General features: G+C 37.7%; 3 protein-coding genes across 5 annotated transcripts; 1 reads left to right on the top strand and 2 right to left on the bottom strand.

Moving 5' to 3' along the window:
- Nucleotides 1–18,989: 18,989 nt before the first annotated feature.
- On the bottom strand, nt 18,990–35,358 carry LOC122725281 (the record flags this gene model as incomplete). The annotated part of the gene is made up of 8 exons (XM_043962318.1): nt 18,990–19,250; nt 23,817–23,996; nt 24,149–24,226; nt 24,284–24,589; nt 25,207–25,227; nt 28,809–28,818; nt 34,172–34,940; nt 35,004–35,358. Coding segments are annotated over 8 exons (1,980 nt in total), but the record flags the coding sequence as incomplete, so codon positions are not given.
- Nucleotides 35,359–62,777: 27,419 nt separating this feature from the next.
- LOC110627590 (dolichyl-diphosphooligosaccharide--protein glycosyltransferase 48 kDa subunit) lies at nt 62,778–111,031 on the bottom strand. 3 transcript variants are annotated; one of them, XM_043948754.1, is made up of 13 exons: nt 110,610–111,030; nt 110,390–110,526; nt 110,160–110,285; nt 110,020–110,073; nt 109,800–109,913; nt 109,232–109,287; nt 109,098–109,139; nt 92,833–92,908; nt 92,543–92,614; nt 92,318–92,443; nt 92,130–92,234; nt 63,251–63,334; nt 62,778–63,171 (listed from the first exon to the last, which is right to left on the bottom strand). In XM_043948754.1, the coding sequence occupies exons 1-13, from the start codon at nt 110,878–110,880 to the stop codon at nt 63,124–63,126; spliced, it is 1,311 nt and encodes a 436-aa protein (XP_043804689.1). In that variant the 5' UTR covers nt 110,881–111,030; the 3' UTR covers nt 62,778–63,123. The 3 variants fall into 3 exon arrangements, with proteins under 3 accessions (XP_043804689.1, XP_043804691.1, XP_043804690.1); XM_043948756.1 differs by lacking the exons at nt 62,778–63,171; nt 63,251–63,334 and adding an exon at nt 87,332–87,383 and having other exon boundaries at nt 110,610–111,031; XM_043948755.1 differs by lacking the exons at nt 62,778–63,171; nt 63,251–63,334 and adding an exon at nt 87,393–87,419 and having other exon boundaries at nt 110,610–111,031.
- Nucleotides 111,032–125,284: 14,253 nt separating this feature from the next.
- LOC122725282 lies at nt 125,285–127,651 on the top strand. Its single transcript, XM_043962319.1, has one exon. It carries the CDS (start codon nt 125,285–125,287, stop codon nt 127,649–127,651), a length of 2,367 nt encoding a protein of 788 aa, XP_043818254.1.
- The last annotated feature ends 16,528 nt before the right edge of the window (nt 127,652–144,179 follow it).

Genomic DNA, 144,179 nt, shown 5'->3' on the forward strand with positions numbered 1-144,179 from the left:
GCCAATGGCAAATATAGGATGTGCATAGACTTTACTGATCTGAATAAGGCCTGCCCTAAAGATTGTTATCCCCTCCCTGATATTAATAAAATGGTCGACTCTACGGCCGGTTTTGATTACATGTCGTCTTTGGATGCAATGTCTGGTTATCATCAAATCCCAATGTACAGGTCGGATGAAGAGAAGACCTCATTCATAACCGAAGATGGGACTTACTGTTACAGAGCTATGCCTTTCGGGCTGAAAAACGCTGGGGCAACCTACCAAAGATTGATGAATAAAATCTTCAAGAATCAAATTGGCAGAAATGTCGAAGTGTATGTGGATGATATGGTGGTAAAAAGCCTAACTTTCCAACAGCATATGGCAGATTTGACGGAGGTATTTGGGGTATTAGATCAGTACAGAATGAAGCTGAATCCCGCAAAGTGCGCTTTCTTCATCAGAAGAGGAAAATTCCTGGGATACATGGTGAGTGGGAAAGGCATCGAGCCCAACCCGGAAAAAGTAGAAGCCATACTGAATATGTCAGAACCAGCCTGTGTAAGAGACGTCCAGAAACTGACCGGGAGAGTGGTGGCACTCAATCGATTCATGTCACGGTCGGCAGAAAAGTGTCTACCGTTCTTCAGAAAGTTAAGGAAAGTGCCAAACTTCGAATGGACAGAAGATTGTCGTGAAGCCTTCAAAGAACTCAAAAGTTATCTCAGCTCGCCTCATGTGCTCAGTAGTCCCATAGAAGGTGAAGAACTTCTGATATACCTGGCAGCCTCTGAACAGGCAGTTAGCGCCGTACTGGTAAGGGTGGAAGAAGGAGAGCAGAAGCCTGTTTTCTATGTCAGCAAGGTGCTTAAAGATGCCGAGGTCAGATATCTGAATATTGAAAAGATAGCGTATGCTCTACTGCTGGCAGTCCGGAAGTTCAGGGTTTACCTGGAAAGCCACCAAGGAGTTGTCATGACAGATCAACCCCTGAAGAAGATCTTACATAGACCGGAGACTTCAGGACGGATGTTAGCTTGGTCTGTGGAGATCGGTCCTTACTGCCTAGAGTATCGACCTCGGACAGCTATAAAGTCTCAGGCCCTCGCTGATTTCATAGCGGAGTGTACATTCGATGAGAAACAAGGAGAATCATCCTCAGGAGCGTCGAGGGAGGAAAGAAAGGAAGAACTCTCCCAGAACTTCAGTTGGAAGTTATATGTAGACGGGGCTTCAAGCGCTGGAGGCAGCGGCGCTGGAGTAATGCTTAAGGGGCCCGGGGAATTCAAGGTTTGCTACGCCCTACGTTTGGGATTCAAAGCCTCCAATAATGTAGCAGAGTATGAAGCCCTAATAAACGGAATGCTGGTTGCAATAGAAGTGGGGGCAACTGACCTCGAGGTGAATAGTGACTCACAACTAGTAATCAATCAAGTAACTGGGGCATATCAGGCCAGGGATCCAACCATGCAGAATTACTTAGCAAAGGTAAAAGCGATAGAGGCCGAGCTCATGGATCGAGGAGTTATTGTCAAATTTCAAAGAATACCACGAGAGGAAAATGAAGAAGCAGACTTGCTTAGTCGGTTAACCAAAGAAGAATTAGAACAGCTCCTTGATGAGGTATACATACAACACGTCAATACGCCTACTTTTAGTAAAACAAACATGGTATTGCAAGCGGAACAAACCCAGACTTGGATGACCCCATACCTGGAATATTTAGAGAAAGGAAAGCTCCCTGAAAGCAAGGATGAAGCAAGAAAGATAGCAGCCCGAGCGGCTAACTACCAGGCGGTAAGGGGGACCCTATACCGAAGAGGAAAATCCAGCCCATGGCTCCGGTGCGTGAGCCCGGAAGAGGCAATAAAGGTGATGGAGGAAATACATAGAGGGACGTGCGGAGTTCATGAAGGAGCGGGAACATTGGCCAATAAGATATTCAGGCAAGGATATTACTGGCCCACTGTAAAAAAAGAAGCAAAAGAGTTCATCAGCAGGTGCGATGTATGTCAGAGGTTCGCCAATGCCATCAATGTCCCGGCCGTTCCTCAGTCCAGCATATCCAGTCCATGGCCGTTCTCACAATGGGGAATAGACATCCTGGGACCTTTTTCCAAAACCATGGGGCAGAAAAAGTTCGTGGTGGTGGTTGTGGAATACTTCTCAAAATGGCCGGAGGCAGCGGCAGTACTCACGATCACAGCTCGACAGATGATAGACTGCGTATGGGGACATATTATCTGCAGATTTGGCATACCAAAGGTACTTATCTCAGATAATGGCAGGCAGTTTGATTGCAGCACTTTCCGAGCGTTTACGACAAACATGGGAATATGGCATAAATTTTCCTCAGTGGCTCATCCTTAAACCAACGGCCAGACAGAGGTTACCAACCGAGCCATCCTCCAAGGATTGAAAAAACGACTGGATGGGGCAAAAGCAAATTGGGCAGAAGAGCTCAACAGCATCCTATGGGCACTGCGAACTACCCCCAGAACATCCACTAAGGAAACGCCTTTTGCACTCGCATTCGGTACTGAGGCCGTAGTCCCAGTCGAGCTACAAGTTCCTACACATCGAGTTCAGTTCAGCAGTGAAAGCACCAACGAAGACAAGTTAAGAAGTAACCTGGATGCTCTTGAGGAAGTCAGGGAGGAAGCTCAAGTTCGAACTGCCGCGTATCAGCAAAGAGCGGCCCATGACTATAATCAAAGGGTTAGAGAAAGAAGCCTGAAGGTAGGAGATTTGGCCCTAAGAAATCTAGAGGCTACGGGAAAAAGAGCGGCAATAGGAAAGCTAGCACCGACCTGGGAAGGCCCATTCAGAATAGCTAAAGTGGTCAAACCAGGAGTATATCGAATTGAGGATATGCAAGAAAACCCTGAACCTCACGCCTGGAATATTCAGCATCTTAAAAGGTATTTTCCTTGAAATATTATTAAGTACAAAAGATAGATTATATTTCAAAACAAAGCAAATAGACGCTGTTATGATCCAATCTCTTTCTTTTACTATAAATTCACATTGCTACTTTCAAACTTAAAAAAAAAAAAAAGAGACCGGGATCCCCAAGATCTCCCGGGAAAACAAAGAAGACCGGGATCCCCAAGATCTCCCGGAAAATAATAATAAAAGACTGGGATCCCCAAGATCTCCCGGGAAAACAAAGAAGACCGGGATCCCCAAGATCTCCCGGAAAAACAAAGAAGACCGGGATCCCCAAGATCTCCCGGAAAAACAAAGAAGACCAGGATCCCCAAGATCTCCCGGAAAAATAAAGAAGACCGGGATCCCCAAAGATCTCCCGGGACAACAAAGAAGACCGGGATCCCCAAGATCTCCCGGGAAAACAAAGTAAACTGGGATCCCCTAGAACTCCCGGAAAAACGAGAACGGTCGACGAAGGTTTTAATAACCTCCCGGAGCGAAAATTCCCAATATCACACGCCGGAACAACTCATAAAATACAGTTCCAATCTCATGAGAAAGCTGAGTCTTAAGGTACCAAAAAAGAACCAGACTCCGACCTCCTAAAAAAGACGCGGAGCACAATCCCCAAGAGCGCCACAACATCATGCCGACCTCAAAAAATGAGCTCGGAAGGGTGAAAAAGTTCAGCCGAGGAACATCATATGCGGCATCGACCTCGAGAAGTCCAAACTGCAAAGAGCCCGGAAAACACTCAGGGGCATAAGAAGCATCAGGGGCTATAGGCATAAAAGCCTAAGCAAAGAACCAAGGACCAAGTCCCCAGCTCGGATAAAACTGCAATAGGGAACACTCGGACAGAAGGAAGCTCAATGTGGAGGGAACAACAGAAAACAGAGCTCGAACCAGTTTGCCACAAATAGACATTTAGTAAAAATAGCCCAAGAAGAGGGAAAACGACAAAGGCCGAACTCCCCTCCCAGTAGAGCATACAGACTAAGTTGCACCGACTGACAAAGAACCACCCCGAGAGGGACCAGACATCCAAGCTCACAAATAAAATGGCGGAGTAAAATCGCCTAAACCAAAACTGTGCAAGTATAAATGAAATATAGAGATTTACTCCTTCAATCTTTATGTAATAAACATTGAGGCAGTAAAGGGGGCAACCCGAGGAACATTTAGCGGCAGGAACAGATAAAACCTCAGTTCCAATTCCTGTCAAAACAAGGCTAAAGGCAGAAAGATCAACCTTGTCCATCATTACGACAGAGCTCACGAGTACGCCTAGTCTAGCTCGGAAAAAAGTAAGTCAAAAGCTCAGTTGACTGAATGAACTCTAGCTCTGAACGATCAAAGGGGCAAGAAGGAGAAAGCAATACAGCAGATCCTTCGGGAAAAGTTACGGAGCAAGCAATCTAAGTACTTCATTTATGATAAAGAAAGGACAGTTCGAGTATGAACGCAAAATAAAAATTTCATTAAAAGAAAAACACATTACAGCATGTCACAAATACCAACACTACGGGATAAAAGGCTATCCTTAAAGGATTTACATGCCCAAATACATCATCATCTACGTTTACATCATTATCGCCTACCCCACTATCTTAGCTTTCGATTCAGAAGAAATCTTATAGCTCGGAAAATCAACTTCGTAAGCCGGCTGAGCTCCGTCTTGAGGTGTGATTCACGATACATACGAACGAGCTCAGATATTATATGCCGATCTCATGAAAAACATAAGTCTTCGAGTTAAAGTCCCAGGGAGATCGGCATCGTTACCCGTTCACCTGCCTGAAGCGCCAACAAAAAACCAGCAAGGTATTCTGAAGGGCAATGGAACAAGTGAAGGCAACACCAGAAAATTGGCGAAATATTCTGAAGAGCAATGGAACAAGTGAATGTTAGCACCACGAAAGTCTTCCCCTCCTTTCCGAAGGAAGCAAGGGGAGGGGGCCAGCCTGACGATCTGCATAATACAATTTCAACCTCTTGTGGAACACTGAAGGGACACCTTGAAGACATGAAAGCCTCGCTTTGGTAAACAGTACGAAAAGAAGACATGGGGATGACGAAACCAGAGGTCCTCAATTGAAAAGCCAATCTGAATTACTAAAGAACTCCAGGAGGTAAGGAAAGGATACCAGCGTATATATCCCAAAAGCAAAGCTGTAATTCTGAGCAGGGTGATGCTAGGCGCTAGGCCAGCGGCAGTAGAATTCTTAAAAGCTATTCACGAAAAGAGAAAGACTGCACATCCCGCAGGAAAAAGCTGAGAAAATAGAGGTGACAACGTACACGAAGAACAAGAGAAAGCTGAAGATAGAAAGGAGTAAAGAAAATTCGAAAAGTGAGGCGACAATGAGATGAAAAGAATTTATGGGGAAAGCTGAACGTGAACAGACGCGGTCATAATGATTCTGGAAACCTGCACAGTCAGATAATAATTAACAGGAAGGTAGAGGGGCAATCGACGATGACCGCTGGGTTCCCTCGCCTCGAACAGGGCCCTGGCCCATGACGCCTGGCCATTACTTAGAAACCTTTAAGCATCCTGCATCACCAAGGCCCAGCCCATTCACATCGCCAAGGACGTGTCAGCATATTCTAAACTGGAAGTGTTGACCTGAGGAGTATAGAGACTTCAAGGGTTTATCCCCTCGCCCCTCCTGAAACAACTGCCGAAAAGGCAGTGGGACCTGAGAGACAGTAACAACTCCCAAGTAGCGACAAACTGTCCTCGCTTGTGAATTAAACTCATAAACGAGCTCGGAAGGTCTGACAAACAAATAGAAGGATACAAAGCCTCATGAAGCCGAAGGAAAACCCCATGACTCGGCCAGACAAGGTCCCAACCTCGGTCCGTAGAAGGACGGAGTTCAGAGCAGAAAGTCAGCCCTGCTTATTCCCCTAAGAGGTACTTGATCAGATTTACTGTCATGAGAAAGTCACAAATAAAACCATAAAGGCCTATGGAAAATTCAACCCGCCATTGAAAACCGAGCTCACGAATAAGGCTAGTTCAGCTCGGAAAAGGCCTGCAGGGAGAATGTCCCCGGAGGAGGAGAAAATCATGAATAAAGGAATAACAAGTAAAATAACTCAAAGCATCCATACACTTGGAAAACTAAAATATCATTAAAGGGCAAAACAATTACAGTCTATTTCTACTCTTCTGAATGAAAGATCGTCCTCAAAGGACTCACCTGCTTAGGGGCATCACCCTCAGTTACATTAGTATCTATATTATCCCTCACTCTATTTACACTATCTGCGATTACACTGTCTACATTGCTACTCGAGGGAGGTCTGCCCTCCTCCCGCTCAGACTCCCCGGCATTTACAAAAGGAACGATCTCCAGCCCTGGAGGTCCAGCACCTCCCCCTCCTAGTCCTATACCTTCCATCTGAGGCTCGGCAACACCTACCTCAGGGTTGAGGACTCCCACATCCTCTGCATTCAGCTCGGATCCTGCCTCGGAAGGCCCAACTTTAGTAAGAGAAGTCCCTTTGGGCAGAGGCATATCGTCCTCCCCGTAGGCCACGATCTCACCATCGGAATCCTCTTCCTTAGCTCGGAGTACGGTCAGGGGGACAGATGGATTATGCCTGGCCTCTCTTAAACCTCAGTTGAAGCCGGAGACGAACATACGGAGACCCTTATACCATATGGCCTCTTTCATCTCCTCCGAAGCTTTATACTCTGCAAGTCGCTTCTCACAGGCCTCAGCTATCTCGGTTCTTAACTCAGAAGAATCCTTGTAATTTTGGAGGTAAGCTTCACAGGCCTGTTGGGTCTCTTTCTTCAATTCAGGGGACTCCTTATACTCCTTCAAGTGCTTTTCAATCTCCAGCCGGACCTTATCCTCGGCTAATTTGGCCTCTTCAGACAGGGCTGAGCACCTCGTCTCTAGGTCCGTGACTTGTTGGCACAGTTGCTGATTTTGAAGTTTAAACTCTTCTGCCGCTGAAGTTAGACCCTTGATGCTATCAGCCTGCCCACTCAGCTCTTGCCTTAAAATTACGATGCGGGCTAAGGCCTTGTCCTTCAGAGCCAAGGTGGAGTCTAATTTTACCTTCAGCTGCTCTAGCTGGCGCTGAATCTCCTCCTTCTGGCTTATAGCCTCATCCCTCTCGCGAAGGCCCTCCGCCGCAGAAGATAGCTGCTTCAAAACCCCCTCGTAACGAGCCTCAACTGTAGCTGCCCTCTCATTAGATTCCTCAAGAAGTCTTCGAGTGTTAAACAACTCTGTCTCCACGGACTTGGCATACTCCTCTGCATTGGCTACCTTTCCGTCGGCCCTCTTTAAGGCCTCATAAGCGGCATACAGTTCCGTCTGGAGAGACACAGTATGCTCTCGGGCTGCCGCGAGGTTGCCCCGGGCATCAACGGTTGCAGATAGGTTCTCATCTCGACGAGCTTCCTCAATCCTACGGTCGACAGACTCTCGTAGAGAGAGGTCACGAGCATCTGCCTCCATGGAAAGGCCCAGTGCCTAATGCAAAAAGGAAATGCCCATAAGGATAAAGAAATTAAAAGAATCAAAGTGAGAGCAAAAGGGGCAGCTTACCATCAGGAGCATCTCTCTGATCTTCTCTCCGAGCTCCTTCCGTGGTAAGGAACAGAAGGTTGCTTGCTCCCGTGTAAAGCCCGCCAAATGGCCAGTCAAGGCCAGTAGACGAGAGTCTGAAGCATCTGTGATCCCTCCGAACATCCGCTCTCGCAAAATCTCTGCCACGACCCCTGCCGAAGACTGATGCGTGATGTCTTCTGCATTTAATATATCATTATCTGGGGCAGATAGCAGAGGCACCACGGAAGTCTTCGTTTTCTCCAAAGGAGGCAAGGGAGGGGCAGGACGCCCAGAGGTTCTGGCTTTCTTCAAAGAGGGAGTCGGGCCGAATTCTTCGGCAGGCAAAGGACGCTTGCTCCCGGCCCCTTCGGCCACACCTTGAGGAACAACCATCGACCCCTGTAGAGGAGCTACCTCTGTAGGCCCAGTTACAGCCTCCTTTGTTGAGACGACCTCGGAAGAAATTTTTTGGGCATTCTGTCCTTTCGAACTCGCCTCATTTTTGTCCTCAGGGCCCACCTCATCAATGGGGACAATTTCTAAAAGTTCCACGGAAACCTCGGCAGAAGAATGAAGATCATCTGTCCTCACAAGTCCGAGACCCTCAGCCAATTTGGCAGCAACCTCCGGATCCCTCACAGTTTGTGTATTGTCATTCCGTCGAGGCCTGGAGGCTTGAAAAGGGAGAGGAGCCGAGCTCCCTTGGCTGCTTCGGGAGGGCTTGGAAGGTCTAGTACCCTTGGAGGTCAACCTGGGAGGTCGGCTCATTGTGGTAGAAGTAATAACCCGAGCTACTTCCTCGGTAGCCTCGGAAACGCGTCCTCCTGCATGCAGAATGTCCAGCGCAGCGTTCATGCTTTCTCGGGACAGACAAAAATTCTTAGGGGGCTTAATTTGGTCCATCTTCACCTGGGAAGCTGTAAAAATCCAAAAATCAACACAAAATCAGGTAGCCAGTCACACAAATCTAAAGCAAAGCAACGCTACTGAGAAGAGTCAAGTACCAGCGTCTTTGATATCACGGAGATTAGAAATAAACATACACTTCTCAACATCATACTTCATTTCGACAGAAGTCAGTCGAATGTACCCGACCTGCTCGGTGAGGCTTAGCTGGGGTAGGTCATTGCAGTCCAGTGGAACATCCTCCCATGAGAGCTCTAAGTCCCAGACAAGTCCGGACTCCCTCTTAAGCTCCACTACTGCAAAGCCCTCCATCCAGCCCTTTATTGAGTCTTTGTGACCCGTAAAAATTGAAAGCTTCCCACGAGGGGAAAAATAATAAAAATTTTGGATTCCCCTGACCAATCAAAAGAAGTACACAAACAAAGACACCGTGGGTGTAAATCCCCAACTCAGACACACAGATTCAAAAGAGGACATGAACAAGATGGAATTGGGGACCAACATCCGAGGGGTTATACGAAAGTGTTGGAAAACCTGGACAAAGAAAGGCGAAAAAGGAAAGGTTAAACCATACTCCCTCTGTTTAGCGAAGAATACCAAGTTAAGACCCTCCTGAGGATCAATTAAACCAGAGGGAGGAGGATCAGGAAGAACGATCCTTTCATACGGGAGGGGAGCTCGAATGCGAAAAAGGGGAGTATCTAAATACTCCCGAGAGAAAAAGTTTTTTAAGGAAGATGGGGTATCGTTAGACTTGATCCGGAGGACATCGGGAATTTTGGGGCTATCCATGGGGAGTGAAGAAGAGAAGCGTACCTTAACAATGGTCGAAGCTATGAGACGAGGTGGGCGAATGGCGTAAGGAATCACAGATGGCAAATACTCCAAGAAGGCAGAAAGAGTTCAAAATTCGAAATGGTAACAAGACAGAAGGGCGTCCAAGCGTCTTAGAAGAAACTGTCCTTGGGCGGCGCGGTCATGATGGTCCTCGATATTTACCCCCTCGACAGTCAGATAATAACTGCCGAGAGGGTAAAGGGGCAATTGATGACCGCGAGATTTCTTCGTCCGAATCAGAGACGAGGCCCATGATATCGGCCCATTACTCAGATATCTTCGAGCCCTTAGTATGAATAAGGTCTGGTTCATTCAAATGGTAAGGTCGGGCTCTCTCCTGACGCGCCTCAACTGGGATGGCCCATTCTCCAGCTCCGTAGGGGAGCCCCTCTTCAACCCGATCTTGTTCCCTTCACCCGGCCCAGCCTGGCTGGCCCAACCAGGAACCCAGAGTAAGACCCATCCGTTCATCTTGCAGACCCGCCCATCCGTGCCCAGGGAGAATCAAAGGCCGTTACGCATGGGTCAAAGATTTGATTCCCACGTACGTCCGAATCAGCGTGGCAGGGACATATGGTCTACTGGTACTCGTTCTTTTGGCACGTCACTAGCAGACAAAAAGAAACCTATAAAAGGAGGAATACTCTCTTCTAGGTTGAGGCTTTTTCTAAGTTTTACAGAGCCCATTGTAAAAATTCTATTTCTCTGAATCTCAGCTCATCAAAGTCTTTTGATTTTGTGAGTGTAATTTGTTTTCTTCTCAACTGTGTTAATGCTCATCGAAAATAGCATGAGCTAGTGACAATTAACGAATGTCTAGAGAGCTTTTGTTTGCTTTTTTTAGGTGCTCTTGAGATAGATTAATTTTTTCATAGTACACTAGATTTTTTGAGTAAAAATTTATAAGTTAGCCTTTTATATTTATCTTATGCTGAGTTTGAATTTTATTATTTTACTTGCCCTTTGATACAACTTATTGAGCATATAAAATGCAATGTATTTTATATTGATAAAAATATTTCATGGGTTAATTTGGGGTGAAAGACGATGATTAATCTTTTATAAATTGTAAGAAATTTACAAATTATACAAAAAATATATTTAAAATCATTTTATTAGATGCGTATACATATATGTAAGAAATTTTCATTTGAGTGAAATTATATTTTAAGAAAAATTATCATTTAATTTTTATTATATAAAAAATTTATTAATTATCTTCTTAATTTTAAAAAATATATATGATATTTTAAAAAATCTATTTATTAGTCTCCTTTTTAATTTTACTATTTAATATTTTATTATATAATTTTTATAATTTTAAAAAATTATTAAAATATTTTTTATATTTTTAAAAAATTTATTAATTAAACTCTTAATATTTTAAATTTTTTATAATATTTAATAATTAAAATTATAAAGAGATTAATTAATAAATTTTTAAAATATTAAAAATATTTTAATATAGTTTTTAAAATTAAAAAATTAATTAAAAAATTTATTTATATAATAGAAACTAGATAGTAATATTTTTATATTTTAATATAAATTTGGCCTTTAAGCACCGCAATGAATTTTTAGGCAACGACTGTCAAGATTTGATTGGTTAGCTTTGTTGAATTTGGCACGTAAGGTACAGTTTGCTTTTCTTTCGGGATATAAAGTTACATATTTATTTATTCAATAACCCACTTTTTTTTTTTTTAAATAAATATATATATATAATAGTCACAACCTATTAGTGATTGTTATTAATAAATGTGATAATTTTTTTATAGCATATACTTTATTTAGTGTGATTTATTTTATAAAAAAAATTTAAACAAATTTGTATAAAATTATATAAAATTTCATATAAATGAAAAATAAATAATTTCATTCATTTCAAATAATAAAATTAATAAAAAATAATTAAATTAAATTAAATTCTAATAAAATTTTTGTTTTCAAATTAAGAATAAACAGAATTGCATAAAAAGATTTAATGGTGAAAGATACATAAGAGGAACTTTTATAAATTCACTGATTTTAAGTTAGCGTATCTTAATTCACCTCTTCCTTGCAGTCTGAGGACCAAATATGAATGAAGACGTCAACCAACACTAGAAAAGAAACTCCATGATAGATCATGACCCAAAACTCCATAAACCTTTAAAAGACGCTTTAAATTCATCTGATCTACTGGTGTTACACTAAGGAAACTAATTTAGGAGAGGACAAAGAAAAAAGTTTGTAACATCACTGATCTAAGAATAGATTGATCACTGGATACGGTGATGACTTCTTGAGATTTTATGTCAGATACAGGTAGATATTTTTTTTTAAATAAAAAGTTGATTTTCTGAAAATGCAATTTTGAAACTCAAATAAACCACTGCATTTTCAGGTTTGTAAAAAGATTTAAGAAAAAGAAATAAACACAAATCCAACCAAAATCCACAACTACCATCCAAATTTGGGGATGGGAGCCAAAGCTACAGGAGGCACACCATAACTATACATCGACAGAGAAACCATCCCTTACTCAAGATAGGTGAAATTATTGAAAATGTGCTTGGGTGGATCCAGAAAACACTGGCCATGAATAGAAAAAAATAAAAATTAAGAGAAATGAAATTAATTTTTAATTTAACAAATTTATTTTCACCAATTTAATAAAGGTGAACTCACAGTATCAAATTAATTATATAGTTTTTATTTTAAAAATTTAATGAAAGAAGAGTTGGTGAACTCTAATATTGAGTTTGTAAGTAAAGCATGTAAGTGAAATTTTCACCTCTCATGAGTAACATAAATGTATGTTGGATCTTATTGGGTTGGATGATTTTTAGAGATGGTTGAAACTTGAGACAAAGAATGAGTATTAAAAAAATGTGAAGAAGGGTTGTACTGTACCAGTGATAGCCAAGAGTTAGTCACTTAGACTAACAATGAGTTGAAGAGAAGTTCAACTCTCAGTATCTCATTATTAGCAACCCAAACAGAGGGGTCAAAGTGATAAGTGGGGAAGCCACCAAAAGTGTCAAACATAAAATAAGGCATGATGTGTGTTAATTAAAACAAGCTGGAGAGAAGGCGACAGAGGAAAATTTGATAAACGAAACATTATGAAGGAGAAACTGGTAAGCATTGTGAAATGCTCGCCATGGGGAAAGATGCATTAGACTATAAATTGCCTATATAGAAGTGCTTCAAGAGGATGAAAGGACCTTGGGGAGAAATGGAGGAAAACTAGATAGGGGGAGAACATGTAATAGGAATAAAGAGGCATCCGCTGTGGGTGGCTTATGCATTCTTGTTTTCCTAGAGTAGTGTTATTCAAGTGTAAGACTACATAAGGCTGCTAATGTTGAAAAGTGTGAAGCAGTAGAGGCTTTCATGGACGTTGTAATTACAAATAATTCAATGAGTGATACAATAGCTAAAATGCTGAATAAATGGGATGCAGAAAAAAGTAAGAAAAGTGTGAACATCTAACCCCAAGGGAGGAAGCCAGTATGGTGATGGTATCTTTCAAAATATCATGTCAGATAGGGACATGATCAAGAGAAAGAGATTTCCAATTTCCTCCTGAAAACTCAAAGGGGGAACAACAAGAGTCGAAATGAGCTTGTGAGAAGAGATCGATACATGTAGATACAAGTATCAAGGGAAAAGTAATGGAGGCAGTTGCAAGTACTAGGGTTGTTGACCAATGTGCAATTGGTACAATCATGTAGAGGCCAAGATTAAGGGTGCAATAAGACAAAATAAGAGAAAACGAGATAGTCAAACTCAATACATGGAGCATTATGGTATGTTCTTGAGGTATCCATTCAATTGGGGACTTATAAAGGTGAAATAGGTTTGATGAGAACCCTCTTAATGATTTAAGATGTCAACAATGATGGATTTTCTCAAAGACCACAAAGGTGATATCCCTTTTAATTGGTGAAGACCCTTGATAATAGAGAGAGTGTTTGGCATGGAGTAAGAAGAGCCTAGTGGTTACCCAACACAAGTGGGTTCAGAATAAGCTTAACGTGTGTAAGGCTGAATATTTGTGTTACTAGTTTGTGAGTAAATTTGTTATTTCCTATTATAATTTCCTTTTGTAAACAACATAAGCTTGATACTTAACTTGTGAAAAAATTTATTTCCTTGTGGTTGGCATATCCAGCTATATAGTGATATTAGCACTAAAAGTGAAATTCCTATACAGTGAGAGAGTTCAGGTTACTGACTTTACAGAAGGCAAAAAATGGATGCCAAAAGAGGAAGAATGATGTTATACGATGACAATCAGAGATAGAGTTTTCTATCTAACCAAAGGGAACTGAGAAGGAGAATGAGTGCGAAATCCCATGAGTGTGATTAATATAAGTATCTCTTCAATTTCTTTTAATGTTATTTAAGATGAACTATTTTTGCATATTTTTGTACTGTGAGAAATCAGGTTCCTTGTGATCTACTTGATAAATTTGTAGTAATTGAAGGTAAGAAAATAACATATTTTCTGGCTGTTTCAAATCGTGTTTGCATCCCTTAGATAAATAGGAAAGAAAATGCTGCTATTGTTTATGCCTAAATCAACTTCTTGAGATTCATAATCAAGTACTAGAAGAATTAAGGAATACCAACGTAAAAGAGTACTGGGAGGGGGTAAGAGGAGACTAAGGATAAAGGAGTGTCAAATGATATGTATCAATGACAAAGCAATCATGATAGTGGAGAACGTATTTACTCTTCAAGAGTGAAAATGAACCTTTCAAGTTGCAATAGAAAGAAGTTAGTATAAATTTGGGGGGTAGACGGTATGATGATATGAGGATCATCATACCGATTAAAGTTTATTTTCTAATCGGGGAACTACCTATGGAAAATGTCAAGGGAGCTACAGATGCATCAAGTGTCAATGGAAACCACAATTGTGATAAAGCTAAGAAATCACTCAATCAACAATGAAGTAAAAATGGAAGTTAATTAGAGAACAACAAAAGATATGACCTATGAGCTAGACAATAAGAATGTGGTGTCTAAGGTGATGATTATAGGTGAAGTCTTAGTGATAATTCAGAGTTATAAAATGGTAATGCAAAGAAACCCTCAACCTCTAATCTGTGTATAGTTATATAGAAGACGAAAATGGAAATAACATTGTTTTGTTAAAATTCAGTTGGGTTTCATTCATATGTTTTGATAAAGCAGAGAATCCATGAGATCAACTGAAACAAAAAGAAGGGTGTCCACAAAGAAGAATTCAGGGGATATTGTTTCAAAACAACAAATATAAAGAATGAAGACTGCCAACACTTAAAGAGTAGGCATGGCGGGATGTGTGAAAGAGGAAACGAGGTAAATCAATGTCACGTCCAGGTAAACAGATTTGTTATAGAGCAGTGCGAGGGGATGAGATAATAACATCTTGCCGTGGAGATTTCACAGCCTAGTCGTCACTCAGAACCAATAGTCAATGGAGTTCATTGCATAATTTTGCGCAGAGGATTGAGGTATCCACCTCTAGAAACATTTGCAGAAGATTGGGACATCAAAGGGCAGAGCATCCAAAACCAAGTATTCAATCACATAGCAATTTTGTGCAACAACACACAAGATAATCTATAACAGTAACTCCAAGTGCGATAAAGAATCAAGTGTCCAAGCAGAAGATTGATGACCTCTGCAAAGCTTAGTCGATAACAATATTGATCATTTAAGTAGGGAAAGTGTTAGGATCCTAGAATTTCAAAGACCAAAACTGTAATTGCCAACAATGAAAACATTATAAAATGAGGGCTAACTTTATAATTAATGGCAAAGTGTCTGAGGAAAATAACGATAATAGATAATTTATGAATAATAGGATGTCCAACAATACTTGTAACAATCTTCATGCAGGTTGTGCAAGGGAGATTTATTAATTTCAAGAAATAATAAGTTGTTTCCTTAACATGAAATTTCGTTATTTTTTCCAATGGCCAATGGCATATTTTATAAATTTCTCAACATATACAAACGAGAGTTTCAACCAATAAAAATGAAGATGTTAATTTATGTAATTTTAAAATAATTGGTTTTCTGCTAAAAAGCAAAAGCTATTTCAAAATTAATGTTTTAAAGTAGGCTTTCCTTAATGGCATTATTTGTAATTTTCAATCACTTTCATCTCCAACAACAAACACTGACATCTTTTTCTTTTTTGACAGAAGGTTTTTTTAATGATTTAACAAGATTTATGCCTTTCAACAACAAATAACACGTGGAATAGTTAGCAAATAAAATTAAAATTGCGGTCACTCTCACTTTCATCAATGCAGAGAGGTTTTCTTTTTAATATGAGGCAATGTTCACATTGCAATGGCAAGATTGACAATATAAAGAGAATCTAGGGTACTTACCTCAGCTAGTGACAAGCTCGTAAATATCAAGCTCTTACCTCTATACCAAATCTTCATGTAGAAATTGTCTATAAGAAACTCTTTCTTTCAGATTGAGGAGTTCAAGCACTTGGCCATTTTATCTTGGACGACCAACGTCCTTTAGCTGGTCTCTGTGTCATCTCTTGAAGCTTATTTTAAGTATTGAGTTTTTCCGGCAGTGTATAAGAAATTGATTTGTGAATTATAATCGTTTCATATATGACGACAATAATATTATACACACCATATGAATATTCGGTATGAATAAATAATTGAATTGACTATTAAAAAAAATATATCTAATTATGAAAATTGTTAACTCTTATATAGCGTGTTAGGATAAAATTTAGATATTGTTAAAAATGTATAAGATAGATAAAATTATATTTAACATAGTATAAACAAAATAGAATATAGAATAGATAATATTTTAATATAATATGAATAATATCTTATTATAATTAGAATTATTATAATTAGAATTTTAACTTTTATTATTAATGTGATTTAGATTATTGAAATTCAAATTTAATATATTTTAATATTATTTACATCAATAATAATAATAATAATAATAATAATTATTAAATTTAACTGTAAAAAATTAATTTTAAGTAAATATATTAAAATAAAAATCGAAGAACCAAATCTATTTCTTTTAAAAAAAATTAAGGGGTTATATGTATATATTATTTTTTGAAAAATTCATGCATATAATAGATTGATATTAATAGTATTCATATTTATCGAATTTCTTATTCGTTGAATAATGAAACTTTACTAGTTATAAATTATTTTTTATTTTTTAAATATTTATTCTCAAAATAAATTACTTATAATCAAATAAAACTATAAATTCATTAAATTCTTTTTAATGTAAATCTAAGATGGTTAACCATTTATAATCTATAATTTATTTTAATTATTACAATATGTACATGCATATATATTCACACAACAACATAAAAAGAGGGAAAAGTTTTGAAAGCATAAAAATATTCTTATTTTTTAAAAATTATTTATAATATTATAATTTTTATAAAGGAAAGGAAAAGTTTGTTTATATCTATGTGCACACACATGAAAAACGTATTATTATTATTATTATGGTTGTTAAAACGTATTATTATTATTATTATTGTTATTGTTCTTGTACAAGATGATATGGGTGAAATGGAGTTGTGTTGCGATTGATTATTCTGTAAAAAAGAGAATGTGAGATGGATAGCGTTTTGACAACCACTTTGACGTTCAAGTTAGTAAACTGAACAAAAGTACGAATATAAGTAATTGTTTAGAATTTAACAGTAATTATGTAAGAATGCGGCTGGTGCCGGCTAATTGATAAAAGATTTCACCCGCTAATTGATCAGGAATCCCGTGATTATAGGCATAATGGGGATTTGCTGGATTGTGCCTGCTAACAGTAACTTTATGTGAAGACTCGCCCTCTTCAGAAGAGGGCGAGTCTTGATGAAAAACTAAGTTTTATAGTGTCTGGGTCTTCCTTTCCATGGGTAGGACCGCGTATCGGCTTATCAAATTTTTGTCACGTGATCCTGTCTTATGATGACAACTCATTTGGGCAATTGTTGTGTTATATCATAGGTCCCCCACTGGTCTTCGATTTTTCAAATTCGAAAGTAACAGTTGTTTTCACGATTTGGGTGGCATGTGGCTCATTTAAATTGGTTTTTCCTTGCTCAGATGCTTTGCCTGCTCCTTCCTATAAATAATGATCGTCTTGTTCTTTGAGCCACATTAAAAAACTACCGCAGAAATCGTCATATAAAAATCTTACTTCTATTCTAGATACCACTTTTGCTCACAATTGACTTCTACACTTTAGAAAAGACTCGACTACACATCCTTTTTCATTCACACACTAACTCAAGTTAATTCCTATTCGCCTTTTCTTCCATAGTAATGAATAGGAACACTTCTTCTTCTGCTTCTAATGGAAATCCAGCCTCAACCTCTTCCTCCGACGACCCTATTCACACTCCTATTCTCATCGTCTCGTTGAGGGTGGTATTTTATAACAAAAGCGTCTAGATAAATGATGTTTCATGCTGACCGAGAAGGATGTAGATCGCCTTCATGATCACTACCAAATCTCTCGAGAGATCTTCCGAGTTTATGCTCCACCTCCAAGCATTCGCATGGATGACTAGATCCCTGCAAAAGATACCATAATGGTCTATGAAGAATAGCTGAAGGTGGGTTTTCAATTTTTCATGGACTCATTCTTCACTAAGGTCCTTTGATTCCATAAGCTGTCAATTGTCTAGCTGCACCCCAACAGCTAGAAGATCTTGGTAGCTTTTCAGTTTGTTTGTTTTAATAATAATATAGAGTCGAGCATTGTGCTCTTCTTCCAACTGTACTAGCTGGGTATACAAAATAATGAGGAGTTCTGGTTCTTCAGTGGGAGAAAATATCAGACACTCTTTAACTGGATCCCCTTATCCCTGAAACGCTAGAAAAATAAAAATTTCATTCTCCGCCACCGGGTGTCTGAGGGTTTTGATCCCATTCGTACTAGTTGTAATGCGTATGTGGAGCTCTGAGAAAGGATGGGGTTCAACTACAGAGGAGTGAGGAAGAGGCTTTGAACTTCCTCCAAACAATGACCACGTCCCCAAAAGTAGATATCACCAAGACGGTGAGGAACGCTGTTTTATCTTGGCAGAGCCATCTCCAGGCGAACCAAGCTCGGGGTCCTCACCTGCCCAACCTTTATAGCCTTGAGGAAAGCACCTCCCAGGCTAACGAGCAGTGTATTTTTCTTTTCAACTTCTTTTATACTTCAAATTGCCTAACTTACTTTTTGCTCTATGCAGATATGGCCAAATCAAGGAGCAAGTTCGCCAAGGCGGCTTGTGCTGCCCGCAAGGGCAAAGTTGTTGCTGGAGCGTCCAATCCACCTCCCAAATGGGCTCGTCGAGCAGAGGAGATAATCATGCTTCCTCCTCCCCCTCCTCCACTTGCAACCGAGGAAACAGTCCCCTCTTAGCTTGAGTCTTCTTCTAGGGATGCTCCTACAGCAGCCCCTGTTCAAGACGCTAATGTTGAAACAGCTTGGCCCTGGGGCATCCAACATCTAGTGTTGGCTCTGACTCAAACTACCTCCCTTCTTGAAGAGCCCTATCTATCTTTCCTCATTGCAAAGGATGCCTTAAGGCCCGAAGACCATAATCGCTTGAATGTTGTCGAGACTAATGATTTCTACAACAACATTATCCACTCTGTCATGGAGAGTGCTCTCTGTGCGTATATGGCCAAAGAGTGGAACAAGGCTCTGAGACGAAAGTTTGGGGAGTAGGAGACAAACAAAGGTCTTTTGTAACAGGAGTGCTTAAGGCTGAAGGTTGGGGTTGACGAAGTGGAAGGCATCATTGATGCGGAACCCAGGACCAACATGTGATAAAAAACTTGCTCGTATCAACCATGAAAGAGACTCTAGAGTCGGTGGACAAGCTCTAGGCGAACTTGGATCAGGAAAATACTTCAAAATCAGCCCTTGAGAATTAGACAAAAGAAGTCGAGAATCAAGTGGCCATACTTCAGCGCCAAGTCCAGGAGCTACAGTCTCAGGTTGAGGAGAACTGGGCCGCCTCTAATAGAATTATTGAATTAAAGGTCGAGCTTTAGGAGACAGTGGCCCAGGAAGGGGAGATGTTCATCGAGGGCTAAGATTCAGTCAAGAAGGAGCTAGTGAAACAGTTCCCTTCTGAAGACTTTCCCAGGATAGATGAAATCTTCTTGGAGGAGGAAGGAGATGAGGATGAGCGAGAGGAGGAGGGACAAGCCGAGGACAATTCCACCAACTAGGTCTCTGCAAATAATGTAATATATGTATAATATACTGACGTAATAGAGACTCAAGAGGAGAAACCTGAAGATATGCCTCCTCTTATGTAATATGCTTTGTTTTTAATGAAAAATATTTTCTCTCACATTTTCTCTAATTGCTTGTATGATCGGTACTCGTCCATAACCCTCTTCCATTTCTTTTGCCAAACAAGACTTGAATAATTTCTAAAAAATTGTTAAAGGGTCAACACCTAACCGTAACTCTAGGTCGGTGCTCTAACTAGTAGCCATAAAATAAATAACTTGGAAAATTTATAAAATGGAACCAACACGTGGACATGTAGCCTGGCAGATACCCGCCTTGCGGTCTAGGCATAACATGCCTTAGAAAATTATAAGTGGGGCAAATACCTAGTTATTAGGCCTGAGGGATACCTGCCTTATGGTCTGAGCATAAAAAGCCTTAAAATTTTTTTATAAATATGGGACTAACGCCCAATCGTTGAGTCTGGCAGATACCTACCTTGTGACTTGGGCATAAAATGTCTTAGTTAGCGGGAACAATGCTCAGATTATGCCCTGGCAGAATCTGCCTTGTGGCCTGGTATAAGATGCCTTATTCAGCAGGACTAACACTCGGATCATGACTTGATGGAACCCACAGTGTGGCCTTTAATGAATGCTCTTTAATATCTTTGAAGAAGGCAACTCCAATATTCCTTGTCACTAAAAAACACAACAAATAAAAAAAAATACCTCGTTAACTGTTGTTGATAAAAATTTTCTCAAATTATAAATATTTCAGGAGTGGGGAATGACTTGGCCATCTAACTTAGCTAGCTTATAAGTCCCTGAACAAATAATCTTCGAGACCCTAAATAGTCCTTTTCAGTTTTCGCCCAACTTACTAGACCCGATATTACCGCTTGTTATATTCGTCCTTTTAAGGACTAAGTTCCCCACATTAAAAGCACGTGACTTGACTCTACTGTTGAACATTCTAGACATTTTCTCATAAAAATTTAGTTTGATCCAAATTGAATTGCATTTGTTTAAGATTTTCTGAAATTTCAAGGTACTGTGTCCTGAAACTACTTACTTGGATTTCCACGGGGATTACTACCTTGGCCTCATACATAAGAGAGAAAGGTGTTTCCCCTGTGGCTATTCTTGGGGTTGTTCTATATGCCCAAAGTATGTGGAGCAATTTCTCAGCCAATTGCCCATAGCTTTATCGAGTATGTGGAGCAATTTCTCAGCCAATTGCCCGTAGCTTTATCGAGTCTTTTCTTTAGTCCTTGTAGGATAGTCCTGTTTGTAACATCGACCATTCTATTAGTCTATGGGTGATAGGCTAAACTAAACCTTAAGTCAATCTCTCATTTTCTGCAGAAATCTTTAAACTTAAAACTCACAAATTGAGTTTCGTTGTCAGTGATTACTACCTTTAGGATTCCAAACTAAGTGAAGATATTCTTGTTGACAAAAGAGATCGCTTGTTGGATGGTATGGACTAAACTGCCTCAGCCTCAGCCCACTTACTGAAATGATCCACTATCACAATTATGAATGTAATACCCGGCTAGACTCCGGTATCGGAATTCCTACCGTCCGGTGGAATCTCGGATGTCGGAAACCTCTAGAAGGGTAAAACCATGTTTTCATAAAATGTTTTAATGTATTTTATGGTTTTAAGCAAGAAAGAAAATTGAGTTTTGAATGAAAAAGACCAAGGAGGCATTTCCAGGTTCGGCCGCCGAACCTCAAGTTCGGCCGCCGAACATTGGATAGTTTAGGGGGGCAAGTTAGGCTTTCGAAAGTTTCAAAGGTTCGGCCGCCGAACCTCATGTTCGGCCGCCGAACTTGCATGAGTTTTGGAGGCACTTTAGGCTACCGAAAGGTGGTCTGGCAGCCCCTATAAAAGGGCTCTATGGCTGAAACGGGCGAGTTTTCTCCCCATTTTCGGCCACAGTGAGTCCCTGCTCTCCTATGCTTCGTTTTTGATGTTTTTCCTCCGATCTTTAGAGTTTTAACGAGTTTTATCTTGATTTGAAGATATTTGAGCAAAAGAGCTAGTTTTGGAGCTTGGAGACCAAAGACTTGAGATCTCCCCCATCTCCAAGTTAGGATCGTTTCTCCTCTAGATCTTCAAGAGGCAAGCTTCGATCCTGCCATTCTAGTATGTTTTAAACAAGTTTTATGAGTTTTGTGGGGTAGAAATGCATGTTTAGGTTGGTTTTATGGGTTTTTGTTGAGTTATTGAGCAATGTATGTTGTATATGCATGTTTGATGTGCTTTGGTTGGGGTTTAAGTTAGTTTGAGACCCCTATGTGCTTGTTGGCTTGAGTTTGCATGTTATAGACTAGGTAAATGCATGATGGAATGGGTTGGGAGGCATTTGTGCATGTAAGAGGCTGAGTTCTGCCCTTTGGAAGAACTCAAGTTCGGCAGCCGAAGGGACTTTCGGCCGTCGAACCTGCCTGTGGAGGCCAACTTTTGGCTGCCGAACCCTGCCTCCGAAAGTGGACTTTCAGCTCTGGAAGGGAGTTTCGGCCGCCAAAGGTGCCGTCGAACATGCATGAGTTTCGTCTCTGGAGGGAACCTTCGGCCGCCGAAAGTGCCGCCGAAGGTGCATGACTTTCAGCTCTGGAGGGACTTTCGGCCGCCGAACTTGCCGCCGAAAGTGCCCTGTTCAGCCTTCTTTTGCATGATTTATATGATTGTTTTAAGGTGTTTTAGGGGGTTTTTGGGGAGTATTTTAGAGTCATGTTCATGGATGTTTGGTCCCTCATTTGAGTCCACCTGTGTAGGTTCGGACCCGAGGAACCGAGGGCCTCAGCAGTGAGATAGCTGCTTCAGAGTCATTAGAGCTTCAGCCAGAGGTGAGTGGAATAACTTATTACATTTCAAAGCAAATAAATAAATTTTGAGCATGATACATGCATCATGAATGCCATGAGATATACTAGGGTGCTTGCATTAGAATTCACGAATATGTTGCATTGCATAATATGTTGTTGATGTGGATGAATGTTGGATGATCCTTTAGCCTGCACTATGTTATGATATGATATGATACGGTATGGAAGACCAATGAGGCCCATTCTACGCCCCTGGCACTATGGAAGAGAAAGACTAGTGAGGCCCATTCTACGCCCCTGGCACTATGGAAGAGAAAGACTAGTGAGGCCCATTCTACGCCCCTGGCATATTGGAATGTTATGTTATGTTAATGTAAGAGAAAGACCAGTGAGGCCCATTCTACGCCCCTGGCACTATTGGAACGTGCAGTGGGCTATTGGTGACAAGTTCATCCTTGATGTGATTTGTTTGTGATGTGTTGCATTTCATGAAAGCATGAAATTTAAATTGTATGTTTATTTATTCTGCTCACTAGGCTTTATAGCTCACCCCTCTCCCTTAACCCCTAGGTTTGTAGGTACAGGGTAGACCAGGAGGTCAGCAGGAGTAGAGTCATGTTTTATGTAATAGTTAGCTGTGGACATGAATATGATGTAATGTAAAAGTATAGTATAGAAATGTAATGTAATGATGCTTATGGAAGTTTAGAGTTGTGCTTGACCATAGTATGTTGTTAATCCCTCTCTAGTATATGATCTTAGATGTTAATGATGATTATTGTAAACCAAGCTTAATGTATGTTATGTTACCCCATTGGAGTATTTGATGAGGACTCCAGTGCGAGGTTTTATGTTATGATTTGTGCATGCACAGGTTAAGCTTGGTGAAAGTATGAGTAAAAGTATGAATGAAAGTATGAATGAAAGAATGAATGAAAGAATGAATGAAAGAATGAATGAATGAATGAATGAATGAATAAATGAGAAAGTTTTAAATTTTTATGTAATTGTTGATCATGTATGGGATTAAACAGGTATACAGGATGAATATTTGGCTTGCTACGGGTCCTGGCGGCCTTAAGCCGATCTGGATCCTAGTGCCGGTAGCGGTCCGATTTTCGGGTCGTTACAATGAATTTCCTTGACCCAGCTGCCTTCAGAAATGGGTCAAGGATGTCTAGCCCCCACTGAAAGAAAGGCCAGAGTTTCCAATTGCTGATTGCATCTCTCCAAGGATCCTTGGAATACTCGCATGTACTTGACATCTTTGACATTTTTGGACAAGCTGCTTTGCATCTTGCATTATCATTGGCTAGTAGTATCCTTGTCTGAATGCTTTCCGAGTGATCGTCCAAGCTCCATCATGGCTCTCGCAATCACCTTCATGAATGTCCTTTAGGATTTTCTAGCCTTCCACTTCCGTAACACAATATGGCCATGGTTGAGTTGAGAACCTCTTGTACAAACAACCATCAATTAGTGCATATTTAGAGGATTATCTTATTACCTGTTTAGCTGATAATTCATCAGCCGGTAGATCATCTTGTGTCAAAAACTTATACGCGGGTGTCATCCATGATCCTCCTTCCTCTATTGCTGCCATTTTAGCTAGAAAATAGGCCTCTTCATTATCACCTCTAGCCACCTGGTGAAGCTCACGGTTGCCCTGCCTGTCTTTGATCCTTTCCTTTAAGGAGCAAACCTTTTTCTCGTATTTGACGAGATTTGATTCTCAAATTTTAAACTGTCTCTAGCACTAATTAACAACCAACTGTGAATCACTAAAAACAGTAGATTTTTGTATACCTATTTCCTGATGATTTTTAGGGCCATTATTACTGTCTCGTACTCGGCTATGTTGTTGGTAGCGTTGAAAGCAAGTTTTGTCACGTAGTGTTGCTTTATCTTGGTTTGACTCTGCAAGAGGATCCCAATTTCAGAAGTTCCAGATCTGTAAGCTCCATCTGCCTAAACCTTCCACTCCTTGATGGTTGATTCAGGAAATTCTGAAGACTTTAATGGAGGAGTCATTTTTGCAATAAAACCGACTACTGCTTGGGGTTTCATGGCCTTTCTTAAGACATACCTGATATCATAGGCTGACAATATTACTGCCCAGGTGGATAGCCGTGAAAGCTCCGACCTATATAAAACCTTTCGCAAAGGATAATCTGTCCTAACTTCTATAGTGTGTGAGTCGAAGTATGGACGTAACTTTGTGGCAGACATCAGGACTGCCAATGCCAACTTTGCAAGAGGAGGATAGTTCAGCTCTCCCCCCTTCAAGATTTGGCTGGCATAATTGATACGAACTAGCAAACCCAATCACATGAGAATCAAGGAAGCAAGGATCCATTGGTGCTCCCTAGTGGACCAGTGACAAGGAGCAAAGCTAAGAAGCTTGAAGCAGCTATGAACTTACACATTCAAGAATAAGTAACACAAGAATTGACTGAGCTTACCTTTGGCAAATGTCTTGTGAAGCTTGAAGACACACCTAAGCTACTCACCTTGCTTAAAGTGTTTAATGGAGATAGTGCTGTCTAATTTATTCAGCATTGATATGATGGGCTTGCTATTTTTTTATGATTTAATACTTGTTTTATTTTAGCTTTGTTTGGCCTTGTATTCTGGCCATATTTTATCTTTTAAGTTTTAGAATGTTGGGCCATGTTTTGGGCTTATGTTTTAATATTTATGCGTTATTTTAGTGTGTGATTGGGCATGGGCCTTAGGTGTTTAAGTCAGACCCAAGAAGAGTGTCTTAGGATTTTATTTGTTTTTCTCCTTACTATATAAGGATAAGAAACAATTGTAAGAGGCAGTTTTTAATCAAAATTTCAGAATTCTTCTCATGCCTTTGGCGTGTATTGCTTTGAGTGAGAGTGAGGATTTGCTTCATCAATTGCACTAGGAATCTTGGCTTACTTATCAACTATTCGTTGTGACGTTTGTCAGATTCTCATCTAAGTTCTTCGATCATTGGTGTTTCAGCTTCTCTAAGTTTGGGGTGCCATAGGAGGTGGGTTTATCAAATCTTTGGATTCCATATCTACTTGTGCATGTGGGTTTGAGGCTTGTGCCATAGGGTTCCGCGTCAGTTGGTATCAGAGCCAAAGTGAGGTAAATTTTGATTTATCTTAGGATCTAGGGTTTTTGAGTTTTCCTTTTCTTCCTTATTGATTTCAGTGAAAGCTTGCATATTCATGGCTACACCTTCTTGATAAATGATCACATAATCTCTTTTGGAAGAAAAAATTCGAAATCCAAAAAAAAAAAAACGAAAAAAAAAAATCGCCTTTGCCATATTTATCTTGATCTGGCCGAAATTGTGATATGCTTCCTTTTTCATCCATATTTCCTTACCTATCTCAATTGATTGCTGTAGTTTATGGAAATCAATTTTGAATTTTGAATTGGGTTGAACCCAGATTAGGAGACAAAAGAAATCTACCTATATCTTAAGGTGCACATTTAAGGCAATTGCATCTAAATCGATTTGGTATCAAATCCATCTTTTAATGCCCATTTTCATCCATGATGCTGCACTGAGTGAGATATATTTTTTTTTAGCCTATTTGTGGGGTTTTGATACTTGTCTTTTTGGGTAGTTTTAAATAGATCCGTATTTAATTTGCATTGAAGCAAATTAAATTCAAACTTTTGTCCAGATTCGTTTTTATTTGAATTCAAAGTTTCGTTTTTGGTTTAAGCTTGCTTTTACTTCCTTGACATTGCTGGAGTATTGTTTGCTTGTGTCTATACTCTAGGTGATATTTTTCAAGTAGCATAAAGCCTAGTTTGTGTGTTACTTTCCACATTGTCAGTGTCTTCTTTCTAGTTTTTGCACGCTTCCTTCTTTCTTTAGGTTTTCTTCTTTGTTTCATTAAACGCACCTTGTGGTTAATTGGTTGACCTTATTTCTGAAGTGCAATTGAAGAATCAGCAAAAGAGTGGTAAGTGTGCAGACACTTGAGTGCTTTCCTTTCTAACACAATATTTGCTAGTTCTCTTTGTTCTTTGTTGATTTAAGGTAGGATGAGTAAAGACAAGAATGTGGTGGATAGTACTGGTGAAAGTGAATCGGACATGGGTAACGATTATGAGATCTTTAAGAAATCAGTCAGTGGTGAGTTACAAAGGCTCAGTAGGGCTCTTGAGAGGATGACCGTAAGTATGGAGAGTTTGAAAGTCTCACAGGCTTCCACTTCTACAAGAATGGCCCATCGAATTCTTAACCCCGATAGACCACAAGTCCGAGAACCTCAAGTTCGAGGTGAAGTTGATGATACAGAAGATATTGTCGGACAAGGAAGGGGGAGAGGAGAAGTTCATGGAGGTAATAGAATTGGCGTAGGATGGAATAGAGGTGGAGATGCTAGACTTAGCAGAAATGATGATGACACCGAGACATACCAAACCAACACAATTGATGGTGACTTGAGCTCCATAAAGATGAAAGTTCCTGAATTTAAAGGGAATAACAATGCTGAAGAATACATTGAATGGGAGAGAAAAACTGAGCAAATATTTGAGTGTCATAACTATACCGAGGAGAAGAAGTCTCATATCGCCGCCGTTGAGTTCACGGGTTATGCCTCTTTCTGGTGGGATCAATTGAAATCCACTTGGAGGAATAAGGGCTTAAGGGCAGTTCCACCATGGGACTACTTGAAAGAGTTGATGCGCCAAAGATTTATTCCTTCGCACTATTATAGGGATTTGTACAACAGGTTGGCAAGACTGGTGCAAGGAGAAAAGAGTGTGGAAGAATACCACAAGGAGATGGAGATGATGATGGCTAGGGCTCATATTGAGGAGGATGAGCAAATGTTGATGTCCAGATTTCTAGGTGGTCTTAACCACTACATTGCTGAAGAACTTGACATGTACCAATACAATACCATGGAGGATATGGTAGATAAAGTAATGAAAATAGAAAGGCGACACAAGGGCAGAAATAATCTTAAACTCACATACAAGTCCTCAAATAGTGGTGGTGGATTTCCAGGCTATAGAAGTGGAGAAAAGAAAGATTACAAAAGCCCAATCCAAGGGGGCAAAGATTCAGTTCCCACTAACAAAGGACCTTCTCAAGGGAATAACAAGGAACAGTCAGGTACTTCTAACTCTTCTAACCCTAACAGAGAGATAAAATGTTTTAAATGTTTGGGAAAAGGACATATTGCATCTCAATGTCCTAATAAAAGAGTTATGATAGCAACTGCTGATGGGGGTGTAGTGTCTGATTCTGATCATAGTGATGATGAGATATACGCTAATATGACTGAATTGATTGATACTCATAATGACTGTGATGATTCGGATGTGTTTGTTGATAATGTGTTGCTTGCTGAACGTGGTGAGATGCTTGTTGCTAGGCGTGCTTTGAATATCCAGGTTAAGGAAGAAAGCCTAGAACAATGGAAAAACATATTTCACACTAGGTGTTTGGTTAATGGAAAAGTGTATATTGATGGGGGTAGTTGCACAAATGTGGCTAGTGTGTATATGGTGGAGAAATTGGGTTTGGCTTCTATTAAACACCCTAAGCCATACAGATTGCATGGTTGAATGATTGTGGTGAGGTTAGGGTTACACACCAAGTGCTTATACCATTTTCTATTGGTAGGTACAAGGATGAGATCTTGTGTGATGTGGTACCTATGCAGGCAAGCCATATGTTTTTGGGTAGGCCGTGGCAATATGATAGAAAGGTGCAACATGATGGGTTCAATAACAAGTACTCCTTTACTTATGAAGGACAGAAGGTTATACTCGCTCTTTTATCACCTCAAGAGGTATATGCTGATCAAATAAAGATGCTGGAGAGGGAGAGGGAGGCTTCGGCCTTGGCTACAAAGGGGAGTGAGAGCTTGAGTTCTGCGGTAAAAATGAGAGAAAAGTGTGAGTCTGAGGGTAAAAAGGCTGGAAAAGAATCAAGACCAATAAATGGCCCATTGGTGAGAGAAAAGATGCAAGAGGAAAAGGCAAAACATACATTTTATGTGAGAGCGATAGAGGCTAAGAGTGCTATATCTTTAGGGCAGCCCATGTTGCTTATAAGATATAAGGAGATTTTATTTGTTGACACTGATATTAACCTTTCTTCTTTTCCTTCTAGTTTTAAGTCTATGATGCAGGAATTCACTGATGTCTTTCCAGATGAGCTACCTAGTGGATTGCCACCGTTGAGGGGGATTGAGCATCAGATAGATTTCATACCTGGTTCTAGCATTCCAAATAGACCAGCTTACCGAAGCAATTCAATGGAAACAAAGGAAATGCAAAGGCAAATTGACGAGCTTATGGAGAAGGGATTGGTGAGAGAGAGTTTAAGTCCATGTTCTGTTCCTGTGCTGCTTGTTCCAAAGAAGGATGGCACTTGGCGAATGTGTGTTGATTGTAGAGCAGTTGTCAAGATCACAGTGAAGTACAGACATCCTATACCTCGGCTAGATGACATGTTGGATGAGCTTCATGGTGCCAGGTACTTTACAAAAATTGATCTTATGAGTGGATATCATCAGATTAGGATGAAACCTGGTGATGAATGGAAAACTACATTTAAGACAAAGTATGGTTTGTATGAATGGTTAGTTATGCCTTTTGGTTTGTCAAATGTACCTAGTACGTTTATGAGGCTAATGAATCATGTTTTGCGTGCATACTTGGGAAAATTTGTAATTGTTTACTTTGATGATATCTTGATCTATAGCAGGTCTCTCGACGAACATATTGAGCATGTTAGGTTGGTTCTGCAGGTTTTGAGGCAAGAGAGCTTGTATGCTAAACTTAAGAAGTGCACATTTTGTATAGATAGACTTGTTTTCCTAGGTTTTGTTGTGAGTGCACATGGAATTGAGGTAGATGAAGAGAAGGTGAAAGCTATAAAGGAGTGGCCTATTCCTAAATCTATTTCAGATGTGAGGAGCTTTCATGGCCTTGCAAGCTTTTACAGGAGGTTTGTGCGCGATTTCTCTACGATTGCAGCACCACTCACAGGAATTATTAAGAAGGAAGTTGGGTTCAAATGGGGAGAGGAGCAACAGAAAGCTTTTGAATGCTTAAAAAGGAAGTTAAGATCCGCTCCTATATTATCTTTACCTATGACGCGGAACCCTATGGCACAAGCCTCAAACCCACACGCACAAGTAGATATGGAATCCAAAGATTTGATAAACCCACCTCCTATGGCACCCCAAACTTAGAGAAGCTGAAACACCAACGATCGAAGGATTTAGATGAGAATCTGACAAACGCTACAACGAATAGTTGATAAGTAAGCCAAGATTCCTGGTGCAATTGATGAAAGCAAATCCTCACTCTCACTCAAAGCTATACACGCCAAAGGCATGAGAAGAATTCTGAAATATTTGATTAAAAGCTCCCTCTTACAATTATTTCTTATCCTTATATAGTAAGGAGAAAAACAAATAAAACCCTAAGACACTCTTCTTGGGCCTGACTTAAACACATAAGGCCCAAGCCCAATCACACACTAAAATAACACATAAGTATTAAAACATAAGCCCAAAACATGACCCAACACTCTAAAACTTAAAAGATAAAGTATGGCTAGAATACAAGCCCAAACAAAGCTAAAATAAAACAAGTGTTAAATAATAAAATATAGCAAGCCCATCATTACAAAGTTGAATCTTCACAAAAACCTTACTTGATCTTCACTTTAGGCTTCCCTTTGTGTAGTTTTACCCCATAGGTTTGATTAGGCTCCCTAAGCCTATGATTGCAAGTGTTGCACCAAATCTGTCCCATATGAGTTGAAGCACGCCCCAAATCTATATGGATCATATGAATATGATTTTGAACTCTTTTTAGATCCATTTGAATGACATAAGTTTGCTCCACACCATTGTTAGAAATTTGCCCTATTGGATCCGTATCATTCTCTCCTTCTTTAGAAAAGATTCGTCCTCGAATCTTGCTGATATTTATGTCAAAAAGGGAAGCTTTAAGAACCCATGTATCTTCAAAGACCTCCTTTTGAATAGGTGGAAATAGGATAAAACTTTCGTCATGAATGTTTTCATCAACAACCTGCACATTAAGAACAAATGAACTAGGCATAAAAATATTAGTCATAGAAAGATATTGGGGATGTGACCCGTTCTCCTCTACAACTTCCAAAACAGTCTCATTCACCTCCTCCACGTCATCAATCACGTGCTCCCCATGTCCCTCATCACTCACAACCTCTTCTATAAGTTCATTGATGGAATTCTCAGCAACAACTACATTAGATTCATGCATAACAACTTCCTCTTCAATTTCAATCTCTATGGATGTTGAGATTGGAACTTTAGCCTCTTCTTTCTCCTTTTCTTTCTCCACCTTCTCTCCTTGAACTAGTCTTGATTCTTTCCCAGCCTCTTTACCCTCAAACTCACTCTTTTCTCTCATCTTTTCTGCAGAATTCAAGCTCTCACTCCCATTTGTGGCCAAGGCCGAAGCCTCCCTCTCCCTCTCCAGCATCTTTATTTGATCAACATATACCTCTTGAGGTGATAAAGGAGCGAGTATAACCTTCTGTCCTTCATGAGTGAAGGAGTACTTGTTATTGAACCCATCATGTTGCACCTTTCTATCATGTTGCCACGGTCTACCCAACAACATATGGCTTGCCTGCATAGGTACCACATCACATAAGATCTCATCCTTGTACCTACCAATAGAAAATGGTATAACCACCTGGCGTGTAACCCTAACTTCACCACAATCATTCAACCATTGCAATATGTATGGCTTAGGGTGTTCAATAGAAGCTAAGTCCAATTTCTCTACCATATACACACTAGCCACATTTGTGCAACTACCTCCATCAATAATGAGAGTACACACTTTTCCATTAACCAAACACCTAGTGTGAAATATGTTTTCCCGTTGTTCTAGATTTTCTTTCTTAACCTGCATATTCAGAGCACGCCTAGCAACAAGCATCTCACAATGTGCAGCAAGCAACGCATTATTAACCAACACATCCGAATCATTACAGTCATTATTGCAATTAGGAGTTTTTTGAGGTATTCTTGTAGAAGTGGAATGACGCGGAACCCTATGGCACAAGCCTCAAACTCACACGCACAAGTAGATACGGAATCCAAAGATCTGATAAACCCACCTCCTATGGCACCCCAAACTTAGAGAAGCTGAAACACCAATGATCGAAGGATTTAGATGAGAATCCGACAAACGCCACAACGAATAATTGATAAGTTAGCCAAGATTCCTGGTGCAATTGATGAAAGCAAATCCTCACTCTCACTCAAAGCAATACACGCCAAAGGCATGAAAGAAATTCTGAAAAGTTTGATAAAAAGCTGCCTCTTACAATTGTTTCTTATCCTTATATAGTAAGGAGAAAAACAAATAAAACCCTAAACACTCTTCTTGGGTCTGACTTAAACACCTAAGGCCCAAGCCCAATCACACACTAAAATAACGCATAAGTATTAAAACATAAGCCCAAAACATGGCCCAACACTCTAAAACTTAAAAGATAAAATATGGCCAGAATACAAGCCCAAACAAAGCTAAAATAAAACAAGTGTTAAATCATAAAAATATAGCAAGCCCATCATATCAATGCTGAATAAATTAGACAGCGCTATCTCCATTACACACCTTAAGCAAGGTGAGTAGCTTAGGTGTGTCTTCAAGCTTCACGAGACATTTGCCAAAGGCAAACTCAGTCAATTCTTGTGTTACTTGTTCTTGAATGTGTAAGTTCATAGCTGCTTCAAGCTTCTTAGCTTTGCTCCTTGTCAGTGTCCACTAGGGAGCACCAATGGATCCTTGCTTCCTTGATTCTCATGTGATTGGGTTTGCTGGTTCGTATCATTCCCTCCTTCCTCGAAAAGATTTGTCCTCAAATCTGGAACATAGTCAAAAGGAGACAAGTCAGACACATTAAAGGTAGCACTAACCCCATACTCACCTGGCAAGTCTATTTTATAAGCATTGTCATTGATTCGCTCTAAGACTTGAAATGGACCATCACCACGAGCATCCAGCTTATTCTTCCTCTGATTTGGAAATCGTTCCTTTCGGAAGTGCACCCAAACCCAATCACCAGGAACAAACACCACTTTCTTCCGTCTCCTATTTGCCCTGTCAGCATACACCTTGTTCCTCTTTTCTATGTTAGACCTAGCCTTCTCATGTAAGGACTTCACCAAGTCTGCCTTTTTAGAACCATCTAAACTAGCAAGATCATGTAAAGGTAAAGGAACAAGATCAAGTACAGTTAGTGGGTTAAAACCATAAACAAGCTCAAATGGAGAAAACCCCGTAGAAGAATGTATGCTACGGTTATATGCAAACTCAATGAAAGGCAAGCAATCTTCCCAAGTGTTCAAATTCTTACCCACTATAGCTCTGAGTAAGGTACCAAGAGTTCTATTCACCACCTCTGTTTGGCCATCTGTCTGTGGATGACAAGTAGTAGAATATAAGAGTTTAGTACCCAACTTACCCCACAATACTTTCCAAAAATGCGAAAGGTACTTTGTATCTCTATCTGACACAATTGTCCTTGGCACTCCATGAAGTCGAACCACTTCCCGGAAGAACAAGTCAGCGACATTGATGGCGTCATCAGTTTTATGGCAAGGAATGAAGTGAGCCATCTTGCTAAACCTGTCGAGAACAACAAATATGCTATCTCTACCACGCCTAGTCCTAGGTAAGCCAAGCACAAAGTCCATAGAAATATCCATCCAAGGTGAACTAGGAACAGGTAAAGGCATATAAAGACCATGAGGCATAGACTTACACTTTGCCTGTCTACATGCAATACAAGAAGCACACACTTTCTCAACGTCTTTGCGCATTGAAGGCCAATAAAAATGCTCAAATAAGGTGTCATAAGTCTTATGTACTCCAAAATGCCCCATCAAACCACCGCAATGAGATTCAAGCACAAGCAAATCACGCATAGAGCATCTAGGTACACACAATTTCTTACCCTTAAACAAGTAACCATCATGCCTATAAAAAGAGTTAAAAGCTCCATGCTCACAAGCCACAAACACATTGCCGAAATCAACATCATTAATGTACAAGTCTTTAACATGGGCAAAACCAAGCAATTTAGAACTCACAGCATTAATTAAAGCATACCTCCTAGACAAAGCATCTGCAACCATATTGTCTTTCCCATGCTTATACTTAATCACATATGGGAATTGTTCAATAAACTCAACCCACTTACCATGCCTCTTATTCAACTTGCCTTGTCCCTTCAAGTGTTTTAAGGACTCATGATCCGTATGTATCACGAACTCCTTGGGCAGGAGATAGTGTTGCCACACGTCCAGTGCTCTCACCAAGGCATACAACTCCTTTTCATAGGTTGAATAATTGAGATGTGCTCCGTTCAACTTCTCGCTAAAATAGGCTATTGGTTTCTTCTCTTGCATCAACACAACCCCAATACCTACACCAGAAGCATCACACTCAATTTCAAAAGTTTTATCAAAGTTAGGTAAAGATAATATAGGAGCAGATATTAACTTCCCTTTTAAGCAGTCAAAAGCTTTCTGTTGCTCCTCTCCCCATTTGAACCCAACTTCCTTCTTAATAATTCCTGTGAGTGGTGCTGCAATCGTAGAGAAATCGCGCACAAACCTCCTGTAAAAGCTTACAAGGCCATGAAAGCTCCTCACATCTGAAATAGATTTAGGAATAGGCCACTCCTTTATAGCTTTCACCTTCTCTTCATCTACCTCAATACCCTGTGCACTCACAACAAAACCAAGGAAAACAAGTCTATATATACAAAATGTGCACTTCTTAAGTTTAGCATACAAGCTCTCTTGCCTCAAAACCTGCGGAACCAACCTAACATGCTCAATATGTTCGTCGAGAGACCTGCTATAGATCAAGATGTCATCAAAGTAAACAACTACAAATTTTCCTAAGTATGCACACAACACATGATTCATTAGCCTCATAAACGTACTAGGTGCATTTGACAAACCAAAAGGCATAACTAACCATTCATACAAACCATACTTTGTCTTAAATGCAGTTTTCCATTCATCACCAGGTTTCATCCTAATCTGATGATATCCACTCATAAGATCAATTTTTGTAAAGTACCTGGCACCGTGAAGCTCATCCAACATGTCATCTAGCCGAGGTATAGGATGCCTATACTTCACTGTGATCTTGTTAACTGCTCTACAATCAACACACATTCGCCAAGTGCCATCCTTCTTTGGAACAAGCAGCACAGGAACAGCACATGGACTTAAACTTTCTCTCACCAATCCCTTCTCCATAAGCTCGTCAATTTGCCTTTGCATTTCCTTTGTTTCCATTGGATTGCTTCGGTAAGCTGGTCTATTTGGAATGCTAGAACCAGGTATGAAATCTATTTGATGCTCAATCCCCCTCAACGGTGGCAATCCACTAGGTAGCTCATCCGGAAAGACATCAGTGAATTCCTGCATCATAGACTTAAAACTAGAAGGCAAAGAAGAAAGGTTAATATCAGTGTCAGCAAATAAAATCTCCTTATATCTTATAAGCAACATGGGCTGCCCTAAAGATATAGCATTCTTAGCCTCTCTCGCTCTCACATAAAATGTCTGTTTTGCCTTCCCCTCTTGCATCTTTTCTCTCACCAATGGGCCATTTAGTGGTCTTGATTCTTTTCTAGCCTCTTTACCCTCAGACTCATACTTTTCTCTCATTTTTACCGCAGAACTCAAGCTCTCACTCCCCTTTGTAGCCAAGGCCGAAGCCTCCCTCTCCCTCTCTAGCATCTTTATTTGATCAGCATATACCTCTTGAGGTGATAAAGGAGCGAGTATAACCTTCTGTCCTTCATAAGTAAAGGAGTACTTGTTATTGAACCCATCATGTTGCACTTTTCTATCATATTGCCACGGCCTACCCAACAACATATGGCTTGCCTGCATAGGTACCACATCACACAAGATCTCATCCTTGTACCTACCAATAGAAAATGGTATAAGCACTTGGCGTGTAACCCTAACCTCACTACAGTCATTCAACCATTGCAATCTGTATGGCTTAGGGTGTTTAATAGAAGCCAAACCCAATTTCTCCATCATATACACACTAGCCACATTTGTGCAACTACCCCCATCAATAATGAGAGTACACACTTTTCCATTAACCAAACACCTAGTGTGAAATATGTTTTCCCGTTGTTCTAGGCTTTCTTCCTTAACCTGGATATTCAAAGCACGCCTAGCAACAAGCATCTCACCACGTTCAGCAAGCAACACATTATCAACAAACACATCCGAATCATCACAGTCATTATGAGCATCAATCAATTCAGTCATATTAGCATATATCTCATCATCACTATGGTCAGAATCAGACACTACACCCCCATCAGCAGTTGCTATCATAACTCTTTTATTAGGACATTGAGATGCAATATGTCATTTTCCCAAACATTTAAAACATTTTATCTCTCTATTAGGGTTAGAAGAGTTAGAAGTACCTGACTGTTCCTTATTATTCCCTTGAGAAGGTCCTTTGTTAGTGGGGACCGAATCTTTGCCCCCTTGGATTGGGCTTTTGTAATCTTTCTTTTCTCCACTTCTATAGCCTGGAAATCCACCACCACTATTTGAGGACTTGTATGTGAGTTTAAGATTATTTCTGCCCTTGTATCGCCTTTCTATTTTCATTGCTTTATCTACCATATCCTCCATGGTATTGTATTGGTACATGTCAAGTTCTTCAGCAATGTAGTGGTTAAGACCACCTAGAAATCTGGACATCAACATTTGCTCATCCTCCTCAATATGAGCCCTAGCCATCATCATCTCCATCTCCTTGTGGCATTCTTCCACACTCTTTCCTCCTTGCACCAGTCTTGCCAACCTGTTGTACAAATCCCTATAATAGTGCGAAGGAATAAATCTTTGGCGCATCAACTCTTTCAAGTAGTCCTATGGTGGAACTGCCCTTAAGCCCTTATTCCTCCTAGTGGATTTCAATTGATCCCACCAGAAAGAGGCATAACCCGTGAACTCAACAGCGGCAATATGAGACTTCTTCTCCTCGGTATAGTTATGACACTCAAATATTTGCTCAGTTTTTCTCTCCCATTCAATGTATTCTTCAGCATTGTTATTCCCTTTAAATTCAGGAACTTTCATCTTTATGGAGCTCAAGTCACCATCAATTGTGTTGGTTTGGTATGTCTCGGTGTCATCATCATTTCTGCCAAGTCTAGCATCTCCACCTCTATTCCACCCTACGCCAGCTCTAGTACCTCCATGAACTTCTCCTCTCCCCTTTCCTTGTCCGACATTATCTTCTGTATCATCAATTTCACCTCAAACTTGAGGTTCTCGGACTTGTGGTCTATCGGGGTTAAGAATTCGATGGGCCATTCTTGTAGAAGTGGAAGCCTGTGAGACTTTCAAACTCTCCATACTTACGGTCATCCTCTCAAGAGCCCTGCTGAGCCTTTGTAACTCACCACTGACTGATTTCTTAAAGATCTCATAATCGTTACCCATGTCCGATTCACTTTCACCAGTACTATCCACCACATTCTTGTCTTTACTCATCCTACCTTAAATCAACAAAGAACAAAGAGAACTAGCAAATATTGTGTTAGAAAGGAAAGCACTCAAGTGTCTGCACACTTACCACTCTTTTGCTGATTCTTCAATTGCACTTCAGAAAATAAGGTCAACCAACTAACCACAAGGTGCGTTTAGTGAAACAAAGAAGAAAACCTAAAGAAAGAAGGAAGCGCGCAAAAACTAGAAAGAAGACACTGACAATTTGGAAAGTAACACACAAACTAGGTGTTGTGCTACTTGAAAAATATCACCTAGAGTATAGACACAAGCAAACAATACTCCAGCCATGTCAAGGAAGTAAAAGCAAGCTTAAACCAAAACGAAACTTTGAATTCAAATAAAAACGAATCTGGACAAAAGTTTGAATTTAATTCGCTTCAACGCAAATTAAATACGGATCTATTTAAATCTACCCAAAAAGGCAAGTATCAAAACCCCACAAATAGGCTAAAAAAAAAAATTATCTCACTCAGTGCAGCATCATGGACGAAAATTGGCATTAAAAGATGGATTTGACACCAAATCGATTTAGATGCAGTTGCCTTAAATGTGCACCTTAAGAAATAGGCAGGTTTATTTTGTCTCTTAATCCGGATTCAACGCAATTCAAAATTCAAAATTGATTTCCATAAACTACAGCAATCAATTGAGATAGGCAAGGAAATATGGATGAAAAAGGAAGCATATCACAATTTCAGCCAGATCAAGGTAAATAAGGCAAAGGCGATTTTTTTTTTTTTGATTTCGAATTTTTTTTTTATGATTAATAATCAAGAAGGTGCAGCCATGGACACACAAGCTTTCACCGAAAACAACAAGGAAGAAAATGAAAACTCAAAAAAATAACTCTAGATCCTGAGATAAATAAGAATTTACCTCACTTTGGCTCTGATACCAACTGACGCGGAACCCTATGGCACAAGCCTCAAACTCACACGCACAAGTAGATACGGAATCCAAAGATCTGATAAACCCACCTCCTATGGCATCCCAAACTTAGAGAAGCTGAAACACCAATGATCGAAGGATTTAGATGAGAATCCGACAAACGCCACAACGAATAGTTGATAAGTTAGCCAAGATTCCTGGTGCAATTGATGAAAGCAAATCCTCACTCTCACTCAAAGCAATACACGCCAAAGGCATGAAAGAAATTCTGAAAAGTTTGATAAAAAGCTGCCTCTTACAATTGTTTCTTATCCTTATATAGTAAGGAGAAAAACAAATAAAACCCTAAACACTCTTCTTGGGTCTGACTTAAACACCTAAGGCCCAAGCCCAATCACACACTAAAATAACGCATAAGTATTAAAACATAAGCCCAAAACATGGCCCAACACTCTAAAACTTAAAAGATAAAATATGGCCAGAATACAAGCCCAAACAAAGCTAAAATAAAACAAGTGTTAAATCATAAAAATATAGCAAGCCCATCATATCAATGCTGAATAAATTAGACAGCGCTATCTCCATTACACACCTTAAGCAAGGTGAGTAGCTTAGGTGTGTCTTCAAGCTTCACGAGACATTTGCCAAAGGCAAGCTCAGTCAATTCTTGTGTTACTTGTTCTTGAATGTGTAAGTTCATAGCTGCTTCAAGCTTCTTAGCTTTGCTCCTTGTCACTGGTCCACTAGGGAGCACCAATGGATCCTTGCTTCCTTGATTCTCATGTGATTGGGTTTGTTGGTTCGTATCATGGAAGCTTGTGAGACATTCAAACTCTCCATAGTTTCAGTCAACCTCTCAAGAGTTTTATTGAGCCTTTGTAACTCACCACTGACTGACTTCTTAAAGAGCTTATAATCGTTACCCATATTTGATTCACTTCCATCAGTACGACCCACCACATTCTTGTCTTTACTCATCCTACCTTAAATCAACAAAGAACAAAAAGGACTAGCAAATATTGTGTTAAAAAAAAGTACTCAAGTGTTTGCACTCTTACCATTCTTTTGCTGATTCTTCAATTGCACTTCAGACAACCAACCACAAGGTGCGTTTAGTGAAACAAAGAAGAAATCCTAAAGAAAGAAGGAAGCGCGCAAAAACTAGAAAGAAGACACTGACAATTTGGAAAGTAACACATGAACTAGGTTTTGTGCTACTTGAAAAATATCACCTAGAGTATAGACACAAGCAAACAATACTCCAGCAATGTAAAGGAAGCAAAAGCAAGTTTAGACCAAAAAAGAAACTTAGAAATCAAATAAAAACGAACCTGGACAAAAAATATTGCATTTAATTCACTTCAATGCAAATTAAATATGAATCTACTTAAATCTACCCAAAAAGGAAAGTATCAAAACCCCACAAATAGAATCAGAAAAGAAAAATGTAAATTTCTCTCAGATCAGAAATATGGACGAAAATTCTGGTGTTAAAAGAAGGATTTGACATCAAATCAATTTAGATGCAATTGCCCTAAATGTGCACTTTAAGAAATAGGCAGAATTTCTTTTATCTCCTAATCTGAATTCGACCAAATTCAAAATTCAAAATTCAAATTGATTTCCATAAACTACAGCAATCAATTGGGATAGATAAGGAAATATGGATGAAAAAGGAAGCATATCACAATTTCAGTCAGATCAAGATAAATATGGCAAAGGCGATTTTTTTTTCTTCGTTTTTTTTTTTTTGGATTTTGAATTTTTCTTTTTTTTTTATGATTAATGATCAAGAAGGTGCAGCCATGGACACAAAAGCTTTCACCGAAATCAATAACGAAGAAAAGGAAAACTCAAAAAAAAATAAATAAAAAAACTCTAGATCCTGAGATAAATAAGAATTTACCTCACTTTGGCTCTGATACCAACTGACGCGGAACCCTATGGCACAAGCCTCAAACCCACACGCACAAGTAGATATGGAATTCAAAGATTTGATAAACCCACCTCCTATGGCACCCCAAACTTAGAGAAGCTGAAACACCAACGATCGAAGGATTTAGATGAGAATCTGACAAACGCCACAACGAATAGTTGATAAGTAAGCCAAGATTCCTGGTGCAATTGATGAAAGCAAATCCTCACTCTCACTCAAAGCTATACACGCCAAAGGCATGAGAAGAATTCTGAAATATTTGATTAAAAGCTCCCTCTTACAATTATTTCTTATCCTTATATAGTAAGGAGAAAAATAAATAAAACCTTAAGACACTCTTCTTGGGCCTGACTTAAACACATAAGGCCCAAGCCCAATCACACACTAAAATAACACATAAGTATTAAAACATAAGCCCAAAACATGGCCCAACACTCTAAAACTTAAAAGATAAAGTATGGCTAGAATACAAGCCCAAACAAAGCTAAAATAAAACAAGTGTTAAATAATAAAATATAGCAAGCCCATCATTACAAAGTTGAATCTTCACAAAAACCTTACTTGATCTTCACTTTAGGCTTCCTTTTGTGTAGTTTTACCCCATAGGTTTGATTAGGCTCCCTAAGCCTATGATTGCAAGTGTTGCACCAAATCTGTCCCATATGAGTTGAAGCACACCCCAAATCTATATGGATCATATGAATATGATTTTGAACTCTTTTTAGATCCATTTGAATGACATAAGTTTGCTCCACACCATTGTTAGAAATTTGCCCTATTGGATCCGTATCAACCTAACTTTGATAAAACTTTTGAAATTGAGTGTGATGCTTCTGGCGTAGGTATTGGGGCTGTGTTGATGCAAGAGAAGAAACCAATAGCCTATTTCAGCGAGAAGTTGAACGGAGCACATCTCAATTATTCAACCTATGAAAAGGAGTTGTATGCCTTGGTGAGAGCACTGGACGTGTGGCAACACTATCTCCTGCCCAAGGAGTTTGTGATACATACGGATCATGAGTTCTTAAAACACTTGAAGGGACAAGGCAAGTTGAATAAGAGGCATGGTAAGTGGGTTGAGTTTATTGAACAATTTCCATATGTGATTAAGTATAAGCATGGGAAAGACAATGTGGTTGCAGATGCTTTGTCTAGGAGGTATGCTTTAATTAATGCTGTGAGTTCTAAATTACTTGGTTTTGCGCATATTAAAGACTTGTACATTAATGATGTTGATTTCGGCAATGTGTTTGTGGCTTGTGAGCATGGAGCTTTTAACTCTTTTTATAGGCATGATGGTTACTTGTTTAAGGGTAAGAAATTATGTGTACCTAGATGCTCTATGCTAGGGGTGAGCATTCGGTCGATTCGGTTCAAAATTGAACCGAACTGAATAAATCAAAAATCAAAATTTTAGTGTTTATGAAAACCGAACCGAACCGATTTTGGTCAGAAACTGAATCGAACCGAACCAGTCTGATTCGGTTCGATTAGGTTTGATCGATTTCGATTTTTAATAAGTTTTTATTTTTTACACTTTATTTTTAATATTTTAATCTTAATATGATTTAATTTCTCTATATTATTGAAAAAATATATTATTATCACTAATCGGTTCGGTTCGGTTTTTTCAGTTTTTTCTGATCAAAATCAAACCGAACCGAAATAACCGAAATTTCTGAAATTAAAAACCAAACCGAACCGAAATGTATAAAAAACAGAACCAAATTTTCAAATCGGTTCGATTTGGTCAGTTTTTTCGGTTTGAACTGAATACTGCTCACCCCTACTCTATGCGTGATTTGCTTGTGCTTGAATCTCATTGCGGTGGTTTGATGGGGCATTTTGGAGTACATAAGACTTATGACACCTTATTTGAGCATTTTTATTGGCCTTCTATGTGCAAAGACGTTGAGAAAGTGTATGCTTCTTGTATTGCATGTAGACAGGCAAAGTCTAAGTCTATGCCTCATGGTCTTTATATGCCTTTACCTGTTCCTAGTTCACCTTGGATGGATATTTCTATGGACTTTGTGCTTAGCTTACCTAGGACTAGGCGTGGTAGAGATAGCATATTTGTTGTTGTCGACAGGTTTAGCAAGATGACTCACTTCATTCCTTGCCATAAAACTGATGACGCCATCAATGTCGCTGACTTGTTCTTCTGGGAAGTGGTTCGACTTCATGGAGTGCCAAGGACAATTGTGTCAGATAGAGATACAAAGTACCTTTCGCATTTTTGGAAAGTATTGTGGGGTAAGTTGGGTACTAAACTCTTATATTCCACTACTTGTCATCCATAGACAGATGGCCAAACAAAGGTGGTGAATAGAACTCTTGGTACCTTACTCAAAGCTATAGTGGGTAAGAATTTGAACACTTAGGAAGATTGCTTGCCTTTCATTGAGTTTGCATATAACCGTAGCATACATTCTTCTACAGGGTTTTCTCCATTTGAGCTTGTTTATGGTTTTAACCCACTAACTGTACTTGATCTTGTTCCTTTACCTTTACATGAGCTTGCTAGTTTAGATGGTGCTAAAAAGGCAGAATTGGTGAAGTCCTTACATGAGAAGGCTAGGTCTAACATAGAGAAGAGGAACAAGGTGTATGCTGACAGAGCAAATAGGAGACGGAAGAAAGTGGTGTTTGTTCTTGGTGATTGGGTTTGGGTGCACTTCCGAAAGGAACGATTTCCAAATCAGAGGAAGAATAAGCTGAATGCTCGTGGTGATGGTCCATTTCAAGTCTTAGAGCGAATCAATGACAATGCTTATAAAATAGACTTGCCAGGTGAGTATGGGTTTAGTGCTACCTTTAATGTGTCTGACTTGTCCCCTTTTGACCATGTTCCAGATTTGAGGACAAATCTTTTCGAGGAAGGAGGGAATGATACGAACCAGCAAACCCAATCACATGAGAATCAAGGAAGCAAGGATCCATTGGTGCTCCCTAGTGGACCAGTGACAAGGAGCAAAGCTAAGAAGCTTGAAGCAGCTATGAACTTACACATTCAAGAACAAGTAACACAAGAATTGACTGAGCTTGCCTTTGGCAAATGTCTCGTGAAGCTTGAAGACACACCTAAGCTACTCACCTTGCTTAAAGTGTTTAATGGAGATAATGCTGTCTAATTTATTCAGCATTGATATGATGGGTTTGCTATTTTTTTATGATTTAACACTTGTTTTATTTTAGTTTTGTTTGGGCTTGTATTTTGGCCATATTTTATCTTTTAAGTTTTAGAATGTTGGGCCAAGTTTTGGGCTTATATTTTAATATTTATGCGTTATTTTAGTGTGTGATTGGGCTTGGGCCTTAGGTGTTTAAGTCAGACCCAAGAAGAGTGTCTTAGGATTTTATTTGTTTTTCTCCTTACTATATAAGGATAAGAAACAATTGTAAGAGGTAGCTTTTAATCAAAATTTCAGAATTCTTCTCATGTCTTTAGCGTGTATTGCTTTGAGTGAGAGTGAGGATTTGTTTTCATCAATTGCACTAGGAATCTTGGCTTACTTATCAACTATTCGTTGTGGCGTTTGTCAGATTCTCATCTAAATCCTTCGATCATTGGTGTTTCAGCTTCTCTAAGTTTGGGGTGCCATAGGAGGTGGGTTTATCAAATCTTTGGATTCCATATCTACTTGTGCGTGTGGGTTTAAGGCTTGTGCCATAGGGTTCCGCGTCAATAATAGATTAGGCTTTGCTCCCCTTTGTTCTCACGAATGAATACCGAGCTTACTGTTTCCTGCGTCACAAACAAGTACAAAAATAAAATCTTTCCTTCAACAGGCGAGCTTAGCAAAGGGGGAGATGATAAAAAAGCTTTTAAACTTTCGAATTCTTCTATGCACTCTTCCGCCTAAACAAATTATTTCTGTCTTTTAAGGCTTTAAAGAATAGGAGACACCTTCTAGCTAAGTATGATATATACTAGACAAGAGCTGTGACCTGCCCATTCAACTTTTATATTTTATTAATGGTTTTAGGTGCCTCCATCTTTTGAATGGTATTTATTTTTTCAATGTTGGCTCTATCCCTCTTTCTGAGACCGTATACCCTAAAAGCTTTCTAGCTTTTACCTCGAAGGTGCATTTTTCAGGGTTTAGTTTCATACATGCTTTATCCAGTACGTCAAAAACTTTTCAAATATCATCTGGATGATCTTATAAGGATCGGCTCTTTACCACCATGTCATCCACATACACCTTGATTGTTGACCCTATCATGTCTTTGAAGATGCCCGGCACTAGTCTTTGGTAAGTCACCACTGCGTTCTTTAGTCCAAACGGCATCACTTTGTATCAAAAAACTCCTACATCAATAATGAACCTAGTCTTTTCTGCATCTTCGGTGTCTATCATGATCTGATGGTATTCTGAAATGGCATCAAGAAAGGAAACCACTGCATGACCCGAGGTCGAGTCTACTAACCTGTCGATAAATGAGAGTGGTAATGGTCCTTTGGACATGCTTTATTCAAGTCAGTAAAATCCATACGCATCCTTCATTTCCTGTTAACCTTCTTTATCAGTAATATATTAGCGAGCCATGTAGGATACTAGACGTCCTTTATTAATCATGCACTTAACAACTTATTAACCTCCTCCTTAGTCACCTATTGCCTCTCCGGTGCAAACTTTCTTTTTTTTATTACACCGATTTTATTATTTTATCGATAGACAACTTATGGGTGATAAGAGTTGGGTCCACTCCTATTACATCTGTATTTTAGTAATTCTGTTAAATGATTCTTTATTTTACCAGTTAATGCAGTATTGAATCATACATTTTGATCCTTACTTAACTGGACTTCTTCTATGGGTCTGCTGGCTCTAGTTTTGTGTGAGAATCAGGCTTATCTAGCAAGTCGATGGGCATCGTCGCTTTTCAGAGGCTTTTTGTAGAGTGTTTATAACATTCTTAGGTCGACTTCTGATTGTCTCGGACTATAATTAGCCCTCCTGGAGCTAGTAACTTAAGACACTTGGCACCCATGTTAATAACTATACCGTGACAATTTAGAATTGGATGACCGAGTATTACATTGTACGCAAGCAGGATATCTACCACTACAAACTCCGCATATAGCTCCCGCTTATACTTCTCATCACCCAGCACAAGGGGGAGGTTGATGGTGCCCAATACTGCCATAATTTTATCTCCTAATCCCACTAATGGATGGGAGACTTTAACAAGACTATTTTTATTCAAGCCTAATTTATTAAAAACATTTAAGGTGAGAAGATTAATGAAACTACCTGTATCTACCAAGACTCGCCTCACCTCATACCTGTTTAGATGGATGTTGATGACCAACGGGTCATTTTAAAAATATCCTGTTGCATTGTCTACAAGTCTGAATCTTACTTCCTGTTTGGCCATGGTTCCTACTCAACTGACAGGTTGCCTTTTATGTTGCGTTTATTTTTTCCCTTGCCATCCATCACTGGGTCCTCTTGCAATTACATGTATAACTCCTACAAATTCACTGTCAGGGGTAATTTTACAAGTTGTTACTTTGGGTTCAGGCATTCTCTCTTCTCTATTCTTTCTGGAAAACTTTTAAAGTGTGTCGTCCCTATTAATGTTTGGATCTCATCTTTCAACTACATGCACTCCTCCATTGTATGCCTGTGGTCTTCATGAAAGCGGTAGTTCTTAGTCTTGTCTCACCTTTCAGCTTTCTCGGGGTTGAGCTTGGGAGGCCACCTAACCTTCTTATTGTTTTTCCAGATCCATATTAGAATATGTGTTCGTGAGTCATTCAATGGAGTATAATTTTTATACTTACTTTGGTCATCCCTCCTTCGGGAGATTGGGTAACTTTTATGGTCTCTTTTGTATCATCGCCTCTCTGACTTTTGGTTTTACTGTTGACTCGTCTTTTGTCCTCTTTCAATGCTTGGACTTCATCATTCAACCTGATGTATTTCTGGGCTTTGTCCATTAACTGTTGGCATGTAGTGGCTGGGTTCTTAATTATGGAATCTATGAACTTGACATTGCATGTTTCCTTCTTCTTCAATGCTTCACATGCTATCTCATGATTTAATTCCTCAACTTGTATTGCTTTTGCATTAAAACGTGAGATAAAGCTCCTTAAAGACTCTCCTCTCCTTGGCGGATCATCCATAAGTTAGAGGAGAGCTTTTTAGGAGGTATACAAGTAATGAACCTAGATTTAAATAACATAGCAAATTGTGTAAAGTTTTGAATTAAACCTAGGCTCAGATATTGGTACCATTTCTGAGCTAAACTTGTGAGTGTTGACAGAAATACTAGGCACATCCTGAAGCTGCATGGTCATCCCAAAGATCGCCAGGTGACTTTTGGGATATGTTGTTTCATCATATTTGCCCAAGTTTGGCAGCTTGAACTTGGTTGGAAAAGTTTCTGCTAAGATCTATTCTGATAGGGGGTGAGACATCGTCCAAGTCATAGTCCTCTTCCTTCTCCTTCTAGTACCTTTGAGCAACCCGTACAAGATTCCAATCGACGTCCTTCGGAGCATCGCCTGGTGACTGTTATTCTTCGAACTTGGCCTTTCCTTTGGACCGCGTTTGGATCGCTTTTGTCCGAGTCCTTAGAGTATCAATAAAGGCTTCCTCCTGTAACGACCCGGAATCCGGACCGCTACCGGCGCTAGGATCCAGGTCGACTTAAGGTCGCTGAGACCCGTAGCAAGCCTGCTATACTGTCTGTGTACCTGTAAAATCCCATACATGATCAAAATTTTTTGTACAAACATAAAACTGATGCTCTGAACCAAGGCTCAACCTGTGCATGCACTATCTCTGTACCATAAAACCCCTTACTAGAGCTTGCTCTAGACGGGTTCAACTCATACTCTGTTAAGCCTGGTTTTTCACATACTGATAAAAACATTCACAGCACATAAATAGACCATGTATATAAAAAGGATTTACAACATGGGTCAAGTACAATACTCTACACTATACAATACTAAACCATTTCTTTACAATATTACATGTCCACACTCTATTACAATATTCTTTACTCTTCCTGTACCCTGCTGACTTCCCTTTGACTCTGATCCTGCAAGACTGGGGTTAAAGGAGAGGGATGAGCTATACTAGCCTAGTGAGTAGAACAGATAAAACATGTGAATAAACATGCTCACATAGAATGCATCACATCACAAGTAAATTACCCATCTCAGACGGACAGATTCAAAATTCCCTCTGTTCTATGCCCGGCCCACGAAGGAGCTACTCAGGACTTCTCTATGCACCCTATGGTGCTCTGTGCCCGGCCCTCTCAGGGCTCCTCAGGACTTTACTCGGAGGGCTAGTGAATCCAAAACTATGTCCGATCCGTACAAGCATAGAATAATGCAATGTGTCACATTAGTGTATTCTAGTGCACTCAACCTATTACATATCATGATGCATGGAACATGCTAAAAGCATTTAATTTCTCAATTTAAAACATGAAGTTTAGTTCCACTCACCTTTGGCTGACTCTAAGCTAACTCTGAATACTCTGAAGTAGTGCTCACTGCTGCTCTCTTCGGTTCCTCTGGTCCGTTCCTACACAGGTGGACTCAAATGAGGGACCAAACTAACTCAAGAACAACTCTAGAATACTCCTCAAAACCCCCCTAAAACATCCTAAAAGAATCAAGAAAAACATGCAAAAGAAGGCTGGACAGGGCACTTTCGGCGGTAGGTTCGGCGGCCGAAAGTCCCTTCCAGAGCCGAACCTCAAGCACTTTCGGCGGCACTTCGGCTGCCGAAAGTCCTCTCCAGAGACGAAAGTCCCTAACCTTCGGCGGCCGAAACCCTCCTCCAGAGCCGAAAGTCCAAACTTTCGGGGGCAAGTTTGGGCAAGCTTAGGCAGCCGAAACCACCTCCTTAGCATGTTCGGCGGCCGAACCTTCTTTCGGCGGCCGAAACTGGATTCTCCAGTAAGGCAGAAACTTGTTCTGCTTCATGCAAACATACCCAAACGCCACACAAACATGCAAACCAGAATTCCACAACCTGTATATACACAAGTATAGGCACAAAGGGGTCCAAAACTACCTTAAAACCCCAACAAACAACACAACTAAACACATAAGCATGCTTTGACCACAAATCAACCAAAAACTCAACTTACCCTACACATGCATCTCTACCCAAAAACTTCATCAAACCTTCATAAAACATGAAAAGAAGTTCAGGATCTTCACTTACCTCTTACAAACAAGAAGATAAATGATCCCAACGTGGAGATATGGAGAAACTCTCCCTCAAAGTCTCCAACTTCAAAACTTTTGGTTGATTTGCTCAAAAGCTTCAAAACAACATAAAACCCATCAAAACTTTGCAAGATTTGAAGAAAACATGAAAATCACCCAAGGAAGATCATGATCTCACCTCTGTCTGTGAATGGAAAGAAAATCTTATCCATTCACAGACCTAGGGCCTTTTATAGGTGGCTGGCCAGACCACCTTCGGCGGCCTAACGTGATCCCGAATGCCATGCATGTTCGGCGGCCGAACTTCACCTTCGGAGGCCGAACCTGTGCATTTCTTCCTTGGCTCTTTTCTTTCAAAAACTCATTTCCTTTTGTACTTAAAACATTCAAACTTACTAAAATCCTTTACAAAACCATAACTCTTACCCTTCTAGAGGATTCCGACATCCGAGATTCCACCGGAAAGTAGAATTCCGATGCCGGACTCTAGCCGGGTATTACAATCTCCCCCCTTCAGAACATTCGTTCCTGAATGTTCCACAAACAATGAAACACATAAAAAGGAGGAAAATAACCTTAAAACAGATATGGATATTGCTGGAGCATAGACTCCCGTGTCTCCCAGGTGCACTCTTCTAGATTGTGGTGGTTCCAAAGGACTTTCACCATTGGAATTTCCTTGTTCCTTAGCTGTCTGATTTGTGTGTCAAGGATCCGCACTGGCTGCTCTATATAGGTGAGATCTCCAAGGATCTCTACTTCAGGCTCACTAAGAACCTTACTCGGATCTGACACGAACTTTTGGAGCATAGAAACATGGAAAACCGGGTGAATTCTCTCCATAGAAGCAGGTAAATCCAGCTTGTACGACACACTCCCGATCTTCTGCAAGATCTCAAAGGGTCCAATGTATCGTGGGGCTAGCTTACCCTTTTTCCCAAAGCGAACCACTCCTTTCATTGGAGACACCTTCAGCAACACCATATCACCTTCCTGAAACTCTATCTGCTTCCTGCGGATATCTGCATAGCTTTTCTGTCTGCTCTGAGCAGTCTTGATCCTCTCTCTGATATGGGCACCACTCTGCTGGTGATCTCAACTAACTCCGGCCCTGCAAGAGCCGCCTCTCCTACTTCTTCCCAGCAAACAGGTGATCTGCACTTCCTTCCATACAAAGCTTCATAAGGGGCCATCCCTATGCTAGCATGATGGCTGTTGTTATAGGCAAACTCCACTAAAGGTAGATGCTGCCTCCAAGAACCGTCAAAGTCTAACACACACATTCTGAGCATATCTTTTATGGTCTGGATGGTCCTCTCTGACTGTCCATCGGTCTGTGGATGGAAAGCAGTGCTGAAATCCAACCTTGTGCCCATCGCACTCTGCAGACTCTGCCAAGATCTGGAGGTAAACTGCGGTCCTCTGTCTGGCACTATAGACACTGGGACTCCATGTAACCTTACTATCTCCTCCAAATAAACCTGTGCTAACTTGTCCACCGAGTAGTTGCTCCTAACAGGGATGAAATGAGCAGATTTTGTGAGTCTGTCCACAATCACCCATATGGAGTCTAATCTGTTGGACGCTACCGGTAAGCCCACTACAAAATCCATAGCTATGTTCTCCCATTTCCATTCTGGAATCGGCAGTGGGTTAAGCATTCCAACCAGCTTCTGATGTTCTAGTTTCACCCTCTGGCAAACCTCACAGGCGGACACAAACTGTGCCACTTCTCTCTTCATAGCTGGCCACCAATACACTCTTTTCAGATCCTGATACATCTTAGTGGCTTCAGGGTGAACACTGTACCTTGCATTATGAGCTTCTCTCATAATGTCTCCTTTCAGATTAATGTCATCTGGTACACATAGTCGATTCCCATAGCGAAGGATCCCTTGGTTGTCAAATCTGAACTTTGCACTGTTGCCTGACTGAACAGTCTTGGCAATTTTCACTAACTCAGGGTCCTCATGCTGTTTCTGCGCCACCTGCTCCAGAAACACAGGTGTCACTCTCATCTGTGCTATCAACGCACCCGTACCAGACAACTCTAGCTGTAGCCCTTCGTCGATGAGTTTATGATACGGATCCAATAGGACAAATTTCTAACAATGGTGTGGAGCAAACTTATATCATTCCAATGGATCCAAGAGTAGTTCAAAATCATATTCATATAATCCATATATATTTGGGGCGTGCTTTAATTCATATGGGACAGATTTGGTGCAACACTTGCAATCATAGGTTGAGGGAGCCTAATCAAACCTATGGGCTAAAACTACATAAAGGAAAGCCTAAAGTGAAGATCAAGTAAGGCTTTTGTGAAGATTGAACTTTGTTATGATGGGCTTGCTAGTTTTATTATTTAAACACTTGTTTTATTTTAGTTTTGTTTGGGCTTGTATTTTGGCCATATTTTATCTTTTAAGTTTTAGAGTGTTGGGCCATGTTGTGGGCTTATGTTTTAATACTTATGTGTTATTTTAGTATGAGATTGGGCTTGGGCCTTATGTGTTTAAGTCAGGCCCAAGAAGAGTGTCTTAGGGTTTTAATTGTTCTTCTCCTTACTATATAAGGATAAGAAACAATTGTAAGAGACAGCTTTGAAATCAAATTATCAGAATTATTTTCATGCCTTTGGCGTGTATTGCTTTGAGTGAGAGTGAGGATTTGCTTTCATCAATTGCACCAGGAATCTCGATTAACTTATCAACTATTTGTTGTGGCGTTTGTCAGATTCTCATCTAAATCCTTCAATCATTGGTGTTTCAGCTTCTCTAAGTGTGGGGTGCCATAGGAGGTGGGTTTATCAGATCTTTGGATTCCATATCTACTTGTGCGTGTGGGTTTGAGGCTTGTGCCATAGGGTTCCGCGTCAGTTGGTATCAGAGCCAAAGTGAGGTAAATTCTTATTTATCTCAGGATCTAGAGTTTTTTTTCTGGGTTTTCCTTTTCTTCGTTATTGATTTCTGTGAGTTTCCTTTCCTTCGTTATTGAGTTTTCCTTTTTTTCTGAGTTTTTTTTTCTGAGTTTTCCTTTTCTTCGTGCATCACAAAAAAAAAAAATCGCAATACAAAAAAAAAAAAAAAAAAAACGAAAAAAAAAAAATTCCCTTTGGCTTATCTTGTTCTGGCAGAAATTGTGATTGTATCTATATTTCCGTACCTATCTCAATTGATTGCTGTAGTTTGTGGGAATCAATTTGGAAATTTGAAATTTGAATTGGGTTGAATCCAGATTAGAGACAAAAGAAATCTGCCTATTGAATTTTATTTGATTTTTTTTCTGTCTCTATTTGTGGGTCTTGATACTTGCCTTTTTGGGTAGATTTTAATAGATCCATATTTAATTTACTTTGAAGTGAATTAAATTCAAAATTTTCCAGATTCGTTTTTATTTGAATTCTAAGTTTCCTTTTTGGTTTAAGCTTGTTTTTATTTCCTTGACATTGCTGGAGTATTATTTGCTTGTGTCTATACTCTAGGTGATATTTTCAAGTAGCACACCACCTAGTTCTGGTGTTACTTTCCAAATTGTCAGTGTCTTCTTTCTATTTTTTGTGCGCTTCCTTCTTTCCTTAGGTTTTTTTCTTTGTTTCATTAAACGCACCTTGTGGTTAGTTTGTTGACCTTAGTTTCTGAAGTGCAATTGAAGAATCAGCAAAAGAGTGGTAAGTGTGCAAACACTTGAGTTCTTTCTTTTCTAACACAATATTTGCTAGTTCTCTTTGTTCTTTGTTGATAAAAGGTAGGATGAGTAAAGATCAAAATGTCTCACCAGCGTCCACTTCTACAAGAATACCTCAAAGAACTCATAATTGCAATAATGACTGTGATGATTCGGATGTGTTTGTTAATAATGTGTTGCTTGCTGCACATTGTGAGATGCTTGTTGCTAGGCGTGCTCTGAATATGCAGGTTAAGGAAGAAAGCCTGAAACAACGGGAAAACATATTTCACACTAGGTGTTTGGTTAATGGAAAAGTGTGTACTGTCATTATTGATGGAGGTAGTTGTGCAAATGTGGCTAGTGTGTATATGGTGGAGAAATTGGGCTTGGCTTCTATTAAACACCCTAAGCCATACAGATTGCAATGGTTGAACGATTGTGGTGAGGTCAGAGTTACACGCCAGGTGGTTATACCATTTTCTATTGGTAGGTATAAGGATGAGATCTTGTGCGATGTGGTACCTATGCAGGCAAGCCATATATTGTTGGGTAGGCCGTGGCAATATGATAGAAAGGTGCAACATGATGGGCTCAATAACAAGTACTCCTTCACTCATGAAGGACAGAAGCTTATACTCGCTCCTTTATCACCTCAAGAGGTATATGCCGATCACATAAAAATGCTGGAGAGGGAGAGGGAGGCTTCGGCCTTGGCTACAAAGGTGAGTGAGAGCTTGAGTTCTGTGGAAAAAATGAGAGAAAAGAGTGAGTTTGAGGGTAACGAGGCTGGAAAAGAATCAAGACTAGTTCAAGGAGGGAAGATGGAGAAAGAAAAGGAGAAAGAAGAGGCTAAAGTACCAATGTCAACTTCCATAGAGATTCAAATTGAAGAGGAAGTTGTAATGCATGCATCTAATGTAGTTGTTCTAGAAAATTCCATTAATGAGCTTATAGAAGAGGTTGTGAATGATGGTGGACATGGGGAGCACATGATTGATGAGGTGGAGGAGGTGAATAAGACTGTTTTGGAAGTTGTAGAGGAGAATGGGTCACATCCACATGATATTTCTATGACTAATATTTTTATGTCTAGTTCATTTGTTCTTGATGTGCAGGTTGTTGATGAAAACATCCATGATGAAAGTTTTATACTATTTCCACCTATTCAAAAGGAGGTCTTTGAAGATACATGGGTGCCTAAAGCTTTCCTTCTTGACATAAATATCAGCAAGATTCGAGGACGAATCTTTTCTAAAGAAAGAGGGAATGATACGGATCCAATAGGACAAATTTCTAACAATGGTGTGGAGCAAACTTATATCATTCCAATGGATCCAAGAGTAGTTCAAAATCATATTCATATAATCCATATATATTTGGGGCGTGCTTTAATTCATATGGGACAGATTTGGTGCAACACTTGCAATCATAGGTTGAGGGAGCCTAATCAAACCTATGGGCTAAAACTACATAAAGGAAAGCCTAAAGTGAAGATCAAGTAAGGCTTTTGTGAAGATTGAACTTTGTTATGATGGGCTTGCTAGTTTTATTATTTAAACACTTGTTTTATTTTAGTTTTGTTTGGGCTTGTATTTTGGCCATATTTTATCTTTTAAGTTTTAGAGTGTTGGGCCATGTTGTGGGCTTATGTTTTAATACTTATGTGTTATTTTAGTATGAGATTGGGCTTGGGCCTTATGTGTTTAAGTCAGGCCCAAGAAGAGTGTCTTAGGGTTTTAATTGTTCTTCTCCTTACTATATAAGGATAAGAAACAATTGTAAGAGACAGCTTTGAAATCAAATTATCAGAATTATTTTCATGCCTTTGGCGTGTATTGCTTTGAGTGAGAGTGAGGATTTGCTTTCATCAATTGCACCAGGAATCTCGATTAACTTATCAACTATTTGTTGTGGCGTTTGTCAGATTCTCATCTAAATCCTTCAATCATTGGTGTTTCAGCTTCTCTAAGTGTGGGGTGCCATAGGAGGTGGGTTTATCAGATCTTTGGATTCCATATCTACTTGTGCGTGTGGGTTTGAGGCTTGTGCCATAGGGTTCCGCGTCAGTTTATAAAACTCCATCACCACTAGTCTTCGCTCTGCTGCTATATGGGACAAACTGCTAAGTGATTTCCGGCTTAGGGCGTTTGCCACAATATTCGCCTTACCCGGATGATATTGGATCCTGCAATCATAGTCACTGAGCAGTTCTACCCACCTTCTCTGCCTCAGATTCAGCTCTTTTCTGACTCAAGATGTACTGTAAACTTTTGTGATCTGTGAAGATCTCGCATTTAACCCCATAAAGGTAATGCCTCCACATCTTGAGTGCAAAGATAACTGCTGCTATCTCTAGGTCATGGGTGGGGTAATTTAACTCGTGCTTCTTTAGCTGTCTAGAAGCATAAGCAATCACCCTGTCATTCTGCATCAAAACACAACCCAGTCCCACTCTGGACGCATCACAGAACACTGTGAAGTCCTCATTACTGACAGGCAGAGCTAACACTGGTGCTGATGTTAATCTTCTCTTTAGCTCCTCAAAGCTCTCTTCACATTGGTCCGACCACACGAACCTCTAATTCTTCTAAGTCAGTTTGGTCATAGGAGCAGCTATCTTTGAGAAGTCCTGAACGAACCTCCTATAGTAACCTGCCAAACCCAAAAAGCTTTTAATCTCAGTCACTGATGTGGGTCTAGGCCAGTTAGCTACAGCTTCTATCTTCTTGGGGTCTACCTCAATACCTTCTGCTGATACAACATGCCCCAAGAATGAAATGCTCCTCAACCAAAACTCACTCTTAGAGAACTTGGCATATAAACCATGCTCTCTCAGAGTCTGCAGAACTGTCCTCAGATGCTGGGCATGCTCCTCTGCATCTCTGGAGTACACTAAGATATCATCGATGAAGACAATAACAAAGTGATCCAGATACTCACTGAAAACTCTGTTCATGAGATCCATGAATGCTGCAGGGGCGTTAGTTAACCCGAACGACATTACTAAGAACTCATAATGCCCATATCTGGTCCTAAAAGCTGTCTTTGGCACATCTGCTTCTCTGACTCTCAACTGATGATACCCGGACCTCAGATCTATTTTAGAGAAACAACCTACTCTAGCTAGCTGGTCAAATAGATCGTCGATCCTAGGCAGGGGATACTTATTCTTGGTAGTGACCTTGTTCAACTGCCTATAGTCGATACAAAGTCTGAGGGATCCATCCTTCTTTCTGACAAATAGCACTGGAGCACCCCAAGGTGAGGTACTATGGCGGATGAAACCCTTATCTACCAAGTCCTGCAACTACTCTTTTAGCTCTTTTAACTCTGCTGGCGCCATCCTATAGGGAGGAATAGAGATAGGTCTGGTACCAGGCAGCAATTCTATTGCAAACTCTATCTCCCTATTAGGTGGTAGTCCTGGAAGCTCATCTGGGAAGACGTCTGGAAAGTCTCGAACTACTGGAACTGAGGCTGGTTCCCTAACCTGTCTATCTAGCTCTCTCACATGAGCTAGAAACCCCTGACAACCCCTCCTAAGCAAACGACGAGCCTGAAGGGCTGAGATCAAACCTCTCGGTGTCCCCCTCCTGTCTCCTCTGAAGACACACTCTGACCCATCCTGGTCTCTGAGACTAACTACCTTGTCTTTGCAGTCTAAGGTAGCACCATATGTAGATAGCCAATCCATCCCTAGAATGGCATCAAAATCCGTCAAATCTAGAACCACTAGGTCAGCTGGAAGGCATCTACCCTCTATGAACACTGGACTGAAGCGACAGACTGACACTGCCATTGATGGGTCACATTTGGGTCCATTGACCCAGAGAGGACACTCTAACGCAGAAATCATCAGACCCAATCTCTCCACGGCTCTCGAAGCAATAAAAGAGTGAGAAGCACCGGGGTCCATCAAAGCATACACATTAGAACACCCAATGATGAGATTACCTGACACCACTGTGTTCGACGTGTTTGCCTCCTCTTATGTCACAGTGAAGATCCGTGCTGGGGCTACTGGTCCTTCACCTCGGGAACCTGCTGCTGAAGAAGAGGCTGACCCTCTCCCTCTGCCACTATTATGAGGCATGACTGGAGCTGCTGGCTGTGCTACACTGCCTGAGCTCATCTGCTGGGATGGTGCCATAAAGGTCGCCTGAGGACATTTCCGTGAAAAATGTCCCTCCTGTCCACACTTATAACAGGCTGAAGATCCCAACTGACAAACTCCTCTGTGCGGTCTCCCACATCTCATGCAGACTGTACTACCTGTGCCAGAGCTTGAGCCACTACCCATTCCCAGACTAGACTTGATCTTGTTCCAGAACTTGCCCTTCCTCGCTTTAAACTTTTCTCCTTTCTTGCTGCCAGAAGCTGCTGCACTGGGGGTCTTAGAACCCAAAGACTGTGCCACTTGCTGTTTCACTGTTCCCTGAATAATGGCACTCGCCTCCATTTTCCTGACGGCATCCACTATAGAGTGGAAACTCTCTTTCTCTGCTGGAAGAATCAAGGAGAAATACCTGGGATGAAGTCTCATAGTATATCTCCTTGCCTTCTTCTGGTCAATGTCATAAGCCTGACCCACATACTGAAGCAGATCCAGGAACTTATCTGTGTATTCATCTACACTCATCTCCTCGGTCTGCCTCAACTGCTCAAATTCTATAACTTTCATCTCCCTGGAACTGTCAGGAAAAGCCCACCCTGCAAACTCATTGGCGAACTCTCCCCATGACATACTGTCCAACCTGGGGTCCACATAATTCTTGAACCACTCTCGAGCCTTCTTACATTTCAATGTGAACCCTGCCATCTCAATGGCTCTGCTATCATCAGCTCCTAACTCATCGATTATCATCTTAACCGTTCTGAGGTACTCAAATGGATCATCTCCCGGATTGAATTTAGGAGCATCCAACTTCAGGTACTCTGTCATTTTCACTTTGCTTCCCTCAGCTGAGCTAGGTTGCGGTGCTTGGACAACTGGGGCTACTGGTTCTGGTTCTGGTGGTGCAGAAGGTGCTGAGCTTAACTCTGGGTATGCTGAACTGGGATGGAAAGGTGTGGGTGGATACATGGGATATGGTGGGTAAAAAGGAGTATAAGGCATGTAAGGCATGTAGGTAGGATATGGGAAAAACTAGAGTAATCCGACGTACCCCCTATCAGATACCCTGGGCCCTGTGGAAAGGGTGGATAATGGGGTGGATAACCAAATCCCGAGGCCTGAGCGCCTCCCTGAGATTCTTCCATACCCTCTTCCGACCTGCCTATACCCATGCTTTCCTCTCCTTGCTGATCCACATCCATAGCCTCCCTCACTTCCTCTGAGCTCCCTCCTCTATCCGCTCCTCTTCTGCTCTCGTCAATAGACCTTCTAGGGTCCCTTGACGTATCCTCCCTGCTAGACCTCTGAGACCTTGCCCTTGGCAACGCAGGAGGACAAGCATCTGAACCCTCATTCACTGGTGGGACTTCAGTCAATTGTGCAGATCGACGAGTTCCTCTCATCTTAACTTTCTGGAAAACAACATAACAGCACACATCAGCATATAAACCTCACATAACAACAATGCACATGCCTAACTCATGGCATTACACCTCAGCAAATAGACAGGACTCAACATCCTATCCTAGTGGACATGCTTTCCTATTGTGCTTGACCTACTATACCTCTATGAGCCCGACACTCTCTATCTAGGTCCGACCATATGAACCTAGGGCTCTGATACCAATCTGTAACGACCCGGAATCCGGACTGCTACCGGCGCTAGGATCCAGGTCGACTTAAGATCGCCAGGACCCGTAGCAAGCCTGCTATACTGTCTGTGTACCTGTAAAATCCCATACATGATCAAAATTTTCTGTACAAACATAAAACTGATGCTCTGAACCAAGGCTCAACTTGTGCATGCACTATCTCTGTACTATAAAACCCCTTACTAGAGCTTGCTCTAGACGGGTTCAACTCATACTCTGTTAAGCCTGGTTTTTCACATACTGATAAAAACATTCACAGCACATAAATAGACCATGTATATAAAAAGGATTTACAACATGGGTCAAGCACAATACTCTACACTATACAATACTAAACCATTTCTTTACAATATTACATGTCCACACTCTATTACAATATTCTTTACTCTTCCTGTACCCTGCTGACTTCCCTTTGACTCTGATCCTGCAAGACTGGGGTTAAAGGAGAGGGATGAGCTATACTAGCCTAGTGAGTAGAACAGATAAAACATGTGAATAAACATGCTCACATGGAATGCATCACATCACAAGTAAATCACCCATCTCAGACGGACAGATTCAAAATTCCCTCCATTCTATGCCCGGCCCGCGAAGGAGCTACTCAGGACTTCTCTATGCACCCTATGGTGCTCTGTGCCCGGCCCTCTCAGGGCTCCTCAGGACTTTACTCGAAGGGTTAGTGAATCCAAAACTATGTCCAATCCGTACAAGCATAGAATAATGTAATGCGTCACATTAGTGTATTCTAGTGCACTCAACCTATTACATATCATGATGCATGGAACATGCTAAAAGCATTTAATTTCTCAATTTAAAAAATGAAGTTTAGTTCCACTCACCTCTGGCTGACTCTGAGCTAACTCTGAATACTCTGAAGCAGTGCTCACTGCTGCTCTCTTCGGTTCCTCTGGTCCGTTCCTACACAGGTGGACTCAAATGAGGGACCAAACTAACTCAAGAACAACTCTAAAATACTCCTCAAAACCCCCCTAAAACATCCTAAAAGAATCAAGAAAAACATGTAAAAGAAGGCTGGACAAGGCACTTTCGGCGGCCGAAAGTCCCTTCCAGAGCCGAACCTCAAGCACTTTCGGCGGCACTTCGGCTGCCGAAAGTCCTCTCCAGAGACGAAAGTCCCTAACCTTCGGCGGCACCTTCGGTGGCCAAAACCCTCCTCCAGAGCCGAAAGTCCAAACTTTCGAGGGCAAGCTTGGGCAAGCTTAGGCAGCCGAAACCACCTCCTTAGCATGTTCGGCGGCCGAACCTTCTTTCGGCAGCCGAACCTTCTTTCGGCGGCCGAAACTGGATTCTCTAGTAAGGCAGAAACTTGTTCTGCTTCATGCAAACATACCCAAACGCCACACAAACATGCAAACCACAATTCCACAACCTGCATATACACAAGTATAGGCACAAAGGGGTCCAAAACTACCTTAAAACCCCAACAAACAACACAACTAAACACATAAGCATGCTTTGACCACAAATCAACCAAAAACTCAACTTACCCTACACATGCATCTCTACCCAAAAACTTCATCAAACCTTCATAAAACATGAAAAGAAGTTCAGGATCTTCACTTACCTCTTACAAACAAGAAGATAAACGATCCCAACGTGGAGATATGGAGAAACTCTCCCTCAAAGTCTCCAACTTCAAAACTTTTGGTTGATTTGCTCAAAAGCTTCAAAACAACATAAAACCCATCAAAACTTTGCAAGATTTGAAGAAAACATGAAAATCACCCAAGGAAGATCATGGTCTCACCTCTGTCTGTGAATGGAAAGAAAATCTTATCCATTCACTGACCTAGGGCCTTTTATAGGTGGCTGGCCAGACCACCTTCGGCGGCCTAACGTGATCCCGAATGCCATGCATGTTCGGCGGCCGAACTTCACCTTCGGCGGCCGAACCTGTGCATTTCTTCCTTGGCTCTTTTCTTTCAAAAACTCATTTCCTTTTGTACTTAAAACATTCAAACTTACTAAAATCCTTTACAAAACCATAACTCTTACCCTTCTAGCGGATTTCGACATCCGAGATTCCACCGGAAAGTAGAATTCCGATACCGAACTCTAGCCGGGTATTACACCTCCCTTCCCTTGGGAGTCATGAATGATGCCTCCTCCCAAACTTTAAGCAACTTTGTATTGCTCAAGAGTAGCCTGCAACTTTTTGATGTATTGAAACATTTGCTCATTATTTAAATTGTTGAGATCTGCTTTGTTGACCATAAAGGATGTGTTTTGTCCACTGTCAGGAGCGGAAAAATGATAGCGCCCTCATTGGTAATAACTTTAGCAGCAGCTCATGAATTGCCGGCCATTTTGAGAGAAAGAAAAAAAAAGATTTCATTTTAAGAGAAAATGGATAAGAGACCGGTTTTAATCCACATGAACAAAGAGAATTCAATGAATCTTCCCAGAAGCGGAACCAAATAATGTGGCTGAAATGAAAATGATTCGCGGTTAGTTACTCTGCAAGAAAGAGAATGTGAGATGGATGACGCCTATGGCAACCACTCTGACACTCAAGTCAGTAAACTGAAAAAAAGAGCGAATGTAAATAATTATTTAGAACTCAATAATAGTTATGTAAGAATGTATACGTTTGTCTCTATAATCATTAGTTTTTATACTGTAAGCAGATGAAGTTAATTATAGTATTTTTTTAAAATCCGGCTGGTGCCGACTAATTGATAAGAGATCCTATTGGCTAATTAGTTAGGAATCTCGTAATTATAAGTGTAATGGAGATCGGCTGGATTGTGCTTACTAACGATAACTTTATGTGAATACTCGACCTCTTTAGGGGTGTGAGTTTTGATGAAAAATCAGATTTTACAGTGTCCGAGCCTTTTTACTTGTAGTACCGCGTATCGATTTATTAAATTTTTGTTACGTGACTCTGTTTATGATGACAACTTATAATTTATTTTAGGCGATTGTTTTGTTACATTACAAATTATAAGTTTTCTATATATATATATATATATATATATATAAACAATGAATTTAATTTTTTTTAATTTATAATTAATACAAATAAATTTATATTATTTTTTAAGATTTTAAAAATACTTAATGATCAAATTAAAATGAAAATAAATATGATAAAATTAAGAAATGTGTAAAAATTAGAAAAATAAAATATTATACAGAAAGAGCTAATATGAGAAGGTTTCTCATTGGCATATATATGTGTGTATATATATATATATATATATATATATATATATATATATATAGTTGACCACTCTAAAATTACTGATAAAATTAAAAATGCAATCCCATTTCAAAAAAAAAAAATTAAAATTGCAATGAGCACTAAATACTTTAAATATTTTTAAAAATATTTTAATAAGTTAATATAATTAGATTTTTATTATTTAATTTCTTAAAATTTTATTAGTATCTCTGAATATAATTCTCACACCACTATATTACCAATTTATTAATATTTACTAATATTATTATGTTGTATCAACTTCATAAATATGTTAGATTCATGCGTCAAATATCACATCCATACCAAACTTGTAGACCCAATGCGTCGGCGTTGCAACACCTAAATCAATTAAAAGCTATCATGTTTTCCACGCAAAATCGACAAGACTTGCAATAAGTCCACGTCAGCATGTGTAGCACACACCTTTGGTTAGACTTCTAACAAACCCTCCTTACAAGCAGTTCCTTTATTTAGGACCGAAAAATTCTTAAAGGCATTTAAATATTTATATATAATTAATAAATTAATTAAAATTTAGTAAATTTTATATGTAAATTTAAATTAATAACATATTATTAATTGTGTTAAACTATAGCTCATATTTTTAGTAAAAATATTTCTTATTAATTAGGGTTGAATATTTATATTTCGATATATAAACTTGTAATCTTTCTTATTTAAAATTTATAGTCATAAATAACTTAATTAGGTGTATGTAAAACTTTTCTTTTTAAGAAATTAATAACCAATTGTAGGCTCAAGCTGCAAAGCGACAAAGAGAATACGTCATAATCTCTATCACATGCCTCGGCTTTATTCCCTTCATTGAAGGGATGTTTCATGGTACAATGTCGGCTTCATCCCTCTTCTGCAATTAGATGCTCCTTTGTTGTATAATGTAAAGAGTAAGGCAATGATAAATTTAACGAGCATCAAATTAAATACTTGTATATAGATTCATGAATTTATTAATACATATTTTTAATTTATTTACATTTAAATTTCAATATATTTATTTAATATAATATTTATTAAATTCATTTGCATATGAGGTTAAACTTACATTAGATTAGCCCAATTATAAATCTCCCCGATTTCAAATATGGTACTTATCAAACTCATTCTCATATGAGTTTGGCTCCCCATGTGATTCTACTATTTTACAATGTCTATTACAATTAAAAAGTCCAAATTAATTTTGTTGTTAGTGCTCTGGGAAAAAACTAATTGCCTTTTATCTTATCTTCTAAGTTAGTACCCATCCACAAACTCCCACATTTAACAAATCAAATAAATCCATTTTGGAGCTTTACATTTTTTTGTCAGTTTTAAATAAATCCACCCATCATCCAAAAGCTCTTTCAGATTATTCCTCTTCTCAATCACGCTGATGAAAAGCTCCAAAAACCATGCTTGACTTGTGTTGCTGATCGAGATCCCCATTGAAATTCCTTGCTTTCAATATTTGAAATTTCAGTATTGCAAGTTGTGAAAATGGGTTTTCTGATTTGGTGCTGTTTAAAATATTTGATATTTTAGAGTTCTTTCGTTAAGATCTGAAAAAGAAAAATAATAATAATTTGAAATGTGTGATTGAAAAATATGGTTTCAAGTTTTATTTCCTTTTTATTTTTAAATTTTTCGGCAACCAAGCATATGATTAAGCATTCTTTTCAAGTTTACATGTAGAATCTGTTTCCTCAAAATTTGAAAGGACTTATGTAGGACTACTATTTCAAGGCAATTTTTGTTATGTTTTTATAATTTTGATGCTATTATTTTATCAGAAAAAATAAAAGGAGCACTGATTAAATTTGCATCTTTAATGCTTTTCTTGTGGAAAAGCACAATACAGGCAACGGTATTTGGATATAAACATGGTGTTCCTTTAAAGCTTCTGCGGAAGATGGAATATCAACAACACAAGAAACACAAATTTATAATTTTATATACAATAACGTTGAGAAATTCAATAGTAGGAACTATGTTGAGACGGGAAGAGGGTCAACAACAGAGACAGCGAGATGTGGAAAAAGAGGTTAATTTTGGGTTTTAAAACTTTATTTCCTTTGATCTCTTGTTAACGTAAAAATGAGCTAAATAAATAGGACCAAATTGTAAATGGTGAGAAAATATAGGGAGCTTTTTTTAAAAAAAATACAAGGAAAAACTGGTTAATAACCGGCAATACCAGAAACTAAATCATACTTACAAATTTCCGAAAAATTTAGAAGATATAATCTTGTCACAGCAATCCACTGATTGGACCCGACCTCAAATAGACCCTACTAAACTGGAATCCAGCTCTCCTAATACTACTAACCAGCGACAAGGCAGAATGAGAGCTGAAACTGATGCTACATACTTCAGTACATTAATGTTATACCCTAATTCTGTTTCATGTAATAAATTTGTGAAGAAAATTTTGCAAAAGGAGCCCTCAATTTTTTCTCTCCTAAAGGCTTGAAAGAAACATTAATCATCCCAACATAATTCAATCCTCTTAATGGTAGGACTTCACTTACTGTACAAGTAAACAAAACTGAAGACAAAGAAGCCAGCCATCTGCAATCAACAAGACAAAATGATTAGCGCAGGCATAAACAACAGTAAGTGCAGGTTCGGAGAGAGAATGAAAGAGTACCGTAGCAAAAGAAGCTCCATAATAGGGAAAGGCAGTTGTTATAAATCTCTCATATTCATTGTGTCTGAAGGGCCGAACTGGAATCTGCCATCCACAATTTGCACAACCATCAATTAAGAGAGATGCCTTGTGAGGCGTTCAACGTGTTATGAAGTAGGACTATTTGTTGTGCGCATATTAGCAGCTTACAAGAATAGATCAATAACTTTCATAAAAATTGTATGCCAAATTTGTTGACCAATTCATAGATAGGAGGAACATAATTCGGGCTTTTTACAAAATTAGGGGTGGGGGAAAACTTATTTTCCATTTTGGGGTTGGGGAAAACTTATTTCCCATTTTGGTGTTCGCCCGCCACGTGGCGGGCAAAAAGTGAGTCTGGCGCTTCTTTGAGAAGCGCCAGACGCTGGCGCCTCTTTGAGAGGCGCCAGACTCACTCTTGGCGCCTCTCAAAGAGGCGCCAGACTGAGTCTTGGCGCCTCTCAAAGAGGCGCCAGCGTGGCTGGACGCTTCGGGAAGCGAAGCCTGCCGCTTCAGGTCACGCTGGCGCTTCTTTAAGAAGCGCCAGCCTGATCTGGCGCCTCGGGAAGTTTCGCCTGACGCTTCCCGAGGCGCCTTGGGACATATACCTGGCGCCTCTTAAAGAGGCGCCAACCCCCCCTTCCCCAACCCCATAAATACCCCCTCCACCACCCCCTCCATCACGGTTTTGATTTTCAGCTTCCTCTCTCCTTTTACTCTCCTTCGTATTTACCTCCCCTTTGACTCTGATTTCCTTCTCCCCTTTTTCATATTTTTCCTCTGCTTTTACTTATTTATTTTCTGATAATTTATTTTCACACTTTTTTATTATCTTTTTTTTCTGTTTTAATTAATTTATGGCTTATATTTATGTTGTTCCAAAAGTTTTACGAGGTAAATTAGCTAAAAATAGAGTCAAAAAAATGTGGAGAGAAATATATAAATTAAGAATGGATTCTGAAAATAATTTTTTTCAACATGTTTTATGGCTTAATTATTATTTGCAGGAAATAATTTGCTCTGGTTATAATATGCAGAATATAGAAATGATTAATGTTTTGATCGAAACAGTTCCGTTATGTTATTTTAAAATTTTAAATTGTATTTGGTCAAAATCTGAAATTAAAAATTATTCTGATATAGTTAATTATTATTTTCGTATTTATGAAAAATTAGATTATGCACCTTGGATACGTCTGCAACATAGTATTCCTATTTCGCAAAAAGAATTCTGTAAAAGAGAGAATAGGAGATTAAGAGGTACGTATTTATTTAAATTTAATAATTAATGTAATGTATATTTTTAACTTGATATTGACTGACTTATTAATTTCAGGAGGAGGTGAACGTACCAGTTATAAAGCGAATATGTATGATTACTTGGAACAAAGAAGGGGAAGAATATTTAAATCCGCTAAACGTTCAAGCGAAGGTCGCAAATTTGGAAAATGTAAAAATAAATAGAAAAATGAAAATATATGTAATGAGTTAGTAGTTTAAATTTGTATTATCTTTTTTATTTTAAAATGTATATTTTGTTGTGTTATATATATTTAATATTAATATTTTTATTTCAAATTTTTTTGTTACGATTTGGTTTAATACTAACTTAAAAACTGGCTTTATAATGAAAAGTATAAAATATAATTTGAAAGTAATTAATATTAAATAATAAGGTTTAAAATCAAATAATATATATTTAATTTAATTGTAATTAATTATAAATGCATTGAAAAATTATAGTATATTGCACATTACTATATAATTAATGAGAAAAAAAAAATTAATTTTGATAATTAATTAATGATAATTAATTTTTTGATTCATTTTAAAATTTTTACATGAAGTATTATAATCAATATGTCGTTTATTAATGAATTAATTTTTATATCAAGTATTTTAAAATTTTTATATGAAGTATTATAACCAATAAATAAAAAAAATTATAATTTGTAAACATGTCGTTTATTAATTAATTTAGAAGTAAAAACGTAAAAAAAAAAAAAAAAAAAAAAGTTGGCCATGCAAATATGCATGGCCAACGTCCTGCCGTAATGCCAAGAACAGTTTCTGGCGCCACTTTAAGTGGCGCCAAGAACTGTTCATGGCATCACGCCTCTGCCATGAATTCTCTTCATGGCAGAGAATCTCTGCCATGAAGAGACTTCTCTTCATGGCAGAGAATCTCTGCATGATGAGATAGAAGAGTTGTGGCGCCACTTAAAATGGCGCCCAACTTCTCTTCTCTCTTTTCATGGCAGAGATTCTCTGCCATGAAGAGGGGGGCCGATATAAAGCATTCTGGCGCCAGTATAAGTGGCGCTAGAATGCTGTCCCGAGGCGTCTTGACGCCTCGGGACTGATAGCAAGCATGCTGGCGCCACTTAAAGTGGCGCCAGAATGCTGTCCCGAGGCTGGACGCCTCGGGACTGATACACAGCATCCTGGCGCCACTTTAAATGGCGCCAGGATGCTCCCGAGAAACCTGGCGCCACTATAAGTGGCGCCAGGTTTCCATTTATATGCCCTCCTTCATCTCACGTAAGATCAGAAACTCTCCTCACAAACTCTCCTCACATTTACTCTCCTCCATTACTCAAAAACCCTCATTACAATTTTAAAGAATTTATAAAGGTTAGTTATATTTATTTAATACTTTGTATAGTATACTAAAATTATTAGTATGCACTAATTTTTATTACATAATATATTTATTTCAATTGATGTTACTTTTAATTTTGTTTAATTAATACATAAGAACCATTGATTAGGAAAAATTAGACTTATCTTCATATTTAATTTTTTTTTATGGTTGCTGCAATAATTTTAGGTTATTTAATTTTTTTGTATATTATAAAATAAGATTTTAGATCTCTATATGGGAAAGAGAAACATGAAAGTTAAAATATGTCTTAGAATAAAATGTAAAATAAATAATAAAAAAATTAGTTTTTTTAAATTTGTGTTTATTTAGAAATCTGCTGTGGTAAAAAATATTTAATATTATTTCAAAAATAATATTTTTATGATGCGTATATTAAATTTTTTAGAAAATTTAGGATAAAATTATCCTTATTTTTTCAGAAAATTGACCTTAACAACTATGAATAATATATATATATATATTTTAATTATTATTCAAAACAAAATTTAATGGCAGTAAAATTATTAGAATTGTAAGTTAAAAAAAAATTAATTATTATTTCAAAATTTTTAAATTAATCTTGATTTAACTGTTGATATTGTAGTTTGGGGTTCAATTTTCATTGTAAGGCTATAAGATCAAATTATTCAAAACAAACAGGTATGAGTAATTATATTGCACTTAAATATATTGTACTTATTTTTCAATGTTAATTAAATACTTACTTAATCTTTGTTTTGTTTGAAATGCCTATAATAGATTTGACAAAAATGAGTTTTCCGACATATGGAATTGTACACTGGGATGGTAATGTTATTAGAACCGAATTAGGTTACGACTATGTTGGTGGCCAGCACATTTTTTTCCGTATTAATCGAAGGTTGAATTATGAGGATCTTTTTATGAAAATAGTTCGTTCTACAAATTTGTTAGACCACAACGAATTTATATGCAAGATTGAATATAGAAAACCAATTATTAATGATAACGATTACAAATTTGAACTAGTTAAGCTGCTGAACGATGCCGATGTAGAGATGATGTTCGATTACGTCAGTAGTCTAGGGTCTGAAAGCATAGTCTTTTATGTCGATGTCGTTAGAGATATTCATAGAAATGAGAACGATGATTGTGCTGGTCCCTCTTATACTGATCCGAAGACGAGGTCACACTGTATTTTGCATTCGAATATTGATGAGCAAGACGAAATTATAGTCAGTCCAATTAGTCCGTTTTGTACTGAAGACTTAAACTTTAATGCTGTTGATAGTGTTGTTAATGAAGTTGTGGATGAAGTTGATGAATATGTTGATTCAGAGAGATTTTCTGATTCTGACATTAACGAGTACGAAAGTGGTTGGATTGAGGACGACGAATTATTATCAGGTGATGATAATGTTATTGCTCAGTATACTAATCCTATTTTGCCACTAGTTCATCCACCGCCATTTTCAGAAATAGATTTTGAATTAATGCGTGTGGACCCTTATGCAAAGCCACCGACTGATATGTTTTGGAGTCCGAATATGGAGTTTTCTGTTGGGATGATTTTTCCAAACAGAGATGCTGTCATGGCAGCAGCTAAGGAATATCATTTGCGTAGACATCATCAATTTTGTTCTTATGAGACAAAGAGAAAAACATATAGTATTATATGCAAGAATAAAAAACACAACTGTAAATGGCATATGCGTGCTTCAATGAAGGAGGGATCTGAGGTTTGGAAAATTGTATCGTATAATGGGCCGCATACTTGTTCAAATGCAATGGTTGAAAAAGACCATCCTCAATTGGATAATAAATTTTTATGTCAATTTATTATGCCTATGATAGAAGAACAACCACAAATTAAAATAAAAACACTTCAGGCTGAAGTTAGAGATAAAATTGGATATGAACCTTCATATTCAAAAACGTGGAAGGCAAAACAATTTGCAATTAGGAAAATTTTTGGCGGATGGGATGAATCGTATGGAAGGCTTCGTAAGTACATGAATGCAGTGTGCCACTTCAATCCTGGTTCGATCTTCATAATTGAAGATGATCCCCATTACATAAATGATCGTTTGGATCGTACTTCTCGTGTATTTGATCGTATGTTTTGGGCTTATCGTCAATCTATTGAAGGATTCAAGCATTGTCGACCAGTAATTTTTGTTGACGGGACATTCCTATACGGTAAATATAGTGGGTGTATATTGTGTGCAACAGGGCTTGATGGAAATAATCAGATATTTCCATTAGCTTTTGCTATTGTCGAGAGGGAGGATTCAGATAATTGGGGATGGTTCATGTCTTGTTTGAGAGCTTATGTCACAGAACGCGAAGGTTTATGTGTCATTTCTGATCGTCACATTGGAATTAAGAAATCTATGGAACAAGATTGGTGGCAACCACCAAGTGGACACCATCGATACTGCATACGGCACATTTTGAGCAATTACAACACAAAATTCAAGAATGCAACAATGAAAGAATGTTTGCGAAAGGCTGGTAAAACTTCAATCCTGGTTCTAAATTTAAATTTCATTTTTTTATTGTATGCTACGTATTGATATTTAATGATATATTTTTACCGTAACAGCCAATCATAACCAAAAGAGAAAATTCTATGACGCAATGAATAAAATTAAGGAAGTCAATCTCGAGACCTTTGAATGGGCTGTGAAGATACCTTTGGAGAAGTGGACTCGTTCCCACGATGATGGGAAGCGATATGGATCAATGACGACTAACACCATTGAGTCTGTCAATGGAATGTTGAAAGGCTTTCGGGCTTTGCCTATTACAGCAATGGTCGAAAAAATATTTTATCAATGTGCGCATTACTTCGATACAAGAAGGAGTCAATTTCTTCGGCAGCAACAAGATGGTTATCGATTCACCCAGTCAACTGGTGAAATAATACAAAAAAATGCACAGTCAGCAAATGGTCATCGTGTTACGACATTCAATCGTGATGATTTGGTTGTTGAAGTTAGAAGTTCAAAATCTGGCCAAAAACAAGTTGTTAAGCTTATAGAAGGTACCTGTACTTGTGGAAAATTTCAAGAGATGCGTATCCCATGTTCACATGCCATAGCAGCCTGCATGTCGAGGTCTGTGGATTATGAGCAATTCGTTGATAGCTACTACACTCTCGAAAGGTCAATTAAATGTTACGGAGACATGTTCAACCCATTAGGTAATTCAGACTATTGGCCTGCGGATTACGAATTACCACTAATTCCAAACAAGAACCGAATAAGGAAAAAAGGGCGACCGAAGTCATCGAGAATTCAGAATGAAATGGATTGGAGGGGTGCAAAAGTTAGTATTCCTGGAAAAAATCATTGTTCTATATGTGGCCAATCAGGACATAATAAAAAGACATGTACTGTGAACAAACATTTATGATTTTCACATGCCTATTTTATGAAAAGAGCTAAAATTTTTTGAGATTCCTTATTTGTTTCTGATAGTTATCCTGTTGACATTTTATGCATGTTACATCAAGTCAATGTCATCCTCGAAAGATTTACGCGAGTCATCAGCATGCCAACCAAGCAGAGGAAAGAGGAAATATAGTAGTCATAACACTCTAATAGACAAATATATTGATCCAAACAATTGTTTCTGGTATGGTCACAAGCGATGTTTTTCAAATCAACCAATCAATGCTTGTTTGGAACAAGGTTTTGCTAACCATATATTTGTCGGATTTCATTCCAAAAAAATTTCTGATTTTGGAAATGCGACAATCACTCGTCAACATGATTGGGATCGTTTGTGGGAGATTCGATGCGAATTGGAAGCTTATTGTGGCTACCATGACTTGCCTATTCCAAAAGCTACATCGGCAGACATGGCTCGCAACACATGTGAAGAAGTTAAGAAATTCAAGGATCAACTACTTAAGGAAATTAGGGTTATGGAGATGAGGCTAGATAAATATCATGCTGAACGAAGTGAATTTCCAAGTGTATACGACGATAGTCAGTTGTCATGTTCCAACAATTTCAACGTACACAATAATTACCTGTCTGATTATAGTGACGATGATTGTGGTGATTTTACAAAATATTTGCCACATTGTCTACCTAAATGCTGTTAACATTTTGACAATTGTATGTTATTCATTTTCTGAGCAACAGGTTAAAGATGGTTATTAGATGATCAAATTGTGCATACGGTTAATTGCATTGTGAACTCATATTATTCTTTTACTTATGTTATGTTATACTCATGTCTACCAATGAAAATTATTGACATAAGGAATTGACAGTGGTAATAACCCTTTGCAGGAATGGACAGCTCAAATGACAGTAGATTATTTATTAATCCAGGACCACGTGATACTTCATTGCTATATCTGCAAGCATCTCATAGGTCCCAAGCCGTGTGGGATGATCCACAAGGGGCCGGTGTTATCACATGCCGACGATCATCTAGTGTATTACACGGTCATGATATTGATGACAGGCTTATCCCTTATCTCCGTGCTAGTGGATTTTACGGAGCTGTTCGATTAGGGTTCTTCCATTTAGATCACCACCTCGTAACTGCTTTGGTTGAGAGATGGAGACCAGAAACGCATACTTTCATGTTACCCCATGGAGAGTGTACAGTTACACTCCAAGATATGGGACTGATTTCTGGATTGCCTGTTGATGGCAATGTTGTTACTGGGACAACGGGACAGTCATGGCAATTACTATGTGAAGATTTGCTTGGTTTAGTCCCGGATCGTGAAGTTATGAAAGGAAATACTCTTGCACTCACCTGGTTGAGAGATAATTTTGACCAGATTCCAGAGTACGCTGATGATGTTACTATTCAGAGGCATGCTCGCGCTTTCATTCTACGGCTAATAGGTGGATCCCTATTTGTTGATCTGTCTGCTCATAGGGTCAATCTAATGTTTTTGCCACTACTCGCTAATTTCAACACCTGTGGTCAATATAGCTGGGGTGCAGCCTGTCTTGCTTGGCTTTATAAAGAGCTTTGCAGGGCAACATCACCACGAGTGCAGCAAATTGGCGGGCCACTGCATATTTTACAGATTTGGGCATGGGACAGAATAAAAACAATTGCCCCTACCATCTCCCAGATTAATCCCCTTCCAGATACACCGATTGGCAGTCGGTATGTGTTATAAATTCTGTACTATACTATCCAAAACATCTGGTTACTAATTCCAAACTATAAATTGTTTAGGTGGAGTAATGCTAGAACTATTACTGATGTTACAACGCATGTGCTTGTGCAACTTCGGTACCAACTTGATCGCATGGAAGCCGAAGAGGTCAACTCTCTATACCTTTAAATTACATAATAGTAATTAATATCACAATTCTAACCTTTTATATTATCGTATGTACACAGTTTATATGGGAGCCATACTCTGATGTTGTGGTGGACGGTATGCCAGATTATTGTCTACAGGGAAGACAAATATGGAGATCGGTTGTCCCACTGATATGTTTTCATATTGTGGAGTGGCATCAACCTGACAGGGTGCTGAGGCAGTTTGGATTTTCTCAGCCCATTCCACAACAACCCCGTCAAACAGTTGATATGCATTCAATAAAATTAACTTCTTCAACTACGAACTGGATGACTGAGAACCAACATTGGATTTCTCTCTGGGAATCAAGGCACCGACGGATTGTTGCCAGCAATACTCTGACCCAGCCATTACATTATCATTCACAGTACATGGAATGGTACAGAATGATTGCACGTCGGTGGGTGTCTCAAAGGGGTGCATCAATCGGGGCTGTGGTAATGGGCGTGTCTTTGTGATTTATGTATTAATTATATAAATATTTACATTACTTAACTTTAGGGGATAGATATATTAACAAATACATTTTACAGGAGGATGGTCTAGAGAACTGCCGCTTATGGGCGAGTCAAGTTCATCATCCAACAGTAGACAAGATTGGAAATGCGGTCAATTCAATGTTTCATGCACTTCGTTTGTTCGATCGCATTTCCCAAATACCGCCTCCACAGCCGGCGCCACCATCCCAACCGCTTCCACATGATGTAGACGACGACGCACCCTCGTCCTCCAGGAATCCTCCACGACATCCTCGCCACACTACCAGGCCATCAAGGGAGACGGAGATTCCACGCCCTACGCCAAACCCTGGTGTAATGCAGATACCATCACCGGTTGCATTCCATCCATACGGCTCATACACAGAATTGGGCCAATCTTCACAAATGCCCACTTATGGAGACAATTTTCAAAGTCAGTATACAGGATGGACACCGGGGCCTTCTCCTATGCCTTTTCAGTCATTTACTCCAACTCCTCCCAATTACGATCAGACTGGAGGGGAAGGCATGGCTAGCACGTCGTTCGACTTCTTCTCCCCTGCGCAACCACATACTCCATCAGACTCTGTTTTTCCGGCATTCCCTCGACAATCACTGGATGATCCCTCAAGCCGACTTACCTTGATTTCTTCGGATTTTCCTGAGTTATTTTCTTCAACCCCTTATTCAGGGGATTTCGGCTTTCCAACTCAGGATCCAGTTATTGGGGAGAGTTCAAGACCTCGATCTCAACCTCCTGATTTAAATATATCTATGGCTGACGATGATGTTGGAAATTCTCAAGAAGCTGAACAGGAGCCATCATTTGACGGGCGTCGATACAACACAAGACGATCAAATGAGAGGAGACCACGACATTGTGGCACCGGCGGTCATTTACATGGTTATCATTAGAAATATTTGCGAATATTGTGAATTAATTTATGTATAATTAAATTTTAATTGTTAATTAATACTTCTTATTTCTTTAAGTATTATATTATTAGTTTTAATATTTTCTATTTCTTTAAGTATATTATTAGTTTAAGTATATATAAATACCATAATATTAATTTTCTAATTATAATATATTCAAAAAATAATATATATTATTTTTTTAAATATTTTATTATAATATATTTTAAAAATAAGCCACGCTTGGCGCCTCTCAAAGAGGCGCCAAGCATGCCTGGCGCCTCTCAAAGAGGCGCCAGGGGCCGAACTTCACACTGGTGCCTTTTTGAGAGGCGCCAAGAGTGAGTCTGGCGCCTCTCAAAGAGGCGCCAGCGTCTGGCGCTTCTCAAAGAAGCGCCAGACTCACTTTTTGCCCGCCACGTGGCGGGCGAACACCAAAATGGGAAATAAGTTTTCCCCAACCCCAAAATGGAAAATAAGTTTTCCCCCACCCCTAATTTTGTAAAAAGCCCACATAATTCGTGATCAAGTTAATTGAACTCTCCCCCACCCCACCCAAAACACCCCTATTTTTTTTTTTTGGGTACGAGAGGAGAGCACTGCTACTCAAAACCAATGATCTCCATCAAAATTCCACTCCCTACGCATGTTAGTAATATGCCCTACAGTCAATATGTTGATATAATTTGATATTATTCTTCTTATATTTTAAGTATTTAAATGCACTACATAAAGACTGTTATTTATTTTTAGTGTTATTAAACTTCGAGTAGAGATAAAATTCATGAGATTATATTACTGAGCGAAGAAAATTATAATGTAGTAATAATTATGAGATTTCAATTGCATTTAAGTAATGTTTGTAAATGTTCCTGGTATGATTAGACAATGATTAGACCTATTGAGACTGGTACCTATTATACTCTTTTCTTTTAGAAGAAGCAACTAATCTTATAGGTTGAGATATATGAGATATCTAGAATTAATATGTAGGTGCTTATTTTATAAATAAGTGCACTGAACTGACCCGCCAAATTCATATAGAAAATAACCTGTGTCTATGAATTACTAAAATGATGGTTGTATAAGTGATTCTTTGACTTGTGTAGAAATATAATATTTTGTTGTTGTATTTTACAATAGAGATTACAACCTATTTATACATGAGAGACGATATCTAAACAGGAAGGAAAATCAAGTTTATGATTATACAATCCTAAGATTAAGTAACTGATATATCTATCAATATTTACTTCTTATATTAACATATTTACTTCTTATAATCTATAACACTCCCCTTCAAGTTGGAGTATAAATGTTAATCATGCCCAACTTGTTATATATATAATCAATTTCAGCCATAAGAAAAACCAATGAAAACAATCAAAATAAACAAAGGATCAGAAGAACAGAACCCGTCAATAGTAACTAATGATGAACAGTAATCGTTAATAGTTCCCGTGAACAATACCTGATGAACAGTGCTCGATGTCTCCCAATGTTACCCTTTATGGGTAATCCAAATGAACAGAACTCTAAATCTCCAAATGTTACTCTTTATGGGTAATCCCGATGAACAGAGTCCTAAGTCTCTAAATGTTACCCTTTATGGGCAATCTAAATGAACAGAGCCCTAAGTCTCCAAATGTTACCTTTATAGGTAAACAGAGCCCTGAGTCTCCAAATGTTACTCTTTATGGGTAACTCAAAATGAACGGAGTCCTAAATCTCCAAATGTTACTCTTTATGGGTAACACAAAATGAACGGAGCCCTGAGTCTCCAAATGTTAGACGGAATTCACAAGCTAGCATGTGGACGTCACACTCTCCCCAGCTAAATTTGCGAGATCCTCGTCGCAACTGAATTGAATACAATTGCTAAACCAATACCGAACCCTCGGGTATTGTGGTTCGCTAGTACCTTGGGCGGCTCCATCTCGTCTCACACAGATAGCCCTTTCCTCGAAGACCCATTAGCTTTGCACAATTTGTCTGACCCAGGGTGGCTCTGATACCATGTAGAAATATAATATTTTGTTGTTGTATTTTACAATAGAGATTACAACCTATTTATACATGAGAGACGATATCTAAACATGAAGGAAAATCAAGTCTATGATTATATAATCCTGAGATTAAGTAACTGATCTATCTATCAATATTTACTTCTTATATTAACATTTACTTCTTATAACTTATAACAACTTGAAATCAATAAATAATCTTATATAAGGAGTTTTATATTTTAATTCATCTTACACGTGGCTTGGTTCATGAGTAACAAATGGGAATGAATTGGATATATTAAAAACTGCATGAAAATGTTTATGTGATTGAGATAGGATTCATTACTCTAAATTAAATTAGAGAATGTTCCACTTGTTATTTACTAGCATTGATCATGAAATCCTTGCGCAAGGTTGAATGAAATTAGCAAATGACATTTGAAATTTCATTTAATTGGTCAATGGCTAATAAATGAGAACTAATATGATTTAACATTGTAGACACGTTCTATGCATCAAAATGTTAAATCGGGACATTTGCGACGAAGGGATATTAATTTTACTGATAAACCATGCACTGAAAGGTTAAGTCAAACCACTTTTGACATTCCAAATATTTAGGTAGTCATGGCATGTTGCTATATAATATTATTGATTTTCAAATTAGTCAATTATATTTGTTGCAACATATTTGGAAGCTAATGGGTCACACATTACATGAGAAAATAAAACTAGAAGTTAAATATTAAGTAGAAACTTAATTAAAATTCTCTAAGATTAATATGGCTTGTTTATTAATTTTCTGGACCATAATTGTAATTTATTTATTTAATTAGTTAAATAAATAAATATATATTATTATACTAAAATCCTAGGGTTTTAGTTTAAAAGGATATGTTATACGAACCTGTGCACTCTCTAATAGAAACTCTTTTTAGAGCCTCCAAAATTTGTAGATAAGGTAAAGAGCTAACACTCAAAACCTCCCCTTCTCAATTCTTTAAAACTGTTCTAAGATTTTTCAATTGTTGTTCTGTATCCATATCGTTAAATACCAGACACTTGGACAGTTTGTAATTTGCTACAACCCAACCAAGGCGAATGATATCGTGTTTTGTTGCAAGAAAAATAAAAGATATTTATTTTCTCTTTAAATATTATTGCTTTCTTCGTTTAAACATGATCCATATTGGTGAAAAATTTTATTTTTCTATTTCTTCCGTTGCATTCAATCTAATTGAAACCCAACAGTAGTATCAGAGCCTCCGTTTAAACGATTAAAATATAATAGAGAATTGTATTTATTATTAGGTTAATTGGATTAAATTTTGTGCGCTAATAGAATTTGGTGTTTTTTGAAAATCTCATATTTAATTTTGTGGAAATTGTTCTTGATCTAAAATTAAAACGGTTTTGTTTTTTATCATAATTAAAATAAAAAAACTGCAAAAATGGATTCACGATGAACAGTCATCGTGAACCCAGGAATCGGCAAGGACTAGCTGCTGCCTAACCTTCACCTGCAACGGCCATAGGCGAGCACGCGATGGGTCACACCACTGACGCATGCTCAACCGGTAGCGCCTGGTTGCCACAGCACGTCAAACGTGCGCATCAGCTGTGAGGCGATTGTTGAACACGTCCTTTTCGTCGATCATAATTGAATGTGTCTCAGTTTTTCCTCCTCGCATTCCGCTGATGGTAGAGCTAGCCAGTGCTCGCACGGTGGGCCGGAGTCGCCCAACTGTTGCGCGATCTGGTGGTCGATGGTGAGGCCTTGGTGAATGCAGCTGACGTGTGATTGTCGAGGGAGAAGGCAAAGCTTTCCTTCGCACGGACTAGCGATTCTGAGCTCATCGGCATCAGATTGTAGGAGCTGGTGGATGCGCAATGGTTGCGCTGCCGTCAGCGACCTTTTTCCGACGGCAGGGAGCTAGCTGGGCATCATCTATCTAGCTGGTCCCTTGGACTGCTGCTTAAGGTGCGGCGGTTAGGGCTTCTTCCAAGTGTCATAGGCGCTTTTAACTCACTGCGCCCATGCGGCACTTGACCAGGCCCCTACGAGGTTATAGCCTACGAAGTTCAGCCGATTGAGAAGTCTTGCCACGCTGACTGGTATTTTCAATTGGAGTGAGTTTACTAGTATCGCACAGGTGCTTTGGTTGGGGAAAGCATTTTGCCCATGACAGTTGGTATCAGAGCCGCCTTGTGAAGACGCTCTTTTGTTGGGTGAAGGGAAATTGTCTCCACTAAAGTGAGGTGTCTTTGGTGAGGATTGAAGCAAGCTTTTTGGGAAGATAGCGTTGTCTTGCCGAAGGGTCGTGCCAGCGAGTTCGTGCAAATGAAAGTACGCTATTCATAGTACAAGTGTCTTCAATGTCTGGCAGTAGTGGTATGGAGACCACCACCAATTCACAACCCCAAAGGGAAGGGAGGGGATGTAGGAAAAAGTCTCGCGACATGCTGGCCACATTGGATAAGAGGTTGACGAGGTTGGAAGCCACCATGTCCGAATAAAGGGAGAAGTGTGAGGTCATGGACCTTCACATTTCTGAGCTCGAGTCCAAGGGGGACGTGGAGGAGCTTAAGGACAAAATGCTAGGAGCCTTAAATGTGGCAATAGACGTGGTGTCCGAGAGAGCAGACAAGCTGGTGAAATCTGGAAGAAACCAATAAAGCTGAGAGCTATAGTGAAAACTCTTGTAAAGCTTTGTAAAGCATTCTTCGTGAGGAGTTTTTGAGAGACAGTTGTACATAGTTTTCCTTTGTTCCCACATATTTAACAGTGTTTTGGCTTATTGTTTGCCAGTTCTTTGGCTTGGTTTTAACTTAGCTTCCCCAACGCACATCTCTTTGCCTTAGTTGGCATTCTTAAGGGGAAGGCTAACTAGTATTCTCAAATTGGGGTGAGTTTACTAGTGCCGCACGGGTGCTTTAACTGGGGAAAGCATTCTTCCCGTGAGCCAAGAAAGAAGATGAATTTGCAAGGCAAATTATGATTTGGTCCCTGCAAATTTTGAAAATTTTCAAAGTGATATTTTTGAGCAGAAAATAAATTTTAAAAATTATTTTCGGCCTATAAATTAAATGGCTATTTAATTTAAAATAATTTTTATTAATTTGGGCCATTCAAATATTTTAACAGTAATTAAAATTAATTTAGTGTATTTTCTAGTTTGATTAGAAACATGAATAAAATTATTTTATTCATTAAACTAATTTTGAAAATTAATGACATTAAATTTAATTTTATAATTTACTATTAAAATTAATTTTCTAACATGATTAAAGGTCTGAATAAAATTGTTTTATTTATAAATTATTTTTCATGGACACTAAAATTAAAATATTAAATTATTTAATTTTTAATTTTAGCACACAAAGCTGATAATAAATATAAAATACATCAATGATTAATTTATATGCATTTAATGTGATTTATTTGTATGATGAATGGTTATGGACAAATTTCGAAAAATCCAATATGTTTGAATGAATGATTGGTTCATTTTTGGTAATTTTCAAATAGAGCCTGCATGTCTTTCTTTTCCTTCTTATTGTTCTAACTAGTAAAATTTTTTTCTCATCTGACTACCTTGAATATAACTCAAGATTTCTTTTTCCAGTTATGTAATTGTTATGAAATTAGGATTTGTAAATATGAATTTTTTGTAAACCCAAGAAGAAAATGAGACGTTGAAAAATTACAAGGAGTATTGGACATGATGTATTGGAGAAACCCTTGACTTCTAAAGATCAAATGTGTTGCACCGTATGTTTTTAAACCATTAAGTTCCCTTTATAGTTCAAGGAAATTATTTTTAAAATGTCCATAATCATTCAACTAGAATGACATGTTAGGGGTATGTTTATGTATATGATATATGATATACAACAACAATGTCTATGCATAAGACCTTAATAGAAATCTTAGGATTAAAATCCCTACTTAAAATTTTAAGTACATATTAAGACCATGATGGCTTACCATCTATTGTTATAGCATAAAATTAGAGTCCAGTTTTTATTAATTTGTTGGGCAAACCCAAAGTTAATTTCACCCGAATATGTTTAATAGTATGAAATATTTAATATTTCTGAATAATGATTCTACTTAACTAAATTACTTGATTTGGATGGACAAACTCATGAAAATTTAGAATAACAGTTAGGCATAACATATAAAATATAATAAAGATAAGGAGTTATCACCTAACTGACATAGAAGTCACATAGAGATGTGATTAATAAATTATATTATGTTACTATCTATTTTAATTTATAATAATTTGTTAGGCAAATCCAAAATTATTTAAATTAAATGGGATCCTAGCCTACTAGGAGATTTACCGCTGGATTTTTCGAATTAATAGATAGAGCTATTAATTTGAATAAAATAATGAGAGACTAATTAAAAATTTAAGACCTTATCTAATACTTAGGAAAAATACATGTGATTAATAATTATTATTTCTGCATTTATAGATCTTTTTCCACCATGAATAATAATTTATCTTTGCGTAGCATACTTGATGCTAACAAATTAATTGAACCAAACTTGTTGGATTGGTATTACAATTTGAGAATTATTTTCAAGTGAGAAAATAGATTATATGTTCTCGATCAAGACATACATAATATTCCTAATGAGAATACTAGTAATGATGTTAAGAAGTATGATCGTTGTATTGATGATGATGTGTAAACTACATGTATGATGTTAGCTACTTCAAAAGCAACATGAGAACATGGACGCTCGCACTATGATCTTTCACCTCAATGAGCTATTTAGCTCCCATTGGAGAAGAAACTGCAAGGAATATCTTGATACCGTGAAGGCAAGAAAGCTTGGTGAAACTTCTACTTTAAGTATATTTATTGAAAAAAGATAATATTTTGTTGTATATCACAATAGAGATTACAACCTATTTATACATGAGAGACGGTATCTAAACAGGAAGGAAAATCAAGCCTATGATTATACAATCCCTAAGATTAACCAACTAACCCATCTATCAATATTTACTTCCTATATTAACATATTTACTTCCTATAACCTATAACACTCCACCTCAAGTTGGAGCATAAATGTCAATCATGCCCAACTTGTTATATATATACTCAACTCGAGTTTCATTTAGAGTTTTAGTGAAGATATCTCCTAATTGTTCTCCAGTTCGGATATGTCCTGTTGATATTATCTTTTACTGAACCTTTTTACAAACAAAATGACAATCGATCTCGATGTGTTTAGTCCTCTCGTGAAAAACTGGATTGGAGGCAATGTGGATAGCTGCTTGATTATCACACTACAACTTAGCAAGCACCGAATTTGAGAACCCAACTTCTTCCAATAGTTGACATACCCACAAGATTTCACAAACGGCTTGTGCCATGGCTCGATATTTAAATTCAGCACTAGAACGGAAAACCACATTTTGCTTCTTACTTTTCCATGAGACCAAGTTAACTCCCACAAAAATACAATACCCAGTACTTGACCTCCTATCAACCTTCGAGTCTACCCAATCAGCATCAAAAAGCATTCAATATTTCAGTGCCCATGGTTACCATAGTAGGACCCCTTTAAAGTAACAAAAAATCTGTCCCAAAGCATCCCACTAGACAACAGTAGGAGATGACATAAACTGACTTACCATACTCACTGAATATGCAATATCAGGACGAGTCACTGTCAAATAATTCAGTTTGCCAACTAATCTTCTATACCTTTCAGGATCTGCAAATGGCTTACTGTCTTTTATGGTAAGTTGAAGGTTAGAGGTCATTGGGGCACTACAAGGTTTAGCACCCAATTTTCCTATTTCTGCTAACAAATCAAGAACATATTTTCTTTGAGATAAGAAGATACCTTTCTTGCACCGTATAACTTCAATTTTCAAGAAATATTTCAATAAAACCAAATACTTTGTATGAAACTCTGTTTTAAGAAATTCTTTTAGGGATGTGATGCCAACAATGTCACTTCTTGTGATAACGATATCATTCACATATACTACAAGCAGAATTACTCCACTATCAAAATTTCTATACAACACTGAGTGATCACACTTACTCATCTTCATTCCAAAATGTTGGACCACCTCACTAAACCTGTCAAACCATGCCCGAAGACTCTGTTTCAAGCCATAAAGGGATTTTCGAAGTCTACAAACCTTGCCTGACTCCCCCTGAGCAACAAAACCAGGTGGTTGCTCAATATAGACCTCCTCCTAAAGATCACCATGAAGAAAAATATTTTTAATATCCAGTTGATGCAAAGGTCAATCATATGTAGCTGCCAAGAAAATAAACAATCGAACAGATGTGATCTTGGCAACTTGAGAAAATGTATCAGAATAGTCAACTCCATAAGTTTGTGCATAACCTTTGGCTACTAAACGGGCCTTGAGGCGAGCAACAGATCCATCAGGATTTACTTTCACTGCAAACACCCATTTGCACCCAATAGCCCGCTTTCCTGGGGGCAAGGACATCAACTCCAAAGTACCGTTAGTGACAAGGGCCATCATTTCCTCTTCCATTGCAGCACGCCAACCAGGATGGGACAAAGTCTCAATAACAGTTTTGGGAACTGAAATAGAATCTAAAGCAGTGGCAAAACAACGAGAAAAAGATGATAATTGATCATAAGAGATACAAGCTGAAATAGGATAAGTGCAAGTACGTTTACTTTTGCAAAGACCAATGGGCAAATCCAAATCAGATAGTGAAGGATCAGTGGGAGCAGGATCTGTCGATGAAGAAGCGGGTAGCAGAGCGGAGTCAGAGTCCTCTAAGCGTCTGGAATACACATGAAAGATGGGAAGGCGACCTGGCACATGAGCGAAAGGTGTAGGAGTAGTCTGAGGAGATAGAGAGCGAACAGTGTATAACAAAAGGTCATGTTCTTCCTCTTGGGTGTTATAAACATATGATGGTAGAAAAAATGGAGTGGACTTAAAAAATGTTACATCTGCAGACACAAGATACCGATTTAGATTAGGAGAAAAACAACGATACCCTTTCTGACGTTGAGAGTAGCCAAAGAAGACACATTTGAGTGATTTGAGATCCAATTTAGTCACTTGTGGACGAACATCACGATCAAAACAAGTACACCCAAAGATTTAGTGGGAAATAAAATATTATAAGGGATATCACCATGAAAGATGGAGGAAGGCATACGATTAATCAAAAAACAAGCAATGGATACAGCATCAGCCTAAAAACATTTAGGGACTTTCATTTGGAATAAGAGGGCTCTGGCTACTTCAAAAAGATGTCGATTTTTTCTTTCGGCAACTCCATGTTGTGAAGGAGTGTCAACCCAAGAGGACTGATGAAAAATCCCTTTTTTGTAACAAATAAGATTGAAATTCCCCATAGAGATACTCTTTAACATTATCACTTTGCAATATACGAATAGGAATATTGAATTGGATTTGAATTTCAGCATAAAACGCACAAAAGATAGAAAATAATTCTGAACGACTCTTCATTAAAAATAACCAAGTAGTACGAGAGTAGTCATCAACAAAAGTAACAAAGTACTTAAAGCCAGACTTAGACACGGTAGGATAAGGACCCCAAACATTTGAATGTACTAACTCAAAGGGGGACGAAACTCGTTTATTGACTCGAGACGCTGAAGGCAAATGATGATGTTTGGCAAATTGACAAGACTCACAATCTAAAACAGACAAAGAATGAAACTGTAGATATAACTTCTTCAAAGCCGAAAGAGAAGGATGCCCCAAACGACAATGAACATCAAAATGTGTTAAACGCGTGGAACATGCAAGTGATCTAAGTAGTTGCTGATCCAAGATGTAGAAACCCTCTGACTCACGCCCTCTGCCAATAATCTGCTTCGTCGAAAGATCCTGAAAAATACAGTGATCAGAAAAGAATGAGAACAATTCAATGGACGAGTGAGTTTCCTGACAGAAAGCAAATTAAATGCGAACTTAGGGAGATATAACACAAAGGATACAAAAAGAGAAGGGGTTAAGTTGACATGACCAGAACCCATGACAAAAGATTTAGTACTATCAGCAAGAGTAACATAAGAAGTCGATGCATGAGACTTAAGATTGGACAAAAGGGTAGAATCACCTGACATATGATCGGTAGCACCAGAATCAATAACCCATTTGGAGGATGAAGACACAAGACATGCAATAGAGTTACATGACTCGGCAATTGCAATGATAGAGGAGGAATTAGAGGATTTTAGAGATGCCTGGTATTGGGTGAATTGTGCATACTCATCTGCAGATAGTATGTCCAAATTCACGGCAGTAATAACAAATGATTCCTCCTAAGTCAGAAGTAGAACCTGTTTTCCTATAACGCTGAGATTTTTTACCACCATTAAAACCTCCCCTTTGCCCACCTCTATTATTCTGTCTGCCACTGTCATTGCGGCTAACAAGGGCACTAGTAGAGTGTGAAGGAATTGGAGATTCTGTAGGCAATACCCTAATGAACACATGATGTAACGATGATATTTCAAAATCGGAAAGAATTTGAGATTTAGCTGTCTCAAACTCTGCAGGGAGACCTGCAAAAAAGCTCATAACTGTCATTTGCTCTCGTTGAGCTTGTTGAGTTTTCACATCTGTACTAAAGGGCATCAATACATTAAGTTCTTCATAAACTCTTTTAAAATCCATAAAATAGAATGTCAAAGTTCTATAATTTTTCTTGGCTCGGTAAAACGCCTATCACACCTCATAGATACTGGAAATATTCCCTTTGCCAGAATACAGAAATTCCAAATACTCCATTAATTCTTTAACAAATTCACAGTGATTAATAAGACTAATCACCTCACTATGAATAGAATTTCGAATCTGCAGACACAAACGAGCATCATTCCTCGTTCAATCTCTACGAGTTTCATCAGTTAGAGGATCCTTGGTAAGATGATCATCCATTGCAATACTTCGTAAATAAATACGGATAGTCTTACTTCAATTTAAAAAATTAGATCCATTTAATTTGGATTCCGTAATTTTAGTTATCACAGGAATCACATCAATTACGATGGTTTTAACTTCAGCCATCAGGACAATCAACCCAAAACAATCAAAATAACAAAGGACCAGAATAACACTACCCATGAACAGTACTAAAACAGTAATACTCCTTATAATGTCCTTTTTCTTAAAAAGCTATTATTTCCTCTCAAACCACAACTGTTTGGTAGTACTTGCTATGTTCGGAATGTCAGACCTCACGTGACTAAACTTGATCCTAAAGCTTTGAAGTGTGTTTTTTTGGAATATTTTCGCCTTCAGGAGGGGTATCAGTGTTACTCTCCAGACCTCAACAAGTATCTGGTCTCAACAGATGCAGTCTTTACTAAGCAAGTTCCTTTTTATCCTGTTGCACCTACCTCTCCTGATTGAGAGGATAATGATGAGTGGCTCATCTATAGAATCATATCTGATGGTGGGACCTCTTCGAGTATGCCTTCTGCTGTACAATCTGATGGTAATATTCCTCCTAATACTCAGCATTCTATTAAACTGTCAGTTGTTCAAGTTTACTCTCGGAGACCAGTACCTGATGATACATGTCTTGCATCAAAATCTTCTTCGCCATCTGACGCGGAACCCTATGGCACAAGCCTCAAACCCACACGCACAAGTAGATATGGAATCCAAAGATTTGATAAACCTACCTCCTATGGCACCCCACACTTAGAGAAGCTGAAACACCAATGATCGAAGGATTTAGATGAGAATCTGACAAACACCACAACGAATAGTTGATAAGTAAGCCAAGATTCCTGGTGCAATTGATGAAAGCAAATCCTCACTCTCACTCAAAACAATACACACCAAAGGTATGAGAAGAATTCTGAAATTTTGATTAAAAGCTGCCTCTTACAATTGTTTCTTATCCTTATATAGTAAGGAGAAAAACAAATAAAACCCTAAGACACTCTTCTTGGACCTGACTTAAACACATAAGACCCAAGCCCAATCACACACTAAAATAACACATAAGTATTAAAACATAAGCTCAAAACATGGCCTAACACTCTAAAACTTAAACGATAAAGTATGGCCAGAATACAAACCCAAACAAAGCTAAAATAAAACAAGTGTTAAATAATAAAAATATAGCAAGCCCATCATAACAAAGCTGAATCTTCACAAAAGCCTTATTTGATCTTCACTTTAGGTTTCCATTTGTGTAGTTTTAGCCCATAGGTTTGATTAGGCTCCCTAAGCCTATGATTGCAAGTGTTGCACCAAATCTGTCCCATATGAGTTGAAGCACGCCCCAAATATATATGGATCATATGAATATGATTTTGAACTCCTTTTAGATCCATTTGAATGACATAAGTTTGCTCCACACCATTGTTAGAAATTTGCCCTATTGGATCCGTATCATTCTCTCCTTTAGAAAAGATTCGTCCTCGAATCTTGCTAATATTTATGTCAAAAAGGGAAGTTTTAGGAACCCATGTATCTTCAAAGACCTCCTTTTGAATAGATGGAAATAGAATAAAACTTTCGTCATGAATGTTTTCATCAACAACCTGCACATCAAGAACAAATGAACTAGGCATAAAAATATTAGTTATAGAAAGATCTTGTGGATGTGACCCATTCTCCTCTACAACTTCCAAAACAGTCTCATTCACCTCCTCCACCTCATCAATCACGTGCTCCCCATGTCCTTCATCATTCACAACCTCTTCTATAAGTTCATTGATGGAATTCTCAACAACAACTACATTAGATTCATGCATTACAACTTCCTCTTCAATTTCAATCTCTATGGAAGTTGAGATTGGAACTTTAGCCTCTTCTTTCTCCTTTTCTTTCTCCACCTTCCCTCCTTGAACTAGTCTTGATTCTTTCCCAGTCTCTTTACCCTCAAACTCACTCTTTTCTCTCATCTTTTCCGCAGAATTCAAGCTTTCACTCCCCTTTGTGACCAAGGCCAAAGCCTCCCTCTCCCTCTCCAGCATCTTTATTTGATCAACATATACCTCTTGAGGTGATAAAGGAGCGAGTATAACCTTCTGTCCTTCATGAGTGAAGGAGTACTTGTTATTGAACCCATCATGTTGCACCTTTTTATCATGTTGCCACGGTCTACCCAACAACATATGGCTTGCCTGCATAGGTACCACATCACATAAGATCTCATCCTTGTACCTACCAATAGAAAATGGTATAACCACTTGGCGTGTAACCCTAACCTCTCCACAATCATTCAACCATTGCAATCTATATGGCTTAGGGTGTTTAATAGAAGCCAAGCCTAATTTTTCCACCATATACACACTAGCCACATTTGTGCAACTACCTCCATCAATAACGAGAGTACACACTTTTCCATTAACCAAACACCTAGTGTGAAATATGTTTTCCCGTTGTTCTAGGCTTTCTTCCTTAACCTGCATATTCAGAGCACGCCTAGCAACAAGCATCTCACAATGTGTAGCAAGCAACACATTATTAACCAACACATCCGAATCATCACAGTCATCGTTACAATTAGGAGTTTTTTGAGGTATTCTTGTAGAAGTGGAAGCTTGTGAGACATTCAAACTCTCCATAATTTCAGTTAACCTCTTAAGAGTCTTATTGAGCCTTTGTAACTCACCACTGACTGACTTCTTAAAGAGCTTATAATCGTTACCCATATTCGATTCACTTCCATCAGTACGATCCACCACATTCTTGTCTTTACTCATCCTACCTTAAATCAATAAAAAATAAAAAGGACTAGCAAATATTGTGTTAAAAAAGAAAGTACTCAAGTGTTTGCACTCTTACCATTCTTTTGCTGATTCTTCAATTGCACTTCAAAAACTAAGGTCAACCAACTAACCACAAGGTGCGTTTAATGAAACAAAGAAGAAATCCTAAAGAAAGAAGACACTGACAATTTGGAAAGTAACACATGAACTAGGTTTTGTGCTACTTGAAAAATATCACCTAGAGTATAGACACAAGCAAACAATACTCCAGCAATGTAAAGGAAGCAAAAGCAAGCTTAAATCAAAAAAGAAAATTAGAAATCAAATAAAAACGAACCTGGACAAAAAATATTGCATTTAATTCACTTCAACGCAAATTAAATATGGATCTACTTAAATCTACCCAAAAATGAAAATTATCAAAACCCCACAAATAGAATCAGAAAAGAAAAATGTAAATTTCTCTCAGATCAGAAACATGGACGAAAATTCTGGTATTAAAAGAAGGATTTGACATCAAATCAATTTAGATGCAATTGCCCTAAATGTGCACTTTAGGAAATAGGCAGAATTTCTTTTATCTTCTAATCTGGATTCGACTAAATTCAAAATTCAAAATTCAAATTGATTCTCATAAATTACTGCAATTAATTGAGATAGGTAAAGCAATATAAATGAAAAAGGAAGCATATCACAATTTCGGCCAGATCAAGGTAAATAAGGCAAAGGCGAATTTTTTTTTTTTGGATTTCGAATTTTTTTTTTTTATGATTAATAATCAAGAAGGTGCAGTCATGGATACACAAGCTTTCACCGGAAACAACAAGGAAGAAAATGAAAACTCAAAAACCCTAGATCCTAAGATAAATCAGAATTTACCTCACTTTGGCTCTGATACCAACTGATGCGGAACCCAATGGCACAAGCCTCAAACCCACACGCACAAGTAGATATGGAATTCAAAGATTTGATAAACCTACCTCCTATGGCACCCCACACTTAGAGAAGCTGAAACATCAATGATCGAAGGATTTAGATGAGAATCTGACAAACACCACAATGAATAGTTGATAAGTAAGCCAAGATTCCTGGTGCAATTGATGAAAGCAAATCCTCACTCTCACTCAAAACAATATACGCCAAAGGCATGAAAAGAATTCTGAAATTTTGATTAAAAGCTGCCTCTTACAATTGTTTCTTATCCTTATATAGTAAGGAGAAAAACAAATAAAACCCTAAGACACTCTTCTTTGACCTGACTTAAACACATAAGGCCCAAGCCCAATCACACACTAAAATAACACATAAGTATAAAAACATAAGCCCAAAACATGGCCCAACACTCTAAAACTTAAAAGATAAAGTATGGCCAGAATACAAGCCCAAACAAAGCTAAAATAAAACAAGTGTTAAATAATAAAAATATAACAAGCCCATCATAACAAAGCTGAATCTTCACAAAAGCCTTACTTGATCTTCACTTTAGGCTTCCATTTCTGTAGTTTTAGCCCATAGGTTTGATTAGGCTCCCTAAGCCTATGATTGCAAGTGTTGCACCAAATCTGTCCCATATGAGTTGAAGCACGCCCCAAATATATATGGATCATATGAATATGATTTTGAACTCCTTTTAGATCCATTTGAATGACATAAGTTTGCTCCACACCATTGTTAGAAATTTGCCCTGTTGGATCCGTATCACCATCAAATCCACCACTGAGTGACCTTGACCTCCCCATTAGTCTTCGTAAAGGTAAACAACAGTGTAAACCTATCTACTCTGTTGCTAACTTTCTGTTTTATGATCACCTCTCTACTTCTTCTATCTCCTTAATTGTCTTTCTAGATTCCATTTCTTTGCCTAAGACAGTTAAAGAGGTCCTGACTCATTCTGGATGGCGTGATGCAATGTTTGAGGAGATCAAGACTCTAGATGAAAATCATACTTGGGAACTAATTGATTTACCCTCTGGCAAGAAGGCTGTGGGCTGTAAATGGGCTTTTGCCATCAAAGTCAATCCAGATGGCTCCATAGCGAGGCTTAAGGCCCATCTTGTAGCTAAAGGTTATGCCCAAACCTATGGCATTGACCATTCTGACACTTTCTCCTGTGGCAAAAATGATCTCAGTTCACTTGTTCATCTCCCAAGCTACTTCTCAACATTAGTCTTTACACCAATTAGATATCAAGAATACATTTTTACATGGTGACTTTCAAAAGGAGGTGTATATGGAGCAACTACCAAGGTTTGTTGCTCAGGAAGAATATGGGAAAGTCTGACATTTGAAGAAATATTTGTATGGTTTGAAGCAGAGTCCCCGTGCATGATTTGGCAAGTTCAGTGAAGTTCAAAAATTTGGGTTGAAAAAAGCAAGTGTGATCATTCAGTCTTCTATAGAAATTTAGATATTGGTATTATTCTCCTTGTTGTATACGTCGATGATATTGTCATTCTAGGAAATGATAGTTCAGGGATCTCCTCTCAAAAACTACTTGCATGTGAGTTTTCATACCAAAGACTTAGATTAGCTTAAGTATTTCTTAGGAGTTGAAGTCTTAAGGAGTAAAAAGGAAATTTTCCTGTCTCAAAGGAAGTATGTCCTTGACTTACTTGCAGAAACTGGAAAGATGGGAGCTAAACCATGTAGCACACCAATAATTCCTAATATATGTCTTACAAAAGATGACGAAGACCCTTACAATGATTCAAAGAGGTACAGAAGGTTAGTTGAAAAGATGAACTACCTTATAGTGATGACTCGACCAAATATTGCTTTTGCAATAAGCATTGCAAGCCAGTTCATGTCCGCACCTACAGTGAAACATTAGGCTGCTCTAGAACAAATTCTATGTTATCTAAAAGGAACTCCTGGTGTTTGTTCTAGAGCGGGAGAATACAGGTTTAATAGGTTTTGAACTGGGCGGGATCCAAAAGTGATAGAAGGTTGACTACAGGCTACTATGTATTTGTTGGAGGAAACCTAGTGTCTTGGAAAAATAAGAAGCAAAATGTAGTATCCTGATCCAGTGCCGAGTGAGAATACAGGGCCACAGCTCAATCAACTTGTGAGATTTTGTGAATAAATCATCTGCTGAAGGAAGTTGGTATGGATGTTGCGTCACCCGCGAAACTTTGGTGTGATAATTAGGCTACTCTTCATATTGCATCCAATCCAGTATACCATGAACGAACTAAGCATATTGAAGTTGATTATCATTTCATCCGTGAGAAGATTCAAGAAAATTTATTCTCCACCAGTTATGTGAAGTCATGAGAGCAACTAGGTGATCTACTCACCAAACCTTTAAATGGACCTCGAATAGAATATCTTTCTAACAAGTTGGGCATAATAAATATCTATGATACAACTTGAGAGGGAGTGTTAGAGTGTGAACATAATATGTACATAATTATAGGCTAATTGATTGATAGAGGATTATTAGGAGTTGCCTTAACAAAACCTTATAATCTGTATGTATACCCACTTACTAGAATGAAAAAATATACTGAAATTGCCCAATTATTTCTTATTTTATTACAGTAGTTTGTAATTGTATATCCCTTTTATAGATCTCCAATTGTTTTCTCCAAGAGGAAAATGTATCAAATTGAAAATAGCTACAGTACAATCACATATGTTAGCACTTTTACTATTATTTGTTGATGAAAATATTGATTCCCTCGACTTTGCAACTATAAAATCTGCTTTCCGTTTCATATGGGGTTCAGACCATATCCACTTGGTATCCAATATAAGCCTAATACCCAAAAAATTCCAAACCTTCCCTCATATATCCAATTTTATCCTTTTCCTTTTAATGTCAAAACTGAAATAATACGCATCTTATTGCTCTGTTTTAAAGTTTATTTTCTTTCCCCAACCCCACCCCTATCTTTCTTGTTGAGCCCTATTGTACAAAACTAAAATAAATGAGACAAGATCTCATCCACCATAATCATCCTCTCCTTGATCTCACCCATCAGAACCAGATAGCTGCCAAACGCTTCATCTGCTATAGAAGAAAAAAGGTCTAAGTCTTTGGACAATCTTTGTTTTTACTTCTCGGTTCATCTCCACTTCCTTTTGCTCCTTCCCACCACCCCTAAGAAGAGGTGTGCAAAATTTGGGTTATACTGCCAATCTGAATAGAACCAAACTGATTTTAACACCTTGGCTTGATTTGTTTCTCTAAATAGTTCACTTTGGTTTGCCCAAATGGAAAAATGGTTATGGTTGGTTTGGTATGTATTTTTAACAGATCAAAACAAACCGTAAACAGAACATACAAATGCACACACCCCTTTCTCCTATATAGATGGTAAATTAATTCTATATCTTTATACTTTTAAATATGAATGTGCTTTTCTTTTAATGTCCGCTTTATGTGTTAATGTCATAAAGTATATTTAAAGGATTTTTATGGCCCTTTTTTATTATTGTTGAATTATTAATATTATAATAAATGTTAATGACTCTTTAATACTTTGAGATAAAATTAAATTCAAACACTATTATCAAACTGTAATATTTCGATTTGTTTCGGTTTTTAATTTTTGTATACCTAAATGATTCACTTTTGGCTTGATTTAATATATACATACATATATATATATATATATAAACAAATTGTATTGTACAGTTTGGTCTGAAAATCATTCTAAACTGCACCAAAACCAGACCATGCAACCCCCACCCCTAGGAGACAACACATAGTATTGCATGTGCCACTATCAGAAAATCCACAATAGTAATATCCTGGTGCTATCCCTGTCCCTAAATGAAATCTAAAATTTGTTACCCCTAGTTGATGCAGATGTAATTTTAAAGAATGATTACCGATTCTAGCGCCAAACCAATTCCAGCTGGAGAAGCTATGTCTCCATTGTTCAGATGCATTGGGCTCACCAGGAGAGAGAGGGGGTGTGTGGAGGATGGTGAAAGTAAAAAACAAATATTAACAAAAACCATTTAAGAAAAATATATACTCTTGTTTCTATTTCATTGACCTCCTGGACAAAATTGCAACTCACTTTTCAAAATTAGGCTAAATTGACAAAACTAGAAAGATATTGCAAATCCACAACTTTTTTCTTTTACTCATTATGCCTGTGATATAACCAACTTATAGGGGGAAAAATTAACATCTAACGGATTTAAAAATAGAAAAATTTACTATTTAATATCTGAATATTGTCATTATTAAAAAGTCAGTACTTGTATTTTCATAAACCTATTAAAACATTTTTATCTTTTTACTCCATTAACGAAATAGCCTTTCCGTCCTCTTTTCCATTTTTTGTTAAAAATAGATAAAGAATGAGAAAAAATTTTTAAAATTCAATTTTGCCCCTAATAAATCTTTTTATTTAGTCCTTAGGTATTGCCATTATTAACGAGTCAATCTCTGCATTTTTAAAAATTTATTAAAATATCCTTATTTTTTCTCTCCGTCAAGGAAATAGTCTTCTTCCTCCTCCTTAAAGAAGAAGAAAAAGAATAAAGAAGATAATTTGGTCTTTTACTATGTTTTTAACGGCAGAAAGATAGAATTTAATGAAAGGACTATTTCGTTGATAGAGGAAAAAAGATAAGGATATTTTAATAGGTTTCTCAAAACCGAGGGACTTACTTGTTAATAACAGCAATAACTAGGGACTAAATAGTAAATCTCCCTTAAAAATATTACATTGGCAAGTTGTTAAGTTGAGATGTTAAAGCAGAAACAGCATTAGTATTGCCAAAGGAGCTTACCTGTTTGGAAAGAGACAAGCTCGCATATCCAAGCCTCTGATACTCGACCTTAAACTGGAAAACTCCATACACATCAGGCACCTTGAATGTTGTATGATACAGACCCTGAGAAAAGGTATACAAAAGATTAGAGATGCTGTAAAAACAATGTTGCAAAGTAAATAAGAAGAGCCCAAGGAAACAAGTACCTTATCGTCGGTTGATAGGGTTTTCAACACATAAGGGCTCATCATGTAGAACTGAACCTGAACATCATTGGCGACATATGGTTCCCAGCTCTTTCCAGACCATTCATATATCTCAATATAAAATTCCTGCAATCAAATAAAGTTTTATGGCAGAGTAATTACTCTTTCCTAATATAACTTCTAATAATGTAAATTCAAACAGATTAAACTGAATGGAGGTGTTACCAGATCATCTTTGATCCTATACATTGCAGGTTCATCAGTTTCCCCAACTTTGTGATGCCTAACATTAACAGCCTGGAGATCAAGAACAAAACTTAAATGCTAAATTATGCATCATATGACAAGGAAAAAATAATCAAGTTAAAGTTAGGGCTCTATGCCATAGGTAGCCATAATATCAATAATCCAAAGCTGACTTGACAAAATATTTACTTATTTTGCATTGGGAAACATGCAGTCATACATTGTTAAGACAATATAATAATCCAGAATAACTTTTAGATATGTCTCACCTTCAGATGACCTCTTTCATGGAAGATCCATTTGGTAAGTTCAGTCACAAACTGCTCATTACCAGATTTCTCATATCTGTTATTAAAACATCATAGAAAAAATAATATTTGCTATTCAGAAGAACACAGTGGAAGGCAGGATGAAAACACATGCATTGGAATCCATGTGCTTAAAAAATGATTCCATAATACAAAATTAACAAAGAAAAGAAATGTAAATTCAAATATAGCACGTTGGTTAAGCCCTTGTTCAGATGCATGTCACAGATGGCAGTTCCTGACCCATTGAATTTATTTACAATTTGTGCATAGTAATCATCTATCAGGAGAATGAAATATATATAAACCTGGCGCACTGTCCTAAACCCCTTAGCGACTTGAGAAAAAAATTTAAAAAAACAAACTCAATATTGTTGTGTGATATTTTTACCAAAGGGGGAATGTTAAGTTTCCCAGTTAAGGATCGTGTCACGGATCTGCGGGTAGGAGAGTTACCTTCAGCTGTAACCTTGCCTTTATTGCGATTCCCTCCTCTCTGAGTGAAACCTATGATGAAAGAGTATGAGAGCTCAATAGAGAGAGCTTGGGTACCTCAGGGCTCATTAAAAAAGAGCTCCAAATATTGGAAGAATTGGGTAAATAGTTTCTGCTTATTTTATTAATTAGTAATAACCCCTTTTTATAGTAAGGCTTACAATGCAAATAACTAATCAGATACAAGCAGAGTTTAAATTGAACATGGTCACTTATCTACCTAACAATATAAAGAGAAATCTAATCTACTGCTTAATAAATTCAAATAGAGATAAATCTCTTAATCTGAAAAGATACACTTCTACTACTGATGGACTTCTAGTTTTGTTTGAAACGCTTGTTGTAGTGTTTGCCTATGAACTCATCCATAACATCACTCCTGTCCGGGGGGAAAAAGCTTGTGCTCAAGCGGAAAGTTGGGATAAGCGTCTTGGAAATGAGAAAGGATCCCCAAGTGGCATCAATGTCGGAACAACTAAAGGTGAGCATTCGGTCAGTTCAATTTAAAATCAAACCGAACTGATTTTGGACGGATATAGAATCGAATCAAATCGGTCTAATTCAGTTTGATTCAATTCGGTTTAATCGATTGGACTTTTTAATGGACTTTTTATTTTTTACACCTTATTTTTAATATTCTAAAATTTAATTAAAATATTTCAACATTGATTATGGTCTAATATCTCTATATTATCAAAAATAATATATTATTATTACTAATTCGTTCGATTCACTTTTTTCAATTTTTTTCGAACCAAAATCAAACTGAATCAAAATAACTAAAATTTTTGAAATTAAAAACCAAACTGAATAAAAAGTCGAACCGAATTTTTGAATTACTTCAGCTTGATCGACTTTTTTAATTTGAACAGAATCCTGCTAACTCTTAGGAACAGCCAGTCCAAGCAACTAAGATTTCCCATGATCCATGATTTAGCCGAGATTTGATGATGCAAGTCGGAGTCAGAACAATTCGACCATCTAATGTTGGAGGCAAGAGAGGAGTGTGATCTGGGAGATCTCCTTTAAATGGTTTGAGTAGGGAGACGTGGAACACATTAAGAATTATGTTGTCTGCCGGTAATGCTAGTTTATAGGCAACTGCACCAATCCTTTCTGTTATAGAAAATAAATATGTTGATATAAGAAGTAAATATTGATAGATGTGTTAGTTGCTTAATCTTAGGGATTGCATGATCATAGGCTTGATAAAAGGATTTCCTTTCCTTGTTATAAGTTATAAAAAGTAAATATGTTAATATAGGAAGTAAATATTGATAGATGGGTCAGTTCCTTAATCTTAGGGATTGTATAATCATAGACTTGATTTTCCTTCCTGTTTAGTTACCGTCTCTCATGTATAAATAGATTGTAATCTCTATTGTGAAAGAATAACAAATATTATCTTTCTACATGGTATCAGAGCCTTTCTCGTAGAGATTTAATTTTTTCTCTCTCGTCAAGTTTTAATTTTTTTTTTTGAGACTTAGGACTCTGTTCATTTTGAGTTACCCATAAAGGGTAACATTTGGATCTCACCGTCGTTAGAGTCGCCACACCGTCCCCTTATTAGATATGAGGTTTGCCGTTCGGGTGTTGGGTGGAGGTGTTTTAGGTACTATTCATATTCGGTACTGTTTATTGGCACTGTTCACGAGTACTGTTTATCGGCACTGTTCACGGGGTACTGTTCACGTGGTACTGTTCATCGGTACTGTTCACGCCGGGTACTATTTTATAATTCTATGTTTCTTTTGTTGCTATCGTTTTGGGTTGGTTGTCCTTATGGCTGAAGTTAAAACCACCACCGTAACTGATGTGATTCCTATGATGACTAAAATCACGGAACACAAATTGAATGGATCTTCCGATCAGGGAATTTTGATATCTGCAGATGAGTATGCACAATTCATCCAATACCAGGCATCTCTAAAATCCTCTAATTCCTCCTCTATCATTGCAATTGCCGAGTCAGGTAACTCTACTGCATGTATTGTGTCTTCATCCTCCAAATGGGTTATTGATTTTGGTGCTACCGATCATATGTCAGGTAATTCTACCCTTTTGTCCAATCTTGAGTCTCATACATTGCCTTCTTATGTTACTCTTGCTGATGGCACTAAATCTTCTGTCATGGGTTCTGGTCATGTCAACTTAACCCCTTCTCTTTCTGTATCCTCTGTGTTATGTCTCCCTAAGTTCGCATTTAATTTGCTTTCCGTGAGTAAACTCACTCGTGCATTGAATTGTTGTGTCTCATTCTTTCCTGATCACTGTGTTTTTCAGGATCTTTCGACGAAGCAGATTATTGGTAGAGGAAGTGAGTCAGAGGGTCTTTACGTCTTGGATCAGCAACTACCTCGATCTCCTCGATCTCTGGTATGCTCCCCGCGTTTAACACCTTTTGATGTTCATAGTCGTTTGGGGCATCCTTCTCTCTCGGTTTTGAAGAAATTATATCCACAGTTTCATTCTTTGTCTATTCTAGATTGTAAGTTTTGTCAATTTGCCAAACATCATCGTTTACCTACACTGTCTCGAGTCAATAAACGGGCTTCGTCTCCCTTTGAGTTAGTCCATTCAGATGTTTGGGGTCCTTGTCCTGTTGTGTCTAAGTCTGACTTTAAGTATTTTGTTACTTTTGTTGATGATTTCTCTCGTACTACTTGGTTATTTTTAATGAAGAGTCGTTCAGAATTATTTTCTATTTTTTGTGCATTTTATGCTGAAATCCAAACCCAATTCAATACTTCCATCCGTATATTGCAAAGTGATAATGCTAAAGAGTATCTCTCTGGGGAATTTCAATCTTATTTGTTACAAAAAGAGATTCTTCATCAGTCCTCGTGTTGCCATTCCTTCACAAAATGGAGTTGCTGAAAGAAAAAATCGACATCTTCTTAAAGTAGCCAGAGCCCTCTTATTCCAAATGAAGGTACCTAAATGTTTTTGGGCTGATGTTGTATCCACTGCTTGTTTTTTGATCAACCGCATGCCTTCCTCCGTCTTTCATGATGATATCCCTTATAACATTTTGTTTCCCACTAAATCTTTGTTTCCTATTGAGCCACGTATCTTTGGTTGTACTTATTTTGTTCGTGATGTTCGTCCACAGGTTACTAAATTGGATCCCAAATCACTCAAATGTGTCTTCCTTGGCTACTCTCGACGTCAGAAAGGGTATCGTTGTTTTTCTCCTGATCTGAATCGATATCTTGTGTCTGCAGATGTAACATTCTTTGAGTCCACTCCGTTTTTTCCGCCATCATCTGTTTATAACACCCAGGAGGAGAAAGATGACCTCTTGTTATACACTGTTCGCTCTCTGTCTCCTCATACTACTCCTACACCTTTCGCTCATATGCCAAGTCGCCCTCCCATCTTTCATGTTTATTCCAGACACTTAGAGGACTCTGACTCCGTTCCGCTACCCGCTTCTTCGTCGACCGATTCTGCTCCCACTGGACCTTCATTGTCTGATTTAGATTTGCCCATTGCTCTTCGCAAAGGTAAACGTACTTGCACTTATCCTATTTCATCTTGTGTCTCTTATGATCAATTATCCTCCTCTTCTCGTTGTTTTGTCACTGCTTTAGATTCTATTTCAATTCCCAAAACTGTTATTGAGGCTTTGTCCCATCCTGGTTGGCGTGCTGCAATGGAAGAGGAAATGATGGCCCTTGACACTAATAGTACTTGGGAGTTGATGTCCTTGCCCCCAGAAAAGTGGGCTATTGGGTGCAAATGGGTGTTTGCAGTGAAAGTAAACCCTGATGGATCTATTGCTCGCCTCAAGGCCCGTTTAGTGGCCAAAAGTTATGCACAAACTTATGGAGTTGACTATTCTAATACATTCTCCCCAGTTGCCAAGCTCGCATCTGTCCGATTATTTATTTCCTTGGCGGCTACTCATGATTGGCCTTTGCATCAACTGGATATTAAAAATGTTTTTCTTCATGGTGATCTTCAGGAGGAGGTTTATATTAAGCAACCACCTGGTTTTGTTGCTCAGGGGGAGTCAGGTAAGGTTTGTAGACTTCGAAAATCGCTTTATGGCTTGAAACAGAGTCCTCGGGCATGGTTTGGCAGGTTTAGTGAGGTGATCCAACAGTTTGGAATGAAGATGAGTAAGTGTGATCACTCAGTGTTTTATAGAAATTCTGATAGTGGAGTAATTCTGCTTGTAGTATATGTGGATGATATCGTTATTATAGGAAGTGACATTGCTGGCATCACATCCCTAAAAGAATTTCTTAAAACACAGTTTCATATAAAGGATTTGGGTTCCTTGAAATATTTCTTGGGAATCGAAGTTATGCGGTGTAAGAAAGGCATCTTCTTATCTCAAAGAAAATATGTTCTTAATTTGTTGGCAGAAACAGGAAAATTGAGTGCTAAGCCTTGTAGTGCCCCAATGACCCCTAACCTTCAACTTACCACAGAAGACAGTGAGTCATTTGCAGATCCTGGAAGGTATAAAAGATTAGTTGGCAAGCTGAATTATTTGACAGTGACTCGTCCTGATATTGCTTATTCAGTGATTGTGGTAAGTCAGTTTATGTCTTCTCCTACTGTTGCCCAGTGGGATGCTCTGGGACAGATTCTTTGTTACCTTAAAGGGACCCCAGGGCGAGGCCTATTCTATGGTAACCATGGACACTCAAATATTGAATGCTTTTGTGATGCTCTCCTACTATTGCCCAGTGGGATGCTCTGGGACAGATTCTTTATTACCTTAAAGGGGCCCCAGGGAGAGGCCTATTCTATGGTAACCATGGGCACTCAAATATTGAATGCTTTTGTGATGCTGATTGGGCAGGCTCGAAAGTTGATAGGAGGTCAATTAGTGGGTATTGTGTTTTTGTGGGAGGTAACTTGGTCTCATGGAAAAGTAAGAAGCAAAATGTGGTCTCCTGTTCTAGTGCTGAATCTGAATATCGAACCATGGCACAAGCCGTTTGTGAAATCTTGTGGGTACGTCAACTGTTGGAAGAAGTTGGGTTCACAAATTCGATGCCTGCTAAGTTGTGGTGTGATAATCAAGCAGCTATCCACATTGCCTCCAATCCAGTATTTCACGAAAGGACTAAACACATCGAGATTGATTGTCATTTTGTTCGTGAAAAAGGTCCAACAAAAGATAATATCAACAGGACATATCCGAACTGGAGAACAATTAGGAGATATTTTCACTAAAGCTCTAAATGGGACTCGAGTTGATTATATATGTAACAAGTTGGGTATGATTAACATTTATGATCCAACTTGAGGGGGAGTGTTATAAGTTATAGAAAGTAAATATGTTAATATAGGAAGTAAATATTGATAGATGGGTCAATTGCTTAATCTTAGGGATTGTATAATCATAGGCTTGATTTTCCTTCCTGTTTAGTTACCGTCTCTCATGTATAAATAAATTGTAATCTCTATTGTGAAAGAATAACAAAATTATCTTTCTACACTTTCTAGATAAGGTTTAGGTTTCTCATATATAAATATATTGTAACCTCTATTGTAATACACAACAAAGATTACTCTTCTACATAGTATCAGAGCCTCTATACGAAAGATTTAAATTTTTTTCTTATGTATTATTTGGAGACTTAGGACTCCATTTGTGCTATTCTTTTAGGTTACCCATATAAGGTGACATTTGTCTCTCACTGCCCACCCAGGAAGGACACTGGAGAGCTGGCGACGCTGCCTTGAAGAGCCGATGATTGTTCAACCTACAAGTGGCCTTCACGTGCTGCAACAAGTTTCTGACACCGTCCCACTCGTTGGCGTGTGGAGGCGAGCGTTTTCATTTTTGCTCCAGTCACCATCGCTGGAGTCGCCTCGAAGTACCCTCTTCAGTTCTGTGGTCAGTTTGCCGTTTGGGTGTTTTGTAGAGGGTTTTAGTTTGGATCGCATTTTGGTACCGTTCACGTCCCTTTTTTCTTTTCCTTGTGTCTTCTGTTGCCATTGCTTTGGATGGACTGTCCACATAGATGAAATTAAAAACGCCATAGCTAGTGTGATTCTTGTGATGACTAAAATCATGAAACACAAATTAAATAAATCTAATTTTTTAGATTGGAGTAAGACTATCCGTATTTATTTACGAAGTATCAAAATGGATGATCATCTTACCAAGGATCCTCCAATTAATGACACTAGGAAAGATTGGATGAGGGATGATGCTCGATTATTTTTGCAGATCCAAAATTTCATTTATAGCGAGTTAATCAATTTTATTAATCACTGTGAATTTGTTAAAGAATTAATGGATTATTTGTAGTTTTTATACTCTGGCAAAGGGAATATTTCTTGCCTTTATAATGTGTATAAAGCGTTGTATCGAACTGAGAAACAGGATAAAACTCTGACCTCACAAAAGAGTGTATGAGAAACTTAATGTCTTGATGCCTTTTAGCACAAATGTGAAAACTCAACAAGCTCAACGAGAGCAAATTGCTATTATGAGCTTCCTTGCAGGTCTCCCTCTAAAGTTTGAGACAGCTAAATCTCAAATTCTTTCTTACTCTAAAATATTGTTACATGATGTTTTCACTAGGGTGTTGCGTACAAAATCTTCCTCTTCAGTTCCTTCACATACCACTAGTGCTAGTGCCCTTATTAGCCATAATGACAGTGGCAGACAGAATAATGGAGGTGAGAACAAGGAAGGTTTTAATAGTGGTAGAGGATCTCAGCGTCCTGGGGAAGCAGTTCCTACTTCTGACTCTGGTGGAATCAGTTCGGTTATTTGAAAGGGACCGAAAAATTTAGGTGCCAACTATGATGATGTTGTTTGGTAACAAAAAGACGTCTATAGGGATAGAGACGTAGCCAAACCCAAGCACCCTTGTCAAATAGAACCTCCAATAACCTTTGTCATATGTTGCTTTCATGCAAACTTGAGCTTGCTTAAGCCGAGTTTGAATTTCAACTAACACTAGATCTCTTTCTTGTAATGCTTGATCCCAAGTGTCTACACTGCTTTAGCTAGCCCAATAAGCTCACAATCATACGCTGCTAGTTTGAAGTGTCTTGCAGCCAATTTCTAACTGAAAAAGGCAATTGGATGACCATGCTGTTGAAGAACAGCCCCTATACCTCCCTCTGACGCATCGCATTCAACCACAAATTCAAAATCAAAATCTAGCAATTGAAGAACCGGAGAGTTTGCTGAGTGCTGCTTTTAGTTGTTGAAATGCCTCTCTAGCTGCAACAAACCATTGAAAATTATTTTGCTTCAATAATTTTGTGAGAGGACTTGCTATATTACCATAGACTTCAATAAACTTTCGATGCTAGCCTGCGAGGCTGAGGAAACTGCGAAGGGCTTTAATGGAATGTGGTTCTGGCCATTCAATTATTGCTGAAATTTCGCTTACATTGCTGTCACCCCTGTGCCACTTATGACATGACTTAAATAGGACACCTGTTTGACACCAAAAGAGCATTTAGAGCGCTTTAGGAATAAATGATGCGAACGTAAGAAAGTGAAAACCTCTTGAATGTATCTCATATGCTCATCCCATAATTTGTTGTGGATCAAAATGTCAAAACAAACTTTCTCAAAAGAGGAGAAAACACATTGTTCATAAGTGCCTTTAAAAGTAGAAGGCGCGTTAGTAAGACTGTTATGGACTCTTTTCTAGTATTTGATTTATTTTACGATTATATTGCTAAGTATTTAATTTATTTTAGGATTAAATTGCTTTATCTTATCTCTTAGTTTTCTTATTCCTTAGGACTTATCTTAATAGAACTGTATTAAAAAGTAACGCTATTCTTTATATATATTGTTGAAAATCAAAAATAAAACAAACAGATTTATTTCATCTCAATTGAGAACCGAACTCTCTCTCAACGAGTTTCAAAGGTCAGAATTCCCTTTATTGAGCTTACAACAACAATTGGGCAAGGAAACAATCAAGGAAAACCAACAGTTTCGGCCTTGGACACTGATTTTACTATAAGCAAACCTATGACGCAATCCATAACCCAAGATCATAATAAATTAGTATCAGAGCCTAGCATCGTAGGAGGTCAAAATAATCTACAGCAAAAGTTAGAATCCCATATCAAACTCTCTAAAGAAAGTTACCAACATCAATTTCAGGAACAAAGAGAGATTCGAGGATTACTTGAAACCATAACTAAGCAATTAAATTTAGCTCAATAGGTTGAATAGAGGAAGAATCAAGATCTTGAAATGGGAACAAGCAGTAGCAACAACAACAATCAAATTTTCTAGAGAACTGAAGATCGGGTTGATGTTAGACCTGGAACTACAATAGTGCCGCACTACACTAAGTTGGACTTTCCTACCTATGATGGCATGGAAGACGCATTGGAGTGGCTGAACCGTTGTGATCAATTTTTCCACAATCAAAGAACTGCAAAAGCCGACAAAATGGGACTTGCGGCATTCCACATGATTGGATAGGCTCAATTATGGATTTTCAAACTAGACCTGGAAGTTTTTAAAGGTGTGCAGTTCTTCCAGGTCCACAATAGGTGGAGTTATTCATAGCTGGATTAACTAAATTGATTAGAATGGATGTGGAACTTCAAAGTCCACCCAATCTAGCAACGGCTATGAGCTTAGCAAGGACCTTTGAGAAAAGATAGACTTTGATACAAAATAAAGCTGTAGGAAATTTTTCACCAACTTAGGTGAGGGATAAACAATATGCACCCTTATCATCCACATTACTGCAAAATCAAAGCACCAATAATATTCTGATAGTTAGTCACACCACTAGCACTCAGGGCCCTATGGTAAAGAGATTGACTAAAGGCGAAATGGCGGATAGACGTGCGAAGGAGCTGCGTTACAACTGTGATGAACGTTATACTGCGGATCATCAATGTAAGATACTCTTTTGGTTAAAGGTCGACGATTGGCGTGATCCAAGTGAAAGCACACACTAAAGAAGCAGTCCAGAGATTTTAATTCAATGGACCTTTGAGCTGCTTGAGGACAAGCTCTTTATCCAGAGGGGAGTGATGTTATGGACTCTTTTCTAGTATTTGATTTATTTTAGGATTAGATTGCTAAGTATTTAATTTATTTTAGAATTAGATTGCTTTATCCTTTATTTTAGGATTAGATTGTTTTATCTTATCTCTCAGTTTTCTTATTCCCTAGGACTCTTATCTTAATAGAATTGTGTTAAAAAGTATTTAATTTATTTTAGAATTAGATTGTTTTATCCTTTATTTTAGGATTAGATTGTTTTATCTTATCTCTTAGTTTTCTTATTCCATAGGACTCTTATCTTAATAGAATTGTGTTAAAAAGTAACACTATTCCCTGCTGGAAAATTAGAAATAAAACAAGCAGATTTATTTCATCTAAATTGAGAATTGAACTCTCTCTCAATGAGTTTAAAAGGTCAAAACTCCCTTTATTGAGCTCACAACAACAACAATTGGGCGAGGAAACAATCAAGGAAAACCAACGGCTTCGGCCTTGGACACTGATTTTATTGTAAGCAAACCTGTGACACTATTCATAACCTGGGACTGTAACAAAGGCCAAACGGCATAACTAAGAATTCAAAACGGTCATGATGTGTGCAAAAAGTTGTTTTTTCCACATCTCCAGTATCCATTCGAATTTTGTGGTATCCCGAGCGCAAATCCAATTTGTTAAAATATTGAGCCCCGTACAATTCATCGCCACGGGATTAGGAATTTATCTTTGATAGTCCTAACATTTAATTCCCTGTAATCTATACAAAATCTCCACGAACTATCTTGTGTTTTAAAAAGTAACACTAGAGATGAGAAAGGAGAGCGGCAAGGACGAATTATACCTTGCTAAAATATGGATGCACATTGTTTTTCAATTTCATCTTTTTGCAAATGTGGTTAGTGATATGGCTGAACTACTACAGGTGAGGATCCAGGGAACAGACAAACCCAATGATCACACGATCTTATTGGCAACAACTCATCCGGCTCATGAAACAAGTCAGAAAATTCTGCCAACACTAAGTCTAAAGAGGAGTAGCTGCATCTCTTATAGAATGGACCTGTGGCTTGAGTTCTTATTGTCGGCCATGTAATATAACCCGCCTCCCTTCCCTAATAAAATCCATGGTTAAAGCCTCAAAATCCCAGACAATGCATCCTAAAGTTTTAAGCCACTATACTCCAAGAACTACATCAAAACCATCTAACAGTAATAAATAAAATTCATTAGGAAATTGTTCACCTTTGGCCTGCCACTGTTCAACACACAGCCCTGTACTTGAACCTTTTCTCTTGTCTATTGCTACCTGCAATCCAGCATGGGGTTGAATCAACAGCTTAAGTCGTTGGGCAGCAACCTGACTTATGAAATTATGCGTGCTTCCCAAGTCGACCAATATTGTAATTGGACAGCCCTTAATCTCAGCTATTACCTGCATCATTTGTGAATTTTGTTTAATCCAGAAATAGCATGTAAGGAAATAGTGGGCTCATCCGTCATCAATTCTGGAGACTCACCTGCTGCATCCTGTTCTAGCTCAATCCAAGACAGCTTCTCGCATTGGCACCCAAAGGAGTATGTTTTATCACAATTAACAAAGCCTCTTTGCCCTTCTATCTGCCATCTCTGCGCTACTTAACTTTAAGATGAAGGATGTTATGACACTGCTTGTGCTAGACTGTTGTATGGAGTTACCAAGAACCAAAAGTTGCTTAATTGATGAAGATGTCGTTATGTTTGTGGTTGGGGGTTTCAGACTGACCCAAGAATGAGGTTTGCAAGATCCTGTTTTGCTCAGTTGTTGTTTTCTCTCAAATGCTCGGGTCCAATTCATGGTTGTGGCTAAGTTTGGTGGACACTACATTTCCACATCAGGGCAGATACTTTCAATTATGTCAGCAGTAAATAAATCTACTTGATGGTCCATTCTCACCGTTTTTGCTCGGGCCAACAAGTTTTGAAATTGTCATTGGTAGTTCTCCACAAATCCAATCTGCTTTAAGTTGAATAATTCCCATAACAAATTGTTTCAGAGGGAAGATACGAAACACATGTTGCAAAGCTCCTGGAAATCATTCCAAGAGAGAGTTGGCTCTTTATGTTCTAGCCTGTACACCCATAAGCTTTCCCTAACATGTGGAAAGCTGCCAGCTTGACCTTGTCTTCTTCAAGTGTATTTTGGTTTTAGAAAAATTGATTAAAGCTATGTAACCATATCAATGGATCATCATTTCCGTTATATGGAGGGAAATCTAGCTTTGTATATTTGGGAATCATCCCTGCCCTTGTACCTACAAATCCTTCTCCGTCAGGTTTGTTAGCTGAAGTCGACTGACTACTACTGCTAGTTGCTGTCTCCTTGCCTCGGCTTGTGTTAGATACTGCCAATAACTCCTGCAGTTGTTTGGACAAGTTGAGGAACTGGGCTTCCATTTGAGCGAATCTGGCTTCATTCACAGCTTGTGATTCCTGCAGCATTGATCACAACTCCTCTCTTTGGTCTCCCATGACAAGTGGCTCTGATACCAATCTGTTAAGTTCCCTAGCTAAGGATCGCGTCACGACCTTTATTGCTATTCCCTTCTCTCCGAGTAGAACTTATGATGAAAGAGCATGAAAGCTCAATGGAGGGGGCTGGAGACCTGGAGTACCTCAAAGCTCGTTGAAAGAGAGCTCCAAATCTTGAAAGAATTGTTTTATTCATTAGTAATAACTCCTTTTTATAGCAAGGCTTACAATGTAAATAACTAATCAGATACAAGAAGAGTTTAAATTGGACATGGTCGCTTGTCTAGTTAATAAGATAAAGATAAAAATCTAACCTACTACTTAATAAATTCAAATGGAGATAAATCTCTAAATCTGAAAAGATAAACTTCTACTGCTGATGGACTTTTAGTTCTGTTTGGAACGCTTGTTTTATTGCTTACCCACAAATGCATCCAAAATAGGGAACAGAAAGGGAAACAGTATCATAAATGTCTTACATAGGTATATGCATGATGCCATTGGCACGATGTTGGACCATACCTGCCAAACATGTGCGTTCATTTCCAATTTCACCTACAGTTGCCTAGAACAATGGATGTCCTGGATCATCATGCAGACATGCAAATTACGCCACTCAGCTAGAAATAGTTTGCACAAGCGGCAACTTAGTTGACATCAATGTAGAACATGTTACATGAATCATATCAATTTGGTTTGTAGTATGTGAATTACATTATATTTTACAATCCCAAATCTAAAAACTAGGGCCGAGCATTCAACGGTTAAAACTGAACCAAATCGAACCAATATTTTCATTTGGTTTGGTTTTTCGATTGATCAGTTCAGTTTCAGTTTTAATTTTTTTAAAAAAATTGATTTTTTGGTTCAATTCGATTAATTCAATGGAAAAACCGAATTAACTGAACCGAACCAATTTTTTTAATACTGCACCGTTTTGCCCTTTTAAACCTAACTATATAAACTTTTCTTCCCCAAATGTCTCTAACCTAGTGTATACGGCAGCCACCCTTCCAACCTCATCTCTCAATCCCAATGTCATTCCTCCTTCAATCCTTCTTCTTCATCATCGTTCTCCCCATTTCCTTCCCTACTCTTCATCCTCCTTGCTGTTTCTCACTCCTCACCTATCTACTTCTTCTTCTTCTTCTTCTTCTTCTTCTTCTTCTTCTAGCTCCAATGGATTCATATTTTTTGACAAAAGTAATGGGTTCACATTCCCTACATCTGTCGATCTATTGGTTGTCGGTATTGCTTCATGAGCCCACTCCCTTGGTGATTCGCCGCTCCACTGTTCATCGATGATGCGAAATCCAGGATCAATATGTGATAAAAATCCCGTCACACAACTTGATAAAAAACAAAGCAAAGATATCTTCCGAAAGGTTGCTCTACTGCACTCCTAACCAACTAATGTGATTAGAAACATATATAATCAAGCAAATCTAGTTTTGAGAACGCCACAAGAAATTCTTGATAAGTTAACTAAGCATGGAGGAGATCCATATTAAAACGCCACAATGTTAAATCTTGATAAGTTGCTAAATAATGGAGAAGAACCAAATATTGTTCATAAAATCATTTTTATTCATTGGCTTATTGTGGCTGCCACTTAAAAGGTGTTTTTATAGCCTTCAAACCCTAATTCTATTGTAGGAAGGTGTAATTACAATATAGGAAGGGTATCTAGTCAAATAGTAAAACCTGGATTACATTAAAGATCATTTTCCTAAATTATTTTGGAGAAATCTCTTTCCTAAATGGACTGCACGAATTTGGCTTCTAATATAGGCCAAATTAATTTGAAACAAATCCCACAAAATACTAAAATACCAAAATAATAAAACTGGCCTAAATACAATTTGGCCATACATGCATTATGCGATCTAAATTGTGTTGTGCATCCACATGTATTGAAGAGAATGTGGCTTGTTTCCTTATTCTCCCATGCTTCCCAAATATAGTTCTCATCTCATAAACCTTGAATTAAGCGACAGTAACTTGAATTGTCATGATTTGGAGTTTTTCATTTTAAATCTTTGAAGCATCGTATTATTTCCTTACTCGTATCAATCGACGCCTGGTTTGTTTGCTCCATTTGCTACATTTTCATCCATGTGATCCTTCCTCTGCGCCATCTTTATCTGTTCGATCCTGCTCCATTGTTTAATTTTATGGATATTTTATATATTTTGAATCCTCTATTGGATATTTGAATCCTATGTGTTTATTATGTATACATTTATGGGTATTTGTTTATTGAGATTTGTAAATGGATTGGTTAGATAGATCTGAGGTGGATTGCATCTAGTATTTGGGAATTTGGGGTTTGCAGTTTGCTAGTTTGTGTTACACTGCGAATTCTTGAATCTTTGTCTCAAAACCGAAGGTTTTTAACTGAACCGATCAATTCAGTTCGATTCGGTTAGTCTCTTACTTCGATTCGGTTCCAGTTAGCATTTTTTGTTAAATCAATTTTTTCTTATTTCGGTTCGATTTGAAACCAAACCAACTGAATGTACACCCCTACTAAAAACACTAAATCAAATAATAATTCCTTTTTTTCAAATGTTATGATGTATAAATTTTACAAGATTAAACAAGTAAAAAAAGAAAGTCAAATTTCTATTATTTTTCTTCAATATACTATTAAATTATTTTATCAATTAATTTAAAAACACAACAATATTTTAAAATATCATGGGTTTTTAACTAATATTTAATAATATAAGTTGTGGGCTTATATTATTATTATTATTAGCATTATTGTTGCACATTCAAGGTATGTGAATTACACATCATTATTATCATGAATTTTAAAATAATGTAATATAATTTAAAATAATTTAAGAAATAATTATCATACTTCATCAAATATTAAAGTTCTTCTCCTCCTCCCTTCATCATCCTGAATTATTACACATTTGTGGTATGTGAATTATACTTTTGATTTGTCAAAAATTTTCTTTCCTCAAATAATAATATATTATTATATTTTTAAATATTTTGTTATTGCTCATGAATTATTAAAGTAATATAATTTCCAATAATTTAAAATAAACAATCATATTACCTTTATTAATTACTATTCTTCTCCTGAATTGTTGTCCTCTTTTCTGCAACATTTGTTGAGTTACTGGATCTCACATTTTGGCAACCTAGGTCAGCCTAGCAAATTAGGGCATAAACAACTATGATTTCAACCAAGCCCAAGGTCAGATGCCCTTAGTGCTCCCAAGCTAGCTTACGAGTGGTTTTATGGGGTTCCTTAGCGTGCACCTTAGGGCCATGAGGGATTTTTCTTTATTTTAACCTTTTATTAGTCAGTTTCACTTGTACTGTTGGATTTTTCTTGTCATAATGATTTGGGTTTAACCACTAGATCCTTCTATTTAAGTTAATAAATAAGTACATTTAATCAACTTGTACAAGGTGAATGTCACAATGTGATTTGGTGTTTTGATCTCATGTTGAAGTTACCCCTCCCCCTCCTACTGAAAGTGATTGTCTTTAGGGGCAAACAGAAGTGCTTCTAGGTTTGGGCTATCCTGTTAGAAATTACAGGTAAGAGGACCTATTTTAAGGTGATGGATGAAGAAAGTGAAGCATTTGGTGTGTGTCTGTGTGTCCTCTACTGCACTATGCTTGGTGGTGGTTGCTATTCTTTTACTCTTGCATACACATGGATCTTTTGCAAAGCTAAGATCCCTTGAGGTTATGTTCTAAGTTTGCAATTTCCTTGCACTCTAGTCTACCATGCATAACTAATATGCTTCATATTTTATGGTGGTCAAGTCCAGTAGCTATCTTCTTAGCAGTATTACTATTTATGTGTTATTATTGTTGTTATTTTCAATTTTTTGCAGTCAATTAATAATACAACAAAATGAAAACATTATACACGTATTCGAATCCTCATATCATTGAACCTCACACTTGCAATTTGCACATGGTGCCTAGGCCTCAAGTGTATTGTGCGCCTTGTGCCTTTGACAATTATCTATTAGATTAGCCAGTTAAAAAAGTGACTAAACAAAATGTGGTAGATTAACTTTCATGTACTCTTTGAAATGCATGAAAAATTAGGTTCCCATCCTAAGCTATCACATTACATATTAGATTAATATGTGGAGTTAGTTGTATCCTACAGAAGTATAAATGTGAATCAGAATAGTGTGATGGTTTTAAAAACCCTAGAAGCCCCCAATGATACATACGAAAAGAGAAGTCAATATACAACAGCTTAACTTACTTTATTGTGCTCTCAGCATTCTGCACACCTGATCTGAAAAACCTGAATCACATAGAAAGGAGACTCCATCAAATGAATAAGTACTCACTAGAGATACATTAATAGTGCAGGAAACAATCACAAAAATTACATACCGGTTACTAAACATATCTATGGAGCCTGTAATCATAATTCGAGCATTGTTTCTGGCCTGCATCACGTAAAAACTGTTAACGAAGGGAGCATACTCTTAAAATTTATTTTCATCAAAGCTCAAGCCAGGTAAAAAGTTTACAGTTTACAGTTGACACTGAGGCATCCCACTGTCAAATAGCCAAATAATTAAGCAGTGTAACTATAAACAGAAAAACATTATGTATCAACCCAGCAGATAGAGATGATCATGACATCCAGTAGACAGATTTACTGGAACCACATATTAATCTTACTCATTAGTTTTCTTGCTTAATTGACAGATATAAACATCTTCGTCCTAGAGCAACAAAGACATGCATAATGGCACAACCATAGTATGGATAGTAGAGCCTTACATGAGATTATAACTATAAATAAGAAATTATAAAATGAAAACAGTTCTCTCGCCCATGTCAACTCAGGAGCATGTGTTTAGGTCTGTGTGTGTGTGTGTGGGGGGGGGGGGGGGGTGGCAGCAGGGGAGAGAAAGAAAGAGAGGAGGTTGGTTGATAATGAGATCCAACTTACCTGCACTACTGAAACTAATGAGATGGTAGCTCCAGTGAGTGACGGAGGACTTGATAACTTGGAACTAGGATTGGCTGAATATGCTGAAGAAGAAGCTGAAAGGACTTTCAAGGCCTATACAAATACATCACAGAAAAGCAAGCAAGAACCTTAATCTGTGTACACTTTTTAACTTTAGCCATATTAACAAAGAAGAAAACCAAGTCATATTTGACCCTACCAGGCGATTGGCTGCATTTATAGAATGAGCAACACCTTTAAAAAGTACAGGGGCCTGTTCATTACATAAAGTTAAACGTTCAGAGGTTAAACATTAAATTCAAAAGAAATATGAGAAATGAACAGAACAATAAAACCAACCTCAATTTCAGTTTTTCCCAGTATAGCATCAGATTGAATGAAAACATCTGCAGCAATCAACGTATGATCACCTTCGATCTCTGAGACCGCATAGTTTTTGTGATCGATGACCATAGCCGATGGATCCTGCGGTATTGCGTAAATTCTATCAAATAATAAAGTTCGAAATGGGAAAATAATACCTATGGATAACGCATGTCCATAAATATATACAAATTATTTAAACAGACCTCATCAAAATCAACTCCACATTCTGTGGCGATGCTCTTAATCAAATCAGATGCAGAAGCATCAGCGGCTACAACCAAGTCATGTCCCGAGTCGACGAAGTCAAGCACAGCCGTTAAATCCAATGCACCTCCAAATCCTGACCAAAATAATTGAGAAATCAAAAAAGCCGATCCATGTAAGCGTAACTAGAAAGAAACAAATCGAAATCCAAGAACTTACTCTCAGCAGCAGGAGAGAAGAGAACCAAGCCATCATACAAGTACTGGCCATATCTCTGAAGCGCAAGCTTGGGATCATCGGCAAGCTTGAAATCGAGGTCGAATCCCCGAGACTTGAGTGAGTTGAAGAAAATGGAGTGGGAGGATTTGAGAGAAAAGTCATCAAGCAAGACTAAAATCCGGCGATCGGTTGGGGATTCCGGTGAGAACGAAGAACAGAGAAAGGGGAGGAGTGAGATTGTTATGAGTATTGAGATCGAGAACTTCTTCATTGCCACGGCTCTCCCTCTTTAAGCCCGGAAGGGAAATGAATTTGGAATTTCGGGATGTTTAAATATCTACGAGGTTATGGTCGAAAGAAAACGTTTCCGTTTTCAGTTGTGCTGTTTATTGTCGGGGGATGGCGAACCGATGTCACAAGTAGGCTTGGGATGCAGATTTTAATGTTCAATAAGATTACTATGAGGTATTTAAGTTTTTAAAAAATTTATTAATTTATTTTTATTTTAAAATCACTTAATTAAAAAATCTCTTTTATTTTATAAATTTAAATTTTTTAATACTTTTTTCAAAATAATATTAGTTACTCATTTTAGCATTCATAGATAAATTAAATAATTTGAATATATAAAATTATAAAATTAAATAAATAAATAATCAAATTTTTTTAATAAATAATAATATATATTTTACCAATTCTAGTTAGCCTTAATCATAGATCTATCGGAGATTCTCCCAATGAGAACTCTCATACACTTAAATTAGATCTATAAATTCTATGGTGGAGTATCTCTTCAAAGGTTGTAGAGAAAGGTTACAGGAAAAAGATGAGGAGAGAGAGAGTGTCAGAGTTGCTGAGTTTTAAGAGTAAAGAAAATTTGTCCCTTTTTATGTACTTTTATCTTTTTTTATAGGATAGTGTAGACAATATTTTAGCATATTCTTCAAGTTGATCTATTCTTAAATTTAGATAATTTTATGTTATTAGTATTATTAATTATTATTTTGATATAAGCTGTTGAAAACTTGAAGTTTATCTGAAAAAAATTAAATGAATTTGTTTGAAAATCAAAGCTTATTTATATTAATATTTGCTCAAGTGTTAATGTAGATGAATTTGTCGATTGTTGTGGTTTTTTCCTAAAGTTAAAAACAAAACATAAAATTAAAGTTTTGTTGATTTTGATTTGTAGCAAATTCTCAAAACAAATTTACCAATTTGGTTTGGTTTGTTATACCTTGATTATTAGTTTGGTTAGGTTCTTAATATTTTTAAGTTTCGATTTTCAATTATTTTATTCAGTTTGCAATTAAACTGACCAATTACATAATTATACTTTTTAGCTAATTTTGTAAGTGAAGTTAACGCCATTCTATTTTATTATATAGAAAAAAATTGGTATTAAATTGTAGAATTTGAATGGCTAAATATATATTTGTATATATATATTATTTAGAATTAACTGACCAATTACATGCTTAATTAAAATCATAATATATTAAGGAGCTGAAATAATAAAAATTATAATAATTAAATATAAATTACTCATAACAAATTAACAAAAAGAAGAAGAAAATTGTCTCAATTTATTAATAACTAAGGGAATATCCACGTTAATAATTAATATTTTCAAATTTAATATTATAATTATATTTAATTATTTATTCATTAAAATATTTTAAAATATTAAAAAAATATTAGTTATATTATTATTCAGATTTTTTATTTCAATTTAAATTATTTTATTATGTTTAAAAAATGTTAATAATTTAGCTAAAAAAATATAACAATTCTTATTGAAATTAATTAATGCTTTATTTTTTTAATTTTTTACATTATTTAACTTAATCAATATTTTTGTTACGGGCATAACAAAATAAATAAAGCGACATATTATATGTAGTTTTACGGATATACGAAGTTTTGATATTGAACTTCAATAGCTTCAAATTCAAAATATTATGGTATGAATTTGAATATTTTATTTGGATATGATAGATTGAAACAGAGTTTAATTATGATTAGTCAATATATAAAAAAACAAATGTGAGGTGATTGGTATCTACAGTAAGCTCGAATCAGCAAATTGATAATGTAATACCCAGCTCGAGTCTGGCCTCGGAATTCCTGTCGTCTGGTGGAATCTCGAGTGTCGGAACCCTCGAGAAGGGTAAGACATATGTTTTCATGTGTGTTTTAAGAGTTTTGAATGGTTTAAAGTGTTAAGGAAATGAGTTTTGAAAGAAAAGCAATAAGGGAGAAATGCAAAGGTTCAGCCGCCGAAGGTCACTTTCGGCCGCCGAACATTGCATGGTTTCGGATTCACGTTCGGCTGCCGAAGGTGGTCTGGCCAGCCACCTATTTAAGGGCCAAAGGTCGGTAGAAGGAGGATATTTCTCCTCCACTTGCAGCCAGAGGTGAACCAAAACCTTCTCACGTTGACTTTGATGATTTTCATGTTTTTCACCACATCCTTCAAAGGTTTTAAGAGTTTTGTTGTTGTTTTGAAGATTTGAGCAAAAGAACCAAGTTTTGAAGCTTGGAGCTTTGAGAGAGGATTTCTCCATATCTCCACGTTAGGATCCTTCATCCTCAAGTTCCTTAAGAGGTAAGTGAAGATCCTGAGCTTCTTTGATGATTTTGGAAGGTTTTATGAAGGTTGTGTGGGTAGGATGCATGTTTAGGTTTAGGTGAGGTTTTTGGTGATCTTTGGTGTTCAAGCATGTTTGAGTGTTATGTGCTATGTTTGTTTGGGGTTTTAGGTTAGTTTTAGACCCCTTTGTGCATATAGATGTGTATATGCTAGTTGGGAGTAGTTGCTATGCATGTTGAGTAGTTTGGGGAAAAGGTTTGCATGAAACAGAGCAGGGTTCTGCCCAACGGGCAAAACCAGGTTCGGCCGCCGAAGGAAGGTTCGGCCGCCGAACCCCTTGTGGAGGCAGTTTCGGCTGCCAAAGCTTGGCCCCGAAACTTGGGACTTTCGTCTCTGGAGGTAAGGTTCGGCCGCCGAAAGTGCCGCCGAAGGTTCAGTTTCGTCTCTGGATGAGATTTTCGGCTGCCGAAGGTGCCGCCGAACTTGCATGAGTTTCGTCTCTGGAGAGGGGTTTCGGCCGCCGAACTTGCATGAGTTTCGTCTCTGGAGAGGGGTTTCGGCCGCCGAACCTGCCGCCGAAAGTGCCCTGTCCAGCTTTCTTTTGCATGTTTTATGTGATTGTTTGGGGAGTTTGTAGAGGGTTTTTTGGGGAGTTTCTTAGAAATATTCTTGAGTGAGTTTGGTCCCTCATTTGAGTCCACCTGTGTAGGTACGGACCAGAGGAATCAGGGAGGTCAGCAGTGAGTCCAGTTTCAGAACCTGCAGAGTCAGTTCAGAGTCAACCCGAGGTGAGTGGAACGAAACTTAATGTTTGAATATGAGAAATGAATATTTTATCATGCTTCATGCATCATGAATATGCTATAGGGTGAGTGCATTAGTGGACACGAATATGCTGCATTGCATTTATCCTTGTACTTGGCATTGCTCCTTGTACATTGTTTCTATGCCTATATGGACATAGTATGGATTCAATAGCCCTCGAAGAAAAGACCTGGAACAGCCCTACGGGGACTAGGCACAAAGACCTGGAACAGCCCTAAGGGGACCAGGCACATGGTACTTCGGTACCCCAGATGAGATGCAATCCGAAAAGCTCCTTTGTGGGCTGGACCCAGATAGAGGGAGTGTTGATCCGTCCATACTGAGATGGTGTGATTACTTGTGATGTGATACATTTCATGAGAGCATGTTTTATCACCTGTTCTTTATTACTGTTCTACTCACTGCGCTATAGTAGCTCATCCCTCTCCCCTAACTCCAGTTGTGCAGGTTCAGAATTCAGAGGGAAGTCAGCAGGGTACAGGAAGAGTATATAGTTTGTAATAGCTAGTGTGGACATGTAAATGTAAAGAGATAGTGTATATGTACAGTGTATAGAATGGTGCTTGATTATAAGAGTTGTAATCCCTTTTGTGTTTTCACATGATCAGTTTATATGTACATATATGTGTTGTATGTTTATGAGAAAACCAGGCTTACTAGTATGAGTTTTATCCGCCTAGAGCAATGAGGAGCTCTAGTAGGGATTGGCAGAGAACAGAGATAGTGCATGCACAGGTTAAGCCTTGGAATAAAGAAAAGTTTTATGTTTTAACAGAAAATGTATGATCATGTATGGGATTTCACAGGTACACAGACAGTATAGCAGGCTTACTACGGGTCCCGGCGACCTTAAGTCGATCTGGATCTTAGTGCCGGTAGCAGTTCGGTTTCCGGGCTGTTACAGATAAAATGGGTGAATATAATAAATTATTTAGAACTCAAGAATAGTTGTGTAAGAATGCATACATTGATTTATGTATTCATTAGTTTTTATATTATAAGAAGGTAGAGTTGGTTATCAAATCTTCTGAAAATTGGATTGGTACCAGCTAGTGGATAAGAGATTTCGCGATTATAGATGTAATGGATATCTACTGGATTATATCCGCTAATGATAATTTTTCGTGAAATCTCGTCCTGCTTAGGAGAGGCGAGTCTTGATGAAAGACCGGGTGATACGGTGTCCGGATCTTTCTTTCCATAGATGGGATCGCGTATCAACTTATCAAACCCTTGCCACGTGGCCTGTCTTATAATGACAGCTCATGGTTTACTTTAGACGATTATTATATCGTACCAGAGGTTCCTCTCTGGCCTTCGATTCTTCATATTCAAAACATTACAGTTGTCTTCACGATCTTAGGCACATGGCATGTCTGGATTGGCTTTCTGTGCTCACATCACTTCCCTTAATCCTAGTTATAAATGATGATTACCTTGTTTCTCGAGCCGCATTCAAAAGCTACCATCGAAATCGTCATATAAAAACCCTTATTCTCCTTCAATTTTCACTTTTGCTCATAATTGATCTCTACACTTTAAAAAGGACTTGACCATTCAGCTTCTTTACTCCCACATTTCTTTACTCAAGGTAATTCATATTTTCCTTCATAAAAATGAATAGGAATTCTTCTTCTTCTTCTTCCTCTAGTGGAAGTCCAACCTCAAGCTCCTCCTCTGGTGGCCTCATTTGTGCTCCTACTCCTTGCATCCCACTGAGGCAGTCTATGATAATGAAAGCGTCTTGATAAATGAAATCCCTTCCGTGTTGACTGAGAAGGATGTAGATTGCGTTTATGACCACTATCATATCTCTCAAGAGACCTTTTGAGTTTATGCTCCCACCTCTCATGTTCGTGCGTATGACAAAATTCTTGTGGAAGACATAATCATCGTCTATAAAGAGTAATTGAAGGTAGGTCTTTGATTTCTGCTGGATCCATTCTAAATTGAAGTCCTCCATTTTCACGAGCTTGCAGTTACCCGACTGCATCCCAACAGTTGGAGGATTTTGGTGACTTTTCGCTTACTCTGCTTCAAAAATAATATCGAGTCGAGTGTTGTATTGTTCTCCCAGTTGTACCAACTAGGAACCCGAAAGAACGAAGAATTCTTGTTCTTCAACAAGAGAAAGCGTCAAACCCTCTTTGATCGGATACCCTCTTCCCTCAAGCGTTGGAAGAATAAATTTTTCATGCTGCGTCATAGGGTATTCGGGGGTTTTGGGCGGCTCTAAATCGACTGAAATGTATACGTGGAGCTTTGAAAGAATGAGATCTAGCAATGGTAGGACAAGGAGGGGTCTTTGGACCTTTTCCAGAGAATGGCCTCGACACAGAGGATTAATATTACTGTGGTGGTGAGAAACGCCATTTTGTCTTGGCAGAGCCATATCCAAGCAGACCAGGCTTGGGCTCCTCACTCGCTCAGCCTTCCAAACCTTTGGAAAAGTACATCCCATGCTAGCGAGCATGGTATTTTTCTTTCTAACCCTTTAATTTTAAAACTGCATTACTTACTCACCTTTTATTCTATGCAAATATGGTCGGATCAAGGAACAAGTTTGCTGAGGCAGCATACGCTGCTCGTAAGGGCAAAGATGTTGCTGAAGTGACTGGTCTACCACCTAAGTGAGCTCGTCATACTGAGAAGATTATCATGCTTTCTCCTCCTCCACCCCCTCCTGCAACTAAAGAAATAACCTCTACTTAGCCCGAGTCTTCTACAAGGGGCGGTCCTGCAGCAGTCCCTGTTCAAGCAGACCCGTCATAGGAAGCATGGCCTAGGGGCATTCACTATTTGGCGCTAGTCCTAACTCAAACAACTTCTATACTCGAAGAGCCCCATCTTTCAGTCCTCATTGCCAAGAATGCTCTTAGGCATGGGGATCGGAATCGGTTGAATGAGGCTGAGACCGATGATCTTTACAACAACACTATCCACTCTGCAATGGAGAGTACTCTTTGTGCATATATGTCCAAAGAGCAAAACAAGACTCTAAGATGAGAGTTCGGGGCACAGGAGATAGACAATAATCTCCTGCAAGAGGAGTGCTCGAGATTAAAGGCTCGGATTGATGAAGTGGAGGGCTAGAGTCTATGGATAAGCTCTAGGCAGACCTAGATGAGGTCAACGCTTCAAAGATTATCTTTGAGAATCGGGCTAAAAATACTGAGGATCAAGTGACTATCCTCCAATAGCAAGTCCAGGAGTTTCAGTCTCAGGAGGCTGAGGAGCACTATGCCGCCTCCACCAGGATTGCTGAGCTAAAAGCTGAACTTCAAGAGACGGTGGCCCAAGGAGGGGGGATGTTAGCTGAAGGCCAAGACTCGGTCAAGAAGGAGCTGGTGAAATGATTTTCTTCTGAGAACTTTACTTGAATAGATGATATCTTCCTAGAGGAGGAGGAGGATGATGAGGACGAGGAAGGGCAGGACAAGGAGAGGCCAACCGAAGACAATCCCTTTGACCCAGCTTCTAATGTAATAACTGTTGATGAAAATATAATAGAAGTTCGGAAGGAGGTGACTGATATCGTCCCTCTTGCCCTGTAATATGTATTTTTTAATGAAAAACCTTTTCTTTATATCTTGTCATTATTTTTACCAAGTGGTTGTAGGATCGGAATTAGACCATAACCTTCGTTCAATTATCACCGAATAAGACTTAAACAATTTCTTAGAAATTGCTAAATGGGGTTAATACTCAATCAAATACCTGGCAATCTCTACCTTTTGCCATAAAATAACTTAAATAGACTTATTAACAAGACTTAACCCGATCATCGACCTGACAGATATCCACCTCGTGACTATAAAATAAATAACTTCAAAAAATAATTTATTAAAATTAACACCCATTCATAAAAATGATTTAAAGTTTTTATTATTCGGGACTGGCGGACTTATGGCCTAGGCGTAGGATGCCTTAGAAATTTTTATTAATTGGGACCGACACCTGGTCGTGAGCCTGGCAAATATGAGACTTGTAGTTTAGGCATAAAATGTCTTAGAAACTTTTTATTAATTGGGACCGATACCCGATCGCGAGCGTAATGGATATCCGCCTTATGGCCTTGGCATAAAATGCCTTAGAAATTTTTTATTAAATAGGACTAATACTCGGTTGTGAGCTTGGCGGATACCCGTCTTATGGCCTAGACATAAAATGCCTTAGAAATTTTTTATTAATTGGGACTGACACCCGGTTGTAAGCCTGGAATACTCGCCTTGTGGCCTTTATGCCTTAGAAAATATTTTATTAAACGGGACTAACATCCGATTTCGAGCCTGGCGGATACCCGGCTTGTGGCTTTGACATAAAAATACCTTAGAAATTTCAGTGAAACTAATACCTGGTTATGAGCTTGGCGAATACTCCGCCTTGTGACCTTGGCATAAAAATGCCTTGAACAGTTTCATTAGCGGAACTAACACCTAGTTAAATGTCTGGCGGTTATCCGCCTTGTGGCTCACCTGGCAGTTACCTACCTCATGGCTTTGGCATAAAATGCCTTAAACAATTTCATTAATGGGACAAACACCCGATTAAGTGCCTAGTGATAACCCGCTTTATGGCTCACCTGACGGATACCCGCTTCATAGCTTTGGCATAAAATGTCTTGAATAATTTTATTAGCGGGACTAACACTCGGTTAAGTGTCTAGCAGTTACTCACCTTGTGACTCGTCTGGTGGATACTCACCTCATGGCGATTCTCTTATCCCCATGCTTTCATTAATTCATCGTTTCAGATAATTCTGATTTAAACAAAAAATACTTGAAAAAATATATCATAATTTTATTGATAACATTTCTATGAATTACAAAATTCTCCACAAAGTAAAAAGTGACTTTACCATCTTACTCGACCAACTCATAAGCATGAGAACGAATAACCTTGGAAACTTTAGGGTCCCTTTCAATTCTCATCCAACTCACCAGTCTCGGCATCTTCATTTTCACATACTTTACATTTAAAGACTCAGGGTTAGACTCAGGAGCTGAATATCTATGACATTTTATCTCTGTAGTCCCTTTTTGCCACTTAGTCCTCCTACAATTACATGAATAACCCCTACGGGTTTATTTTCATTAGGATTGATTGGTGCTTACCTCAGGTTCAGACTTTTTTTTTCTCTATCTTTTATATCAAACCTCCTCAGAGTTCCATCTCTAATGAGTCTTTCAATCTCGTCCTTCAGTTGCTTGTATTCTTCAATAGTGTGCCCATGATACTCATGAAATCGACACTACTCAGTTCTGTCTTATATGCCTGATTTGTTCAAGCTAAGCTTGGTAGGCCATTTGACCTATTTTCTATTTTTCCTGATCCACATAAGTATGTGTGTTCATAACTCAATTAATAGAGTATAGTTCTTATACTTACCTCAGTCGTCCCTTTCTCGAGACACTGGGTAGTTTCTACGATCTCCTTCATGCCCTCGCCTCTCCAGCTTTCGGGTTTACTTTTGACTCGTCCTCTTATCTTCTCTTAACACCTGAACTTCATCATCCAGTCTTATGTACTTTTGAGCTTTATCCATTAGCTGTTGATAAGTAGCAGCATTCTCTTTTTCAGTGCATTGCATGCAATTTTGTAATTTAATTCTTCCACCTATATCGCTTCAGCATTGAAACATGAAATAAAACTCCTTAAAGACTCACCTTCTCCTTGGTGGATCTTCTATAAGTTAGAGGAGAGTTGTTCACGGAGGATTGCAAGTGATAAATCTAAACTTAAACAACATAGCAAATTGAGTAAAGCTTTGAATAGAACATGGGATCAGATGTTGATACCATTTCTAAGCTAAACCTTTGAGTGTGGATGGAAACACTCGGCACAGCACAAATTCATTGATGTCTTGAAGTTGAATTGTTGTTCTGAAGATCACTAGGTCACTCCTAAAGTCTGTTGTTCCATCATACTTGTCCAAGTTTGGCAGCTTGAATTTGGCAGGGAAGATTTCTCCTAGTGTAATACCTGGCTAGACTTCGGCATCGGAATTTCAACCTTCCGACAGAATCTCCATTGGAACTCAGAATCTCGAAGCTGGAATCTCCTTAGGAAGGGTAAAATAAGGTTTTTATTAAATGAATTTTGAAAATTTTGAGGTTTTAAGAAAGAAAGAAAAGAGTTTTGGAGAAAATAGCTTTTGAGGGGAAAAACCAGGTTCGGTCGCCGAACCTTAAGTTCGGTCGCCGAAGGTGGTGCCACTGCGGGACCTCCTCTTTCGGCCCCCGAAGGTGGTTTATCCAGCCATCTATAAGAGGCCTTCAGCCCGAAAGTGGAAGAGCTTTCTCTCCATTTTCGGGCAGAGGTAGGTCCATGCCCTCCCATTGTAATTTTTGTTGTTTTTCCTTCAAATCTTTCAGAAAATTCATGAGTTTTCTCTTATTTTTGAAGATTTGAGTTGGATCCAAGTTTTTAAACCTTGGAGACCTCCGAATATCATTTTTCTCTCATCTCCAAGTTTGGGTTGCTGCTACCCTTAGATCTCCAAGAGGTAAGCCTAGATCCTTACTTTTCTTATGTTTTAATCAAGTTTTAAGAAGGAGTAAAGGGTTAAAAATGCATGAAATGGTTAGATCTAAAGTTTTAGGGTTTGAGTTGGGTTTTTAATGAATATTTGCTCTTATGTGTTTTTATTGTTGTTTGTTGGGGTTTAGGCTAGTTTTTTATGCCCCTTATGATTGATGAGTGAGTGTGCATGTTTTGACGAGTTGGGTATGAGGATTGGAGAGTTGGGTGGCTGTATGCATAGGGCAGAATCGGGTTATGCCTTGCTGGAGAACCCAGGTTCGACCGTCGAACCTACTTGTGGAGGCAGCCTTTTGGCCGCCTAACCTGCCCCCAAAAGCATGACTTTCGGATCTGTGATGAGGTTTCGGCAGCCGAACCCGCCTCCGAAAGTCCCTGACTTTCGGATCTGTGTGGAGTTTAGGCCACCGAACCTGCCCCCGAAAGTCCCTGACTTTCGGATCTGTGAGGGACCTTCGGCCGTCGAACCTGCCGCCGAAAATCCCCTGCCCAGCCTTCCTTTGCTTGTTTTATGTGCATGTTTTGGTATGTTTAAGGGGGGTTTTGTGGGAGTTGTTTAGAGTCATGTAATAGTTATGTTTGGTCCCTCATTTGAGTCCATTTGTGTAGGATCGGACCTGGGAGACCGTAGAGGCCTTGAGTGAGTTAGATGCATCAGTGTTAGGCGAGCGTCAGCCAAAGGTGAGTAGAACTGAACCATCTTTTCAAAGTAATCAAACTTTTTATCATGTTCACGCATCATGAATGCCATGTTTATATATATTAGGATGCTTGCATTAGAATTCACGAATATGATGCATTGCATAATTTACTGTTGATGTGGATGGATATTGGATGACCCACTAGCCCTCGAGATGATATGATATGATACGATACGGAAGTCCAGGTGATGCCCATTCTACGCCCCTGACATTATGGATATGTTATGTTATGTTTAAGCGAAAGTCTTGAGGAGCTCCGTCGAGGGCCGGGCACATTAGAATATATAGAGGGTTACTGGTGACAAATCCATCTTGATGTGAATTGTTTGTGTTGTGACGCATTTCATACGAGCATATGTTTATTACATTGTTTTTATGTTCTCCTCACTAGGCTCTTGTAGCTTATCCCTTTCCCCTAACCCCAGGTTTGCAGGGTCGATGATAGCTCGGGAAGTCGGCTTTGTAGCTGGTATAGATAAATGTAATAGTATAGTGTGGACATGTAAATTTTAATGGATTAAAATTGTGTTTGGCCCTAGTTTTCTTTACCTTTGTAATCCCTGTTAATATGATCAGTATATAAAAGTTTTTAATTATGAGTTATGTTTGGACCAAGCTTGAGGCATGTGATGTTAACCATACTAGAGCATTTGATGAGGGCTCTAGTATGGATTTTATGTTTTTAGTATGATACATGTACAGGTTGAGCTTGGTATCATGGAATGTTTAAGTTTTTGTGATAACGTAGGATCATGTATGGGATTTTAATAGGTACACAGGATGTATAGTAGGCTTGCTACGGGTTTCGGCGACCTTAAGTCGATCTGAATCCTAGAGCCGGTAGCAGTCCAGTTTTCAGGTTGTTACACCTAGGATCTCCTTCGATAAGGGCAAGGCATCGTCTAGGCCATAGTCTTCCTCCTTATTCTTCTGATACCTCTGCATGGCACAGACCAGCTTCCAGTTGATGTCCTTTGAAGTCTCGTCCGATAATTCCTTATCCTCCAGCTTAGCCTTCCTTTTGGACTGCGTTTTGATCGCTTCTGTCCGAGTCCTTAGGGTCTTAATGGAAACTTCCTTCCTTATCCTGAGAGCCATAAATGAGGCCTCGTCCCGAGCCTTATATTGCTCGAAAATGGCCTGCAACCTTTTGATATACTGAATTCTTTGCTCGTTATTCAGATTGTGGAGGTCTGCCTCATTGACCATAGAGGGTGTTTTTGGTCCATTGCTGGGAGTAGAAGAAATGATGGCCCCTTTGTTGGCAGCAGTCTTAGCAACGGCTCATAAATTGTCAGCCATTTAGAGAATAAAAGAAAAAGAAAAGTGTCTTTTTAAAAGAAAGTGAATAAAAGACCGGTTTTAATCCAAATGAACAGGGATAATTCAATGGAGTTTCTGGCAACGGAACCAAATGATATGGCTGAAATGGAGCTGAGCTGTGATTGGTCAATCTGCAAGAAAGAAAACGTGAGGTGGTTGATATTTACAGCAACCACTTATACGCTCAAGTTAGTAAATTGGTAAAATAGGCGAATGTAATGAATTGCTTAGAACTCAAGAATAGTTGTGTAAGAATCCGTATCTTGATCTTTGTGTTCATTAGATTTTATATTGTAAAAAAGTGGAGTTGGTTATCAAATATCCTGAAAATCTGACTGGTACTGATTAGTGAATAAGGAATTCCGCGATTATAAGCATAACGGAGATCTACTGGATTGTATCCGCCGACGATAACTTTTCGTGAAGTCTCGTCCTACTCAGAAGAGGGCGAGTCTTGATGAAGGATCAAGTGATATGGTGTTCGAGTTTCTTTTCATGAGTAGGACTGCGTATCAGCTTATCAGGCACTTACCACGTGACCCTATCTTATTGTGATAGGTCATGACTTATTTTTAGCGATTGTTATATCATATTAAATAATAATAAATTAATTAGTAAATGTATGCTTATGGAATTTGATTCGCAATTTAATTTAGAAAACAATTTAGAGTTAAAAAAATACTATGATCTTTCAGGCATCTTCAAAGAGCAAATTAATAGATTTTATAACCGTGAATTTATTTTTTCGCTCGTCTAAAATTGCAACTGTTATTATATAAATATTATATTAAAATGCTAGATACTAATGGGTACTGACAATATGTTTTAGCCATTATTTAGTACTTAAATTACTAGTATAAAATAAAAATATAGTATTTTGCGATGTTAACTAAAATATATAAATGCATATAATAAGGTAAGTTTGGAATATATATAGAGAGAGACAAGAAAAACTTCAAATGACAATATTTGGAGTTTTACATGAAATTTGAAAAAGGTTAATTTGAGAGAAGTCACTTGGCAATTTTAAGAAAGATTTAATATGCTATTTATATTAAGATAGATTTTTTTTAAAAAATAGAAATTAGAAATTGGAGAATAGAATCTGAGATCTCTCAAATTTACTCAGATACATTTACCACAAGATTAAATTTATGAATGAAATATCTATAATGATTAATTATTAGTATTAATAAATTAATTTTTTATCTAAACTTTTTCTCAATTTGATTTCTTATGTTAAATTATAATACTTTCTGATATGATAAAATTACAAAGTCGAACAGTTTTAAAAGTTAATTTATTAATTTAATAAGTTCTTTTACAATTAAAAATAATAAATTTTATGATCACTATTTAAATATTTTCTCATTTTAAAAAACCTTCTTTTATTGTTTAAATTATTTAAAATTGTCACTCCGACCCTCAAGTTTGTGTACTGAAGGATGGATAAATATAATGAATTATTTAGAATTTTTGTAACAGAATAGCATACATTTGTCTCTACGATCCTTCTCCTTTTATATTGTAAAAATATGAAAATAAATATAGTATTTCCAAGTAATCCGGCGATAATGTGGCCGGCTGCTATATAAAAAATATCGCCAGCTAACGAGCCGGTGATCTCACAATTATAAACGTAATGGAGATTCGCTGGATTGTGTCGGTAATTTTATGTCAAGTATCGTTCTATTTAGAGGAGGGTGAATCTTGATAATGAACCGAATATTTAAATGTCTGAATCTTTTCTTTTTTCAAACAGAATCACATTATTTATTTATTAAATTCTTGTTATAGACATGTTCTGTAATGACCGTACATAACCTTTTTTGAACGATTGTTATATAATATTAGTTATGTTATTTCAAATATCAATTAGTCATGTTATTTCAAATATCAATTATAATCAACCGCTTATTAAAAATTTCTGATAAACATAAAAGTAATATTTTATGATACAAAAAATTAAATCATATTATATTTGCAATAATAATTTATTAATAATTTTAAATATTTATTATGAATGAATATTTATAATAATAATAATTTAAATTATATATTTTACCTAATTAAATGAAAAATAATTATAAAAAATTAAAATTAATAAAATAATTATAAAAATAATAATAAATATAATTTAATTTAATTTAGAGGGTTTAGTGTAGAGAATACATGATAGCTGATGTTCTGTTATATTGTGTTATTGTGTTTATGTTCCTGGGTTATATGAGTAATTGTCTTCTGTAAGGGTAAAGATGAGTTTTTACTTCTTTATTTGCTCTCACGTGTTAGAGGTCATGTGACCTGTAGGGTTATGTAACCCTTCTTAAAACAGATCATAGTGATAACATGTATCTTTTGTACGATTCTTTACATCTTGAATAAAAGCAGAAACAGTTTTCTTCTTCTTTCTTTTCATGGTATCAAAGCGGGTTAGGGTTTACACTCTTTCCTGTCCTTTTTCCTGTCCTCTCTCCTAGAATCCGGTCGTCCTTCTTCAAAACAACACCTCTTCACACAAGATCCGGCTTATACGCCAGACAAATACCATCGCCGATCTCACACCGACTCTGGCTTGCATGGGAAGAAAATCTTGTTGAAATTCTTCTCTTCTTTCAAAACGGTCACAAATTTGTTAGATCTAAAGTTTGTATATCAAGATCTGTACCTAAAATCAACAGATCTTGTCGATGATGGGGGAACGAGGAAACAACAGTAAAGAAAGCAAAAACACGGAGATGAAGGACAAAGTTCAAATCGCAACTCAGAATCTTGGGGATCCTCTGACTCTTCAGTCCTCGGACCATCCAGGTATGGTTTTAGTATCTGCTCCTCTGGTAGGGACAAACTTTAGATCCTGGCATAGAGCCATTAGGATAGCCCTAGGAGCTAAACAGAAACTCGAATTTATAGAGGGTACCGTTACAGTGCCTGATAAAGAATCTGATTCGTATGAACAATGGAAGCGGTGTGACTTTATGGTCACATCCTGGATTTTGAACTCTATATCCAGAGAGTTGGTAGATGGTTTCATTTACACAGCCTCAGCCAGAGATCTCTGGCTTGAAATCACAGAAAGATTTGGTGAATGTAATGGCACCATGATCTATGAGCTGAGAAGGAAAATATCCTTGATATCTCAAGACAATGCCTCTGCATCTGTCTATTTCACAAAATTAAAGGGGCTTTGGGATGAATTGGGGTCAATGGAAACTCTCCCACCATGCACATGTGGTGCATCAAAGGCAATAGATGAGCTGAATAATAGAAATAGGTTAATGCAATTCCTTATGGGATTGAATGATGCCTACGGGACAGTTAGAGATCAGATCCTAGGCATGGATCCTTTGCCCTCTGTGAATAAAGCTTATTCTATGGTACTCAAATTTGAGTCTCAGAAGGACATTCTGGGAAGTATAAATGGGAACACTGAACCTTTAGTCCTGATGAATAGGACGCAGAAACAATATCAAGGAAGGCAGAAAAGGCCTGACCAGAAAAAGGGACACTGTTCCTACTGTGACATGGATGGACATGTCAGAGAGGGTTGTTTCAAGCTAATAGGATACCCTGAATGGTTTAAGACAAAAACCAAAAATAATGGACAATTCTCCAAAACAACCAGAACCATAGGCCATGACAAGAGAGTTGTGGCAGCTGTTGAAGTCCCCCCAAACAGAAAGGACACCCCCATTGACATGCCTGATACATCTACTCAAATAAATGACCTTAATATCATGTTGAGTTCCTTACAACAGGAGGTCAGCAAACTAATGAAAGGAAAGGCTGTACTCACAGCAAATACTCACCAATTTGATTACAGCAATGAATATGATTCAGATTCAGGTCCAGTCATATTTGCAGGTACTTCTTACTCTAAAAATTTATCTTATGCATCTTTCCATAAGCACTGTAATTGGGTCCTTGACACTGGTGCCACTGACCATATGTCTTCAAATCAGTTAGTTTTTCAATCCTTAGACTTATTAAATAAGCCAGTTTCTGTTTACTTACCTGATGGTAATGCTGTGAAAGTTTGCTATACTGGTTCTATTATGCTTTCAGATTATGTATACCTAAAAAATGTATTGTTTGTTCCAAAGTTCAATTATAATCTTCTTTCTGTTAGCAAGTTAATCAAAGACTGCAAGCTGAGTTGTCTCTTCCTTCCTACTTGTTGCATTATTCAGGACCCTCTGACTAAGCGAGTGGTTGCTGTGGGCAAGGAAGAGGCAGGGTTATACAAATTGAATCAGATGAGTTTTTTGCCTCTTGAAATTGATAAACAATTGGCTGCTATTGTGAATACTATGCCTGAGTTGCAATCCTTTGTGAATACCACGCTTTCTACACATTCAGTAAATAAAGAAAGCCATACTTTCAGAACTGAATCTTGCATGTCTGCTGTTCATATTCTTGATTGGCATGATAGATTAGGACATGCATCTCTTGGGAAATTAAAACATATTGCAATGTTTCAACACACTGAGAATATTCCCTTACACTGTCAAACCTGTCCTCAGGCTAAACAAGCCAGGCTACCCTTTCCACTTAGCAATACTACTGCTAAGAAGCCCTTTGATCTACTTCACATAGATATTTGGGGACCATATAACATAGAAAGTGTCACAGGAGCTAAATACTTCTTAACTCTAGTTGATGACCACACTAGAGCAACCTGGACTTTCTTGATGCGGCTTAAGAGTCAAACTGTTCATATCCTATCTACTTTTCTGAATATGGTGCACAATCATTTTAACACCACTGTTAAGATAATAAGAACAGATAATGGTTGCGAATTTCTTAGCAATGAATGCTCCAGATTACTAAATCAAAGAGGTATCATTCACCAAAGATCTTGTCCTCACACCCCTCAACAAAATGGCATTGTTGAAAGAAAACTCAGATCACCATCACCGGCTGTGCTCCAAGTTGCCCCTGGTTTCCATCCCAGTTCCAACTTGCAGGGGGCGTGTAGAGAATACATGATAGCTGATGTTCTGTTATATTGTGTTATTGTGTTTATGTTCCTGGGTTATATGAGTAATTGTCTTCTGTAAGGGTAAAGATGAGTTTTTACTTCTTTATTTGCTCTCACGTGTTAGAGGTCATGTGACCTGTAGGGTTATGTAACCCTTCTTAAAACAGATCATAGTGATAACATGTATCTTTTGTACGATTCTTTACATCTTGAATAAAAGCAGAAACAGTTTTCTTCTTCTTTCTTTTCATTTAGTATATCACTTTTTAATTCATAGAACATGCCACATATCATTATAAAGAGCGGCACATATTATTTCTCAATTTTTAAAAATTACCCGTATTTTGCATGATACTCATATTAATTTTAAATTTTATAAAATTTTAATTAATATTTAAAAATTAAAATAGTATTTTAAATTTCACTATTTTTTTAGTTTTATGTGGATCATTTTTTTCATCTCTATTTTTTATTTTTGAAATGGTAATCTCGATTTTATATATATATATATATATATATATATATATCAACAAACACAATAAGGATCGATACCAACAACCAGCACATACAAAGATTTAAAGTTTAGAGTCAATTAAAACCTTTTAAAACAATCAAATTATAACAGTTTTTCTGATGTGGAAGATCAGACTAAGCTGCAATCACAGAGTATACTTATGATAATTTAAAATTATTATGAAGGCTAGGGTTCCTGCAACCTTAACCTGGGATCCCCAGAATTAAAACAGAGTGTGGAGGGAGAAAAGAAAAGTGACGTCAACACGGGCTTATATAAGTAACAGATATAAAAATGAAACTTACTATATCTTTAATAAAACTTCAGAGAAGTTTACAAAATTTCTAAGAATGTTTTAGAGAGAGAGTTTACAGAAGAAATGTGAAGATAGAGAAAATAGATGGAGAGGAGAAATATAGATGTGCCTTCACAAGGGGAGAGGCTCCTTTTATATAGAAATTTTCTAGCCTTTACTGTTGAGTCACGAGAGCTTTACTGTTGATTCACGCGAACTTTTAGTGTTCATGAATAGTAACTTTTTTGCTACTGTTTCTGTCTTTTACTGCTCCTTTTTACTATTGGTGAATAGTCTGTCGGCCACTTCTGTTCCTTTTTACTGTAGATCAATAGTTTGTCTGCCACTCTTTTTTACTATTTCTGTCCTTATTCTGATTATGCGGATGAGGACGAAGATGATGTGTCCCTCTTTTTCTTTCCTTTTCCTTTTCTCTTTATTTTTTCTTTCTTTTTCTTTTCTTTTTCTTTTCTGTTTACTTTGTCTGTCCTGCTTTTTATTTTTATGGCTGGTAGTATCCCATAACAGTCATCTTCATTACTGTCACAGCGAGAAGATGCCGGATCTTTACTGGAGGATGACGTTTTTTATGACACTGTCGACTCCGTCTCCGAGCTTGACTGTTTTTTAATTTTTCTTCTGCTTCATGCCTTCTTTTGTTTCCCAGAGGATTCCTTCGATGATTCTTTATCAAATGATTAATTTACTTTTTCTTTTTCTTCTGGAGTAAGCTGATTGAACATCTGTTGACAAATTATTTTGAACTCTTCAGGGGTTTTAGCTGCTGCTAATAGGGCTGACATTGGGCTTTTTGGGCTCCGAATGATGGTTCTCCTGTTGCAGTATTAATTTATTAGCATAAGACACAGTAGGGAACTGTGTTTTTTTAAGTATCCAATTTTTTACAACCATTTCTGTGGTAGAGTTCCTGAATGATCCCCACCATTTTACTTTGTGCCTTCTCACTATGACAAGAATATTTAACTCTGTTATATACTGAAAATCAAAATACCACTGATATACCCAGGGAATAAAGAACTGTGTACAAAAATACATTAATGGGGGAATATATTTTTCACTCTAGGTAGGTTTATAATTGGTTTTAAAATACTGATATACTTAGAAAACTTTTGGTGATAAAATATCATCAGTAATACCTTTACCTTGCCACCATCTTAAAAACCAATTTGGAAAACTGGTGGTGGGTTTAATACTCTGTTGGTTAAAATATATCAACCATAAATGAGTAATGGTTGGGTTTTGAATATAAAAAATATTTTTCCATGCTTCTATATAATCAAAATAATTATAGGAAGAATGATGCTTTTTTAGATTTTTAAATGATAATGAAGTAGATAAATTCAAGGTTGGCCAATCCTTTGGATGGATAACCCGTTTTATTTGGATAGAGGAATATGCTATCACATTTTTATGATTTTTGTCAAAATTATGTTTTATTTTAACTGATGTTGTTTCTTCTAAAATACTATAATAATAATCCTGAGGTTTTGATAAATCTTTCGGTATAAAATACCAATTCTCAGGATAATATTTTTTAATTACTTCCCATGGATTTATATCGTTAAAACCATTTTCAATTTCAATTTCAACTTCTGAATTATTTTTTAAAATCCATTTATGAAAACTAGTGTTATATCCTTGGGAAGATTGGATTTATGGCAAATCCACAGCCTTCAACAGGTTTGATAAGTCTTTACTGTCCACCATTTGAGACAGACTAGTTGTACCATAAGCGGGTACGATCGCTTTAGATTTAGAAACCATACCTAAGTCTCCCGAAGAAGACGCTATATTCTGCAAGGCTTTAATGACTTCTGGCGATTTACTCAAGTCTTATATCCGTTTCTTTAAGTCTTCTGGATTTTTATCTGATACTTGGGGTTTTTTGGTGGTTTTACTGAGGTCTTCCGAATGCTCGGAAAGGGCTTTAGAACTGGAATTGGATTTTATTTCCTTCTGCTTATTCTTCTTTCTTTCCATTTTTCTGTAAAAATTCTCATGTTAAAAAGTCTGGGATATTATTTTTACTACCTTTAATATATTCAATTTCAAAATCAAAAATACTTAAAATTACTTGCCATCTAGCAAAAATCTTTTTAGAGGCAAGATTTTTAACATTTTTCTTTAAAACATCTTTAGCTGATTTACAATCAATTCTAACTAAAAACTTTTGATTTAATAAATCAGACTGAAATTTATTTATACAATTACAATACTTAAAATTTCTTTCTTAATAGTCGAATAATTTACTTGGGCTGAATTCTAGTGTACTGAGGTAAACTGGATTATTTTTTCTTGATCATCTATTTTTTGTTTTAAAATTCCTCCATATCCTATATCTGAAGCATCTGTTTCTACAATTTTAAATGCATTCGGATTTGGGATATACAAATAAAGAATTTCTTTTACTAAAGACTTTATATACTTTATAATGCTGGTATGCTCTTCAGTCCATGGTCCAGAATTTTTCTTAAGTCTATCATGCAATGGTTTTATTATTCTATTTAAGTTTGGGTAAAAATCTATAACATAATTTAGACAACCTAGAAATCTCTGTAATTGGGTTTTATTAGTTATTTTATTAGGAAATTTGTCTCCAAATATCATGGTTCTTTCTATGGGTTGAATTATACCCTGTTCTATATAATGTCCTAAAAATCTAATTTTAGTCTAGAATAAATTCATTTTAGTTTTACTTAGAGCTAATCCATTCTTTTTTATTATCATACAAAATGTCCTTCAATGTTTAAAATGTTTTTCTATACTTTGGCTAAATACTAAGACATCATCTATATAAACTATACAAAATTTTGAATAAGGGTTAAAGATATCATTCATTATCCTCTGAAATTCTGACGGTGCATTTTTTAGTCCAAAGGGCATTACATTCCATTCATATTGTCCAAATGGAACTGTAAATGCTGTTTTATACCTATCTTTAGGATGAATTTAAATCTGCCAATAACCTGACTTCATATCAAATTTACAAAAAATATTTGCATTATATAATCTATTTAAAAGATCTTTTTTATTAGGAATTGGGTATCTAATCCATTTTAATGTTGTATTCAATGGTTTATAATTTATTACTAATCTTGGTGTACCTCTTTCTATTTCTGCATTTTTATTAACATAAAAAGTTGCACATGACCAGGGACTTCTTGATTTACTAATTAATCTTTTATCTTCTAATTCTTTAATTTCTTTTTTACAATGTTCTAATAATTCTGGTGCCATTTGAATTGGTCTAGCCTTGGTTGAAATTGTTTTTCATCAAATCCTTCTTCGTATGGCAAATCTACTATATGCTGTTTTCTGGTCCAAAAAGCATTAAGATGATCTGCACATAATTCTTCTTCCATATAATTTTTTAATTTTTTTATTGTAACCTTTATATTTTCACTCTCTAATTGATTTTTAATCCTTGTTAGATGCACATTATTTTTTAAATCTTTTAAATTCTCTGTTCTAGATTTTATTATTGAATTTATTTCAATTGTCCTAATGGAGTGTACTTTTATTAAATTAAAATTTTTTGTTTTAGATTTTTCTATAAAATCCATTCTAATCTTTTTATTCTTTGTTTTAATTTCTATACAATCATCTTTTACTAAATAAGGTGTTATTAGATTTATGAAGGGGTTCCTAATATTACCATATGATTTATCTGTTGAGACAATAAAAATACAGTTTTTATTTCTAAATTCTGATTTACTATTAATACTTCTGTCTTTCCTAAAATATTTAAATTAGTCCTATTTGTTGTTTTTAATTTTTCTTTAGTCTCCTGCTAAAATCTTTTAGGTACTAAACTTGATTTTATGCAATTTAAATCTGCTTCTGTATCAAATAATGCTATAGTATTTATCTTAAAATCTTCCGATAACTTTATTGTTAATTTTACTAAATACTTTCTAGAAGTTGTTTCATGTAATAATAGAATAAAATTATTATCTATTTTTTCATTTTCTAATTGACTTATTTTACTATGTTCATTTTCTTTCTCTCCTTCGTCCTCTGATGAAGAGGATGACTCAGAGATTAATTGTTCTTCTAAAAATTTTATTTTTTTGAATCTTTTTGAAGCTGATGCTTTAAATCTCTTACTTCGGTCTTTACTAGTTTAATTTCTTTTTGCAATTCTTCTATAGATACTGGTTCTTTAGATTTTTTATTTTTATTTAATATTTTAGTTAAATCATAAGTTTGTTTTTCTATTTTAGGAACAGTATTTTTAACTTCTTCTGTTTCATCAAAACTTTTAATTAATTTTTTAAGAAATTTTTTCTTAGTACTATTATCCTCTATATTATTTATTAATTCCAATAATGATCCTTGTTCTTTAGTTAGTACACTTATTGATTTTTCTGTTGAGCTAGTTCTTAATTCATCTATCTGATTTTCGCTCTCTATAAATTCAGATTCTGAACTTTCTGAATCTATATATAATTCCTGAATTTTATTTATTATTTTTTCATCTAATTCTAACTCGTTTAATTTTTTATTGAACTTACAAAACTTAGATGTATGACCGTTCTGTCCACAATCATAACATGTTAAATCTTCAAATGATTTCCTATTCTGCTTCTTATTTACTAGGTTTTTCTTTCTATATTTTTTATAAGATTTATAATTTTTCTTTTTATAGTATTCTTCCTTATTAGGTTTTGTTATATATTTTCTCTTATAATACTGATCCTTCTTATAATATTTTCTTGGTTTAGATTTAGAATACTGACCATTGCAATTTTTATCTAGCTTTATGCCATAATCAAAATGTTTACAAAAAGATCATAATTCTTGTTTAGTTTTATGCATTTCATATTTTAAAGTCCTATGCAATTTTAAATCTTGACAAATTTGTAAACCTTCCTTTTGAATTAGACTTACTAGTTGGCCATATGTCAATTTTCTATATGGTATTGGATTCCCAAATTATTGTTTTATGTTATTCCTAACTTTTTCTCCTAAGAAATAAGGAAGTCCTGCTAAGAATTTTTCTTTCCAAAAATCTTGATTTGAATCTTCCCTTAACATTAATATGGTTAGAAAAGTGGTTTTATAGTACTGGAAATCACTTAATTTTTTACATTTTAAATTACTTAATAATTCAGCATTTTTATCTTTTAAAAGAGATGGGTCTCCTATAAAATGTAATGAAATTATTAGAATTAAGGTTGATACTGCATCTTGAATAGTTTCTCCTAATTCATTGTATATAGGTTCACCTTCACTATCTACTTGGATTGAGTTTAAAATTTCTAATTGTTGCATGTCTGTTAAATGGTAACCCCACCATCCTTTTAACTGTCCTGTAAAGCCTGCTATAATTATTTCAGCTATTGCCCTATCTGAGGCAAAAGACTGGGTTTTATATGCATTAGCTGCCATAGTCATTTACTGTAATAAACTTAAAATATTATACTCAGACAATCCATCTATATTCCATTCATAGACTGTCGAAGCATTATACTTAAACTGAGAAGTATTATTTGATTTATCTAATAATCCTAGATCTGGTGCTCTGCTTACTATTTCTCTATGGGATATGGGGTTTATTTCAAATTGTTTTATATCTTCGAGTCTAGCTTACTTTGCTCAGTTTTCTTCCTCTATTACATTTATATTTCTAGACTGAGGTGTGTTTGGAATTATGTTTTTACTAGATTTTGAAGTTTCTATTTTACTTAATTGGTCTTTTAGATTTTGCAAAAATTCATTTTTATTTGCTTTTAATTCCTTTTGACTTGAACTTATATCTGGTATGGTTTAAAAATATGTCGTTTTATTTATTTTTTCTCTTCTATTTCTACCTCTTTTTCTTTTAAAATTTTTTCTATCTTTTTTAACCGAGTACCTATACATATTAAACTTGCATTACTGAAATTATTCTGTTCTATGACATTTTTATCTGTATCATTTTCTTTAGCTATTTTATATGGTGCACAAATTATTTCATTTTCTCCATGTTTTATTTTACTAATCGTCTTAGGTGGAAAATCACTTTGAATTACTTTATCATTTACAATCCATTCTGGCCTTTTATCTCTTACTGTTATTGGATTTATACTTTTTATCTTTCTTAATTCAAACCATTCAAAGAATTTTATTTTTCCTATTTTACTAACATATTCAAAATATTCTTCTTTTAATTTTTCAAAATTATTTTCTTTAACAATTTTATTTAATTTTCTTAAACTTTTTGTCTTAGTTATTTCTTTTAAAAATTTCTTTTCAATTTTTTCTTTACTAAGAACATTTAATTCCCCATTTATATTATTTATATTTTCTGTTATAGCAGATGCTAATGGTGATGATGGTGAAGAAGGTACTATTTTAGCTTGCTGATTTAAATAATTTTCTACCAGATTATATACTGCCTGGGGAACTGAAGAACTATAATCTACTCCCTTCATTTTAAGATGTCTATCTGCGATATCTGATGTAGAATATCTGGGTTTTACTATAGTCTGGATTACAGGTTTAGATTCATCATCTTTATAGGTTGCATATATTACTGATGGTATATTTGATACTCTTCCTATATCTTCTGTAATTACTGAAGATGATAATCTTGTATATCTACTACTTATACTCTTATTAAATTTTAATGATACTTTACCATCCTCAAACTGTTCTATTTTGCTTAAACTTGTATTGGGTTTTACTTTTTCTTGTTCTGGAGGAGGTACTATGCTTTCTAATATCCATTCATCTGGCAAGGTTATATCCTTCCACTGAATTGTTTTAGGAATTACCGTATTTGTTTTAGTTAAATCCATCTGTAAAAATATTGTTTCTCCTAATTTAGGCTGTAACTTATATTTAGTTCCAAACGCCGAATTCATAGCTTTATAATGAATTTTATATATCAATGCTATAGGAATGGAACCTTGTTTCATCCTATAGTTATGAGTTTTTACTTCTAAAACTATACTTTCTAAAATATTTAAATCATTTAATGAGATTGTCATATCTTGATATATTTCAAAGGATATAGGTCATTCATTTAGCAATTGTATAAAAACCTTTTCATAGAAAGTGTGACGTGTTCTTTTTGGATATGCTACATGACAATATTAGGGAGAGTTTAGATGCTATCATAAATTTGATAGATTGTTGACTAATTTTTTTTTAAATAATATACATTGAAAAACAACTTAAAGATTTAGATTATAATATATATGAAAATAGGAAAAAGAGAGGAAATAATACCATCGTCTAAGTTGGCTATAGCACTATATAATTACAAATTTTTCAATAATATTATTATTTTAAAATTTTTAATTTAATTAGTAATTAGATAGGTTTCTATATAAAATTTAATTATTTATATAATTTTAGAGTTTATACAAATTTAAAATGTTTAATTCTATTTATATTTAAATTTACTCAATTAAATTTTTATTATAATATAATATAAAATATACAATTTATAAAACAATAAGTAAAATCGTGAAATAAAGTTTTAAAAAACAATATTTTTTTAGTATAGGACCGGTGAATTGGGACTCAGTGATTTTTTTAAAAAACTGTTTTATCATTTAAAAAATAACATTTTAAACAAAATTAACTAAAATGAAATAAATTCACTTTTTCTTATTCTATGTTTTAAAAAACTAACAAATTTATAATTTTAACTTTTTTATGAGCTTTTCACTTTTATGACCAATTCTTTAATTAATTACTTACAAAATTCAAGTAATTGATTATTTTTAATTAACTTATAATATTAAATTATTTATAATTATAATGATATATAAAAGCAAGAAGGCAGAATATTGAGATTTTCAATAATATTTTAATTACTCTGTAGTTAATAGTTTTATTATTTAAAACAAATTATAATTTTATTATTTAAATTAATTTTATAATTAAATAAGAAAATTTTAAAGGATATATATTGAAATATAGTGATATTAAATTTTTAAATAAGAATATAAATTAGATGATAATTTTATTATTTAAATTAATTTTAAACTTTGTTAAAAAAATCTAAAAGAAGTATTTAAATTAATAAAAATATAATTAAATTAATTTTAAAATTAATAAATTCATATTTTTAAGTAGAATTTAAAATAAGAAGTTAAATTTAATTAGTGAATACTAATGAAAAAAATTAAAAATAAATCTACTATTCTTTAATATTTTAATTTGACTGACTTTTTATTTAAATTTAATTGTAAAATATGATAATATTTATTAATTATAATATTTATAATTTATAAATTAGATTAACGTTATTTTTATATTAAATTAATACCTATATTTACTTTAAAATAGATTATACCATTACCATTTTAAAAGAGATCCAAAATAAATTTTTTATTTAAAAAAAGACATGAAAAAATAAGTATGTTACATCTTTCGGTGAATTATTTTTTAGTTGATATATTTTTAAAATTCTTATTATTATAGATTGATTTACTATATATAAATAATTATTTAATTAATTATACTTGTTAAATACTTACAGCTAATGGTAAAATAAATAAATATATATATAATTTAGAAACATCGATAATAAAAAAATTATATATTTTTTTATAAGTAAAGATTTATATTTGACAAATGAAATTAACATAGAATAAAATAGATTACTCTACCGCATTATTAATAATCATTAAGTTCAACAAATGAAATTGATGATCGTTGGGTCTCATTTATTCTGAGAGGCCAAGCCTAAAGAAACGAGGCAAGTCCAAGGTTCCGGAAGTCCATTTCAGTAGGCCGGTCCAACGTCTTAAGTCTCGACCCAAACACGCGGGGTAGGTCGGGTTATCCATGAGTCCAGGTTCAGTAACGAGAAATCCAACCTGGTGATGTGACATAGTAAAGGATAGCAAACCCAGTCACTTCCAGCCTTGTTCGCATGCGCGTCGGGGAAATTAAATGGCCGTTTGGTGTGGAGAGGGACTCTGACGCTTCTGTACGTATGGACCTGTGTGACAGAGACAAGCGGTACTATAGTAGAGAGGCCGTTAGACTTCAATAGCAAATAAAATGAAAAGAATAAAAGGAAGGGAACACCTTCCTCTCCATCTAAGCTTGCAATCACACTGTAAACCCTATTTTCTGGATCTCAGAACATTAATTGGCACCGTCTATGGGAAACGAAGGAGATCTTATCGTCACCGGAATTCCTTTCTTGCAAAACCCACTGAGATCCACAATGGCAAACCACAATGAAAACCACACTGTCAACACCCCAAATGATATGAGCTCTGCTAAAAAAGGGCAACAGTTCTCTTTCTCCAGCCCTACAACCCCTACCAGCCAACCACCAATGCTACTTAGCCCCTCGCCGAGCTCAGCAGGGAACGCACCCAGAACCACCATTTCCAACTAAGACATCCAAACCATAGCCCTCCAGTTGCAAAATACCGCCCACTGATTGGGGCAAATAATGCAGCAAAAGGGTCTCAATACCCCATTGAACGTATTCCCCGTGGCTAAAGGAACCCTTACCACAGAACCTCAACCCATCTTTAATCACCCAATCCTTCAGCAAAGTAGCCACAAAATTGGAGAAGGGAGTAGAGGGGTTGATAAGGAGGAGGCCTGCAGTTAGGGCTCGTGGGAGAAGGGTGAAGGAACTTATTGAGAATGATGAGGCAGAAAGCTATTCTGCAGGAACGACCAGAAGGACAGAAAGTAAGGAGTGGAAGGATGGGTATCGCTTGGAGAAGAGGCCTAGACAGGAGGAGGAAGACGTAGACCAAAAACTGTAGAAGATGAAGGAGCAGCTCTTGGCCGAGCAGGGGGCAAAGGACCATAGCCAGACCCTTTTGCCCACATCCTCGCCTTTTTCGGGATGGATCCAACAGGAGACCATCCCTAAGAAATTCTTAATGCCTTCTATGGCGACATATGACGGGACGGGGAACCCGAGGGAGCATATCCTCAACTACAAAACTTTCATGGAGCTGCAAACCCTATTGGATGCCTTGATGTGTAAGGTGTTCCCTACAACGCTCACAGGGCCAGCAAGGGCCTAGTTTAACAGTTTGGAGGCTGGAAGCATTAGAAGCTTTGGTGACCTCGCCAACATCTTTATTAGCCGGTTCATAGAAGGGGTCCCGGCTGAGAGGAAAACCAGTTATCTGGAAATAGTCAGGCAGAGGAAGAACGAGTCCTTGAGAGAATATGTAGCTCGTTTCAACACGGAAGCCCTGCAGATCCCGGAGCTGGATGAAAGCCGGGCTGTGGAAGCCATGCAGAAAAGGGCCGTCTCCCCTGAGTTCTTTGGCTCATTGTGTAGGAAGCCACCCACCTCCCTGGCAGAACTAATAAAGAGTGCGGAGAAGTATATAGGGCAAGACGATGCCTTAACAACCAGCAGGTTTGCCAGGGAGGCTGTAGATAGAGGGAAAGCCCCCAGAAGAGAGGAGGTCAAAGAGACATGAGAGAAGGCAGAACAAAGGACTCGAGGCATACAAACAGCCCTAGGATAGGAGGGAGCATAGACCATTTCCACCTCGGGTCCCTGAAACAATAACACCCCTCAATGCCTCTAGAGCCGAAGTGCTCATGGCGGTTCAAGACAAGGAGTTCCTCCAGTGGCCCAAGCCCATGAAAGCAGATGCAAGTTAGAGGGACCATGACAAGTACTGCCAGTACCACCACACCCACGACCATGACACCAATAAATGCTACCAGCTGATCAGTGAGATCAAAAGGTAGATAAAGAGGGGACACCTCAGAAACTTCGTGAAGAAACCTGAGGGAGAAAGACGCCAGCAGAATCCCACCGCAGAAAGGCCCCGCAGACAGGGAGCAGGGCCAGTGAATGACGACTCCAGTGGGACCATTAACATGATCGTCGAAGGAACTGAAGACTGGATGAGCAGGAGGGGAAGGAAAAGAAGCCAGGATGGAGAGGGGAGCAGCAACAAAGTCCTGCAGGTGGTAGAACACTCCCCAGCAATCATCTCTTTCTCTCCTAAGGACGCCTATGGCATTCAGATGCCCCAGGCATTCAGATGCCCCACGATGATGCACTTGTCATTGAAGCTGTCATCCACAACTACTGAGTCCGGAAGATCCTGGTCGACGATGGAAGCAAAGTGAATTTACTACCATACAGGGTCTTCCAGCAGATGGGGATACCAGAAGAGCAACTGGTATGGGATCAAGCCCCGGTGAAGGGGATCGGAGGAACCCTAGTGGCCGTGGAGGGGAAGGTGAAGGTGGCCTTTGTAATACCCGGCTAGACGCCGGCATCAGAATTCTTACTTTCCGGCGGGATTTCCATTGGAATCTGGAATTCGAGGATGTCGGAGGTTCCTAGAAGGGTAAAAGAGAAAGGTTTTCTAAAAGGTTTTTAAATGTTTTATGGTTTGAATGCAAAGGATTTGAGTTTTGAAGAGAAAAGACCAAGGAGACGTTTGCCAGGTTCGGCCACCGAACTTCACTTGGTTATGCTGCCTCCGAAGCCCATGTTCGGCAGCCGAACGTGGTAGAGGTTTGCATGCAGGTTTGGTCGCCAGAAATGGTTGATCAGGCCGCCTATAAAAGGCCCCTTGTCCGGAAAAAGGGGGAGTTTTCTTTCCATTCTTAGGCTAAGGTGAGGTCATGCTCTCCTTAGGTTGTTTTCATGGTTTTTCTTCAAATCCTTCAAGGTTTACATGAGTTTTCTCCTTGTGTTGAAGAGTCGTGAGCTTGGAGTAGTGATACCAGAGCAGGTATCAGTTTCAGAGCATACTTAGGTTAAGCCTGGTATATAGAGAAAAGTTTTAAAGTGAAATGAAAAGTTCAAAGTTTTATGGAAAATGTTGATCATGTATGGGATTTATCAGGTACACAGAGTGTATAGCAGGCTTGCTATGGGTCCCGGCGGCCTTAAGCCGATCTGGATCCTAGCGCCGGTAGCGGTCCGGTTTCCGGGTCGTTACAGCCTTAACTCTAGAAGAGCCACCCCTGTCTCAGACTTACTACGCCGTATTCCTGGTAGTGAAGCTCCCGTTAAGCTACAACGCGATACTGGAAAGGCCTGTGCTGTATGACTTTGAGGTGGTAACTAGCATCAGGTACCTGACCATGAAATTCCTGACAGAGGCAGGGGTGGGAGTAGTTTGGGGGTGTCAGGAGGAAGCAAGGGCAGTATACATGGCCACGGTGACATAACCAAGCTCAGCAGATGAGGGAATCAACTCAGAGGTCATGAAGGTTAGGGATGAGAAGAAAGAGGCAAGGACAGAGCCTGTGGGGGAGCTGGAAACCTTCTCACTATCAGAGGAAGAGACAGATAAGGTTTTCAGCCTCAACGTTGGCCTGACTGAAGAGCAGAAAACAGCAGCAATGGCCCTAATCCAAAGCCATGCCTCGAGCTTCGCCTAGAAGCCATCCGACATGCTAGGAATAGACTCTAAAGTGATGACTCATAAACTAAATGTTCTCCCCAGGGCAAAACCTATAAAGCAGAAGAAGAGGGTGGTGGGGAAGGAGAAGCAGCAGGCCACCAGAGAGAAGGTGCAGAAATTAGAAGAGGCAGGGTTCATTAGGAAAGTCATGTACCCACAATGGTTAGCAAACCCTGTGTTAGTTAAAAAAAAGCCAATGGCAAATATAGAATGTATATAGACTTTACCGACCTAAACTAGGCCTATTCTAAAGATTGTTATCCCCTCCTTGATATTAATAAAATGGTCGATTCTACGGCCGGTTTCGATAATATGTCATCTCTGGATGCAATGTCTGGTTATCATCAAATCCCAATGGACAGGTCGGATGAGGAGAAGACCTCGTTCATAACTGAGGACGGGACTTACTGTTATAGGGCCATGTCCTTTGGGCTGAAAAACGCAGGGGCGACATATCAAAGGTTGATGAATAAAATTTTCAAGGGGCAAATAGGAAGGAATATGGAGGTGTATGTAGACGACATGGTGGTGAAGAGTCAGACCTTCCAACAACACTTGGCAGATCTAAAAGACGTATTTAGGGTGTTAAAGTAGTACAGAATGAGGTTGAACTCGGTGAAGTATGCTTTCTTCATCAGAGGTAGAAAATTTCTGGGTTACATGGTCAGTAGAAAGGGCATTGAGCCAAATCCAGAGAAGGTGGAAGCCATACTAAAGATGCCTGAGCCAACCTGCATAAGAGATGTGCAGAGACTCATGGGGAGGGTGGTAGCACTTAACTGTTTCATGTCAAAATCCGCAGAAAGGTGCCTGCCACTCTTCAAGAAGCTGAGGAAGGTTCCAAACTTCGAGTGGACTGAGGATTGCTAGCAAGCTTTCAAGAGTCTCAAACGATACCTCAGTTCACTACATGTACTCGGCACTCCACTAGCCGAGGAAGAACTACTGATCTACTTGGTAGCCTCAGAACAAGCTATAAGTGTCTTGCTAGTAAGGGAAGAGGGAGGAGAACAAAAACCAATATTTTATGTCAGCAAGGTGCTAAAAAACGCCGAGGTCAGATATTTGAACATAGAGAAATTGGCATACGCTCTACTGTTGGCCGTGAGGAAATTCAGGGTCTACCTTGAAAGCCATCAGGGAGTGGTGATGACAGATCAACCCTTAAAGAAAATTCTTCACAGACTAGAGATGTCAAGTCGGATGCTTGCTTGGTCTGTTGAAATCGGCCTGTATTGCCTTGAATACCGACCTCAGACAGCCATCAAAGCTCAAGCCCTTGCTAACTTCATAGCAGAGTGCTCCTTCAACGAAGAGTAGACAGAGCTCAATGAGAAGCCGTCAGGTGTGGTAGGAGGAGAGGATGATGTGCAGCCCCCACGAGAATTCAGCTGGAGGTTGTTCGTAGATGGGGCGTCTAGTGCTGGGGGCAGTGGTGCAGGAATAATGCTGAAGGGACCTTAAAGGTTCAAAGTTTGTTATGCTTTACGATTGGAGTTTGGCACTTTCAATAATGTGGCAGAGTATGAAGCCTTAATAAACAGGATGCTGATAGCGATGGAAGTAGGGGCGACTGACCTAAAAATAAAAAGTGACTCTCAGCTAGTGGTCAATCAGATAACGGGGGCATACTAGGCAAGGGACCCCACCATGCTGAGGTATCTGGCAAAGGTGAAAGCTGTATAGGTTGAGCTCGGCGAGCAGGGAATCACCGTGCAGTATCAGAGAATACCCAGAGAAGAGAATGAGAAAGCAAACCTGCTTAGCCGTTTATCTAAAGAAGAGTTAAAACAACTCCCAAATGAAGTATACATACAACACATCAGCATCCCTGCCTTTGAAAGGCATATCACAATAATGGAGGTCGGAGAAGGGCAAAGCTGGATGACCCCATACCTGGAGTACCTGGAAAAAGGGAAAGTCCGTGGCTCCAATGTGTAAGCCCAGAAGAGGCAACCAGGGTTATGGAGGAGGTTCACCAGGGAATTTGTGGAGCACACGAAGGGGCAGGGACATTGGCAAATAAAATTTTCAGACAAGGGTGCTACTGGCCCACAGTTAAGAAGGAGGCAGAAGAATTTGTCAGGAGATGTGATGTATGCCAAAGGTTTGCCAACGCCATCAACACTCCACCCACTCCACAGTCCAACATATCTAGCCCGTGACCGTTCTCACAGTGGGGTATAGATATCTTGGGTCCTTTCTCTAAGACTACATGCCATAAAAAGTTCGTAATAGTGGCAGTGGAATATTTTTCAAAGTGGCTAGAAGCTGAGGCCGTCCCCACCATCACAGCATGAAAAATGATAGACTTCATCTGGAGCAACATCATTTACAGGTTTGGGATACCAAGGGTGCTTATATCAGATAATGGTAAGCAGTTCGACTGCAAGACCTTTAAATACTTCACAAGAAACATGGGCATCTGGCACAAGTTCTCCGCGGTAGCCCATCCTCAAACTAATGGCTAGAAGGAGGTCACAAACAGAGCTATCCTTCAGGGGCTGAAAAAATAGCTAGATAGAGCAAAAAAGAATTGGGCGGCCAAGCTCAACAGCATCCTGTGGGCATTTAGGATCACCCCTCAGACGCCAACAAAGGAAACACCTTTCGCACTGGCATTTGGCACCGAGGCTGTGGTCCCCATTGAGCTACAAATCCCTACTCACCATGTCCAGTTCAATAACGAAGACATCAATGGTGACAAGTTGAGGAGTAATTTGAATGCCCTGGAGGAGATCAGAGAAGAAGCTCAAATCCGCACAACAGCTTATCAACAAAAAGCAGCTCGCTACTATAATCAAAAGGTCAGGGAAAGAAGCCTGAAGGTGGGAGACCTAGCACTGAGAAAGTTGGAAGCAACAGGAAAAAAGTGTCCGTAGGAAAGCTAGCACCAACCTGAGAGGCCCCTTCAGAGTAACCAGGGTTGTTAAACGTAGTGTATATCAGATTGAAGACCTGCAAGGAAATCTGAAACCCCATGCTTGGAACATCCAGCATTTGAAGAGGTATTTTCCTTGAAATACAGGCAATGTAAATGAACAATTGTACTCTGACGAATATGAATGAAATAAATGATGCCATTTGAAATCAATGATGTTATTTTTATCATTATGTGTCTCAATTTCCTTTAAAAAGAAAAGAAGAAAGAATAGGCACTAGAAGCCCTCAATGAGGTAGGTGACTGGCCTCGAAAATTGACCGCCAGTACTAAGAAACCGAGCTAAGAGGGATACAAGCCCTTAGTGAGGTAGGCGACCGGCCTCGGAAATTGACCGCCAGCGCCAAGAAACCGAGCTGAGAGGGATACAAGCCCTCAGTGAGGTGGGTGACTGGCATCGGAAATTGACTCCCAGCACCAAAAAACTGAGCTGAGACGATGAAGCAATAGTAAGACCAAAGAGCCTGAATTCTA

Source organism: Manihot esculenta, chromosome 12 (genome assembly GCF_001659605.2).
Source record: "Manihot esculenta cultivar AM560-2 chromosome 12, M.esculenta_v8, whole genome shotgun sequence".
Classification (NCBI taxonomy): Eukaryota; Viridiplantae; Streptophyta; class Magnoliopsida; order Malpighiales; family Euphorbiaceae; genus Manihot; species Manihot esculenta.

Coding starts and splice junctions, on each gene's coding strand:
- LOC110627590 (XM_043948754.1), bottom strand. CDS start 110,880: ATGAAGAAGTTCTCGATCTCAATACTCATAACAATCTCACTCCTCCCC. Junction 110,527..110,609: donor CTTCTCTCCTGCTGCTGAGA/GTAAGTTCTTGG, acceptor TATTTTGGTCAG/GATTTGGAGGTGCATTGGAT. Junction 110,286..110,389: donor GTGGAGTTGATTTTGATGAG/GTCTGTTTAAAT, acceptor GCAATACCGCAG/GATCCATCGGCTATGGTCAT.
- LOC122725282 (XM_043962319.1), top strand. CDS start 125,285: ATGGGGGAACGAGGAAACAACAGTAAAGAAAGCAAAAACACGGAGATG.